The following is a 144,179-nucleotide window of genomic DNA, read 5'->3' as shown; positions in this document are numbered from 1 at the left end:
CACCGCGATCGTGTTTGATCTCGGTGTGCAAGGGCTTATCGTGTCGGGGGCGGTCCGTGACCGCCCCTGACACATTGTGCCGGGTGTCGGCTGTGATCATCAGCTGACAATTTTCTCCTTTTTTTTTTCTCATTAATGTACACTCTGCACCTCATCTTGACTAAAAAAAAAAAAAAAAAAAAAAAAAAAAAAGTAGAAATTTTTGCAAATTTATTAAAAAAGAAAAACTGAAATATCACATGGTCATACGTATTCAGACCCTTTGCTCAGTATTGAGTAGAAGCACCCTTTTGAGTTAGTACAGCCATGAGTCTTCTTGGGAATGATGCCACAAGTTTTTCACATCTGGATTTGGGGATCCTCTGCCATTCTTCCTTGCAGATCCTCTCCAGTTCCGTCAGGTTGACTGGTGAATGTTGGTGGACAGCCATTTTCAGGTCTCTCCAGAGATGCTCAATTGGGTTTAGTTCAGGGCTCTGGCTGGGCCAGTCAAGAATGGTCACAGAGTTGTTCTGAAGTTACTCCTTTGTTAGTTAAAGGGGTCTGAATATTTTCCGTACCCACTGTACTCCAGATGAGGTCTGACCATGGAGGAGTAGAGAGGGATAATTACTTCATGTGATCCAGATTCAATGCTTCTCTTAATACGTCTTAGAACTGTGTATGCCTTTATTGCTGCCCGCATCTCACTGTGGACTCATGTGCAGTTTGATCTATTAGTATATCCAAGTATTTTTCACACGTGCTGTTGCTTAGTTTTATTCCTTCCATTCTGTAGATGTCATTTTCTTTTTCCTTGCACAGATGTAGAAATTTGCATTTCTCCCTGTTAGGGGACGCAGGATGCATGCAGCGTCATGCGCCCGTAGGCGGAGCTACTGACAGAGGCACTGCAGGGGGCGGGGCTTAGCGGCGGCCGTGCGCAGGCCGCCGCTGCGGCCTTAAACGCAAATGTGAAACTAGCCTTAGTCGCTACCCATTGTTCAAGTTTATCTAGTCTAGCTCCTTCTGAATCCTTTGTCTTCTCTAGTGTTAGCTATCCCTCCTAGCTTTACATCATCTGCAAATTTGGTTAGTTTACCTTCTGTTCCCTTATGTCACGACTGAGCTGTCGGGTGACTCGGGACCAGGGGCTCCTTCCCTGTCCCTAATACTAGGGGACGACCTATTCCCTGGGATGACGTTGACTCCACCCGCGTTATCTCCTGAATCCGCCCTCTGTCTGTTCCCTTCCCCCACCCAGGGAAGAGAAAAGCTGCCGTGCACTGCAGTACACCAAGCTGACGAACAAGGCAACATGAGCAAGGGGTAACTGTTATATATGAGTGAATATTTGTATGCCTGTATTTTCAGAGGAATTCACTGGGGAGTGGAGGATGGGGAAAAAAAACAAAAATAAGAGGAGGGAAGGGAATTATCACACTTACAAACCATTCAATAGTCTCTGATAACTTCTCCAAACTCTTCTCATAATAAGCATCAAAACATCTCTCCTCCAAGCCATACATGCTGATATTATTAGTCACCAAGTGGCAGGATTGCTTTTTAATTACTGAGAGATTTTAACACTTTACAGGGCTTTTTGCACCTCTTTCCTGCATGTGTTCAATACTTTTTCCCTTGTGTCATTTCTCATTATAACACATAATTTATGGACATCAATTGTTTAATTTCTTTATGTAGTATAAAAAGGTGTGGGGTGCACCAAACAATCAATGGGTTCTATATATGAGGGTGCAAAAGCATTGCATGGAGAGAACCATGAAATGTAAGAAAAAAGACCAAGCAAAGAATGGCCTGCACACCAATTAAATCTGATAACACATAATAACCGTAGACATGGAGCAGGGGTGTGAGGAGCAACCCCACGCGTATCGCTTGCAAGCGATACGCGTGGGGTTGCTCCTCACACCCCTGCTCCATGTCTTCAGCCCTGTGTTAGCTTTATTTTGGATGCCCATGGGCATTATTCCCTTGGCTATCCACAGACTTCATGGGTGCCTGGCCATCCACAAGCACATCATCTGGCAATATTGAGCTGGCTTTCAGGGTTTTTGCTCATTAGGTGGTTCAGTGAGTATGTAGCTACAACTTCTCTTACATTTTAACAGCCTTATTTGTTTGCAGGCTCCTGAATTGTGGTCCTGGAAAGTTTGTACATTGGGCTGGTTTATAGGAATCAATTTGGAGACTACATACGTCTCAGAAAAAACTCTGCACACATGGTGTATTGTGATGGCTTTTCATTGTCTGTACTCTTAATGATACAAAAAGGGCTCTATACCTATTATGGCTGTATGTGATTATTATATGCAGGGGTGTTACATGGACTTCCTTTGTCCTTTTTAATTGTTTTTAACACGTGTGTTGTGTTTTCCAATAAAGCATTTTTCTACGGTTATTATGTGTTATCAGATTTAATTGGTGTGCAGGCCATTCTTTGCTTGGTCTTTTTTTCTCTTACATTTCTTGTTTAATTTCTTTGTCTGTGTCGATCTGATGGATTGTTACCATCATCTGGTGAGAATTTCATGTCAATAGCACCTTTAGAAATAGATTTACATAGAAAATTGGTGACCTGTTAAAATACTTCTCACCCGCTGTGTGTTTCGTATGTTTCTCACAGAAAATTATTGCAATTACAAGTTTATTTCCCTTGTGTGTATTGGAACATAAAAAACACAGACCAAAAAAGGCAAATTGGACATAATTTCACACAAAATTATAAGAGATGACCTGCAAATATATATTGTAAATAATAATTTAATAACTGACAGCCAGCATGGATTCATGAAGAATAAGTTGTGTCTAACTAACATGAGGAGGAAAGTGCAAATCTGGATATTGGTAATGCAGCTGATGTGCTTTATCTTGGCTTTACAAATGCATTTGATCCTGTACCATATAAGAGCGTTATAATGAAGCTCCATAAGCAGGGACTATGGGAAACTATAAGCAGATAGGTAAGGAATTGGGTAAATGACAAGAAACAAAGTTGTCATAAATGTTTTGCTTATTTCTATGGCCAGTGTGAGCATGCCTTTACATCATGCATGTTTTCAAGTCATACTCCGGCTCAGTTTTCTGTTTTTTTCTTTAGCATTTTTGTATTCAGTACAAATAGGGTGTGGCCCCCTTTTCACTGAGCTGGGTGGGCAGTTCATATATAGTCCCTCCAAAGCTGGGTGTCCGGGTGGGACCTGGTGACTCTCTGCCACTGTTCACACTAGGTGGGTTTTGACATTGGAGAGTGTAGTTGCTGTCCCAATTGGGTATACCTTGTCGTGGTGGGACAGCTTTATGCTTTTTTTTTTAGACAAAAAAACCCAGTGTTTAATAAGTACCCTATGTTGATTGTTTAATGCACTTGCTTTATTTTCATTAGGGTATATGCACACATTGTCTTTTTTTGGTTTTAGATGAGGTTTAATGTAGAGTAATGCACCTGGGACAAAGTAATCCTATTGCTGCATATACATTAAATGGGAGTATACAAAGTACTACAGAACAGGGGAAGGACTTGGGTATTATGGATACAAGTAAGCTGAGCAGCAGCACTCAATGTCAGCTAGCAGCCACAAAAGCAAGTAAGATTTTAGGATGTATAAAAAGAGAGACAAAATCCCGCGATCCCAATGTATTGTTACCCCTTTATAAATCACTGGTGAGGTCACAGCTAGAGTATGTGATTCCAGCAGCTAAATAGGAAAGGGTTCTTTACAGTTAGAGCAGACAGACTGTGTAATGCTGACCATTACTAAATGGCTGACACTATAACAGCGATTATACAAGGGCCGGATGATTTCCTTGATATACATAAGGCTAGTTTCACATTTGCATTTGGAGGCACAGCAGACGCTCGTCGTGAAGCTCCGCCCCCTGCCACACCTTCTCCGGTCAGCTCCACCTATGGGCGCATGACGCTGCATGCATACCCTATCTTTAGCATTGGGTACGCAGGCTGGGCGCAGGTAAGCGTTTGCCGCCACATGCGTCGTTTTGACGGTGCGGCGACCGCACCAAAATGCAACACGTTATAAAGAACTTAAAATGGCCATTTGTTGAATTTGCAGCCTTAAAAGGTCACATTTACCGAAATTAAAAGCTTTTTCAATCAAAATTATCTTAACAGGCCGAGTTACATGTAACATGTCACTGCCATAATTCTTGCATCCATTGATCTTTTGGAAAGTTTCTGCTTTAATTTCCTTGCAGGATGTCAGAAGATAATCTCTCAGAGCTGTTGCTTTATGTGAACGGCTTCCCACCCTCATAGCCTGGCTGTGTGCCCACGTACCTTTTTAAGCGTTTCCGCGGCGTTTTTAAATGCGGGATTCTGCCGCGGAAACGCTTAAAAAAAGCGTTCCATGCATTTTTAATAGAAAACGTACATGTTGTGCCAATGGTGCGTTTTTTACTGCTGCGGAATCGCTTAGCGGTAAAAAACGCAGTATGTTCATTAATTTTGCGGAATCGCCCGCGATTCCGCATACCATCAATTATATGGGGGAAAACGCATGCAAAAACGCTTGACAAACGCTTGTAAAAACCGCATGCGTTTTCCTGGGAGCAGGGTGTGCGATTCTGCTCAGGTTTATTCTGCATGAGAAACGCTACGTGGGCACATAGCCTTAGAGTATCCTCCCTCAAAGGATCTAAGTTCACAATAAAATACAGTGAAACCCACGCAGCTTTTTTTTTTTTTTAATTATTTATTTACAGCACAGGTGGCTGATGAATACTCTCATCAGCTGCTCCTGCTCTCACTGTCATTAGCGGCAGCAGTCATCAGCTGATGGGAGCAGTAGTCCCATCAGCTGACACCAGTGACCAGAGGTAAACTTTATACCTCCTATCACAGCTGCTGACTCACGCTGTTTTTTTGACAGCGTGGGAACTGCAGCTGTCTGACCGGTGGTGATGATTTTACTGCTGATCAGAAGTGGTGTTTGCCGCGCTCTCATGCACAAGACAGCATGGCAAATACGGGCTATTTGGGCCCCCCATTCAAGTGAATGGTGTTCGGGTCCTGGTACTGTTTTGGTACCCGAACTTTTAGTAACTGTCTGGCTGAACCCAAACATCTAGGTCTCCGCCAATCTCTACCTGCAACCTGTCTCAAGTCACCGCAAGCGTGACAAAGTTCTCACGCTCACAGTGCAGTCAGGAACATTATAGGAGTTCACCGCAACACACTGAGTAGCAGACACTGCTGTGTCTCTCTGCTGGATGACAGGCTGCATGCAACCATGCAGCGTGTCATCTAGATGCAGCTGCAGCAGAGTGTGAGGTTACATCCTGCTGTCCTTGACTTTTCTGCAGCAATAAATGATAACTTCTTCTTGTCAGCGTTTTTTCACCATCCATTCAAGTCAACAGGTGAAAAACGCTGAAAAAATGCAGAAAGATGTAACATGCTTTATGTCCCAAAAAAACATGCAAAGCACAAAATACTGATAACAAAAACAAACAATATGTGTGCATAAGATTTCTGAAATCTCATAGGCTTTGCTGGTAATATAAAAAGCAGCTGAAAATTAGCATAAAAACACCCATGTGAACATAGCCTAAAAGGTTCTTGATAGGGTTGAGGTCAGGGGAGGGTGGTGGCATCATCATGAGTTTCTCTCCATTTATGCCCATAGCAGCCAATGACTCTTTGCAGCATAAGATGGAGCACTGTCAGCATGATGACGATTTTGCTACGGATGGTTTCACATCACTGATCTGTTAGCAGCAGGCATCAAACACAGCTCAGCCTAGATGTCAGCTCTACCATGCTCCATTGGACTGGTGATTTCTGCTGGAAAACAGCTAACTGATCAATGATGTAAAAACATGCATCCGCACATGATAAAGATGGCAAAAGATAAAACTGGTCAGGCAGGAAAATGGGCAGGGCCACTAAGTGCACAGAATGATAAAATGCATTGTAACTGTAGAGTACACTGTGTGAGTGCTAGAGGCAAAGCAGAACTGTGCTGGAAACCAGCTGAGAAAGACTGCTCTGCGCACAACATGCCAGGAGGGTGTACACAGGACAGATCTACTGGCATTTGGAGGCTAAATAAAGCCTGGATCAAAAGCTAATTGCACTCTACAGCAATCCCAGACTGCCTGCTTAGACAACCACTAGGAAAGAACTTATAGGCACTGGGCATGATTGCACAACACAGCTATTCTGCAGCAGTGGCATGCAATCCAGACAATATGCTGTTTATGCATAAACTAATGGGGAACAGGAAAACAGCAATACAAAGTTTCTAGATTTAAAAAACACTGTGCAGATATAAACATCTACAGAAATGGGAACAGTCGGACCTCTGCCGCTAACCCAATGGGATAACAAAGCGTTATCATGGAGGATGAGAAGGAAACCAGCGGTGAAGTGACGCTACCTGATCGTGCCAAGTTCAGGAGAATGAATGATGAATTGTCACTGGTTGGCAGGTCCTGCAGCAGTGACGACGGCGTGGAGGGAGACAGCAGGGCAGCTTCGCTCTTATGACCTCTGGAATCTATGCTGGGATTGAGCTGAAGGCTGTCCAGCAATTCTGTGTCAGGAGCCTTAGGTGACACCCGATCCTCCGAGGAAGCATCTGATAAAAATACCATGTTCATCAGCAGCACATTGAGTACTATACACCCACACATTCAACCTAATGAAGGCTAGACACCCGAACGATCATAAGAACCGTTACGATGTGCAGCTCCATCTCGCATGGTTTGTCACACTACTGATTCTATGCTGTAATAGTATTCACACAGTGGACTGTTACCTGGTAGTAGTAGAGCCTCACATTCTGTGGGCTCTGGCAGGAGGGAGAGACATGTTAAGTCCTTTGCTTCATCCCCTACTAGTCCATCTCCAAGCGGTATAGAAGCATTCTGGACAAATTCCACGAGGAACTAAAAAAAAGAGACAGGCAAGAGAATGACAGCATGGAGCATAGTGAAGCAAAATGACCGCAGCTCCGTTGCGCACAGTGCCCCATACTGGAGCAGAATGACCGCAGCCCCATACAGCACAGCCCCCCATACTGTGGGTGAAAGACCGCAGCCCCATACAGCACAGCCCCCCATACTGTGGGTGAAAGACCGCAGCCCCATACAGCACAGCCCCCCATACTGTGGGTGAAAGACCGCAGCCCCATACAGCACAGCGCCCCACACTGCAGCCCCATACAGCACAGCATCCCATGCTGAAGAAAAATTACTGCAGCCCTGTACAGCACAGTATCCCAAACTGCAGCAGAATGAACACAGAACAGCGCCCCATGCTGGAGCAGAATGACTGCAGCCCCATATACCACAGCGCCCCATGCTGGAGCAGAATGACTGCAGCCCCATATACCACAGCGCCCCATGCTGGAGCAGAATGACTGCAGCCCCATATACCACAGCGCCCCATGCTGGAGCAGAATGACTGCAGCCCCATATACCACAGCGCCCCATGCTGGAGCAGAATGACTGCAGCCCCATATACCACAGCGCCCCATGCTGGAGCAGAATGACTGCAGCCCCATATACCACAGCGCCCCATGCTGGAGCAGAATGACTGCAGCCCCATATACCACAGCGCCCCATGCTGGAGCAGAATGACTGCAGCCCCATATACCACAGCGCCCCATGCTGGAGCAGAATGACTGCAGCCCCATATACCACAGCGCCCCATGCTGGAGCAGAATGACTGCAGCCCCATATACCACAGCGCCCCATGCTGGAGCAGAATGACTGCAGCCCCATATACCACAGCGCCCCATGCTGGAGCAGAATGACTGCAGCCCCATATACCACAGCGCCCCATGCTGGAGCAGAATGACTGCAGCCCCATATACCACAGCGCCCCATGCTGGAGCAGAATGACTGCAGCCCCATATACCACAGCGCCCCATGCTGGAGCAGAATGACTGCAGCCCCATATACCACAGCGCCCCATGCTGGAGCAGAATGACTGCAGCCCCATATACCACAGCGCCCCATGCTGGAGCAGAATGACTGCAGCCCCATATACCACAGCGCCCCATGCTGGAGCAGAATGACTGCAGCCCCATATACCACAGCGCCCCATGCTGGAGCAGAATGACTGCAGCCCCATATACCACAGCGCCCCATGCTGGAGCAGAATGACTGCAGCCCCATATACCACAGCGCCCCATGCTGGAGCAGAATGACTGCAGCCCCATATATCACAGCGCCCTATGCTGGAGCAGAATGACTGCAGCCCCATATATCACAGCACCCTATGCTGGAGCAGAATGACTGCAGCCCCATATATCACAGCGCCCCATGCTGGAGCAGAATGACTGCAGCCCCATATATCACAGCACCCTATGGTGGAGCAGAATGACTGCAGCCCCATATATCACAGCACCCTATGGTGGAGCAGAATGATTGCAGCCCCATATATCACAGCACCCTATGGTGGAGCAGAATGACTGCAGCCCCATATATCACAGCACCCTATGGTGGAGCAGAATGATTGCAGCCCCATATATCACAGCACCCTATGGTGGAGCAGAGATACTCACCTCTGGTTTACACTGCAGGTCATCAGATAACATTGGGATCTTTTCAAAAATTCATGAGGTCAGAGACAACTGAAAACCAGTTCAGCAACATGTATGTAGGGCCTTGGCGAGTCCAGATCATCCGCAGAAGCGACACCTCCCTATAAGGCCAGAATAGGAGGTTATGGTCCATTCAGTACACACAACTATGGGCAACTCCACCTGACCCAATCGCCTAGGAGACCCTCCAGCTCATCATGTGCAACACTGACCCCTGGGGAAAGAGCAGCTCACCTGGAGGCCCCGGGGGGGGGTGTACAGGAGCTCCTCACCTGGGGGCCCCAGGGGGTGTACAGGAGCTCCTCACCTGGGGGCCCCAGGGGGTGTACAGGAGCTCCTCACCTGGGGGCCCCAGGGGGTGTACAGGAGCTCCTCACCTGGGGGCCCCAGGGGGTGTACAGGAGCTCCTCACCTGGGGGCCCCAGGGGGTGTACAGGAGCTCCTCACCTGGGGGCCCCAGGGGGTGTACAGGAGCTCCTCACCTGGGGGCCCCGGCGGGTGTACAGCAGCTCCTCACCTGGGGGCCCCGGCGGGTGTACAGGAGCTCCTCACCTGGGGGCCCCGGCGGGTGTACAGGCGCTCCTCACCTGGGGGCCCCGGCGGGTGTACAGGCGCTCCTCACCTGGGGGCCCCGGCGGGTGTACAGGCGCTCCTCACCTGGGGGCCCCGGCGGGTGTACAGGCGCTCCTCACCTGGGGGCCCCGGCGGGTGTACAGGCGCTCCTCACCTGGGGGCCCCGGCGGGTGTACAGGCGCTCCTCACCTGGGGGCCCCGGCGGGTGTACAGGCGCTCCTCACCTGGGGGCCCCGGCGGGTGTACAGGCGCTCCTCACCTGGGGGCCCCGGCGGGTGTACAGGCGCTCCTCACCTGGGGGCCCCGGCGGGTGTACAGGCGCTCCTCACCTGGGGGCCCCGGCGGGTGTACAGGCGCTCCTCACCTGGGGGCCCCGGCGGGTGTACAGGCGCTCCTCACCTGGGGGCCCCGGCGGGTGTACAGGCGCTCCTCACCTGGGGGCACCGGCGGGTGTACAGGCGCTCCTCACCTGGGGGCACCGGCGGGTGTACAGGAGCTCCTCACCTGGGGGCCCCGGCGGGTGTACAGGAGCTCCTCACCTGGGGGCCCCGGCGGGTGTACAGGAGCTCCTCACCTGGGGGCACCGGCGGGTGTACAGGAGCTCCTCACCTGGGGGCACCGGCGGGTGTACAGGAGCTCCTCACCTGGGGGCACCGGCGGGTGTACAGGAGCTCCTCACCTGGGGGCACCGGCGGGTGTACAGGAGCTCCTCACCTGGGGGCACCGGCGGGTGTACAGGAGCTCCTCACCTGGGGGCACCGGCGGGTGTACAGGAGCTCCTCACCTGGGGGCACCGGCGGGTGTACAGGAGCTCCTCACCTGGGGGCACCGGCGGGTGTACAGGAGCTCCTCACCTGGGGGCACCGGCGGGTGTACAGGCGCTCCTCACCTGGGGGCCCCGGCGGGTGTACAGGAGCTCCTCACCTGGGGGCACCGGCGGGTGTACAGGCGCTCCTCACCTGGGGGCCCCGGCGGGTGTACAGGCGCTCCTCACCTGGGGGCCCCGGCGGGTGTACAGGAGCTCCTCACCTGGGGGCCCCGGCGGGTGTACAGGAGCTCCTCACCTGGGGGCCCCGGCGGGTGTACAGGAGCTCCTCACCTGGGGGCCCCGGCGGGTGTACAGGAGCTCCTCACCTGGGGGCCCCGGCGGGTGTACAGGAGCTCCTCACCTGGGGGCCCCGGCGGGTGTACAGGAGCTCCTCACCTGGGGGCACCGGCGGGTGTACAGGCGCTCCTCACCTGGGGGCCCCGGCGGGTGTACAGGAGCTCCTCACCTGGGGGCCCCGGCGGGTGTACAGGAGCTCCTCACCTGGGGGCCCCGGCGGGTGTACAGGAGCTCCTCACCTGGGGGCCCCGGCGGGTGTACAGGAGCTCCTCACCTGGGGGCCCCGGCGGGTGTACAGGAGCTCCTCACCTGGGGGCCCCGGCGGGTGTACAGGAGCTCCTCACCTGGGGGCCCCGGCGGGTGTACAGGAGCTCCTCACCTGGGGGCACCGGCGGGTGTACAGGAGCTCCTCACCTGGGGACCCCCGCGGGTGTACAGGAGCTCCTCACCTGGGGGCCCCGGCGGGTGTACAGGAGCTCCTCACCTGGGGGAATATGAGAACAGACACTTCGGCACTCACGTTACAACAAGGAAAACCATGTATGTAATAAAACGAGGAGCAGATCCAGAAGCCGGAAGTACGTGTGCTGTGTACGGAAGCCGGGCGGCGGGGCCTCTCCTGGTCCTGACAGCAGCCCATACATTACACGCCCACAAGATGGACGGAAATGACGTCGTGCCGGGCAGGAGCCCGTGCTATCTGCAGAGCGGTGTTGTAGGACACGATGAGGTTGTTTCCTCACCTCCTGGTGTCACATGGCAGAGTGGCCCGTCGGATGGGTTTGGGGCCACGCTCCAGGCTGGATATGCTGCGGAATCTCCTGACGGCTCTGGTCAGACATGAGCGCATAGAAACCACGTGGGCCCGGGCAGACGAGCTGCGGTTCTATGCAAACAAGGTGAGGAGCGCCGTCACCATAGTAACCTTACAGAGACAGCTTGTTTGTATTATGCACCATAACCTCAGGCAGAGGTGTATCTAGGCTTTCTGGCACCCGGGGCAAGAATTCGGTTCGGCGCCCCCCCCCTGCCCAAGTACATATGCGACTTGCACACTTAGCCATGTACCTGCGAGCTGCTCCTCCTAATGCTCTCAATGTTCAGTAAAAACTGAGAGAAGCAGGAAGAGAAGCTCGTTGTCACATGACCAAGTATGAAAATCGCATATGAGTGAAGTGTCCATGTGATGACACTGGAACCTGCAGAGCTGAATCCTGACACTGCAGCTTCTGAATTCTCACAACGAATGCACTGCACACTTTTAGGATTCTCCCTTGCCGATATACAGTCATGTCAGCACAAGTATGTGGTTTATATACTTCTGGCCACATTCCGACTAGACGTGCCCGGCCTCGCTCTGTTCATTTTCATTGAGTGAGGCCACACATGTCTAGTCAGCATGTGACCGCATGTATGTAAATTACCGGCACGAGAGAATCCTAACAGCGTTCAGTGAGCACTGTGAGAATTCCGAAGTCTGCAGTCACATAGAATGTCTGCAGTCTGATCACCGACCTGGACAACCCCTGTAATGTTCCTAATATAAGTAAAAACATGAGAATTAGTCAGTGTCACAAATAATATTTACATCCAGGTACCTTATAGATGACGTCGTCTCTGCAGTCGGTCTCCTTTTCTTCTTCTTGTCCAGACCCCATGATGAGTTTTCTCATCCACATCTCGTCTCTGTAGACTTCCATCTTCTCCGGTCTTCTGCAGCAAATCTCCACACGATCCCCTTAAAGATAGAAGTGTCATTATAATGCTCCTGAATAAAAAAATACCTGCAATATACTGTGGCCTCACACTATTCCCCTCCCTCCTCATACTGTCTCCTCTAACATCCCTCCTGTTCACCATACTGTCTCCTCATATATTTACCCCCTCACTGTCTATACTGTCTGCTCACACATATCCCCGACTCCCCATACTGTGTCCACATACATCCCATCACCCTCACTCCCCATACTGTGTCCACTTACATTAACCCGTTCGCTCCCCATACTGTCTGCACCCATCATACTGTGTCAGCACCAATCCCCCATACTGTTTCCTCATACATACTCTTCATTTTGTGTCCTCAAATCTCCCCACACATTAAATCCCCCCCATCCCCACTCCAAATCCCCCCACACATTAACCCATTCCCCACTCATTAACCCGCATCACCACTCCAAATCCCCCCACACATTAAATCCCCCCCATCCCCACTCCAAATCCCCCCACACATTAACCCCCATCCCCACTCATTAACCCCCACACACATTAACCCCCATCCCCACTCATTGATGCCCCCACACAATAACCCCCATCCATTAACCCCCCACACATTAACCCTTATTCCCACTCATTAACGCCCCCACACATTAACCCCCCCCCACACATTAACCCCCATCCCCACTCATTAACCCCCCACACATTAACCCTTATTCCCACTCATTAACGCCCCCACACATTAACACCCATCCCCTCTACAAATCCCCCCCATCTCCGGTGGTTCTTCAGCTCCACAGTGGAGCACACTTACCACCAGGATTCTCTCTGGGCGCCGGGGAGTGACGTCAGCAGCGTGATCACATGACCTGATCACTCTGCTGACGTCGCTCTGACCCGGCGGTCAGAGCTGTACTGGCGTCTGTATAGACGCCAGTACAATTGCTGCCTGGGATTCGGCGCGGCGTCCTTCTCTGCGTCGGCTGTCAGCTTGACAGCCGACACAGAGAACCGCCGACTCTCAGGCCGGGGGGGCGGCAGAACGCAGCCGCCGGGGGAGAGACATTGCCGACCGCTGCATTAGGCGGCCGGGCGGCCCGACTGCCCCGGCTGCCCCCCCTGGATACGCCACTGACCTCAGGAGAAGGACAGACGCTACACTGACCTCTGCTCCTTCCCATAACACACCACTGGCTGCGGGACACACTATTATCCAACCACCCTTACCAAACATGACTTTCCTGGGCTAAAAGCTCTTCACATTTAAAGGGCATTTAGGCTGTGTGCACACGTTGCGGATTCTGCTGCGTTTCCGCAGCGGTTTTGCCCCTGCGGAAACGCAGCAGTTCTGCTGACATGGTACAGTACCCTATGGGGTTTCAAAAACGCTGTGCTCACGGTGCGGTTTTTTCCGCGGTTTACAAACCGCTGCATGTCAATTGTTTGTGCGGTTTCACACCTTTAACATAGTAGAGGTGTGAAACCGCAGGTCACTTTACCTGTGGTTTTACCTGCGTGGAAAAACCTGCAGCGGAATCCGCAACGTGTGCACATAGCCTTAGGAACCTGCGCTAATTATAAACAGCCTCAGGTTGATGGGAGGAGATCAATAAAGAAATTGTAATTTGCATATTTACAGCCTCATTCCGAATAGACGTGCGCGGCCTCGCTCAGTACCAGTGAAGTGAGCGAGCAGGTCTAGTTAGCAGGTGACCACATGTATACAAATCCGCTCAGGCGGGAGCCAGATCTCCCCACCCCGATCCGCACGGGCGGGGAGCCAGATCTCCCCACCACCTGTACAGCTGCGATTCCCTGGAAATTGATGTTCTTCTGTCCTGGGGGTGGACTTAATTCTTTGCTCCCTGTCCAGTTTTTGGCTGGTAGTCCCCGTGTGTTATTTGGGGACATTTTCTAGCGGTACTGACAGGACACAAGTGTGGCAGGTAGTGCGGAGTGGATGATGTATTGTGTTTTTCCAGAACTACAATTTACCTTGACTTGCTCTAATACAGGGGTACAATTCTTGGCTACCTTGGCGTCTAACCCCTTTCTGATATCAGACGTAATGATCCGTCCATGTGCTCTGGGCCTATTTGAGCATGGACGGCATAATACATCGTCGCGATCGCCTGCACACTCTGATCCTGACAGCTGATACCCGGCACAAGGTGCCAGGAGCGGTCACAGTGCACTGCACTCCCGACACTTTAACCCCCAAAATGCTGCTATGGAACACAAGTGAAGCATTCTGGAAGCCTGGAGAGGGCTAACAACCCCTCTGCCTTTGGATCAGAGACCCCACGGCGTGACGCTGGGGTCCTGGGTTCAAATCCCACCAAGGACAACATCTGCAAGGAATTTGTATGTTCTCCCTGTGTTTGTGTGGGTTTCCTCCAGGTTCTCCGGTTTCCTCCCACACGCCAAAGACATACTGACAGGGAATGTAGATTGTGAGCCCCAAAGGGGACAGTGCCGATAATGTCTGTAAAGCGCTGTGGAATTAATGGTGCTATATAAATTAGTAAAGTAAATAAATACCATAAAAAAGGCAAAAGCTTTATCATTATACCACCAAACAAAAAGTGGAATAACACGCGATCAAAAAGAATGATATAAATAAACATGGTACCGCTGAAAACATCATGTTGTCCCGCAAAAAACAAGCCGCCATTCAGCTCCATCATCGGAAAAATAAAATAAATGTGTAGCTCTCAGAATAAAGTGGTGTAAAAATAATTTTTTTCTATAAAATAGTTTTTATTGTATTAAAGCACCAAAACACAAAAAAAGATATAAATGAGGAATTGCTGTAGTCGTACTGACCTGAAGAATAAAGCGGTCTTACCAATTTTACCACATGCGGAATGGTATAAACCCCCCCTCCCCCCACAAAAAAAAAAAGAAATTGCTGATTTTTGTTCATTCTGCCGCCCAAAAAACGGAATAAAAAGCGATCAAAAAAGTCATGTGCCCGAAAATGGTAAAAATAAAAACGTCAACTCGTCCTGCAAAAAACAAGACCTCACGTGACTCTGTGGGCCAAAATATGGAAAAATTATAGCTCTCAAAATATGGTGATACAAAAACTATTTTCTCCTCCTTGGGGGACACAGGACCATGGGTGTTATGCTGCTGCTACTAGGAGGCTTACACTAAGGGTAGTTTCACACTAGCGTTTATTCAACACAGCGCACGGCGCCGCCTACTATCGCACATGGACGCTCGCGATCTGCGCACCCTATCTTTAGCATAGGGTGCGCAGATCGTGCGCTAGTAGGATTTTGGCGTGCGCTGCGCACTTTTGAAGGTGCGCCCGTGCGCGCCGAACGCAGCATGTTGCATTACGGCGCACCTTCAAAAGTGCGCAGCGCACGCCAAAATCCTACTAGCGCACGATCTGCGCACCCTATGCTAAAGATAGGGTGCGCAGATCGCAAGCGTCCATGTGCGATAGTAGGCGGCGATGACCGGATGGGGCGGGCAGGGAGACGGTAGGGGGCGGGGCTTAGCGGCACCATGCGCTGCATCGAATAAACTCTAGTGTGAAACTAGCCTAAGAAAAACACAAAAAAGAATAGCTCATCCCCTGCACTATACACCTCACACACTGGCTCCAGCTGAAACCAATTCTTGCTTAGTGTCTGTAGGAGGCACATGGGTCTGGTCTTCAGACCACAATTTTTTATTTTACTTTTTATTCTAAGGGCCCCGTCACACATAGCGACTCACCAGCGATCCCGACAACGATGTGAACTTGTCAGGATCGCTGGTGAGCTGCCAAACAGGCAGCTTCACCAGCGATCAGGACAGCGACACGCGGGTAACAAGCGACGCACGTCGCTTAGTTACCCGATGTGTACCTTTGTTACCAGCTCCCTGCACCAGCGCGCTGGTAACTAAGGTACACAACGGGTTTCTAAGTGCCGCGCGGCGCTTAGAAACCCGTTGTTTACCTTGGTTACCAGCTCGCTGATCGCTGGTCTCCCGCATGCCACACGCAGCGATGCGTGCTGGCCAGCGGGAGACCAACGATCAAAAAAATGTCCTGGCCAATCCAGGACGATCAGCGATACCTGGCAGGGGGGCCGGTCGCTGGTAAGTGTCACACACAGTGATCTCGCTGGTGAGATCGCTGTTGCGTCACAAAACTTGTGACTCTGCAGCGATCTTGCGAGATTGCTATGTGTGACTGGGGCTTTACTCGTTTTTCATGGATTACAAGGGGCGACGGATCCCTTCAGAGTTCTGATCTCCCCAAACCAACGACAGGTGGTAACGGGGAGCGTTGCCTCCACGTACACCCTCTGCATCCAGGCTCATACCGCCCTTTTTTCCCTGCGTCGGACCAACAGCCTGACCCATCCTCGGGCAGTTAGTCCTTTTTATGCCCCCTCCTCATCGCCCCTGATGAACAGCGTCGATGGCAGGAAGACGGATGGTTCTTCTCCCCTCCCCTGACCTTGGTATGGGTTGACGGAAGGCTAGGACATAGTTCGCCAGCTCAGATAGCGACCAGACAAACGCTTTGGAAGTCAGGAGCCTATAGAGGTGAGAGACCCTTTTCTCCGCATTGCGGAAGAAATGGGAAGAATCCCCTCCAGTTGATCCTCCTGCCTCCTGCTTGGCCTCGAAGACCCTTCGGTCCTTACAAGAGGGTTCCTCATTAAAACCCCATGGACTGGCAGATAGAGCACTTGACTCGTTTGGTTCTTCAAGGATTCGGGCTCGGCACTCTCCCCCTCTTTTGCCACGGTGTGGGTATCTAAATCTATGGTCTCTTGAGCTGATACCCTGAGGAGAACCATACAGGACAGTGACCTTCCTCTGGAAGCAGCAGAACTAGCCAATCAGTTCTCCTCCGCCAGAGAATATTTGTTGTACGCGTTCCTACACTCGGCTCTGTGCTGCGCTTACAGCCGCAACTAACATCCACATCCGACGGACACTGTGACTCAGGATGGCGAGCGGACTCTGCGTCTAAAAAGTCTTTCACGTCTCTGCCCTACCTGAGATGGCGTTTATTCGGTGAGAAGCCACATCAGCTTATCTGTCACAGGAGAAAAAAGTACATTCCCTCCCCAGCAAAGGACTAGGGGTCCTTGTCGTCAACAACAGGCACATTTTCCGGTCCTTTCGTAGGCGGACGTCTGCTCTTATGTTGTCATATCTAGCTCTACATCCTGCACAATGAATGGGTCATTCACCTGGTGTCTTCCGGATACAATACAGAGCTTCCTCCCGGCCTTCAGCATGGCTCCTCCCTTATCGTCCCCCCCGAGCCATCGCTTTGTTACGCCAAGACGGGGTCATCAATCTGGTCCCAGAAAGCGAGAAGTGTCTAGGGGGTCTACTTGAACGTATTTGTGCCGAAGACAAACGGCACGGTATGGCTCATCCTGGACCTGAAGTTACTCACCAAGCTCGTCGAGATCCTTCAGGATAGAGTCCCTCAGCTCTGTTATCACTTCAGTGTAGAAGGGGAGTCCCTAGCATCGACATACGGGATGCTTACCTTCATATTCTGCTTTTTCCGACTCGCCAAAGTTCCTTCACTCCGCTATCTGAGAAGAACATTTCCAGTTTGCAGCTTTGCCCTTCGGCCTCGTCACCATTCCCAGGGCGTTCACAAGGGTCATGGAGGTTGTCATGTCCGTCCTGCACTCTCGGGGCGTGGTCATTATGCCATACCAAGACGACCTCCTGATCAAGGGGCCGTCTTTCCCAGCCTGTGCACAGGCGTCCGTATCTCTTTGGACACATTTTTTCACCTTGGCTGGCTGATAAACTTAAACAAATATTCCCCGATCCCAGCTCAGCAGATATCCCTTTTAGGAATGACCCTGCACTCCTCCCGAGGGTTGGTATTTTCTCCCTCGAGACACTGTCATTGCCCTTCATCAGGGCGCTTTGGCACTTTATCGCCCATTTCCCCACTATTGGCCTGGGACAGGAATCCATTCTCTCTCGACCGTCTATGCCGCTTGCCTCTACGGGTCAAGTGGGCATTCAGATGGTGGACGTTAGGGTCTTCCCTCACCCAGGGAAATTATTTTCCCCCAGGGCAATAGCTGGTGGTCTCTATCGATGCCAGTCTTCTGGGCTGGAGTGTGGTATGTCATCATCACACGGCCTAGAGTCGCTGGCCATTTCGGGAGTTGCCTCTTTCGTTCAACGTCTTGGTGATCTGGGCGATTCGGTTGTCCCTGTGGTGGTTCCCTCACCTCTTAGCGGTTCGTCCCATCCGAAAACAGTCGGACAACGTCACGGCTGTGGCGTATATCAATCATCAAAGGGGGCATCGGCAGCGGGGCGGCAGTGCGTGAGGTGAAACACATTCTACGCTGGCCTGAGATGTCACACTCAGTCATCTCAGCGGTTCACATCCCTGGCGTGGAAAACTGGGCAGCAGACTTCCTCAGCCACCAGGGTCTTGCCTCGGGAGAGTGGTCACTTCATCCGGAGGTATTCCAACAGATTTGTCATCGCGGGGTGACTCCAGATATGGAAGGGATTCCGGTAATCTTTATCTCTCCGGAATGGTGTCGCCGTGTGTGGTACACGGAATTGGTTCAGCTCATTGTCATCGTTCACTGGCAGTTACTCTATCAACCAGATTTGCTCTCCCAGGGCCCAATTTGCTGTCAGAACCCAAGGGCTCTGTGCTTATTTACTAGCCGTTGATTCCTGGGTCCTAACCCAAGTTGGATTCTCCCGAGAAGCGGTTTTACTTGATGATTCGCACTCGGAAACCTGCATCGGGGCGCCTTTATCACCATACCTGAAAACCGTTTTTCGCATGGTGCAAGAATCGCCGTCGTTCTCCTCTTGCCTTCTCAGTTCCAACCATCCTACAGTTCCTTCACACTGGGCTGGTCTCAGGCCTAGACCTTAGTTATCTCAAAGGACAGATCTCTGCATTATCAGTTTTATTTCAGCACCGGATTGCTTCTAAGCTGCTGGTGAAGACTTCCATTCAGTGGGTCTCCCACGTGGTGCCCCCTCCAGAGGGCCGTTGGACGGCTGGGGTCCTAACTTTGTCCTGGGCATTCCGCTCCGTTTGAGTCACTGCAGACGTTCGTTCCTCTGACTTTCCTTTCCCAGACGGTCGCCTTCCTGGTTGCGGTAACTATCGGAGTTAGCCGCACTTTCCTGTCAAGCTTTTTTTTTCCCTTTTTTTTCACCAGAATCATGTGGATGGGCTCACATTATCTGGCCAAATTTTGTGCGAAGCGTCTCGTGTTATTTTCCTAAATTTATAAAGCCATTTTGCTGTTCACGTATTTCACATTGAAATGCTTTAACATGATTGAGTGCAACCATTTTCCTATTTTGATGTTAGTTGATTTTGGTATGCACATGTTCAGACTAGTTCTTGGTGTTTCAGTCAGTTTTCTTGTTACTTATATGCTAGGCTTTCTGACGGAGGTCTCCGCCCTTCACCATGTGGTGATTTTAATTACATCTAGTCACATTTAGGTCCGACCGACCCATATATGTAGGCTTTGCTGAGAGAGGTGTCCACATTCAGCCATGCATGCAGATATTAGCCTTAGGTAAGTGTTCACACTGGACAAGGAGGTCAGGGACTCATCCGATTCATGAGATTACCTTGACGATGGTGGATGGGCTCACATTATTTGGCCAAATTTTGCGTGAAGCGTCTTATTTTCCTAAATTTCTAAAGCCATTTTGCTGTTCACTTTTCATGTATTTCACATTGACATGCTTTAAAGGGAATCTGTCACCCCATTTTAGCCCTATCAGCTGCCGACACCGCCATTAGTGGCTTATCTACAGCATTTTGTAATGCTGTAGATAAGCCCTTGATGTAACCTGAAAGATAAGAAAAACCAGTTAGATTATACTCACCCGGGGATCCGGTCCAGTCCAATGGGTGTCACGGTCCGGGTCCGGCGCCTCCCATATTCATACAATGCCGTCGTCCTTCTGCCGCTGCGCCAGCGCAGGCGTACTTTATCTGCCCTGTTGAGGGCAGAGTAAAGTACTGCAGTGCGCAGGCGTGGGACCTCTCTGACCTTTCCCAGCGCCTGCGCATTGCAGTACTTTACTCTGCCCTCAACAGGGCAGATAAAGTACCCCTGCGCAGGAGCCACGGCAGAAGTAAGAAGGAGGACGGCATCGTATGAAGATGGGAGGCACCGGACCGCGACACCCACCGCACCCACGCCCGCCCCCTGGTGAGTATAATCTAACTTGGTTTTCTTATCTTTCAGGTTACATCGGGGGGGGGGGGGGGGACTTAACTACAGCATTACAGAATAGTGTAAATAAGCCCCTGATAGCGGTGCCGGCAGCTGATAGGGGTAAAAATAGGTGACAGATTCCCTTTAACATGATTGAGTGCAACAATTTTCCTATTTTGATATGTTACATTTTTTTTTGGTATGCACGTGTTTAGACTAGTTCTTGGTGTTTCAGTCAGTTTTCGTGTTATTTTTTTTTTTGCAATAAAAAGCGTATTTTAGTGTGTGACAGCAGCCGAACGTTAAAACCCACTGTAAGGCCTCTTTCACACGTCCTGATATTTCAGGTACCTGACATGTCATTGTCCGTGTGTGTGTAATACTTGCGGCACATGTGTGGCATCCGTGTAACTCCACGCATCATTCTCTCCTGCTCTGCCGGCGATCGGCGTGAGCAGGGAACATTGATGAGTTACATTTAAGTGATAAGAGACAGCAGGCGGTGTCTGATGGGACTATTACTCCCATTAGCTTACCCTTGCTGCCGCTAATAACAGTGACAGCAGGACCAGCTGATGGGAGTATTCATCAGCCGCCTGCTCTATAAATGGAAAAAAAAGGCATGGGCTCCCTGTATTTTCTATAACCAACCATTCAAAACTTGCAGCTGGGGGGCTGCAACCCTCAGCTGTCAGCTTCAGCAAGGTTGGTTATCAAGAATAGAGGGATCCCCATGCTGTTTTTTTAATTATTTAAGTAAATAATATTAAAAAAAACTGCTTGGGGTCTCCCCCCCATTTTTGACCACCAGTCTTGCTAAAGCTCAGACCTGGGGCCTGGTATTTTCAAGCTGGTAAGGGGCCATTGATATAGACCCCCCCCAACCTAAAAATAGCAGCCCGCAGCTGCCCACAAAAGGCATATCTATTAGTTTTGCCAATTCTAGCGCTCTGCCTGGCTCTTCTCATTTGCCCTGTAGCGGTGGCAAGTGGGGTTCATATTTGTGGGGTTGATGTCACCTTTGTATTGTCAGGGGACCTCAATCCCACGGATTAGCAATGGAGAACAGGCCCGGATTGGTAATATGCCCAACCGGGCATTTTCCCGCTGGGCCGCTGTCATGTGGGCCGCGGGCGGCAGTGCCCGCTCATCTGGCCGCTTAACAGCTGATGAGGCCACTGGCGTTGCTGTTGTTCCTGCCGCCGGCCCTCTGCACGGCGGTTATAGTTTCCAACCCTCCCGGGATTTTTCTATCCCGCACTGCAGGGAGATAATCCGCCACGCACCCCATCCTCGCCCTAGCATGAGCCCCCCCCGCAGCCACTCACAGCGTCGCTTGCCTGCTCTCTTCTCTGTACACAGGGCCTGTGATGAGGTCACAGGAGGGGAGGAGTCAATGGTCACATGATCGGCAGGCTTTGTCCAGACGCTGATCATGTGACCCCTGACTCCGCCCCTCCTGTGACCTCATCACAGGTCCTGTGTGCACAGCCCTGTCTCTTGGTGTCTGCAGGACTCTGCTGTGCTGGTTGTCATGGTGCCGGATGAGGGAAGTATGTGTGGGGTCAGGAGGGGTTTACAGGGTAGATGTAGCAGAGTTGTGTGTGTTTGAGGTGTACGGAGTGGAGCCGCGCGCGTACGAGGTGTACGGAGCGGAGCCGCGCGCGTATGAAGCATATAAAGCGGGCTTTTCCCACAGACACAGGATTACACGGCGGAGCCCCGAGGAGCATTTTAAAACTCACACATGACGTTCCACCGGAAGTGATGTGCTGGAAGCTGACCGGAAATGAGATAATTTCATGAGGAGATTGTGACGGAACTAGGAATGCTTCAGATCCATCACCATGTCCTCCTCCGACAGCACAGACAGCAGGATCGCCTTGGAATCGGGGATGCCGGCCATGTGAGCGGATCATGATATGTCCTGCATCGGGAGGCTCAGGTGGGCACTACAATGGGAGCCGGGCTGCTATAGTATCTTTATAGAATCTTTCTTTATTTCTTTCTCTCTTTTTCTTTTTCTCTCTGTTCTTTCTTTCTCATTCTCTGTTCTGTCTTTCCCTCATTTTCTTTCTCTCTCTCTCTCTGTTCTTTCTTTCCCCTCTTTCTTTCTTTTTCTTTCCTCTCTTTCTTTCATTCTGTTCTTTCTTTCTTTTCTTTACTTCTTTCTTTCTCTCTGTTCTTTCTTTTGTCTCTCTCTGTTCTTTCTTTCTTTCCCCTCTTTCTTTCTCTGTGTTCTTTCTCTTTTTCTCTCTCTCTCTCTCTCTCTCTCTCTCTCTCTCTCTCTCTCTCTCTCTGTTTTCTTTTTTCTCGCTCTCTCTGTTTTCTCTCTTCCTTAGTGCCAGTTAGTGTGATCAGCAGTGCTAAATGGTGCGATTGGGCGTGGACATGGGTGTGACTAGTTGCGAAATGGATGTGGCTGGGGCGTAGCCTAAAATTTGCAGCGGCCCGCACAGTCTTTCTCCCTCTTTCCCTTCTTCAAAAGTTGGGAGGTATGATAGGGGCGGCTATGACCAGGGGGTCTGGTTGCCCAGTGGATAGCAGCTCTGCCAGGAATTCTGTCACCGTGCATACAAAAGGGGACAGAGCTTTTGGGAGGAGTACTGTACCTAAAAGCAATAAATAGGACTGAGCTGGAATACTGGGCACAGCTCTGACTACATGTTATATAGTCGTGTTAATCTCCTCTCACTTCTTGTAACCTACAAGTGTACAAAGATATTATATAGTCACCATGTGACTAGTGGCCCTGTGTAACTTCAAATGCCAGGGCTGAATTTTAGTCCCAATCCGGCCCTGATGGAGAAGCGTCTATAAGACACCTATTCATTACTAATCCTATAGTTAAATGGTAAATAAAGACACAGCCATAATAAAATCTTTTTTTCTCTTCTCCACGACAGCACCCACTGAGAGAGGGGATCCGCCCCTAGGAACAGGAAACCTACAGAGAGATAAAAGGGGCGGTCCCCCTCGCTCCCTCAGTTGGTTTCCTGTTCCTAAGGGAAACTGTAGAGAGAAAGAAGCTGGCAAGAGGATACCTGGCCTGGTTGCCGCCTGTGCAGCGTCCATGAGAGCGGCAGGAGCCCCAGAACTGGAAGCAGCGTCGGGGGAGATCTGATATTCAACTACCCCCTCAGCTCGTAATGCTGCGTGAGGCCAGGTAACGGCTGTGGGCGGCCTGGCTTACGTACGGTGCATGGGGCAGCAGAGAAGCCGGCACCTATGTAAGACTCCCCTTAGGGGATGCAGCATTACAAGCCAGGTTCCGAGCCTGGCTCACGTGAGAGCGTGGCACAGCGTCGGGGCTGCTGCTATGATGACCCCCAGACTGCGAGGCCAGGACGGAGGAAGCCGCCGAGCTCGCAATGACGTGGTAAGGTGCTGAATGAGGGATCCCATACCTGACTCCCTGTGGTGGTCAGCGGAATGGTCCGACAGCGCAAACCAGGAGAGGCCGCCCTGGCTCGTATAAAAAGCACAGCACGGCGCAGAAGGTCAGCAGCCAGGGGCCTGGCATAGTGGACCTGAGTCCCAGAGGGACGGTGAGAGACGCGGCATATCGGCTCCCCCCTTGGCTGATAACGACTGCGTGAGGCAAGGGTCCGGGTATGGCCGTCCTCGCTCACGTACGCAGCACGGTACGGTTGGAGTGGAGTTGACGTGCGCTTGCGCAAATTGCTGCAGATGAAGGCCTCGTATGGCGATGCAAGGTACACCCACATGAAGAGGTGGAGGTGCTACCGCACAGCAGCAGAAAGAGTGGACGCTCTAGACAGTGGTTCCACGGATAAAAGTGGTAGATGGGAAAGCGAACCACGTCTCAGGCTGAGCCTCCACAACCGGTACCATGTTTTAATCAGGGAGACACCGGACTGCTCTCCTTAGGTGGCGGCTGCTGAGCAGATGGAGGCTGGGCAAATACCGGAGTGGGAGACCAGCTGAAAATCCCTGGTCTGGTTGATGTGTGAGGGAAAAAAAAAAAAGAGATGCACCGGCCGAAGGTCTAGGCTCACCCTGCTCCCTGGAGGTGAAGCTCAGTATAGCTGGACCCTCAGCTTGCAACTGGTGGCTACAGCATCCGGAAGGGGTCAGTGAAGCAGCGTGCAGGAGTTCACTCACTCTCCCTCCTGCTCTCCGAAGGTCGGCAGCCATTCTAGGCTGAATGTGACTGCTCTCGTCAGGTGGCAGCAGCTAAGTAGCTTGAGGCCAGTCAAGTACCAGAATGGAATACCAGCCGGAGATCCCTGGTAAGCAGCAGCACGCTGGTAGTAGTCCTCGGTGCACACGCGCAATTTCATGTGCTAAGGTATGCTTTTACAAAGATGTGCAGCTAGGCCTTGGGCTTCTAGGCCTTGGTAAGGCCATACGTTCAGGCTACATCTTTTGATTTGACTTCAGTTAATTGCATGTTTTGTATGCACAGAGCCTTATGGGGGGCTTCAGAATGACTCTGTGAAGCATATGTTTCAATTTTATGGTTCAGTAAACAGGTGTTTACCTTTCCTTGCAACTTAACTACTCCACCCATAAAGGACATAGGGGGTAAATCCAACACATTGTTTCCATGAAGATTGCCAGCTTCGGCTCGTTAATTGGCTCCTTCGGGTGAGGTCACTCTGACAATTGAGATGTACCATTCAGAGTGGAGGCAGGCCCTCCGATGTTAGTCACGACGGTCATCAGGAAGATAAGGGAAGAAGGAGCGCGAGTCATCTTAATAGCCCGGTTTGGCCCAAGAGGCCGTGTGTTGTGAACTCATTTTCTGGTCTACCAGTTGTGAGTTCTCCTTCTGGGCTCCCTCTGGTGGTAACAGTAGGTAGTGAGGTTGATTTAATCAGAGATCTGCCACCTGATGATGAGGATAATGATTGGATCTCTGGAATCTCAGACTGGATTTAAGACAGCCGACGTCCTATTCTGGTGCTGGTGTGATTCCTTCTGGCTTTTCAGGTCTTGGTTTTCAGCTCTGTTCCAGTCATCTCAAGTGTTTCTGCTAATGTTCACACTTGATTTTGTTGGTCTACTCAGTTTTTTGTGTGGTCAGCCAGCCCTGGCTGGGGCTGTGCTGAATTTCCACTCTTATTTATCTGTATTTGCCAATTTGCTTTTTGTCCCTTATTAGATTGGCCTCATTTTCGCTCTGTCTCAGAATATTTCAGAGTGCTGATATAGTGGGAGAAGTCTAGTGACTTCAGGGTTAATTTTGTTAGAAGTGTTGGACATTATTTTTGTAGGGTTTTTTGGGCAGATTGCAGACAGTGTCTTTCCTGTCCTCTCTAGTTAGTTTGGGCCCCATCGTTTGCTCAGCCTATTTTCCTGCCTGTGTTTGTGTTTTCATCTTGTTTCACCGTCAATACATGTGTGGGGGGCTGTCTATTCCTTTGGGGTCTGCTCTGGGGCAATTAGTTTTCCCCTTTTCTTGCTTTAGGCTTATTTAGTCCTCCGGCTGTGACGAGGCGTCTAGATTCATCGTAGGAACGCTCCACGGCTGCTGCTAGTTGTGTGGTTAGGATCAGGGATCTGCAATCTGCATAGTTACCAACCTCTCTGGTTTTCTGTAACTTAGTTTTAGTTTTCCTCCTCGGTGACCCATTCATAACAGCCGTGGGTTTCATGGCTGAGAGCTATGTCAATTTCCGATCCATGGATTCTCCCTCTGGATCGGGACCTACTCTCGCAAGGACCCTGTTACCACCCTCAGGTCAAAGGTCTACGCCTCACGGCAGGGAATTTGAGAGGCAGTTACTGAAGCTAAGGGGATTCTCAGAACTTAATTGGTACTCTCTTGCATAGTAGGAAAGAAGCCACAACCAAAATCTACACCAGGGTGGGTGAAAAATTTTAACTTTCCATTCAGCAGGCCTTTCCAGTGAGGGACCTATCCCTGCTATCTTAGAGTTCCTGCAGAAAGGGCGTGAGTTAGGGCTTGCAGTTAACACTCTAAAAGTCCAAGTTTCGGCTCTGGGGGCTTTTTATAATTATGATGTTGCGGGCAACAAATGGGTGGCTCGATTTATTTCTGCTTGCAAGCGAGCAAACCCGTTCCATATTCCTCAAGTACCGCCTTGGGACCTTAGCTTAGTCCTAGATGCTTTTACACAGGCCCCATTCGAGCCCATACACTCGGCCTCAATAAGATGTTTTTCATTAAAAGCCGCCTTATTGGTACCTTTAGTATCAGCAAGGAGAATGCGTGATCTCCAGGCCCTGTCAGTAGATCCCCCTTCCTGGCAATACTTCAGGACAGAATAGTGTCAAAGACGGACCCGTCCTAGGCTGCTATTACCATAGATCCCAAGAAATCTACCTTCCTTCTTTTTATGATAGTCTGACAACACCAGCGGAAAAAAGGTATCATTGCCTAGATGTAAAGGGAGCCGTCTTAGTCTATATAGATAGGACTAAGCCCTGGAGGCAGAGCAGGGCTCTTTTTGTCTCTTTCCAGGGTAACAAGAAGGGGTCTAGAGTCACGAGAAGCACGCTGTCTCGATGGATCAGAGAGGCGATTACATTGGCATATTTGGCAAAGGAGAAAACCCACCGCAGGGCGTGAGGGCATATTCCGCACGAGCCGTATCTTCCTCCTGGCCTGAATGCAGATGTCCAGATTGAATTAATATGTAAGACCGCAACCTGGTCTTCGCCTTCTACCTTTTATAGTCACTACAGAGTAGATTTATCCTCCTCGGCTGATTTAGTCCTTGGTAGATCAGTCCTTAACACGGTGGTCCCTCCCAGGTGATTGTCTCTGGAAATCTCTCAGTGGGTGCTGTCGTGGCGAAGAGAAAAAAACGGATTACTTACCGGTAATACTCTTTTATAGAGCCACGACAGTACCCACTCACTTCCCTTAATATATTTACACGTGGTTCACTCTGGTGGATGAAGGATAAAATGGTATATAGATACGTGACGCGTTATATAGCAAAAGACATACTGTAAATATATACTGTATGTACTTTAAATTACCTAGGGAACAAATTAACTAAAGCTTGTGTGGCGGTTCCTATCCTCTGTAATCCAACTGAGGGAGCGAGGGGGACCTCCCCTTTTATCTCTCTGTAGGTTTCCTGTTCCTAGGGGCAGATCCCCTCTCTCAGTGGGTGCTGTCGTGGCTCTATAAAAGAGTATTACCGGTAAGTAATCCGGTTTATTAGAAATAAAACAAAACACACTTTTCCATTTTTATTTACCGTAACTTCTTAGTGACAGAGCCAATTTGGTACTTAATGACCAATTGTTACAATTCTGACTATTGTCACTTTGAGGTTATAGCTCTGGAACGCTTCAACGTATTCCACTGATTCTGAGATTATTTTTTGTGACATATTGTACTTCATGTTAGTGGTAAAATTTCTTTGATATAACTTGCGTCTAATTTATAAAAAAAACATACATTTAGCAAAAAGTTTGAAAACTTGGCAATTTTCAAATTTTTAATTTTTGTACCCTTAAATCAGTGAATCTTATCGCACAAAATAGTTAATAAATAACATTTCCCTCATGTCTACTTTACATCAGCACAATTTTGGAAACATAATTTTTTTTTTGTTAGGATGTTATAAGGGTTAAAGTTTAAAGGCGATTTTTCATTTTCCCAATAAAATTTGCAAAACCATTTATTTTAGGGACCACCTTACATTTGAAGTGAGTTTGGGGGGTCAATATAACAGAAAATAACCAAAAGTGACACCATTCTAAAAACTGCACCCCTCAAGGTGTGCAAAACCACATTCATGAAGTTTATTAACCCTTCAGGTGCCTTACGAGAACTAAAGCAATGTGGAAGGAAATAATGAACATTTTACTTTTTTCGCAAAAAATTTTCTTTGGATCCAATTTTTTTATTTTCATAAGGGTATCAGGAGAAAATGGACCACAAAACTTGTGCAATTTCTCCTGACTACGCCAATACCCCGTATGTGGGGGACAGCCACTGTTTGGGAGCATGGCAGGGCTCAGAAGGGAGAGAGCACCATTTGATTTTTTGAGCGCAAAATTGGCTGGAATCAATGGTGGCGCCATGTTGCGTTTGGAGACCCCTTGATGTACCTAAACAATGAAACCCCCCAATTCTAACCCCAACACACCCCTAATCCCAACCCTAACCGTTATCCCAATCATAAGCATAACCCTAGCCCCAACCCAAATTCTGGAAAAATGGAAATACTTTTTTTTATTTACCTAAGGGGGTGATATAGGGGGGTTTGATTTACTTTTTTTATTTTGATTACTGTGATAGGGTCTAGCACAGTGATGAAAATTAACCAATCATAAAAATTTCCTTCAGTTGCTTGGTGCCGGCCGGCAGATCTCGGCAGGCGCACTGCACATGCGCCCGCCATTTTCTCCCAGAAGAAGACGCCGGCGGCCTGGGGGACTTCACGTGCAGGGACACCGGGGGGGATCAAGGGACCCTATTTCCGGGGTTGGTAAAAAAACAACCCGAATAATGTTCTGTGGGGTCACAGGTGCCCTGGTAGCCGAGACCCCAGAGAAATTCCGACTCTGGGGGGCACTATACCCTTATTCCTCAGCGCCGTGAAAAAGCGGCGCTGTAGCATAAGTACTGCCGCTGTTAACCTTCGTCTGGCTGAGTAGGTACAATTGTACCTATTCCGTTTTAAAATTGCAATAACTTTTTTTCGAAAAGCCGCTGAAATTTCGTGACATCTCTGCAGTTTTGGTCCAGAATATATTGACGAAATTTCAATAAAATATCTCCACCCCCTTCCGAGATAAGGGGTCGAGATATTTTTGCATCCATAACAAGCTGCATAGGTACAAATGTACCCTCATATATTTTGAATGAAGATAATGCAAGGAAAAAATAATATTTTTTTAATGATAATGCTATTTTATTATAAACAAGTAAAAAAACTGTTCATTTACATTATAAAAGAAAATGTAAGAAACTTTTTTTGATTTTCTTCGCAAGTAATGCATGTTGTCTTTGCTACCGAGTGTTCACCGCAAATGGGTTTCACACAAACCACACAAGACTAGACTTTCTAGTCTTACGTTGTTTTCGCCTCAGGTCTCAGCAGACATAGCAACTACCAACAACAGGGGAGGGTCCACGACTACCATGAGGTATTTAAGGGCCAGCTGCTGCTTGCGATGCTACCAGAATGCATCGTCCAAGCACCATTTCTACTGCACCTCGAAGAAAATGGTTTCTCATCATCATTCGGTTTGTACTACGATCTTCAATTGCAGGCATACACAGCTGATTTGCGAGATCTTTCAGGAACTTTCTTCGTTGATCCTTAGTCCTGAAGCTTGGATTGTGTTCTCTGTAGATGATGTAGGATGCAAACCCAGTGACGTCAATCATATTGTAGAAAAATGCCAGAGGCCAACGTAATAATGTTCGTCGTTTCACAGTGTACTCTCCCAACATTTTATCCATAACATCAACTCCGCCTTTTGTTTTGTTGTAGTATTTTATTATCTCTGGCTTGGCTGCTAGTGTCTCTTCAACTTCTCCCGTCATTTGCATAGATGATAGAAGCACGACTGATTTGTTCTTCTTTGGTACATATGAACAGACTGTTGCATCATGATTGTAGGCAAAATTTGTCGAGTTTACAGGCCTTTCTTTGGCAGGCTGCATGTTGCTAGGTAGGAACCTTTTGTTTTTTCTCACTGTACCAACTAGTGTCATGTTCCAGGAGTTCAATACCTTAGCTAGTTCCATGGTTGTAAAGAAGTTATCGGTGGTGACATTTCTTCCAGAGCCTTTATACGAGCTCACTAGGTCCAATACTGTTCGTTCACCAATATTTACTTGTTGAGGACCATCAGTTGGTTTCCCAGTGTAGAGCTGACCTTGTAATGGGTAGGCGTTTGACGAGTCACAAGCCCAGAAAATCTTTATGCCATATTTAGCTGGTTTTGAAGGTATATACTGGGTAAATTTAGTATGGCCTCTAAATGGAAATAATTGCTTGTCGACGGTGATACAATTATATGGCTTGTAGGCTCTCTTCAGATTTCTGTTCAGCATTGTCCAGATGTCCCGTATTGGTGCAGCTTTATCTGTTTGCACACGTTCTGCACGTGTATTTTCGTTGTCAAATCTGATAAATCTGAGTATCATCTTGAAGCGGTCCAGATTCTCTTTGTTGTCTCTGTGCACACCAGCAGCAATCAGTATGCCCAAAAATGCATGGAGTTCAGTTTCAGTAAATTGCTTGAATGTTTTTTGTGGTGGCCGTTAAGAATCAGGAAAACGTTCTACCAGTTCATTGTTGTAAGCATCACAAACTCTCTTGGCCTTTCGATTCGTTTCTCGTAATATGATGTCACACATCTCGGGAGTCATGATTGACTTGAATATCTCTTTTGCTGTATATAGGTTGCTGATTGCTGCAGGTCCACCTCTTTGTCGTAGGACATTACGAGATTTTGTTTGTGCATTTGGCAATGGATCACTACACCATTGAGTTTTATCCTTAGCAGTCCAAATGTCGCCTGCACTTTGAGGCACAGACTCATCCTCAACACTTTCGTCTGAGTCGTATTCTTTTTCCTGCTCTATGACCATTTCTTGTTCAATGTCTGAATCTTCTTCAGTAACATCCACTTGTGGTACATAGTTTTCATCATCAGATGCAACATATGGTTCTTCCTCATGCTCAGAATCAGATTCTTCTAGCATTCGCATTATTTCGTCAGACGTAAATCTGTAAATATGAAAAAATGAAAAATAATTTTCCGAAATACTACACAATACTACATTATTGGCTTTTCACAAAATGAAAACACGTTTTCTTGGATTATGGCGGAAACTCCAGCATCACTATCACTCATGATGACTTGGTAGATGAATTTTGGCTTCGTAATTTAGTTCAGTAACACGTGGCAAGTAGAATGAAACTCGATTCTAAAGTTCAGATAAAAAAGTAAATTATTTCTAGTGATAATTATTTATAAATGTCATTTATATATTATGTAAACCGTATACGGTTTCAGAATTTTCATTCCATCTTCGACTGTTTTTTCGACCAATAGGAAAATTGTAACAGCCACCATCTTTATTTTGTGCTGAATATAAGTAAAACAATATGTAGATACTAATTATCCATTTTTCGTATAAAAATCATACCTATAGTGATAAGTTTCATACAAAATATATGTAAGCCAAGTCCAGGCTCAAAGACAATTTCTGACTGTTCTGTCCCCACATAAGGCGAATGAAGGTATAACTGTCTGTTAGATGCTATGAGACTTTCCTACCTTCGTATCCAAGAAATTGAAGACTTCACAAGCCTAGAAATGTGTGTGCTCACAGCAATGAGATGAACAGCAAAATGGCTACTGAGAGGAGGGAGGCAGGAAGAGAAGTAGAAGCCACTCCCAGTTTGAATCAACTTAATTGACAGCAACATAAGTGAGCAGTAACAACACTGGCCAATAGATATCAGCATAACATTTGTAGCTGAATGAACTTTAGTTTCTGAAACCAAGTGTATATGAAGGTACCATTGTACCTCTGCAGCCTGTTAACGTTGTAAAATTATGCAGCCTGACGAAGGTTAAAAGGCGTATCGGGCGGTTGTTAAGGGGTAGGGGTTAAAAATAAGTTATACTCGCCTAACGCTTAATTCCACTGAATCCTGTATAAAAACAAAAATAAACAACAATATCCCTCACCTCTCCGTCGTTCTGTCCTATGCCGTTATCCATGTCTGGGGGATAAATAGTTTTCAATTTGGATGGTGCCAAGATGTGACCGTCCAGGCTGAGAACCACTGGAAGAATGAGCTGCTGCGAGCGCAGGATCAGTGACTAGCGGTGACGTCATCGTTGTTACCTCCGGTCACTGAGGCTGCATTCCCAACCGGGCTGGACTAATTGTGGAAGAAAGGAGGGCACCATGACACATACAGCTGTGGCAAAAATTAAGAGACCACTTTCAAATGTTCAGTTTGTCAGATTTTTCTCTTCATAAGTATATTTTTGAGTAAAATGTAAATTGTTCTTTTAGTCTATAAACTTTTGACATGTCTCTGAATTTCCAAGAAATAAATTTTGTATTTTTTTCTGACAAAGAAAAATGGTCAAAATTTAAAAAAAAAAAATAAAAAGTGCTTTCAGACCTCAAATAATGCAAAGAAAACAAGTTCCTAATCATTTAGAAACAACAATACTAATGTTTTAACTCAGGAAGAGTTCAGAAATCAATATTTTGTGGAATAAGTTTGATTTTTAATCACAGCTTTCCTGCTTGCCACCAGTCTTTCACACTGCTTCTGGCTCAAAAATTTAGGCAGTTCTTTGTTTGATGGCTTGTAACTATCCATCATCCTCTTGATTACATTCCAGAGGTTTATAATGGGGTTCAGGTCTGGAAAATGGGCTCTCCATGACAGGGATTTGATGTGGTGGTCTCTTAATTTTTTCTAGAGCTGTATTATGAGTGGGGTCAACCTACAGCATGTCATAAAAGACCAACAAGAAATTGTCCAAAAGCAAGAAAACATGCATAAAGGCAGGGACCACCATAAAAAATCACATTTTTATTAGTGTATGCAAAAAACAGAATAAAACCATTTAAAAACATGAAGGACACTGATACAGGTGATTCATAGCCATTGAGGGCATGGGCCCAAAACAACCATCTGACACATATAAATAATATTGCCAAATGCACAAGATTAATAATAGTGTCACTAGTTCAAAGAACAAATTTAGAAACTATAATATTTGGTACCCAATACAAGAGTATCTGCTAATTAGTTAGAAATAGCATAGCTAAAATACTGCTCAACATAAAGGTCTCTGAATAACTACAGAGATGTAATACATAAAAAACAAATCTGAACTGAGAAAAGTAAGTTAATGTGTATGCACAATGTAAGTGCATATTAACACATGACCATTAACCAGAGAAAACAAAAAGCAAAAAACACAAATATCCTGAACTAAAAGTAAAAAATATACCGCAAATAATGCATAAAGGTAATAATAATAATAATAAGGGTATTTAGTAAACATAATTTTGATCAAAATAATGTACAAGCCATCCCGCCACGCCACGGCAACCCCTGTGGGACAGTCCCCACTCCAGTACCCAAAACCTCCTCACCCGCCAAGTGGCGTGAATGTGAATAAGGGTCGAGCGGCTGAACTGCTTGTAACAGCTTAGGCCAGACTGGATGGCTTTCCCAGCTCAAAAAGAGGGCGGTCACACCCATATATGCACTGAATGCACAATGAAATGAATAAAAAACAAATCTGAACTGAGAAAAGTAAGTTAATGTGTATGCACAATGTAAGTGCATATTAACACATGACCATTAACCAGAGAAAACAAAAAGCAAAAAACACAAATATCCTGAACTAAAAGTAAAAAATATACCGCAAATAATGCATAAAGGTAATAATAATAATAAGGGTATTTAGTAAACATAATTTTGATCAAAATAATGTACAAGCCATCCCGCCACGCCACGGCAACCCCTGTGGGACAGTCCCCACTCCAGTACCCAAAACCTCCTCACCCGCCAAGTGGCGTGAATGTGAAAAACAGAATAAAACCATTTAAAAACATGAAGGACACTGATACAGGTGATTCATACCCATTGAGGGCATGGGCCCAAAACAACCATCTGACACACATAAATAATATTGCCAAATGCACAAGATTAATAATAGTGTCACTAGTTCAAAGAACAAATTTAGAAACTATAATATTTGGTACCCAATACAGAGTATCTGCTACTTAGTTAGAAATAGCATAGCTAAAATACTGCTCAACATAAAGGTCTCTGAATAACTACAGAGATGTAATACAGCAGCTAAAGTGCTTTTCAGTGTGACTAAACCGAAAGGGGCCAAGTCTCAGGGTCTCTTACCCTTGACCCTGTGGCTGTGGTATCTCAGGAAAAAGTCCAAGGTATATGCAGTGAGGCAGTGACTCCTCTTACAGCTAGGGGGGTGCTGTATGTGCTCCTTTTGGAGGCGTAACTATGATGGTGAGACAGTGACCGGCATTGTAAATGGCTGGTGTAACAACCCTGCTGGCATCACTGCATGGCCTCCCATCCCCCGCACACCAACTTACTTTCTGCTTCAAGCCATGCTGTGAATTCTGTCTGTTGCCAGCTCTGTGCCTCTGCTCTCCATGTTTCCAGACTTTGTGTATAGGGGGGCGGCGCCTGAACTCTCTGGTTCTTATGCCGTCAGGGTGCACCTGTGTAATATGTCCCTTACCAATCACCTGGAGCCCTTGACTATTTAGTTTCGCCACTCCCACTGAAACATGGCCTGTGCAATGTCTATACTCAGTGTCTTGCAGCTGAGGAAGCCAGGCCCTGTTCTGTGTATCTCCTTCTCTGTAGGAATACTCTTTGTCTCGCTTTGTACCTTGTCCGCCTGCCAGGAGGCAGAATATCCTGGCCCTTGAGTCTTGTTCCCATTACCTTGTCTGTACTCTGTCCGCCTGCCAGGAGGCAGAATATCCTTGTCCTTGTGTCTTTGTCCCTGAGTCTCTGTCTAAACTCAGTTAGCTCCTTGCTGCTGAGCTAGCCAGGCCCTGTCCTATGTCTTGCCTTCTCTGAAGGCTCTTACTGCGTATTCTTGTGTCTTGGTACCTTGCCTAGCATTTCTCTGTCCGCCTGCCAGGAGGCAGAATATCCTGGCCCTTGAGTCTTGTTCCCAGTGCCTTGTCTGTTCTCTGCCCGCCTGCCAGGAGGCAGAATATCCTGGTCCTTGTGTCTTTCTCCCTGTGTCTCTGTCTGAACTCAGTCTTACCTCTGTCTGTCAGTCTCCTTGTTTGTGGTTCCTTCTCTGCCGTGTCTTTCCTTGTGTCCTCCCTGTCTGCGCATCTGCACCCTCGCAGCTTTATCTGTGCATCTGCACCCTCGCAGCTTTATCTGTGCATCTGCACCCTCGCAGCTTTATCTGTGCATCTGCACCCTCGCAGCTTTATCTGTGCATCTGCACCCTCGCAGCTTTATCTGTGCATCTGCACCCTCGCAGCTTTATCTGTGCATCTGCACCCTCGCAGCTTTATCTGTGCATCTGCACCCTCGCAGCTTTATCCAAATCCTGTTCCATCATACACCACTCCCTCCTGCCTAAACCTGCTGCGTGAACAGGTCCCTACCGGCCCCTTCTCATACCACGCCAATCTGTCCTGTGTCTCCAAGCCGTGCCCGCCTGTCCTGTATCTCCAAGCCGTGCCCGCCTGTCCTGTGTCTCCAAGCCGTGTCCGCCTGTCCTGTGTCTCCAAGCCGGTGTCTCCAAGCCGTGCCGGCTTGCCCTGTGTCTCAGCCTGCTTGTCACTCGCACCTGTCCAGGTGTCCTGTTCCCGAGTGGGATCAGCAGCCACAGCCAGACACCACCCTGGAGTGGCACCTGGCAGCTACCTGCCGCACAAGCCTGACCTCACCATCAGAGGCTCCAGTGAAGACCAAGGTAGCTGCCGTAGTTACGCCCCTTCCAGGGTAGTCTGGTTTGTGGCACAGTGGGGCCACAACCCCCCGGCTCGCGCCATTCAGCCAAGGCGCGAGCGTGACAGCTGGTATGTGTCGCAGAGGAGGTCCTCTGCGCTGTAAGCCAGTAATGTTGCTCTGGGACTTGTAGTTCCACAAGTGTTTAGTTTATAAGGGGGGTTTACAGGGTTAGTTGGAGAGCTGCGCAGGACTGGCTAACCACACATACACTGCCCACCTGTGGGGGGTGGTTACAGCTACATAATTGACTGAGCTCTGGTCACATGGTCAGTGTGTAAGGTCCTGGATGGCCTGTGTGTTGGAAGGTCCTGGGAGTAGGATTGGATTCCTGAAAACCACATGGTGAGGCCATGGACCTGGAGACCTGTGTGTTGCAAGGTCCTAGGTGTGGACGGACTTCCTGAAGAGCACATGGAATGACCGTGTATGTGCAGAGTCTGTGATGGCACGGAGTTGGGGAAGCTACTGTCCTTCTGAGGGTCTGGACTGTCGGGAGTGCCCTGGTCACAAGGACGGTGATCCCAGTAAGGCAGCTTCCCCAGGAAAGAGGACTGATTGGACTCAGCGTGTGGAGCAGGAGCTCCAAGAAGGTAACTCCAGAAAGGGGGTTATGATAACGGCAGAGAAGTATCTGCCATTGGAACAGACTGTTGGTGTTTATTATGTTCCTTTGATATATGTAATGAACTGTTCGGCGTGCGGTCACCCACGGTAACTGGACGAAGTGCGAAGACCGGCGTGTTTAGTGACTGCGAGTTAAAGTCATATACTATAAAGTGCTATGGGCTATGTGTAGATCTGTGATGTGTAACATGGCCTACGGTGCGGTTTATGATGTCTGAATAAACCAAATAGACTGTTTTGTGAGAAAAACGAGCCTGTATGCCTTCATAACCATAGCCAAGCTAGTGTCCCCCAACACACGCAGTAGGCGCTGTCTTACAATGCTCATAGAACAGGACTGAGTATTCAGATTGTAATAGTGCAGAGATGGGATCAGGCTCCTATCATCCCGACGCGTATCGTCACTCAGGTGACTTCATCCAGGGCAGAAGGTGCGGTTATCTTGTGTAAGGGTACCTATATACACTAAAAATATCAGTCATTAAATTATAACATCTGAAAATATCAGTGACCGGCGGTGATGTAATCGAGGTTACCTCCGGTCACTGAGGCTGCGTTCCCAGCCAGGCTGAGCTATCGTGACCTCAGTGAGATCCCCAGTAGCGGGGACAAGTGGGTCACAAGAGGCAGGAGCAGACAGCTGACGCTAACACCTGTGCCCGCTATTAAATAGAGAGAATATTCTCTGCTCTCTATGCCCATACTCCTTCCCACCTCTCAGCGCTGGCTTCAGTGCATAGGTGGGGAGCAGTGAATATGCATTCTCTAATAGTGGGCACAGGTGTTAACCACAGCCGCCGGCTCCTGCCTCCTGTGACCCACTCGTCTGGTGCCCCTCTCATCTACAGCAGGTACATCTGGGCTTCAAAATTTTTCCTCCAAAATTTTGTAGCAAAAAAGTGCATCTTGTAGTCCAAAAAATATGGTATTTTACCCATTAGCCATTAAAAGGCCTCATAACTGAAAGATTGTTTTGTTTCTCCTACTGAGATCAATCAATCTTTAAAGTGTACGGAAAGTGTTAGGGCTCATTCAGATATCCTTGGACTCAAGTCGTATTTCGGACTGAACTACAAAAACTGGCCACAGGTCTCCCGACCTGAGCGTGACAGCCTTATAGAAATATATGATTGAAAATGATTTTTGACCTGAAAGTTCAAGTTTTTCGGGACTTGTTGGCTACAGGTCCTGATATACAGTTAGTTGTAAATGAGATTTCTTTTTCTACTCAGTAGTCGTTATGTTGTTAAATCCTTTGTTACTGGATTGTTCTAAATTTCTTAAAAAAAACGAGATTAAACATAGAAACATATGACGCTACTATTTGTGCTCACATTGATTGGCATGGGCTTCCAACAGCCCTTTCTTAAAAAGCCTTATCTTCCTGAAGATCTTGTCTTTTGAGTGGCATTTTACAACAGCACCATTGTGTTACACTGCCCTGGTCAGTGATTGATACTGTCCCGCTTTTTGTTTTCAGATTATCGATTATGGGAAATGTGGAGATAAGGATGAGAACGCTATGAAAATGGCAGACTTTTGGCTAACAGTAAGTGATTCTGTACTCCTTGCAGAAGGTAAAATGGGATCATCATAAAGTGATAATGTTTGGCCCCCACACGGCAGCTCTGGGGACACGTAATTGTGTCTGCAGCTTAAAGCACCACTACAGTGTTTTTGTTTGTTTTTTTTTCATTTCAGCATTGGAGTGTTGTTGTTAATGTATGTTTCCTGCCCCTAGTAGTTTACTTACTGGTCCCTGTGCCACCCGGACCCCGCAACGCCATCTTGTGACTGAAACTTCTGACTCACTGTAAGTCTTAGATAGCGATCACAAGTTCTCAGTGTAAGTCTATGAGAGATTTCTTCTTTCTAAACTTACATTGATTCGTGACTTTTGGATCACCAAGTACTGGAGCAATCCGGCAGGTCGTATCTAGCAGAAAACTGACTGGAACGGCGCTGGGAACAGATGAAGATGGTGGCTGGGTATAATGGAATAATACTATGGGCAGGACACTTGCATTAGTGACTCCACTTCATAGTAACATAGTTATTAAGGTTGAAGGAAGACTTTAAGTCCATCTAGTTCAACCCATATCCTATCCTAACTTGCCCTAACATGTTGATCCAGAGGAAGGCAAAAAAAAACCATGTGGTAAACAGTAAGCTTCACATTGGGGAAAAAAATTCCTTCCCAACTCCACATACGGCAATCAGACTAGCTCCCTGGATCAACACAATATCAAGGAAACTAGTGTAGAAACCCTGTAATATTATACTTTTCAAGAAAGGCATCCATTCCCTTCTTAACATAGTAACATAGTTATTAAGGTTGAAGGGAGACTTTAAGTCCATCTAGTTCAACCCATATCCTATCCTAACTTGCCCTAACATGTTGATCCAGAGGAAGGCAAAAAAAAACCCATGTGGCAACAGTAAGCTTCACATTGGGGGAAAAAAAAAATTCCTTCCCGACTCCACATACGGCAATCAGACTAGCTCCCTGGATCAACGCAATATTAAGGAGACTAGTGTATATACCCTGTAATATTATACTTTTCAAGAAAGGCATCCAGTCCCTTCTTAAATTTTAGTAGTGAATCACTCATTACAACATCATATGGCAGAGAGTTCCATAGTCTCACTGCTCTTACAGTAAAGAATCCGCGTCTGTGAGTATGCTTAAACCTTCTTTCCTCCAGACGTAGAGGATGCCCCCTTGTCCCCGTCACAGGTCTAAGAGTAAAAAGATCATTAGAAAGGTCTTTGTATTGTCCCCACATATATTTATACATTGTAATAAGATCACCCCTAAGCCTTCGATTCTCCAAACTAAATAACCCCAAGTGTAATAACCTGTCTTGGTATTGCAGACCCCCTAGTTCCCTAATAACCTTGGTCGCTCTTCTCTGCACCCGCTCCAGTTCAGCTATGTCTTTCTTATACACCGGAGACCAGAACTGTACACAGTATTCTAAGTGTGGTCGCACTAGTGACTTATATAGAGGTAAAATTATGTTCTCCTCATGAGCATCTATGCCTCTTTTAATGCATCCCATTATTTTATTTGCCTTTGCAGCAGCTGCTTGACTCTGGCCACTAAATGTGAGTTTGTCGTCCACCCATACACCCAGGTCTTTTTTTAGTAACAGTTTTGCCCATTGTTTTAGAATTAAGCACATAATTATACATCTTGTTTGTTCTACCCAAGTGCATGGACCTTACATTTATCCCCATTAAAGCTCATTTTCCATTTATCAGCCCAAGCTTCTAGTTTACATAAATCCTCCTGTAATATAAAATTGTCCTCCTCTGTATTGATTACCCTGCAGAGTTTAGTGTCATCTGCAATTATTGATATTCTACTCTCTATGCCCCCTACAAGGTCATTAATAAATATGTTAAAAAGTGGGCCCAATACCAACCCCTTTGGTACCCCACTTCTCACCGTGACCCAGTCCGAGTGTGCTCCATTAATAACCACCCTTTGTTTCCTATCTCTGAGCCAGCTCTTAACCCACTTACACATATTTTCCCCTATCCCCATTTTTTTCATTTTATGTATCAACCTTTTGTGTGGCACCGTATCAAAAGCTTTTGAAAAGTCCATGTACACCACGTCCACTGCATTCCCTTGGTCCAGTCCGGAACCTACCTCTTCATAAAATCTTATCAGATTAGTCTGACAGGAACGGTCCCTCGTAAACCCATGTTGATATTGGGTCATGAGGTTATTCTTCTTCAGATACTCCAGTATAGTATCTCTTAGAAAACCCTCCAGGATTTTACCCACAGTAGAGGTTAAGCTCACTGGTCTATAATTTCCAAGTTCAGTTTTTGTCCCCTTTTTGAATATTGGCACCACATTTGCTATACGCCAGTCCTGTGGTACAGACCCTGTTATTATGGAATCTTTAAAGATTAAAAATAATGGTCTATCTATGACTGTACTTAATTCCTGCAGTACTCGGGGGTGTATCCCATCCGGGCCCCGGGATTTGTCAATTTTAGTGATTTGTAGACGCCACCGTACTTCCTGCTGGGTTAAGCAGGTGACATTTAATGGAGAATTTTTATCCCTGATCATGTTATCCGTCATGGGATTTTCTTGAGTAAATACTGTTGAAACAAAGTCATTTAGCATATTGGCTTTTTCCTCATCCTCATCAGCCATTTCGCCCAGACTAGTTTTAAGGGGGCCAACACTATCATTTTTTAGTTTCTTACTATTTATGTAGTTAAAGAATATTTTGGGATTATTTTTGCTTTCTCTGGCAATGAGTCTCTCTGTCTCAATCTTTGCTGTCTTGATTTGCTTTTTACAGAATTTATTTAATCTTCTGTATTTATTTAATGCCTCATCACTACCTACTTGCTTTAATTCTCTAAATGCTTTATTTTTGTCCCTTATTGCGCCCCTTACAGCTCTATTTAGCCATAGTGGTTTCCTCCTATTTCTCGCATGTTTATTCCCATACGGTATATATTGTGCACAGGTCCTATTTAGGATGCTAATAAACGTCTCCCATTTTCTTTGTGTATTTTTATGTCTCAGGATATCGTCCCAGTTAATTGCACCAAGATCATCTCTCATCCGTGGGAAATTTGCTTTCCTGAGGTTTAGTGTTCTTGTAACCAGTCTACTACACATCTTAGTAAAGGATACATGAAAACTTATTATTTAGTGATCACTATTACCCAAGTGACCCCCAACCCTTACATTTGATATGCTGTCTGGCCTGTTGGTTAACATTAGGTCTAGCAGTGCCCCCCCTCTTGTTGGGTCCTGAACCAGTTTTGAAAGGTAATTGTCTCTCATAGTTGTCAGAAACCCATGACCTTTGCTGGAACTGCAGGTTTCGGTTCCCCAATGTATTTCAGGGTAGTTGAAGTCCCCCATAATAATGACTTCTCCTTGCGTCGCAGCTTCATCTCTTTGCTGTATGAGGATAATCTCTGTTGCTTCCATTATTTTTGGAGACTTATAACAAGCCCCTATCAGTAATTTATTATTTTTTCCCCCCTCCCCTTATCTCTACCCACAGGGACTCTACATTTTCATTAAATTCATATATATTATCACGCAGGATGGGTTTTAAGGATGATTTTACATATAAACACATGCCTACCCCTCGCTTATTTGTTCGGTCATTTCTGAACAGACTATAGCCCTGTAAATTAACAGCCCAATCATGTCTCTCGTCCAGCCATGTCTCAGATGTCCTCACTATGTCATAATTATGTTCCAACAAAATTCTAATTCCTTCATTTTGTTGGCGAGGCTTCTGGCATTAGTATACATGCACTTTATGTATCTCTCTGTACCTCTGTTCTTTCTTAAATTAGTAACTGTTCTAACCCCACCCCCCATGCCACCCCCACCCCCAATTTCATTATTTGTGCCCATGTCTCTATCTGCATCGTCTACCCCTCCTATAAAAGGAATACCATCCCCCCCAGTTCCTAGGTTAAACACTCCTCCAACCTTCTAGCCATTTTCTCACCCAGCACAGCTGCACCCTCCCCATTGAGGTGCAGCCCGTCCCTAGCGTAGAGCCTGTAGCCAACTGAGAAGTCGGCCCAGTTCTCCAGGAACCCAAACCCCTCCTTCCTATGCCAATTTCTGAGCCACTTATTAACCTCCCTAATCTTCAGTAGTAAAAAAAAATGGAAGGGTGAATAAAATGCATTTTTCGAGGACGTCCCTCCTGACAGCACACCAGGAGGTGGCCCTTCTTATCATCTATAGGAGCAGTAACACATGAGGGTTAAATAACACCTCCCATCAGTGTTTTTCCTGTACCTATGGAGGACAGTTGCATGAGAGGTACTGTGTATTGTACTTGCGAAGATCTTACCCCTTTCTAGACTGAATCGGGAGGATCATAGAATCCTAGAATGTTAGCGTTGGAAGGAAGCTCCAGGGTCATCGTGTCCAACGCCATGTTCAATGCAGGATTCACTAAACCATCGCAGACAGATGTCTGTCCAGCCTCTGTTTGAAAACTTCCAACTTCCATTGAAGGAGTACTCACCACCTCTCATGGCAGCCTGTTCCACCCATTCGTCACTTTCACTGCCAAAAAGTTTTTTCTAATATCTAATCTCTATCTTCTCCCATTCAGTTTCATTCCATTGCTTCTCGTGTTTTCATGTGCAAATGAGAATAAGGATGATCCCTCTACACTGTGACAGCCCTTCAGATATTTGTAGACGGCTATCAAGTCTCTTCTTAGCCTTCTTTTTTGCAAGCTAAATATTCCTAGATCCTTTAACTGTTCCTCGTAGGACATACTTTGCAGTCGGTTCACTGATAGCTCTTCTCTGAATTTTCTCCAGTTTTTCAATGTGTATTTTAAAATGTGGAGCCCAGAACTGGACACAGTATTCCAGATGATGCCTGACCAGGGAGGAGTAGAGGGGGATAATTACTTCACTTGATCTAGACTCTATGCTTCTCTTAATACATTCTAGAACTGTGTTTGCCTTTTTTGCTGCTGCATCACACCGTTGACTCATGTGCAGTCTTTGATCTATTAGTATACCCAGGTCTTTTATCCACGTGCTGTTGTTTAGTTCTAGTCCTCCCTTTCTGTAGCAGTAATTTTCATTTTTCTTGCGTAGATATAGAATCTTGCATTTCTCCTTGTTAAACACCATTCTATTAGTCGCTGCTGGAGATGGGCGAACCCGAACAGTAAAGTTCGGCATCCATCCTAAATGCCTACTGTTTGGGCACGGACTTCTCCAGGAAGTCCGTGTTACCTTACTGTCGGGGTTCAATGCCCCAGAACACTGGGGTGTTTGTCGCGCTGTCATTACACCAAAATTGTGTTAGCCCCAAATTTTACATTTTCATACTGGGAAATGGGTAGAAATGACACCAAAATTTGTCCCACAGTTTCTGCTGAATGTTGAGACTCTGGAGGGACAGAGCACTATTTGCCTCCTGAAGCACAGATTTTCCTAGAATAGTTTGCGATCTCCATGTACAGAGACCTTAAGTGCTAGAAAAGCAGAATCCCCCCTCAAGTGACCCCATTTTGGAAATTATACCCCTTTGGGAATTTATCTACCGGTTGTGACAGGGTCACTGGCCAGTGTACGAGGGGAGGTATGTGTCAATGGTATGAAACCAGGATATTTTTCCTCTAGCGCACTTCATAGACTCGGCGGGAGAGTGCTCACCATATCTCTTCATGCAGCCGACTTGGGTAGGTATACTAGCAGGACCTGCGGTGATGTCACAATCATGTGATCATCAAATGTTTCTGGTTAAATACCTGGACATGAGAGACAGTGGGTGTGGTGTCTTGAGAGCAGAAGTACGCCTACGTAGCTCCAAGGAGGAGCGGAAGACATTGCCTGGTGCTGGCAGGTCGAGACCTGCAGAGGAAAGGACTCTGTTACCCTTTATTTGTTTTGGTGGTTTTTTTTTTTTCCCTTAAGCCAGAAAGGCTGTGTTTTTTTTGTTTTTTTTTGTGAACCCTGCCTTGGTGTATGATGACTCCAATAAGCCAGCAGGTGTTTCTCCACCAAAATGTTCCGTGTATACCTGAAGAAGCAGCTAAGCGTGTCAACACCTCCCAAGGTGTAGTCATGATTTTGACTGCATGGGTGTTTTCCAGAAACAAGGAGCAGTGGATGTTGAGTGAAAATTGCAAAATGCCATTGTAGTGCCCAGTACTTTGAAGTGACCTGTATGTTATGCCCAGCTCATGCTTCTGGAAACACACACCCGTAAATTAGGCTGGCACTCAGAAATGCCAAACGCGGGCGCTATATGTAGTTTAGACACACGGGCTCAGAAGGGAGGGTGGCATTTGGATTTGGGAATTTGCTGAATTTCTTTTGAGGATCGAGGAGCCATTTTGCTTTTCCAGAACCTTTGTGCTACCAGGAACTGGAAACCCCCCTATATTTCCATTAACAGATGACAGACCTGAGTGGGGCTTGCTTTTTTTGTGGATTGATTTGAAGCTTTTATTGAGAACATTTTACATCACGTTTGGGATCACATTTATCCTGCGCTCTGCCCTGAGCCCTTACTTTGGGGTTTCCATCTAAATCTCCTAATTTAGATGAAACATCCGAGGGATTCACTCACTATAATGAGGCAGCAGAGTTACTGTGGACTCCGTCTGGCCTCTGTTCAGAGGTCTCCTTTTCATAAGTGCACAAATCTGTGGTCGTCCGCACTTTTATGCTCGCCTAAAAAGACGGACTCCGCCGGGTCACAGGTCAAATTGCGTCCACAGTGCCTCCATCTATCTCATTATAAGGAATCTTTTGCCAGAGGTTACGACTGAATTTCACTTATTTCAGAGATTTACACGGAAGCCCCGGTGTAAACGCTCAGTGCAAAGCGCAGTATAAACGTACGCCGAGCCGCACTGTGATCTTTGGGAGACAGAATGGAAAAATCAACAGCAGGTGACGAATTGGTTTAATATTATTTGTTTTGTTTTTTTCCAACATGTTTTATTGATTTAAAGAGCATTACAATAAAAGATAATCATACAAGTCTTGAAGTAACAAGCTATTTGACAGGTGTAAAACTCTCACAATATTGGTTTAAAGAGCATTACTAAAAAGTCCTACAGGTTTGAAGGACTCAAGCTTATTTGATGCTTATTTGACAGGCATAATACTCATAAATGTTCCCCACCTCCATTAACCCTCCCATCCCCCCCAACATATAAACCCCTTAAACTACTCTGTATTTGATTAACGATCAGCAAGCTCAAGGAATAGGATTATGTCCCGCTAATTTTCTGAAGAAGATAACACTGGGTGTTTTCAAAATGTGTCCTTAGTTTGTCCCTGGTGTCTTGAGACAGTGATGGGATAAACAATGACCATGTACTTAAAAACTTCCTAGTCAATTTCTCTTTATTTGTCAGGGTGTCTAACCAGTCCATTCGAAAAATATACATTATTTTAGAGTATATGAGAGATTTGGATGGTGGCAAAGGATTTAGCCAGTGCTGCAAAATACTTTTCCTGGTAGCTGATGCCCATATAATCAACATGGCCTTAAGATGATTTGGGAATTTGGGTTGAGAGCTGTCTAAAATATTAAATATTGCCCATTGCAGCGTCAAAAGAAATAATATCCCACCAAGATTCTGCAGTTTGGAGTGGATAGACTGCCATAGTTTTTGCACTTTGGGACATCCCCACATGTGATGAAATATGTCCCGTGTTTCCTGTCCCGCATTTGGAGCATGTGAATGTGCCCACTGGAGACATCCGATGTGTGGACATTAATGTGTGGAGTAATATAAGCTCTATGAAGGAGTAATAAAGACATGTCTACATAACTGCTGGAGGGGATCACCTTCCGTTGCATCAGAGTGGCATCTAAGATTTCCCCGACTGTAATGTTCTGTATTTCATTAACCCATCGTGCTGGGCCTGTTTTTTTTGCCCTCCCATGACCATTGCTTATGCAACAATGTGTAGATGCTGCTTGTCGAGGCTATCTTCAACCTGGCGGTCCTAAGGAAGCCATCCAAAACGTTCCTCCCTCTTTCGCCACCCATAGTTGCTATACTTTCAATAATTTTATTTTTTACACAGTTCCTCGTGCGTGATTACATGACTTTATTCTCGGGGTAGGTGCGATTATAGCGATACCATATTTATATCGGGTTCTTATGTTTTGACTGCCGTCACACAGTAAAACAGCACTTCAGGATTTGTTTTTTGGGTTATTTTTTAATTTTTTTTTGCCATTCTGCATGTGGTAAAATTGCTAAGACAGCTTTATTCTTCGGGTCAGTATGATTTCAGTGATACCCCATTTATATTGTTCGTTTTGTTTTGTTTTTTTTAGGTTTTGGCGCTTTTACACAAAAACTATTTTATAGAAAAAAATATTTTTTTAAATCTGCATTATCAGTGCAATTTTTACGTATTCTTCTGTATTGGGATATTTGTAATCCATTTAGAATAGTGATTACTTATGAATTCTGAGTAACTCTTCACATCAACACTTTTGAAGAAGGTTGAAGTCAAGATTGCATCATTTTCTCTCCCCTTTGGAGATTTTTAAATCAAAAAATTTAGTGGTTGAGGGGGAGAAATTTTGGAAAACCTTTAGGGTATGTGCACACTTTGCGGTTTCTGCTGCGTTTCCGCAGCGTTTTTGGCTCTGCAGAAACGCAGCAGATTCTGCTGCGTTGTACAGTGCCTTTATTTCCTATGGAAATAAAAAAAAAGCTGTGCACATGCTGCGTTTTTTTCCGTGCGGTTTTGCTGCGGTTTTCAAAACGCAGCATGTCAATTGTTTGGTGCAGAAACGCTGCAGTTTTACACCTCATCCATTATGAGGTGTAAAACTGTAGGGCAAAACCGCAGGTCTTTGTCCAGCGGATTTACCTGCGGTTTTCTTTACAAAATCCGCAGAGACAAAAAACTATGTGTGCACATACCCTAAAGCCCCAAGAGTTACTATTGAGTCATTGGACAAAGGACTCTGCCTTTTCACGAGTTCCTGCCCATATAATGAACAGGTCATCGATGAACCTCTTGTAATTAGCAGGGCCATAAAAAAAGTTCACTGGATGCGAAGCCCCTCAACAGCTGATAGGATTGAATCTCTGACATGGAGTGATCCTGCACTAGTTAATGTCGATCGGCCCCAATCCTCAACTCGTGTGTGATGTTAGAGTTTAGGGCCGTGACATCCTTCAAAACACCTTAGGAATGGAGAGGGGTGCCACATACTCCTTGGAGAACAATGCACCTCACTCCAAACTGGTTTACTTCATATTATTTTTCATTATTTATTTTACTTTTTATTTTTTTGTGTTCAAAGGCGTAATCTCATGTTTTAACAATCACTTTGAAGGAAATTCAAATCCATTTTCATGATTGGCACCTGAATGTCTTAACACCTGATTTGTCAGCAGACACCCATAAGGATGTATATAATGGCCTGGGTTCATTGTATATGGTACAGTCATGGCCAAAAGTTTTGAGAATGACACAAATATTAATTTTTACAAAGTCTACTGCTTCATTTTTTCTAACGGCAATTTGCATATACTCCAGAATGTTATAAAGAGTGATCAGCTTAACAGCAATTACTTGCAAAGTCAACATTTGCCTAGAAAATGAACTTTATCCCCCAAAACACATTTCAACATCATTGCAGCCCTGCCTTAAAAGGACCAGCTAACATCGTTTCAGTGATTGCTCCATTAACACAGGTGTGTGTGTTGAGGAGGACAGGGCTGGAGATCAATCTGTCATGATTAAGTAAGAATGACACCACTGGACACTTTAAAAGAAGGCTGGTGCTTGGCATCATTGTTTCTCTTCTGTTAACCATGGTTATCTCTAAAGAAACACGTGCAGTCATCATTGCACTGCACAAAAATGGCCTAACAGGGAAGAGTATCGCAGCTAGAAAGATTGCACCTCAGTCAACAATCTATCGCATCATCAAGAACTTCAAGGAGAGAGGTTCCCTTGTTGCCAAAAAGGCTCCAGGGCGCCCAAGAAAGACCAGCAAGCGCCAGGACCGTCTCTTAAGTGTTTCAGCTGCGGGATCGGGCTACCAGCAGTGCAGAGCTTGCTCAGGAATGGCAGCAGGCAGGTGTGAGTGCATCTGCATGCACTGTGAGGCGGAGACTCTTGGAGCAAGGCCTGGTCTCAAGGAGGGCAGCAAAGAAGCCACTTCTCTCCAGGAAAAACATCATGGATAGACTGATATTCTGCAAGAGGTACAGGGAGTGGACTGCTGAGGACTGGGGTAAAGTCATTTTCTCTGATGAATCCCCTTTTCGATTGTTTGGGACATCTGGAAAACGGCTTATTCGGAGAAGACCAGGTGAGCGCTACCACCAGTCTTGTCTCATGCCAACTGTCAAGTATCCTGAAACCATTCATGTGTGGGGTTGCTTCTCAGCAAAGGGAATGGGCTCTCTCTGTCTTGCCTAAAAACACAGCCATGAATAAAGAATGGTACCAGAATGTCCTCCAAGAGCAACTTCTCCCAACCGTCCAAGAGCAGTTTGGCGATCAACAATGCCTTTTTCAACATGATGGAGCACCTTGCCATAAAGCAAAGGTGATAACTAAATGGCTCAGGGAACAAAACATAGAGATTTTGGGACCGTGGCCTGGAAACTCCCCAGATCTTAATCCCATTGAGAACTTGTGGTCAATCATCAAGAGACGGGTGGACAAACAAAAACCTTCAAATTCAGACAAAATAAAAGCATTGATTTTGCAAGAATGGACTGCTATCAGTCAGGATTTGATCCAGAAGTTGATTGAGAGCATGCCAGGGAGAATTGCTGAGGTCCTGAAGAAGAAGGGTCAACACTGCAAATATTGACTTGCTGCATTAACTCATTCTAACTGTCAATATAACCTTTTGCTACTCATAATATGATTGCAATTATATTTCTGTATGTGATAAAAACATCTGACAAACACACATAAAAACCAGAGGCCAGCAGATCATGTGAAAATATAATATTTGTGTCATTTTCAAAACTTTTGGCCATGACTGTATATTTAAATTTTGCTTGATGAAGGAGCACGTACTGCTCCGAAACGCGTAGCAATCAATTTTAAATATATTTTCAAATACTCAAGTTTTCTTTCTTGATTGGACACTGGAGGACTATTGGCAGTGCTTCATGTATCACCTGAATATATCCTTTCCTTTACAATTTCGACCTCATTGAGATCCTTCAAGTTGACCAGCAGCTAACAGAGCCCCCATCCAGCTTAAATCAATGTTGTGCCTCAGCTGCACATCCACCATTTTTGAGCACCTCTCTTACCTCACATTAGCTCTCCTACCCTGTTGATCTGCACAAGTTGCGCTTTTCTCTCCTTTTTCTTGACTACCGTATATTTATGGGAAATATGTTCGTCCCTTTGCCGCGATGCAGAAAATATAAATCATTCACTCACATCACTGTAAGGCCGACCGAACACATCCAACTTAATATCGGACAGATGTATGATGCTATCCATGCCATGTTTCATCTCTATAGAAAGGTATAATCATGATGGGAAACATGACAAAGATATCTCCTGCCTGGGACCTCCAGGGGCGAAGATATTCTGAAAGTTGTGGATCTCATAATCTTCTAAATGATTCTGTATATCCAACAACAAGCCCCCATATGACCTCACCAAGGGGAGGTTGTGGGTGTAACCTTGACCTACTAAAAAGCAGAGTTTTGAGTTTTTGTATTTTGTCAGTCCTGGAAGGTACAGCTTGCTGTAGTTTTGTCTGTTTTCCTAAGGAGTAAATCCTCTGTTAAACTCTGAGCTTATTTCTGTGACACATGTTTAGTAATTTTCATTTGTTATCCCTTTTATTTCATGTGATTAAACTGTACTGTTCCCATTTTGTATCCTCTTTATAAATTTTTTATAAACACTGCCTACCTTTCCAGATTACATATCTAAAATGTAATAGCTCCTTTCTTCTTGCTCTGTAAACCATATTCTACCTGTAACTAATGTCCAATCAACATGTATAAATGATTGGTGGAGGCAGCTAGTAGTTCCTTTTGCTATGTGGAATTGGCAGTGATAGTATCGGGGTGTGTGTATATAGGGTCAGTGTGTGTGTGTGTGTATGTATGTATGGATTTGAAAGTCCGTGTTGCCCAGTGACAGGCCCAAAACATCACTGCTCTAGAGGAGATCTGCATGGAGGAATTAGACCAACATGCCACCAACAGTGTGTGGCAACCTTGTGAAGACTTACAGAAAACGTTTGACCTCTGTAATTGCCAACAAAGGATATGTAACAAAATATTGAGATGAACTTTTGTTAATGACCAAATACTTATTTTCCACCATAATTTGCTAAATAAATCTTGCCAAATCGGACAAGGTGATTTTCTGTATTTGTTTTCTCATTTTGTAGTAGAAAAAGACAGCAGGATGGCACTCACCGTTCTCTTGAAATGATTCACTTTATTTCATATTAATAAAGCATAGGCAATGGCATGGGAGAAATGCAAAAAGACGGACGACAGCCGTTTCCCATGACCTGTTGAAGTGCATTGTGCACGAAACGGCTGTCGTCCGTCTTTTTGCATTTCTCCCGTGCCATTGCCTATGCTTTATTAATATGAAATAAAGTGAATCATTTCAAGAGAACGGTGAGTGCCATCCTGCTGTCTTTTTCAACTATGATATTTCATGTTTTTTCTTCACATGGATAGAGCACCCGTTCAGCAAGGGTTACAGGTGTCACACTGATAGCGGTTATAAGTGACTTTGCGGGTATTTCTTTCTCAGGGACAGTGTCGGATGTTTCTTTTTTCTTTGACTGACTATTGTTTCTCATTTTTACTCTCATAGTTGTGGTCTACCTATGATGTCAATTACAGGCCTCTCACATCTTTTTAAGTGGGAGAACTTGCACAATTGGTGGCTGACTAAATACTTTTTTTTCCCCACTGTGTGTATGAGTGTATGAGATATATTGAAAAAACAGCACATAATAGAAAAAAGATTCATGTGCAGGCCATCCAGGTACATACCAAACCTCCAAATAGTCCATCAAAAAAGAAAGCAGCAAACCATAGTACCATATTTTCCGGCGTATAAGACGACTTTTTAACCCCTGAAAATCTTCTTAAAAGTCAGAGGTCGTCTTATACGCCGAGTGCATATTGTGGGGGGGTGGTCCCGATGAAGAAGGGAGGGTTTAAGTGGTGTTATCATCCCCCCTTTACCTCACTGGTGGCAGCGGTGCGGTGGCTTCTCCTTCAGCAGTGTTGCGGCTCTGTGCTGGGGGTCGACTCAGCTCCTCTTTGTCCAGCGTGGGGGCGCTGTGCTGGTGGGCGGCTGCGATGGCTCTCTGTCCAGCGTTGGGGCTCCTCTGGCATTTCCCCAAAGCCCGGAGGCCCAGGCAGCTCCATTGCTGTGATGCGGTGGCCTCCGGGAAAATGGCCGCCGGAGTCCACGCATGCTCAGATTCAGATCTCGTCCCGAGATCTCGGGAGACAAGATCTGAATCAGCATGCACGGGCTCCGGCGGCCATTTTCTTGGAGGCCACCGCATCGCAGCAATGGAGCTGCCTGGGCCTCCGGGCATGCCGGAGGAGCCCCGATGCTGCCCAAAGAGCCGCCGCAGCCACCCCCCAGCACAGCGCCCTCACGCTGGACAAAGAGGAGCGCTGCCGACCCCCAGCACAGAGCTGCCACACTGCAGATGGAGGAGCCGCCGATCCCCAGCACAGAGACCCGCAGATAGCACCGCTGCCACCAATAAGGTAAAAGGGGGATGATAACTCCACTTACACCCTCCCTTCGTCATTGGGACCACTCCCCCGCCATATGCAGATTGCTCCACATACGGCATGTAAGATAACACACTGCATATAAGAAGACCCCCCGACTTCTAAGAAGATTTCCTATTTTAACTGTAAATATTTTTTTATTTTCCATGCTTTGGAATCTGAGGTGAATATAGCATAGGCTCAGTGTAAGTTCCCGAATGATGTCCTCCTTGACAAACTAGTGGCAGCGGTGAGATCTGCATGACTTCCCCTGCTGTTATCTCTGACAGAAAGGTTAGGTGATTATTACATGTTGATAACTATTGCTTTTGTGCTCTAATTTTGCAGGAGAAGGATCTTGTTCACAAGCTTTTTAAGACACTGGTTCCTCGATTTAATCCCCATGATGGCAGCTACACACGTATGTATAGGATACCAAACCGAGAGAATCTGGACCGCGCTAAGATGGCCGTGATAGAGTACAAGGGAAATCCACTGCCACCACTGCCAATACAAAGGAGAGACCATGAGAAGACGCTTCTGAACCAGCTCTTGTTGGGTTATCGACTTGACAATCCCTTGCCAAACTGAGTCCTCAAATTATGGCCTTGAGATTAGGAGATCACATTCACATAGTGTTAGAATCAGTAAACCTGTGCTTACAAGTTGTATGTAGATGGTTTTTTCGTCCATAATTGAATATCTCGCTCAATAAAGAAAAACAAATTCGTATGTGTGGGTTTCTGTCTTGGGTAATAATTCCTTTGTCCTGAGTTAACCCTTTTAAATTCCACCATCTGTCACTGACATTTGCCCTGCACGATCCCGCCCAGATGTCCATTCCTGTCACCAAGACAGAAAATTGGCGTGCACTCGGTCAGTGTATCAAGGTGCTGGTACAACAGGGTTTAAACCCCACCATCAATATAAAGTAAATTCCCGTCACGCTCTAATCCAAAAGATGCAGGCTATTCTATTATTTCACAGCAGACATGCAAATGACGTCAGTGGTGCTGGGAGGTATGCGACATAGAATTTAGTGAATAGCCACCAGGAGAGACATAACATAAGTGCCAAAAGTTATAGATAAAATGTGCATTATGAGTCATGAGGTTCCAAGGAGTGCACTATAGTAATAAGGCAGACGGGGTGAATAGTCAGGTCATAAGTGTTTTTTCCAGGACGTCCCTCCTGACAGCACCATCAGGAGGTTGTCCTTATCCTTGATAGGGACAGGAACACACAAGAGGTTAAAAGGCACCTCCCTCCACCACCCTTTCAGTGTTTTTCCTGTCCCTATCAGGAACGGATGCAGAAGAGGATTACCTTAAAACTTCCAGGGAGCAGGAGCTCCAGTGGCCGGACGCAGGAGGGTCTGGTTGGGATCCTCGTCATCTCTCCCCTTCTGCCGGAGGTCTGGAGGCCAACACCTCGCCAACAAGGGGTCCCTCAGCCTGGTTCACAGCGATGGACCCTGGAATGAGCCGCTTCCCCTCCAGAAGGGCTCTCGGCTCGCGCGGCGCATCCTGGTGTGTGTTTTTCAATACACACAAGTTACTACCGGTTTCAAGAGGGGATGCACGGCCAGCATGCGTTTCACCATGGAACGCACTTCTGTCTATTTGAAAAAATGGGCGCCGAATCTTGATTTAAGGGGAAACCGCCTTTTTCTACGATTCAGATGGAAGACAGGTGAGGCAACACTATTTAATGTATAGCAGGAGGGGGGAAGCTGATGCTCCAGTTCAGCAGGTCAGCCAGCTATGGAAGGTCAATCCACTAACCGGTCTGACGCCCCTACCCCAGTGAGTTTTTCTGGGAGTTTTTGTTCCTCACACTGTCACGCTGTTATATGGTCACACCGTTTAGATGGGAGTTTAATTGATGGTGTATTCCTTTGTTCCATTATAGGACAAGGAAACCTCTAGAAGGACCATGGCTCCATCTGCACCTAGAAAGGGGAAGAAATGTGCCATGTGTAACAACTAAGCTGCCAGACGCCTATGGGAAACCATTATGCCCAGAGTGCATCGCCAAAGTGGTCAAAGATGAACACTCCTCATTTATGACTGACATAAGAACCATAATAAGGGAAGAGGTTCAGAGCACCGTAGCAGAGTTAGTTACCCCACATCCCTCCAGAGTGGGCGCTAGACCAAAGAGACCATGATGGGAGATAGAGTCCAGCTCTGAAGGAGAGGAGGTTTCAGATGACACTAACCCAGAGCAGGAGGAAAGCGAGGGAGTTGTGTCAGTCTTCCCGGAGGAAAAGAAAAAATATCTTTTCTCTTGGGAGGATACGGACGGTCTATTGTCCGTCGTCAGAAATACCATGGGAGTGGGGGATACCTGTCAACCCCCTTCCTCAGTGCAGGACGAAATGTTTGGGTTAAGACGTCGTATAAATAAAGTATTCCCCGTCAATAACCACATTAAGGCCATGATTTTAGAGGAGTGGGAAGATGTGGAGAAAAACCTTACTATCCCAAGAAGTTTTAGATCATGTCTCCCATTTGAAAGTGAGGACCTAAAATATGGGAAGAAACCCCGAAAGTAGATGTCCCAATAGTGAGGGTAGCGGAGAGAACGGCTATTCCTTTTGAGGACTCTTCGTGCCTAAAAGATCCTATGGATAGGAAGGCAGAGGGTCTTCTAAAAATATCTTTGGAGTCCTCTGCTGCTATAATTAAAGCAAATATAGCTTCAACCTCAGTGGCTAAGTCCATGAATATATGGTTGGAGGAGTTGGAAGCCCATTTAAGGAATAAGACCTCTAGAGAAGAGATCTGGAATCTGTGCCGTTGCTCAAAATGGCGACAGCCTTTATGGCGGATGCCTCTGTGGGATCCAGGAGCAGTGGTTCCTGTACCGGAAGCAGAGAGGGGTCTCGGCTACTATTCGGGCCTTTTCTCAATAAAAAAAACCAGGGGGAGATTATCGCACGATAATAAATCTAAAATCTCTAAACAAGTGGGTTGCATACAAAAGATTCAAAATGTGAGTCTACAATCCCACTTATCAAACAGAATATGGTAATGTGCACGCTAGACTTAAAAGAGGCGTATTACCACGTGTCGATCCATTCCCACAGCCAGCGACATCTGAAATTTGTGGTAATGGAAGGGAAGGAAGCTTGACATTACCAGTTCAGATGCCTCCCCTTTGGTCTTTCCTCTGCACCACACATTTTTTCCAAACTCATGGCAGAAGTAGTGGCCTTTCTCAGTGAACAGGGAATAGTTATTGTCCAGTATCTGGACGATTTCTTTTTGATGACAAAGTCCTCCCAGCAACTGAAAGCCAATTTAACATCGATCATCTTATTATTAAACAACCTAGGCTGGATAATAACTTGGGAAAAGTCGGACCTAGTGCCAGGGAAACAAAAGGTCTTCCTAGGAATTCTGGACTCCGAGAGGCAGATGTCCTTCCTTCTGAGAAAAAAGCAAAATGAACTTAGAGACAAAGTCTTAACCTTCAAAAGAAAATATCAGGTGTCCATCAGAGAGGCTATGAGAATACTGGGACCGATGACCGCTTCTATTCCAGGACTCCGGTGGTGTCATTTCCACTCAAGGCCATAACTACAGCTAGACGGATTGGGGAAATACACGCATTCTTCATTAAAAGCCCATACCTAAAAATTCTAGATGACTGCATTTTTCTTAAATTAGACCCTGCTTTTCTACCAAAGGTATTGACCCCTTTTCACATGAGTCAAGAAGTAGTCTTGCCTTCCTTTTGTCAAAATTATAAAAGTGATTTGGAATGGTCCTTTCACTCCCTAGACGTCAAAAGGATAGTCCTCCGGTACTTGGAGGCCACAAAGGGTTGGCGGGTAGATTCCAATCTGTTTGTGCAATTTTGGGGGAAGAATAAGGGAAAAAAGGTGTCAAAAACAACATTGGCACTTTGGGTCAGATCAGTAATCAACCTGACCTACGCATCTGAAGGCAAGTCTCCCCCAGTCAATGTTAGAGCCCACTCCACAAGAGCGATAGCCACATCTTGGGCAGAGCAAGCAGGGGCTTCGGTAGGCCAAATCTGCAGGGCCGCAATCTGGACAAATATGAGTACCTTTTGCAGACACTATAAACTGGACGTGTTAGCAGCTCAAAAGTTGGCCTTCGGGAGGAAGATCCTCCAGGCAGTAGTCCCACCCTAATTGTATCCTCTGGCATTCTCCTGATGGTGCTGTCATGAGGGATGTCCTGGAAAGTAGGCATTAGACCTACCGGTAGTAGGTTTTCCAGGAGTCCATCATGACAACACCAACTACATTCCTTCCCTTAAAAATACCTGTCTGATATGTGACGGTAACATGTAGAAGGAATGTGAAATAAGAGTTGCATCCATCCTGGTGTGGTACTTGGAAAAATCACTGAGCGGGTGCTGGAGGTAGGGGCCTTTTAACCTTTTGTGTGTTCCTGTCCCTATCAAGAATAAGAAGGACAACCTCCTGATGGTGCTGTCATGATGGACTCCTGGAAAGTCTATTACCGGTAGGTCTAATGCCTACTTTTTTTTACCTTTCGGTAGAGGAAGAACAAGGCACTTGTGTACCTATGTCAGTGGCATCTGCTGGCAGGGGAAGTGCTGTGTGTTGGGGTTTTGTAGCCAGCGGCAGACAACGGACCGGAAGTGCGTCATTGGAGTTTCACACACCCCACCCTGGAAGACGTGTTATACGGGAGATGACATGGCAATGCAAGGAATGCTGCAGATGCTCATCTCTGTGGACAAGGACTCTGGGGAAGCCTGCACATATGTAGTGGCATAATGGTGCTATAGCTGTGTGATCGATGGGGCATGTTGGAGGAAGTCATTGTGACATGGAGGGGAGGAGCAGTACTAGGCGGAAAATGCGAAGGAGTGGATGAGGAGAAAGCAGTAAATGCCATAAGGGAAGTAAATGAAAAGGATAAGGTGATTTGGAATAAAAAGGGATGGGGGAGGCTGCGAGAAAAGAAATAAAGCAGGAGCATTATCTGAGGCATGGACTAATGGTCTGGGCAGACCAGGAGCACTTGCCCCTATGGGCCATGGGAAGATAAGGGTCCTGCATGGCCAGAAAGGCATGACTTGTCATTGTGTCTGTGAAGGTAAATAGAAATTGTTAGCAAGTCAATTTCCTTGCTCAACCCCCTGGAGACAGGGTCTAGATCGTATGGATCCAAAGGGCTTCCATTTCAGTAATATATGGATATGGTTGCCCCCCACGTTAAAGCCTAGATACCTACTTGAGCACCTGAAAAACACACTTGTGATACTGTGGGTCTGTCATTAGAAGAATGGTGTGGTAATAGTAACCATGTTTTACCACTAAGGATTTTGAATTTGTAGCTGGCAATGTGATCCTTTAAAATGTTGATTGGTTTAACCGACATACGGGAGGCCGCAAGGGCATTGTATCACATGCACAACAAAATTGGAGTCACAATTGAAATATGGAGTATGACTTTCCTATCCTGGGATGTGTCACTTCGTTCGATTTGATGTTTTGAGGAGGCCGATAAGGGAATGTGCCGCATTTGTGGTTGCTGAGGAAGCATTGTGTGGGTAGTTTGTGTGCTTCCTATGTTCGCTCTAAACAGTTGATTCCAACGGTATGTGTACACGATCAGTAAACACTGCAGGTTGGACGCTGCGTACTTGTGCAATGTCCAGATGGTACAGCATAGTGGATGAGATTTCAAGAAATCCCATGCATACTATGTGTCCAGAGACGCCTGTGGCTCACCCGCAGAGACAGACATGCGGCGCGTCTTTCCAGACCGTAGCATGTCAATTTCTCGTGCGGAGACACGAGTCTCATCAAGAGAAATTTCACCCATACAATGTATTGGACACAGTGAATCCTTATGGTTCAGTAAAAACATGCAGATTCACTTACGTTCAATAGACGGCAGTGCTTTGAACGTAGTGAACATGCACTTTGACCTCCATGGATAAGTTTAAAAAAGCCAGGTTGTGACCCTTTGGTCAACTGGCCTGGTACCTCAATGGAGTGTCATCTTCCTAAGCTTGTTGTTTCCTCATCTCTGTGTGCGTGCCACAGGTGGGTTAGTCGGCCCTGGAAGCTCTGAAGTCACATCTGCTCTTATCCCAGCAAGTCAGTGGAAGTGTGAGACTCTGTAGTGTTCACAATCTTTGATATTCTGGGACTGTTCTACGTGTTGTCTACATGTCGCTCTGGGGATTTCTCGTTCTCCCTGCTGAGCCTCCTCGGAAGACGACTGTTGAGGGGGAAGGTGGCAGTCGGGTGAGGACACTACCCACGGCAAGAACCTTCACACACTCTCACACACACACACACACACACACACACACATATGTAGGGGCAGAATGGAAAACGTGAAGCTCGACGGTTGGAAGGAAGAGCTGTGGTGTGGGGCTTATGCAAATTATAGAAAAAAAGGCTATGTAGAAGAATGGTGCACACCCAAACATGAAGGGCAATAAAAAACAAATGGCTTTGTTAACCCCTTAACGACCGCCGATACGCATTAAACTGGCGGTCGTTAAGGGTATTTATTTTCTTATTGCAGTTTTAAAACTGAGATGGGGGAATAAGGGAATAGCGCCACCAAGCAGCGGCGATTTCTGCGGTTGTCAGCTGCACATGACAGCTGACACCCTGCAGTATCAGGCCCGGATGGTTTTGCAAACAATCGGGGCTGATTAACCTCTGAAATACCACGGGCCAATGTGACAGCGGTATTTAAGTATTTGCAAGAGGGTCACAAGACCCCCCTAGTAACAATCGAGGGTCCCAATGAGAATCGAGGGTCCCAATGGTAACCATGGTACACTGAGATCATGTGATGACACCAGGGTATGGTGGCCTGTGTGTGATCCAGCAATAAGCTGAGTCGAACAGGCACAGTACACACTGACAGTCTCAAACACCGCTGTACTTTAGTACAGCAGTGTATGGGACAAGTGATCAAAATAAAAATTATACATCTCCAAAAGTGGGACTAAAGAAAAAAGGGAAAACAAGGAAAAAAAAAAAAAAAGTCCACACAAATCACTAAAATCCATTTCGCCACTCAAAACAAAAAACGTACACAATAATTGGTTTTGCTGAGTCTGGAATGACCCGCTCTATAAAACTGGCACGTTAGTTATTCCGTTTGGCAAACATCTTAAAAAAATAATAAAACATGCCAAAAATGGCACTTTTTTATCATAGTGAATAAAAAGCAATAAAAAAGTCATATGTAGAAAAAAAAATGGTATAAATGAAAACTCCAAACTGTCCTGCAAAAAAAGAAGCCCTAATATGGCTCATTCAGCAAAAAAAAAAGTTATAACTTTCAGAATATGACGATGCAAAAACAAATTCATTTTTGTAAATATTTTTAGTGTGCAAAAACAAAGCATAAAAAAAAATTATAAATCTGGTATCTCTGTAATCTTATGCCTAAACCACAGTAAGAGGCCACATGCTTGGCATTACTGTAAAGGAGAGAAGGCACTCAATTTATGGGTGTGTATCGTCAGAAGCCCAAGCTGGGCACAATGTATTGGGGCAATCTACATTGTATGGAGACACAATGTATGGGCACTAGACTGGCAGATATGCAAGTCTCCAGAGAAAAAGCCTGGCATGAATGATACAAAACATTCACTGCAACCGTAGATGAATTGAGAGGCTCAGTTTCTACAGTGGGGTCTCTTTGGGATTTTTCTACTTCTCTGGCACCTTAGGGGCTCCGCAAATTTCGCCCATAAAATCCAAATAGCGCTGCTTTCTTCTTAGCCATGACATGTGGCCTAACAGTACTTTCTGACCACATATAGGGCAGTAACGCATTCTGTGTTGATAAGGATTAATCTGCCATTTTAAGGGTTGGGTTTTTGTGGACAACCCATAGAGCAGGTGGGGGGTTGTCCACATTATCTCACCCTCAGGGTGTGGTCTGGTGTTTAAATAGTCGGCCTCCAGAAGCATTTTGTCATGATCCAGGACGGGGTTTCGCTTTGGCCCGTCCTGATCAGACTGGGGGTTAATTGTTCCGCCTCTCTCTGGCAGAGGGCGGCTATTTAATGCTCACTGGACCTAGGTCTGGTGTCAGTTATACTCCTGCCCACGGCTGAGATAGTTGACCTTGTGCGTATGTGTGCCTTGTGCCTGATATCTTGCTTGCTTGTTTGGTTTTGATCCGGTTCTGTCCCTGTTACGAGTTCTGCCTGTCCCTCTTGTACTGCGCTACCTCTCGTGTATGACTCTCTGCTTGTGACACGACTTCTCTCTGCTCTTCCCCTTGGTACCACGTCACCCTCTTGTGTATGACCTTTGGCTTTGTCTGACCACCCGTCTGTTTGCCCCTCCTGTGCCTCTTTTGCCTGTACTGTGTTACCTCCGTTTTGCCTGACTCTGAGTTGTTGTATGGTGTCCTGTCATCTCTGAAAGCAGGACGCTAAGCCCCTCCCCCTTGCAGTCACATGACCATAGGTCCTGTGCCAGCTTGCTAACTTCAGTGTCCTCAGGTCCTGTGCATCTTTACTTTCTGGCGCTGACAGGATCCTGACACCGATAATTTGAAGCACGCATTGTCACCTCTGCTGCCCTGCTCCACAGGTATCTTTTAGCACTGTTTCTGTACTCAGGACTTGCGCACTGGCTCAGTGAGCGAGAGTAGTGCTGACCTATACCATTTTTTTTCTCTGCTCCCTTTCTCCTGTGTGTTGTGATGGATCCTATGCACGCTCTTTCTGAGCAGGTAAAGCAGCTGACTCGTGTTCTCCAAAAAATATGACATAGTTGTCATGGGAGATTTCAACTATCCAGACATTTGTTGGGAATCTTTCTCAGGCAAAACTAACAGGTCAAGGAAATTCTTATCCTCTCTTGCTGACAACTTTATCTTCCAAAAGGTAGGGGAGAAAACAAGGAACTGCTACCTTGGATCTAATCCTTATAAACAGGGAGGAAATGGTTGAGGAGGTAAAAGTGGCTGGGACCCTAGGAGGTAGCGACCATGCTATTTTAGAATTTTGGATAACTAGAGGCGGAAGACCTGTGAAGACTCAGACGTCAAGGTTAGATTTCAGAAAGGCAGATTTTAAGGGATTCAGAAAGAGAATTGGAGGGATCCAATGGCTGGATATCCTTAAAGACAAAAATGTCCAGGAAGGATGGGAAATCTTGAAAAATGAAATTCTCAAAGCACAGTTGTTAACAATTCCGAAAAGCGGGAAGAATAGGAAGCATTTAAGGATACCAGGATGGATGAACACAGAAGTTAAGCACATGCTAAAAAGGAAGAAAAAAATGTTTATAAAATGGATAGAGGGAGGCATATCTAAAGAAGAATATAATGCTGTCTGCAGAACCTGCAGGGCACAAATCAGATTAGCTAAAGCTGAAAATGAACTGAGGCTTGCAAGAGATGTCAAAAGCAATAATAAAGGATTTTGGGGATATGTCAAAAGTAAAAGAAAAGTCAAAGATGCTATAGTATTTTTACAGGATGAAAATTATGAAATGGTAAGACAGGATGTTGAGAAGGCTGAACTTTTAAATTCCTATTTTGCATCTGTTTTCTCTCAGAAAGGAAATGCAACATCAACTGTTATTCACTGTCCTATTAAGGGAATAGAAGAATCCAGGATATCTATAAACAGAAAGATAGTGAGGAAACACTTAGCTAACCTAAATGAATTCAAGTCTCCAGGTCCAGATGAATTACACCCCAGAGTACTGAAGGAGATAGCAGAAGAAATTTTTGAACCCCTCTCCATAATCTTTGAAAATTCTTGGAGAACAGGAGAAGTGCCAGAAGACTGGAGAAGAGCAAATGTTGTTCCTATCTTCAAAAAGGGGAAGAAGGTGGACCCAGGCAACTATAGGCCGGTGAGTCTGACTTCTATACCAGGAAAGATCTTTGAACAAATTATTAAACAACATGTATGTCAGTACCTGGATAAGAATGAAGTGATTAAACAGAGTCAGCATGGGTTTGTAACTAATAAGTCATGTCAGACTAACAACTTAATTTCCTTCTATGACGGAATCACTGATTGGGTGGATCAAGGAAATGCTGTAGATATAGTATATCTTGACTTCAGCAAAGCATTTGACAAAGTATCTCATACAATCCTTATTAAAAAAATGACTAAGTATGGAATGGACAAGGCAACTGTTAGGTGGATTCATAACTGGCTTAGTGATCGGACCCAAAGAGTGGTTGTAAATGGCTGCACATCCAGTTGGAAGAATGTCTCAAGTGGGGTACCACAGGGCTCTGTCCTGGGCCCTGTATTGTTCAACATCTTTATCAACGATTTAGATGAAGGAACTGAGTGTGCTGATCTCCACAGCTGCAGAAACTATATGCCATGTGCTGTTTTTTTTTCTCCTGTTTTGCCTGGAGGACTCACTTCACGTTGGTTTATGCCACGTCTAATAAAGCAGTGGAAAATTGAAAGAGACACTGTACCTGTGTCTCACTCAGCTGCAATGAGCCAGGAAGCAAAGTCAGACAGCATGGAGGACCTGATTAAGCACCTTATGAAAGCACAGCAGCAGCAACAGTTGTCACATCAGGAGACACGCTTCTTATGTAACAGGTCCAGCAGCAGCTCCAACAACAGCGGCAGCATCAACAAGACCTACTCAGGCAACAGCAGCAGATTGAGTTACTTGTAGAGGCAGTTCATGAGAGGGCTGGCAGCCCTTCCCTCAAGTCCAGGTGACGACATATACATCAGGAAGGCAGTAAGATGACTCCGGTGGATGATGTGGAAGCATTTTTGACTGTTTTTGGGCGGATAGCCGAGTGGCAGAAACTACAGCCATACCAGTGGATGCAGGTGCTGGCCACCTATCAAACTAGCAGGCCTTACAAGATGCCCCGGAATATGCCAAGCTAAAAACTGAGATACTCGCATGCTCAGGGGTGACTTTGTCTGCCCGAGCTCAAAGGGTCCACTACTGGACATATTACTGTGATAAACCCCCTTGCTGCAAAATGTTTGATTTGCTACATTTGGTGCAGAAGTGGTTGTAGCAGGAGTTCTCCACCCCAGCCCAGATGATAGAGAGGGTCGTAATGGACAGATTTATCCACTCCCTTCCCAGGCCTGTGCATACCTGGGTTGTTCAGGAGGATCACCGAAATGTGGATGACCTGGTTGGCCTAATAGAAAGGTACTGGATGGTCGACAGTTCCCCAAGGAAGCCAGGTGGTGTTACATCCCTATACTGGGGTACCCAGAGGAAGTCCTAATTCCAAAAGAGGAGTAAAAGAGCCACCACTGGCAGGAGTCCGAGGTCCCAAGGGTTTGCTGAGGGGTTGCCAAAGCCTGCTGGTAAAGACTTGCTCTTTTAGAGATGTCCTGGTCATCTAGCCACCCTGTGTCCTATGCCCTTTGAACAGATGGATTGCAGCATGGGGAAGCGCTGTTCGAACTATGCCTACCTGTTATGAACTGACCTGGGTTGGAGTAGTGGTATTGCAACCACTAGGGGCAGTACCGTCAGAGTAGTCAGGAAGTGCAAATAAGTTGGTACACAGGAGCAACAATGTAGTTTTAAGGAGCAGAACTCATTGTAGTCAGGGATAGCCAAGAAATCTGTACATCAGAGCATCAATGTAGTTTGAAGGAGTAGCACGTAGCATAGTCAGGGTAGCCAGGGGTCGGTACATGAAGCAACAGTACAATCTTGAGGATAAGCAGCAGGTGAAAGGAATCTTGGCTAGAGGCTGGTAGCTCAATAACCTCGCAAGGAAGGGAGTGCAATGCTAGGCTTAAATAGCGTTTCAGTCAGGGTGGAGCCAATCAGGAACAAAACAGGGACAAGTATTGGGGTTGGCACGGAATTGTCCAGCGAGCTTAATGGCTCAGAGGGAAGAGCTGCTGTCTGGTGCACAAAAAGTGCTGGGTTCAAGCCCTGACAGTACTCCCCTCCTTCCAGGATGGCCTCTGGACATCTCAGGTGCTGACTTCTCTGGATGTCTCTGATAAAAAGCTCTTGTAAGCCTGGGTGCATGGACGTTGCCTTCCGGCTCCCATATACAACCCCTGGCAAAAATTATGTAATCACCGGCCATGGAGGATGTTCATTCAGTTGTTTAATTTTGTAGAAAAAAAGCAGATCACAGACGTGTCACAAAGCTAAAGTCATTTCAAATTCCAACTTTCTGGCTTTAAGAAACAGTAAAAGAAATCAAGAACAAAAAATGTGGTAGTCAGTAAAGGTTACTTTTTTAAACCAAGCATAGGGGAAAAATTATGAAGTCACTCAATTCTGAGGGAAAAAATTATGGAATCATGAAAAACAAACAAAAAAACACTCCAACACATCACTAGTATTTTGTTGCACCACCTCTGGCTTTTATACCAGCTTGCAGTCTCTGAGGCATGGACTTAATGAGTGTCAAACAGTACTCTTCATCAATCTGGCTCCAACTTTCTCTGATTGCTGTTGCCAGATCAGCTTTACAGGTTGGAGCCTTGTCATGGACCATTTTCTTCAGCTTCCACCAAAGATTTTCAATTGGATTGAGATCTGGACTATTTGCAGGCCATGACATTGACATTTTGTCTTTATTCAAGGAATGTTTTCAGTTTTTGCTCTATGGCAGGATGCATTATCATCTTGAAAAATTATTTCATCATCCCCAAACATCCTTTCAATTGATGAGATAAGAAAACTGTTCAAAATATCAACATAAACTTGTGCATTTATTGAAGATGTAATGACAGCCATCTCCCCAGTGCCTTTACCTGACATGCAGCCCCATATCATCAATGACTGTGGAAATTTGCATGTTCTCTTCAGGCAGTCATCTTTATAAATCTCATTGGAACGGCACCAAACAAAAGTTCCAGCATCATCACCTTGCCCAATGCAGATTTGCGATTCATCACTGAATATGACTTTCATCCAGTCATCCACAGTCCACGATTGCTTTTCCTTAGCCCATTGTAACCTTGTTTTTTTTTTTGTTTAGGTGTTAATGATGGCTTTCATTTAGCTTTTCTGTAAGTATATCCCATTTCATTTAGGTGGTTTCTTACAGTTCGGTCACAGACGTTGACTCCAGTTTCCTCCCATTCTTTCCTCGTTTGTTTTGTTGTGCATTTCCTGTTTTGGAGACATATTGCTTTTAACAACGTTCCCATGCTGTTTGTATTTTGTCCAGATTTTAGACACAGCTGACTGTGAACAACCAACATCTTTTTTCAACATTGCTTGATGATTTACCCTCTTTTAAGAGTTTGATAATCCTCTCCTTTGTTTCAATTGACATCTCTCGTGTTGGAGCCATGATTCATGTCAGTCCACTTGGTGCAACAGCTCTCCAGGGTGTGATCACTCCTTTTTAGATGCAGACTAACGAGCAGATCTAATTTGATGCAGGTGTTAGTTTTGGGAATGAAAATTTACAGGGTGATTCCATAATTTTTTTCCCACAGAATTGAGTGACTCCATAATTTTTCCCCTATGCTTGGTACTACCCCATTTTTTGTTCTTGATTTTTTTAGTGTTTCTTAAAGCCAGAAAGTTGTCATTTGAAATGACTTTGGTTTTGTGCCATGTCTGTGATCTGCTTTTTTTTCTACTAAATTGAACAACTGAATGAACATCCTCCAAGGCCGGTGATTACATAATTTGTGCCAGGGGTTGTACTATCCTCTTGTCCGTAACCCCTCCATTGCACCAAATATTGTAGTCTTCCTCTAAATATTCTAGAGTCCAGAATTTTATCCACAATGTACTCTTCTTCACCATGGACTTTTTCTGGTGGAGGAGGTGGTGGAGTCCTACCTAGAAATGGGTTCTCACTGAATGGTTTGAACAAGGATACATGAAACACCGTGTGGATTTTAAGTTTGTTAGGAAGTTTTAAGCTGAATGCAACTGGGTTAATTTGTGTAGAAATTTGAAAAAGGTCCTATGAATTTTTTTACCCAGTTTAGAAGACGGTACATTAGTTTTCAGATTTTTTTGTAGAAAGCCAAACCTTGTCACCGACCTGAAGGATAGGAGGGGGTTTGCTATATTTATCTGCTGTTTCTTTGTAATCTTCGGCTTTTTATAACGTCTCTGTTCTTTTTGAGCTTTCTGCAATTCTGTAAGTCTGTTTGTAGCAGCAGGAACCAAAGTATTAAATAGAAGATTAGAAATAAATATTTTGTAGCAAGGCATAGTTAGCAAAAAATGGACTTTGCGATGTAGAACTGTTGGTAAACAGTCCACTCAGTTATCCTGTAGGTAAGACATAAAACTGCAGGTATTGTTTGACGGTTTGGTTAGTTCTTTCAGTCTGGCCATTGGATTGTGAGTGGAAGGCAGTAGACAAATTGACAGTAACTACTAAAGTTGTACAGAAGCTTTTCCAAAATCTTGATGTAAACTGAACACTTCTATCAGAAATGACATTGTCAGGAATTCCATGCAGCCTAAATATCCATTTGATCACTAATTCTACAGTTTGTTCATCAGTGGAAATCCCTTTAGTTGAAATAAATTGGGTCGTCTTTGTGAGCCGATCCACCATAACAAAGAAGCGTCATATTTTTAAATGAAGGTACTCCACTGTAAAATCTATTGAGATTGATCCCCAAGGCCTGTATGGAACTGGAACAGGTTGAAGGAGTCCTAGAGGAGAAGATCATGGTGTCTTGTTCTGTGCACATATTGTCTCACATCCTTCCTACAATTAGGCCACCAAAAAGAACGAAGCAGTAGTTCTTGGCGTTTTCATGACTCCAGGGTGTCCTACAAGTTTAGAATCATGGGGTTAAAAACACATGTGACATGCACACATGAACAAGTCGGTAGGACACTGTTCATACCACCCACTGACTCAAACACAAACAGAGAGCACAGAATGACAATTGTGCAGAAATATCCTGCAGTAAAACATATACCAGTAGTCAGCAAGTGCTGATAAAAAGATAACAAATACAGGGTATTTAGTCGATACTTTTTTTGCAAAAGCTGCTCCACCGCGTCAAGGTAACCTGTTAGGAGCTCATTTTCTGCTCCACCAGTTGAGAGTTCCCCTTCCGTTCTCCCTCTGGTGGTGACGGGAGGTGGTGAGGTTGGTTTGAGTGGTAGTGATCTGCCACCTGGTGAGGAAGATAGTGATTGGATTTCTGGAGTATCAGACTGGATATGACAGCTGACGCCCTATCCTGTTGCTGGTGATTCAGTCTGTTTCTCAGGTCTAGGACTCAGCTCTGTTCCAGTCTTCTAAAGATAAGTTTGTTTTTTGCTAATGTTCACACTTGCTCTTGTTGGTCTTTTCTGTTTTTTGTGTGGTCAGCCAGCCCGGCTGGGCTGTGCTGAATTTCCACTCTTATTTGCCAAATTGCCGTTTTTTTGGTCCCTTTTAGATTGGCCTCTTTTTGCTCTGTCTCAGAATATTTCAGAGTGCTGATATAGTGGGAGAAGTCTAGTGACTTCAGGGTTAATTTTGCTATCAGATGTGTTGGACATTTTGTAGGGTTTTTGGCAGACTGCAGACAGTGTCTTTCCTTTCCTTTCTAGTTAGTCTGGCCCCATCGTTTGCTCAGCCTATTTTCCTGCCTTTGTGTTTTCATCTTTTTTCACCGTCAATACATGTGGGGGGCTGTCTCTCCTTTGGGGTCTGCTCTGGGGCAGTGAGTTTTCCCCTTTTCCTGCTTTAGGCTTATTTAGTTTCTCCGGTTGTGACGAGGCGTCTAGGACCACCGTAGGAACGCTCCATGACTGCTGCTAGTTGTGTGTTAGGATCAGGGGTCTGCAGTCTGCATAGTTACCAACCTCTTTGCTTTTCTGAGACTTAGCTAGTGTTGTTTTTTATTTTCCTCCTCGGCTACCCTTTCATAACAGTAACCCCTATTGAAGCAGTCCCTATCTAATGTATTTAAAACCTGAACATGTGAACAGTGTCTAAATGAACAGGATGAAGACAGGCGCTTCCTGGTATGGGCATGTGGTGTAAGCCAGCTCTTTATGTGCATGTCACACGAGAGGGGTGGGGTCTCTCAAATCATGCATAGACACGGAAAAAACTGGATTAAAAACACATGTGACATGCACACATATGAACAAGTCGGTAGGACACTGTTCATACCACCCACTGACTCAAACACAAACAGAGAGCACAGAATGACAGTTGTGCAGAAATATCCTGCAGTAAAACATATACAAGTAGTCAGCAAGTGCTGATAAAAAGATAACAAATAGAGGGTATTTAGTCGATACGTTTTTTTGCAAAAAAAAAAATGTATACCAAGCTGCTCCACCGCATCAAGGTAACCCCTATTGAAGCAGTCCCTATCTAATGTATTTAAAACCTGAACATGTGAACAGTGTCTAAATGAACAGGATGAAGACAGGTGCTTCCTGGTATGGGCACGTGGTGTAAGCCAGCTCTTTATGTGCATGTCACACAAGAGAGGGGTGGGGTCTCTCAAATCATGCATAGGCACGGAAACAACTGGATTAAAAACACATTGGAATGCACATGGATTAAGCTGCATTTTGTCTCCAACTCGCTGTGATAAATTGTCTCCCACCGCAGAGTCTCCGACAACAAACAGCAGTTCAGGATCCATCCTGTCTGGCCTATGCTATTACTGGTGGTTCAGTCCCTCGGTCCTTGTTCACATTTACGTCACTTGACAAGTGGAAAGGTTTTTAAATACAAGAGTTAGGACTGTCCCACAAGGGTTGCCTTGACGTAGCGGGATGGCTTACACATTCTTTTGATCAAAATTATGTTTACTAAATACCCTTATTGTTATTGCTACCTTCATGCAATTTTTGCAATTTATTTTATTTTTTACTTTATTTTAGGATATTTTTTTTTTTTTTGCCCCAGGATATTATAGCTGTAGCTTTGCCATCAATGAAAGGGACAGTAGAGATTGATGTCAAAGAGGTCAGTAAGTACGGTAAGTCTATTTCACACTGTTTTTCTGCTGCACTCGGCAAAACCTTTAAAACGTATCTAACCTGATATACTGTATTTGCATTTACATAGAATATATCGGTAAAAAAAGTATAATAATTATTCGTTTATGCACATATCTGCTTTCATCCGTTTTTTTCATAAAAAAATGGGATGAAAATCAGATCAATTATTTTTTAATAACCTAGTAGTATATGGAAGCCAGAAACAAATGTATTGTTATGTTTCCATCTACTTTTTTTTTTTTTTTTTTTGTTTCTTTAATTCATTTTTATTTCAGAAAGTCACATGAGCCCCTGAAACCCCTCCCATATTAAAAAAGACAAAAAAGGAAGCAATGAATATGTTTTACAACATAAACAGATACACTTGCTTTAAATGCAGTTTTACAAAAGATCATTTTTCTTTTTTTTGTTTATAGTATAAAAACATGTAAATATTAAAGATTGCAAAAACGTGGTATGAACCAGGTTTAGGGCCGATTTTGGGTATGGACACACGTTGCGTTTTGGTTTTCGGCACAGTCGTGTCACAAAACCGGAATGATTTTCCTAGTATCAGCAAAGTGAATGAGATCCCTGAAGTCTCATGGACATGCTGCTTATTTACTCCTTGCAGTAGATCTAAATCTGCAGCAATTCAATTCTTTATACGTTTTTGCTGCAGATTTCACCCATACTAACGAGTGGGGAAAAATCTGCCCCAAAAAAAAAGCGTGTGGATTTTCCGTAGCATTTTTTCTACCAAGAGAATCAGAATAATGTGTGCACAGAAATCTACGTGCCATCAATACCCAGCAGCTTATAAACTATCTACATTCGTCTTTAGTGATGATCTTCTCCCTTTCATGTTGAAATTCAGCATTTTCACACAGTAATAATATATTGCAGTGCCCTGGATGAAGCAGCATCGCCTACACCCAGAAAAACCCGATACAGATGACAACCCTGGTACATGCTGCAAACATTTTCTCCAGCATTCCTCAAGTTGTCCCAAGTGTCAGTGGAAAAATATTGCTTTCAGTAAATTTCATCCACTATAACTTATAACTCTGCTCTCCCATCTGATCAAACAGATCCTGATCAATCGAATCCTGCTTTGAGCAGGGGGTTGGACCAGATGGCCCAGGAGGTCCCTTCCAACTCTTATCATTCTATGATTCAAACAAGCCACTTCAGCAACCTCATTACATCACTTGCCAACAATCGAAAATGACTCTTCAAAACCTTCCACTCCCTCCTGAGCTCTAAAGTATGAGCCCAGGTAACAGTCAGAGCTGACAATCTGGCCACTTATTTCCTAGAAAAAACTGACCACATCTATGATGGACATTTTTGCACAATACCCTCAGAGCCTGGATCTCCTTCGCTCACACACCTCAAGCTCACTTTCCATCTTTGAGCAGAATAAGAAGTTACAGAATAATAAGTTACCAGGCTCCTTACTTCTTGCCATACTACTTGTACCAATCAATTACCCTATTCCCTTACATCTCCTTCAGCCCCTCTTCCCAAGTGTCTCTGCGCATCTAACTAAAATATTTATCCTCTCTCTTTCCTCCGGTATCTTTCCCTCTTCATTCGACAAGCGGTCATAATTAGAGTTAAGCGAATTTGTTCAGATTTGGTCGCCGAATCTGAATGTGCCATATTGGTTCCCTATTCGTGCCAAATGTATGTTTGATGATCGGTTCCGAACATATTCGATAATGTCTACTCCCATTGACTCTAATGACGTTCGGCTGTGTTCGACGAATATTGCAAAAACAATATTCGCTGCCGATCATATTCGGAACCGAATCCAAACAAATTCGCTCAACTCTAGTCATAACCACTCTACTAAAATAAACATCCTTTGACCAGAAATGTGCTGCTAACTACAGATCGGTTTCTAATCTTCCCTTCATCTCCAAACTCCTGGAACGCTTTGTCCACTCCCGTCTAATCCACTATCTCTCAGATCACTTTCTTCTTGACCCTCTACAATCCGGTTTCCACTCTTTACACTCTACTGAAACTGCCCTCACTAAAGTCTATAATGATCTACTAACAGCTATATCTAATGGTCACTACTCCTTGCTGATTCTCCTGGATCTCTCTGCAGCATTCAACATTGGATAACCAGCTCCTCCCCACAATGCTCCGCTCCATCGGCCTTAAGGACACTGTTCTCTCCTGGTTCTCCTCCTACCGCTCTGGCCACTCCTTCACTGTTTCTTTTGCTGGCTCTTCGTCCTCTTACTGTTAAGCCCCCGTTACACACTGCGATATCGCTAGCAATATCGCTGTAAAGTCACCGATTTTGTGACGTTGCAGCGATATTACTAGCGATATCGCTGCATGTGATACCTCCGACCGGCTCCTCCACTGGTTATCACTGATCGCGCGAGAAGCTCCTGGATCATTCCTCGTCGGTCACTTCCTGCGGCGCTTCCTGCTGTGACAAGGAGCGGCACGTGGACGCGGGCGGGAGGACGCAGGATCGCCACGTCTGACAGGTAAGTAGCGACCCCTGACCCCAGCGTTGTCGCTAGTGAGATCTGCCTGTGTGGCAGCTCACTAGTGACCACCTAGCGATGCACCAGCGATCCTGACCGCGTCATATCGCTGGTCGGGATTGCTGGTGAGTCGCTAGGTGTAACGGTACCCTTAGGGTTCCTCAGGGTTCAGTCCAAGGCCCCCTCACCATCTCTCTATACACTGCCCCTACTGGACAATCAGCAGATTTGGTTTCGAGCATCATCTCTATGCAGATGTCAACCAACTGTACACCTCTTATTCAACTGACATCATCCCCACCTCAATACAAAATTCCCGGGGTTATCTGTCCGCTGTCTCTAACATCATGTCTTCCCTCAACCTGTATCTCTCAAAAACTGAACTTCTCATGGTTCCTCCCTCTACTAACCTACCTATGCCCAACATTGTAATTACCTTGGATAGTTCAGCACTAACTCACCTGCAGCACGCCCACTGTCTTGAGGTCAGATTTGACATAGACCTTTCCTTTATTCCCTATATCCGATCACTTACTTGCCCGGGTTACCTAAAACATCTTCAAAATCCAATCTTTTCTCACCTTTGAAACTGCAAAACTTCTTACTGTCGCTCTTATTCATTCTCGTCTGGACTACTGCAACTCTCTATTAATCGGTCACCTTCTTACTATACTCTCTCCTCTCCAATCCATCTTGAATGTGATGGCCAGGGTTGGATTTCTGTCCAGCCACTGCACCGATGCTTCTACTCTGTGCCAGTCATTACACTGGTTGTCCTTCTACTACAGAATACAATGCAGTCTTCTCTCACTACAATTCTCTCCACAATTTTTCACCACCCTACATCTCCTCCCTTATCTCCATCTATTGCCTTACCTGTGCCCTCTGATCTGCAGCTGACCTAAGACTAACATCCTCCTTAATCCGAACCTCCATCTCCAAGGCTTCTCTCATGCTGAGCCAGTTTTCTGGAATGCACTACCCCAGACAATCTGATTAATAACTAGCCCTTACATTATTAAGCATGCTCTGAAAACACTTCTCTTTGGACAGTCCTGTCACCTTACTTCATTAGTCTAGCTCTCCCATTCTCTCTTTCTAAATTTTCCTCAGAATCTGCTCCCTCCTATTCATCTGTCTCCACATCATCCATGCACCCAATAACACACAACCTGGCTGGTGACTGCGTCGTGCAGCCTTATAGCGAAACCCCAATCTCTATATATAAATCTGAATGTGTGTGTGTGTGTGTATCACCAGCCAATCACGAAGCATCTTTCATTTCACCAGAGCTGTTCAAAAGAAGCTGAGCTATGATTGGTTGCAAGGAAAAATGCTGCTCATTGCAACCAATCACTAAGCATCTCTCATTTCACCAGAGCTGGTTAAAAGAAGCAGAGCTGAGATTCGTTGCTATGAGCAAGTTTTCCCACTTGACAACACCTCAGCAGACACTGACATGGTGGGAGAAATCTAGCATCCCTGGGAACATAAGCTCCAGCCATTGTCTGCCCCCCAGAAAGCAGCAGAGAGCAAGACAGAAATGAATCCCCCCTCCCGTACCTATATCCCCATCACACATCCTCCATCCCATAGGCACATCTTCCCTCTTAAAGGGATCATTGGTATGGAAGTCAGGGCAAATCCATCCAGCGCTTTGGTTTTGACCCCAGGCCTCTCTTAAAGGGATCCCCGGTATGGAAGTCAGGGCAATTGCCTTCAAATGCTCTGGTACTGACCCCAGGCTCTCTTAAAGGGATCTCCGGTATGGAAGTTGGGGTAAATCCCTCAGCACTCTGATTCTCACCCCAGGCTTCTATTAAAGGGATCATTGGTATGGAAGTCAGGGAAAATCCACTCTGCGCTCTGGTTCTGACACCAGGCTTCTCTTAAAGTGATCCCCGGTATGGAAGTTAGGACCGTTCCACTCAGCGCTCTGGTTCTGACCCCAGGCTGATGGGATGATGTGGGATATTAGGGGTAATAGTCTGGTGGCTCTGACGGGATGATGTGGGATATTAGGGGCAGTAGCCCAGTGCCTCTGGCTGACGGGGCGATGTGGGATATTAGGGGTAGTAGTCTGGTGGCTCTGACGGGATGATGTGGGATATTAGGGGTAGTAGTCCGGCGGCTGTGATGGGATGATGTGGGATAGTAGGGGTAGTAGTCCGGCGGCTGTGACGGGATGATGTGGGATAGTAGGGGTAGTAGCCCAGTGGCTCTGGCTGACGGGGCGATGTGGGATATTAGGGGTAGTAGTCTGGTGGCTCTGACGGGATGATGTGGGATATTACGGGTAGAAGTCCGGTGGCTCTGGCTGACGGGGCGATGTGGGATATTAGGGGTAGTAGTCCGGCGGCTGTGCCTGCATGATGTGGGATATTATTGGTAGTTGTCTGGTGGCTATGGCTGATGAGATGATGTGGGATATTAGGGGTAGTAGTCCAGTTGCTTTGACGAGATGATGTGGGATATTAGGGGTAGTAGTCCGGTGGCTCTGGCTGACGGGGCGATGTGGGATATTAGGGGTAGTAGTCCGGCGGCTGTGACTGCATGATGTGGGATATTATTGGTAGCTGTCTGGTGGCTATGGCTGACTAGATGATGTGGGATATTAGGGGTAGTAGTCCAGTTGCTTTGACGAGATGATGTGGGATATTATAGTGAATGTGGCTATGCGGAATGGGCGGGGCTCCACACTCAGCTTTATATGTATAGCTATAATCATTATAATTTATTATAACTAACCTTAGTTAGTTACTATGCCCGGGCAACGCTGGGTTCTTCAGCTAATTCATTATAATGATGGCGGACCGTACAATATAAGCGCTGTTTACCTTTTGCGTCCCCCCTATTTCCTTATAGTGTGTAAGCTTGTGAGCTGGACCCTCACTCCTCCTGTAACTGGTCAACTATGTGTTACTTTGTGATGACTTTACAATTGAGCAGGGACAGATAATAAAGTGCTGTGGCTGACCCAAACCCCTATCAGTCCAGGAACGGTTTCCCTAACCATACATAAGCAGGGCAGATGCTATAAGCAGAAGTGATTACCTGTGGACCGATATGTGCTCCTGGCGTCCCCTCACCCCGACGCACGTTTAGCCGCCAGTTTTTTCCAGGGGCGTTAGGGTCAGCTAAATATTGTCTATACGGTCATCTCTTGTCTTACCACGTTCAGGAGTATGGGATCTTGATTTTTATTTTCATTTCCTCTTGTGCTCTATCACTCTGGCAGTTGCATTTATGCTATTGCCCCTGTAGTGTCACCCTCCATTTCTAGTGAGGGGCCAACTTGCTAGCAGTTCTAATTGTACCTATGTATATTGACTCCACCATAGTTGCGTACCTGTTATAGGTTATCCCTGAATTTTTACCTATCCGTTCTCTTACGTTATCATGTTTTTTTGTTTTTTTTTGAAAGTTGCAGAATAGATTTTAGGTTTTAATTTAAATCAAACATTTGTAAAACTATTGGAAGTTTTGCGATCTGGTTGCACCGATCCACAGTGGCCGCTGGAGGCGCTGTGGTGCAGCCGACGTCGTGGCTGGGAGTTCCCTGGGCGGTGTCGGGGAGCTCGCTCGCAGGTGACGTGTCCGCGGCTGCAGGGCGGGCGGCTCACTGCTTGGGTGAACGAGGAAGTGAGAGCCCGTGAGCGCGTGTGATTCCAGGGCTCACCGCCTGACTGACACCTGCTGCTGCACTGACTCCCGCCGTCCTCTGCGCAGTCCCCGCCGTGAGGAGGAGAAGCCCCGGACATGTTCAGCTGGCTGGGGAAGGAGAGCGGCTCCGGCCGCTCCAATCAGGATGTCCTGCAGACGGTTACCGGCGGCCTGCAGTCCCTGTACAGCGGGAAGCTGCTGCCGCTGGAGGAGCATTACCGGTTCCATGAATTCCACTCTCCGGCCCTGGAGGAGGCGGACTTCAAGAACCTGCCCATGGTCCTGCTGGTGGGGCAGTACAGCACTGGGAAGACCACCTTCATCAGGTAGGACTGATGCCACACGTCCACCAGCTAGGAGGGACGCCTGTGTTATGGTGACTAGAGATGGGTGCACCCCTGGATGTTCGGGTCCAACGGGTTCGCCTCAACAGTTACAAAAAGTTCGGGTACCAGAACAGTACCGACCGGACCTCATTCACTTGAATGGGGGGCCTGAACATCCAGTGACAGCGCTGCAGACATGGCTTCTGATTACCAGTGAAATCATCCCCTCCGGTCAGAGAGCCGCGGTTCTCACGCCGTGAAGACAATGGGAGCGCTCATCTGTGATCAGAGGTATAAAGCTTACCTCTGGTGTCAGCTGATGGGGCTACTGCTCCCATAATCCAACACCTGCTGCTGCTAATAACAGTGAGAGCGCTGTAAATAATAAAAAAAAAAATGGCGTGGGGTCCTGTGTATTTTTGTTAACCAGCCAGGCAAAAGTCACAGCTGGGGGCTGCAACCCTCAGCTGTCAGCTTCAGCAAGGCTGGTTATCAAGGATAGAGGGATAACCACTCTGGGTTTTTTAATTATTTAAATAAATTATTTAAAAAAAAAAAAGGCATGGGGGACCCTGATTTTTGACAACCAGCCTTGCTGAAACAGACAGCTGGGGGCTGGAATTCTCAGACTGGTAAGGGGCCATGGATATTGACTCCCCCAGCCTAAAAGTAGCAGTCCGCAGGTGCCCAGAAAAGGCAGTTCTGGCACTTTACCCGGCTCTTCCCACTTGTCCTGTAGTGGTGGCAAGTGGGGTTCATATTTGTGGGGTTGACGTCACCTTTGTATTATCCGGTGACATCAAGACACCTATCCATTACTAATCCTACAGTTACATGGTAAATAAAGACAGAGCCAGAATAAAGTCCTTTATTAGGCTGGTTTCACATTTGCGTTTTTTAGCGCTGGAAAAAAACGCACACCTGCGCATGCGTTTTTTCCCCTATATTTAACATGGGTGCGCATACCTGCGCGCTGGTAAGCGCATGTATGCGATTTTCATGCGCTGCGTTTTTTTGGGGTGTGCGTTGGGATTTTCCAGACGCAGCATGTTGCATTTTTTGGCCCTGCAAAAAAGCGCATGCGCACATATGCGCACGTTTTGCGCTAAAAATGGCCATTATAGCCTATGGATGCGCATATGTGCCCACTGGCATGCTCATGTATGCGTTTTTTTGCATATGCGTTTTTTTTTTTAAACCATGGAATTTAGGGGTTTGGGTTAGAGTTAGGGTTAGTTAAGGGGGTTTAGGGTTAGGGTTATGGTCAGGGTCAGGGTTAGGGTTGGGGTTTGGGTCAGGGTTAGGGTTAAGTATGGTTTTGTTAAGGATTAGGGTCATGGTTAGGGTCAGGATTAGGGTTAAGTATGGTTTTGTTAAGGGTTAGGGTCAGGGTTAGGGTCAGGGTTAGGGTCAGGATTAGGGTTAAGTATGGTTTTGTTAAGGATTAGGGTCATGGTTAGGGTCAGGATTAGGGTTAAGTATGGTTTTGTTAAGGGTTAGGGTCAGGGTTAGGGTCAGGGTTAGGGTCAGGATTAGGGTTAAGTATGGTTTTGTTAAGGATTAGGGTCAGGGTTAGGGTCAGGATTAGGGTTAGTATGGTTTTGTTAAGGGTTAGGGTTAGGGTCAGGGTTAGGGTCAGGATTAGGGTTAAGTATGGTTTGGTTAAGGGTTAGGGTCAGGGTTAGGGTTAGGGTCAGGGTTAGGGTTAAGTATGGTTTTGTTAAGGGTTAGGGTCAGGGTTAGGGTCAGGATTAGGGTTAAGTATGGTTTTGTTAAGGATTAGGGTCATGGTTAGGGTCAGGATTAGGGTTAAGTATGGTTTTGTTAAGGGTTAGGGTTAGGGTCAGGGTTAGGGTTAGGGTCAGGGTTAGGGTCAGGATTAGGGTTAAGTATGGTTTTGTTAAGGATTAGGGTCAGGGTTAGGGTCAGGATTAGGGTTAGTATGGTTTTGTTAAGGGTTAGGGTCAGGGTTAGGGTCAGGGTTAGGGTCAGGATTAGGGTTAAGTATGGTTTGGTTAAGGGTTAGGGTCAGGGTTAGGGTTAGGGTCAGGGTTAGGGTTAAGTATGGTTTTGTTAAGGGTTAGGGTCAGGGTTAGGGTTAGTTAGGGTTTAGGGTTTGGGTTAGGGTTAAGTATGATTTGGTTAAGGGTTAGGGTCAGGGTTAGGGTCAGGGTTAGGGTTAGTAAAGTCATGGTTTGGGTAGTGTGAGGGGCCACCTAAAAATGTTGGAAAAAAACGCAAACGCGCTAAAAACGCATACAAACGCATAAAAACGCTGCGTTTTTTTCATGCATGCTCATAAAAATGCTTGAAAAAAACGCAGCAGTTGTATGCTTATGTATGCGTTTTTTCAATGCGTTTTTTTGCGGGAAAAACGCGCTGCAAAAAAAAGCAAGTGTGAAACTAGCCTTAGAAATAAAACAAAACACAGTTTTACTTTTTTATTTAAAAATAACAAACCGTTATACTCACCAAATGCCTATTCCACCGAAGCCCTTGTTCTCCTGTAATAAACCAAAAATCATTAAACGGCAATAATCCCTCACCTCTCCATCGTTCTGTCTCATGCTGTAATCCATGACTGGGGGATAATAGATGCGACTGTCCAGGCTGAGAACCACTGTTGACTAAGCTGCTGAGTTCCCTGCCGTGCTGAACTGCCATGACCTCGGTAAGATCCTCGCCAGCACTGTGAGGAAAAACTCTCACTGTGCTAGCAGTGATCTCTCCGAGGTAATGGCAGTTCAGCCCGGCAGGGAAAGCAGCATCAGTGACCGGAGATAAACTCGATGACGTTACCACTGGTCACTGAGGCTTGCCTCGCAGCAGCGCATTCACCAGTGGCTCTCAGCCTGGATGGTCGCGTGTTGACACCGTCCAGTTTGAAAACTGTTTTGCCCCCAGACATGGATTACGGCATGGGACAGAACGATGGAGAGGTGAGGAATATATATTTTTTTTTTTATACAGGAGAACAAGGGGTTCGGTGAGTATAACTGTGTTTGTTATTTTTAAATAAAACAAAACACACTTTTTTTTATTTGTAATAAAAGACTTTATTCTGGCTGTGTGTTTATTTACCATGTAACTATAGGATTGGTAATAGATAGGTGTCGGTATCTCCATTACTAAGCCGTGCGTGATGTCACCTTTGTATTGTCAGGTGACATCATCCCCACAAATATTAACCCACTTGCCAGGGCTAGTGGGAAGAGCCAGATCTATTGTTCTGTATAATTGAATTCAACTGTACTGCAGTATATAGCTAAAATAACGGTCTTCTAGGAGGCCCAGCCTATAGTCATGTAAGGGGGTCATTGGGCACCCAGAAGGTAGCGACCCCAGGACTATGCTCTGTGAAAGCCACTGTCAGATTGCCAGCAGCATTTCATGGGCTCACAGCTTTGGTCTGGTCTGGCTTTTACAGATGCCAACTGCTTAATACAGCCGTTATCTTTGAGGTATAATGTGGGCTCAGCTCCTGACTCCTGCTTCATAGTCCCGCACCTGAAATGCAACTTGCATGTACCGTGGTTGTCAGGAAGGGGTTAACCAGTTAAAGGCTTAAATGGGGGTATTTATATAGGTAATACCATAGAAGGTCACAAGGACTAGGCAGGACTGGTTTGTCTACTTTACTATGAGAGATAAGGGACTTATTGTCCCTTGTGATTAGGATAGAAGAAGCACAAGGAGAAAAGAAATAAATGGGGAAAAAAAGAGAACCCAGACTATGTATTAAACCTTAGATTCCTCAAAGTTATCCCCATCTTCCTCTGGTTATATTGTTACACCCCCCCCCAGTCCTCTGTTAGGTCTCACTCATGAGATGTGCTATCAGTGGGGGTCTCTGGGTTACAATATATCAAGTCCTGATCTACATGATTTTTTTTAAAATTTTCAACCTGTCGTTTTTTTCGTAATTTGTTCGTTTACTGATAATGTATTTTCCACCAGTCGATGAAATGGCTGCCATTAAATCATTGTAATGAGGTGGAAAAAATAGTCCAGATTTTGCCGTTTTTTTTTTTTTAAACATTTTCCTCCAAGTACTTAAACCGGTATTGTCCTTCCTTAGTTTTATTAATCCAAGGTTTCCCTATCCTTTGATCCTAACTCTATGCTGATGACTATGCCTGTACTCTGGGCACTATTATTAGCCATGTCCTTCAAGCCAGGTAATTTTGAGTTTTGTATACGGTAATTATTTTCTGCTTCTGAATTTCCATGTTCCTCCAAACAGGAATAAACATTGCTGGTGTGTGAGAGAATTCAGGGCTTGTTTAGATAAATAGAATTAGTATTTATCTAGCTGCGGAAGAAGAGCTAGTCGGAGTTCAGGCTCAGGACATGTTAGCCCTGAGGAGTCTAAACTTTTTGGAGGAAGGGGAACTGCAAATATAAGCAGTTTTCAGACTGTGCCCTCCTTATCGCTTTGATGGTCAAAGGTTACGATTATGTGACTCAGTGTAGATCTTTTGTTTCTTTCCTTATTGGCATTTGTCTTATTTGTCTGTCTGTGGGTGGATATCATTAGGACCACCATCACTACTCTTTCAATTCTCGTCCAATTTTGCAGAACTGCAAATGTCTAAACAAAATTGAGAGAGGGGAATGAATTTGTCTTCCTAGGCCCTCAAGTCTTCTAAATGCTAAGAACTGCCATTAGTTGTCCTGTTTGAAAACCATAAAAAGCAAAACATGAGACAAAACTGCTAAAGATTGAAAATTTGGTAAAAATTAACTTCTTAATTCTTCTCACATGGACGATGCATAGGGAAAGAATTTTAAGATTTTTGGATTTTAAGATGGGGTGTCCAAGAAAATAAGACTTTGTTCAAACTTACACAGTGCTCTCCTCCGCTTACTACATGGGGGTTTCCGTTGTGATCCCCAATAAGCAGTATTCCGAGGGGAACTCCAATGGAGCCATTCACTCACTGACCTCCCTATCTGGCCTCCGTCCTGGCAGTACTTGTGTGTTTTTGATTTTTCTTCAGAAAAGCACCAAAAAAATTGGGCTTTGTCGGGAATCTTTTGGAATACTGTTTGTCCATAGATTTTGACAGTAACCTCTAGTTCTTGGGGGGAGAGCACTCTAGAAGTGTGAACCTACCCTAAAAAAAAAATCCATATTAAGCTGCATTTTCATATAGTGTAAAAAATGGCAACAAGTTTGAATTACATTTTAGATCTGCTTCCCTTTTCCAGTACGCTGCAAATCTGGAATAAATTTTGCATGTGTAAGGGCCCTCCTAGCCCATTGTATATCTGCCAAACCATCGTTCATCTGACAGCTATCTCTCTTGACTCTCCCCGACTTTCCCCACAAACTGAAAAGCTTTGCTTTGCCTAGCGTTCCTTTATCTGTGACAGAGCCACTGCCAGACTCTTCTGGCGCTGACTTTAATCCTGGGAGAACAAAACTATCAGTGGCTGAAAATCTAACAAGATGAATTCTTCTCTCTCCCACATCATCTGTCTGGGTGAGTCTTGGGAGACCTTCACACACACATTAGACTGTCATCCAATCCCTTTGGTGCGTTGGGCTGACTCGATGTGTATGGGGGACTTTGCAGACAGAGTGCACAATGGCCCCGATTCACCAGCATATGGGGAAGTTATCTTAGAAAAATTGTAGCATTTTTGCACGACTCGGTGTTGCACAAAAATGTTACGACTTTTGGCGTTCTTCGTTTCTCCCAGCTCCGGCAAAAAGGACAAGAGTGACATTGCACAGCTCATCTAATTCCGGATCAGCTGTGGCTTTTATTACTCAAAAAATCTTACTCCGAAGACTGGAGAAAGATTTCTGGCGTGGCGCACGGAGCCACACACCATGTCAAATGCTTCTGACTCCTACATGCCTCTTCATCATGACTTAGAAGGAAATTTCCGGTCTTGATGAATCAGGCCCATGCTTATTCTTCCTTATATGTTAACCTCAATTGGGAGGATTGTGGCATTTAAAGCAATTTTTGTATACACTAGAAAAAACAAAAGGTTTCCCTGCTACTTTGTAACCTGCTATTTGAGCCTTCTCCTTCCCTCCCTGACCCCTGTATGATACTATGTATCAGTAGTTCTGTTATCAGAGCACTTGAATTGTTATCATTGACTAATAATAGTTTATTGTTCTCTCCTTGTTTACCAGATACCTGCTAGAACAAGATTTTCCAGGAATGCGAATAGGACCAGAGCCCACCACAGACTCATTCATTGCTGTAATGCATGGTGAGAAAGAAGGGAGTATTCCCGGAAATGCATTGGTTGTTGACCCTAAAAAGCCATTCCGAAAATTGAACAGCTTTGGAAATGCCTTCTTGAACAGGTACAGTCTACAAACAAAACAGCCTAATGTTAACAAAATCGAATTAAAAAATCCACATAACCTAAAATGTACAGGTTTGAGACTGCGGTGATGTCGGCGCAGGACATGCCCGCTTCTGAAAGCTTTGCATTGCCAACTGTGAATTCTGCAGTGAAAAATCACAGCAAAAATTGGTGCATCGCAGATCTAACATCCGCATCTCCAGATTCTCCCCAGACTTTGTGCAATCCCATCAGTGCTTGTGGTACTGGAATGTGTAGAGCATTTTCTGATAGACAATCTGCCGCATATTCGACCCATCTGAATATACCCTTAAAGGTACTGTCACACTTAGCGATATCGCTAGCAATATCGCTATAACTTGTGACGTTATAGTGATATTGCTAGCGATATCGCTATGTCTGATACTTACCTACGACCCGCTCCCCCGCTGGTTATCGCTGATCGCGCGAGAACGTCCTGGACCATTTCTTGTTGTCAGCTTCCTGTGGCGCCGACAAGCGTGGAGCCGGGCAGGAGGACGTCAGGATCGCCTAGTGTGACAGGTAAGTAGCGACCCCCGACCCCTTCGATGTCGGTGGTGAGATCTGCCTGTGTGGCAGCTCACTAGCGACCACTTATCGATGCACCAGCAATCCTCACCGCGTCATATCGCTGGTCAGGATCGCTGGTGCATCGCTAAGTGTGACAGTACTTTAACCCTTTCACGCCGCAGCCCGTTTTCGTTCTGTGCAATTACACAACTGTTTTTAGGATTTTTTTTTTTTTTTTTTTTTTAACCATGTTCACCAAATGCTAAAACTGCGTCGTTTTCCGAGACCTGTAGCGTTTCTATTTTTTGTGATCTGGGGCCGGGTGAAGGCTTATTTTTTTGTGTCCAGAGTAACCTTTTTTTATTGATACCATTTTTGTGGAGACCAAAAAAAACCTAATTCTGGCGTTTTGATATTTTTTTTTTTTTTTCGCTACGCTGTTTACCGATCGGATTAATTATCTTTTTTATTTTTAGTTTGATCGGGCGATGCTTAACGCGGCAATACCAAATGTGTATTTTTTTTTTTTTCTTAATTTATTTTGAATGGGGTGTATAGGGGTGATTTGAACTTTTATATTTTTTTAATATTTTTAAATCTTTTTTTTTTTTTTTAAACCTCTTGCATGCTTCAATAGTCTCCATGAGAGACTAGAAGCTGCAGTTGTCTGACACACAGTCGATGATCAGGTCGCCTGTGTGTAGCAGAAATGCTCACTTGCTATGAGCGCCGACCATGGGATGGGGCTCATAGCAATCTGGCAATGACAACCACAGGGGTCTCCTGCAGTCTCCGGGTTGTCATTCCAACCCACCAGAGACCCGTGGTCATGTGACATGGGTGGGATTAGTGACTCGTTTCTGGCACGATCACATTAAATGCTGCTGTCAAGAGACTGAAAGTGGCATTTAGCGGGTGGATCGTGATTCCACCCGTGGCTGTTAGGGTCACATGTCAGCTGTTCAAAACAGCTGACATGTGCCAGGAAAGATGTGCGCTCACAGCCGAAGCCCACATCAAAGGGACACACACACAACGTGTGCCGTACGTGTACGGTGCATGGCATGAAGGGGCTAAAGGGGGTTTTCTGAAATCGGTTAAAAAAAAACCATTGGGCAATAAACACGTCCATATCCTTTTATTCCTTTTTTAATAAAGTTTTTACTGAGATCTGCATCTCCATCGTGTCTACCATTTGCATGCACGTCTCACTTAAAATCAATACAGGTGCTAAAGGTGTGAACGCTTTTGAAATTGACCTGTGGTGCCATTGTGAAGTCCTCATTATGTCTCTTGCAGTAAATTCATTTTTTATTTGCACATTTTTGACTTGATTGAGATGTGGAAAATCTGCAGATAAAAACTGCACATGCGTTAATATTGCGTGTCTGCAGCGGAATCACAGTAATAATGAATGTAATCCGTAAATGCTTTATCAGCTCTAAGCGAAAGGAAGTTTCCAAAACAAAGCAGTTTTCTTTAAAACTTGACATGCCAAAAAGAAGCAGCAGTGGGGGAAAAAACGCGATATATACACACTTAAAAAATTGCACTAAACGCGATGAAAAAATAGCTAATCGGTGCAGAAAATCTGCAACTTCAAACACTCAGATCTACCAGCAATAAGCAAAAAGAATGTAAATGCAAAATGTTTGTGTAAAATGTACGTAAATATGATTAGGTGAATCTTATGTGTTTCGTCATAGACCGTTGGGGGGGGGGGGGGGGGGAGTGACATTTATCAAATCACATGAGCATGGCAAGAATGTACTGTAGATCTGCTGATGCATCAGTGTAATGAGTGGAAGTTCCTTTTCATTCAGTGGAGTATATGGTGTGCAGTCGCCCACAGATTAAACTATCAAAAAGGACTTGTTTGTCAGCAGGTTTTCTCCATAGAAAAGGTTGAATATCGCTTTACTGTCTATTTACCGCATTTACACATTCCGTATTTGGTCAGTATTTTACATCAGTATTTGTAAGCCTAAGGGGGCCCCGTTACATTTAGCGATGCATCAGCGATCCCGACCACGATACGACCCGGTCAGGATCGCTGGTGCATTGCTAAATGGTCGCTAGTGAGCTGCCAAACTGGCAGATCTCACTAGCTACGCAGCAGCGGTCGTTACTTACCTGTCAGATGCGGCGATTATGTCTTCCGCATGCGTCGCTCGTCGGCGCCAGCAGGAAGCTGCTGACGAGAAACGACCCAGGACGTTCTCGCGTGATCAGCGATAACCAGTGGGGGAGCCGGTCGGAGGTAATTATCACACATAGTGATATCGCTAGCAATATCGCTGCTGCGTCACAAAATCGGTGACGCTTTAGCGATATTGCTAGCGATATCGCTGTGTGTGAAGCCCCCTTAAATCAGGAGTGGAACAATCAGAGGAAAAGTATAATAGTGACACGTCGCCACTTCTGGATTTATCACCCACTCCTGGTTACAAATACTGATGTAAAATCCTGACCTTGTGAACGCAACAGTAACATGCCCCCCACAGTGAATGGCTCACCACGGGGAATGCCACTCCTGGGAACCCTGTGTTTCTGTTATCACAGAGTTTTACAGAAGATAATATTCCATTTAGGGTGCTTTCATATTGCATTTAGGTACACGCTCAGTGGCCCCATTGTGGGAATCAGACCCATGCTCCAAAGGGGCCACAGACTGTAATCTAGTAGACTGTGTCTGATTGTCGGCCTCCAGTAGGCGTACACTCCCGAGAACGCAACGTGAAAGCACCCTCGGTCTCCGCCAAGAAGGTCACTAGATTCAAGTGTGCCGAAAGGATTTGATGTTTCAGCCCTAGAATGGCGCTGTGTTTTGCCAATTAATAATAACTTTTAAAACTTGAAGTTGTCTCAAGTTTGTAGATGATTAAATATAAAACATTAAAAAAAAAAAAAAAAAGCACGGTGCGAAACGCATCAGGTACAGGGGAGACAGCACGCCACTGTGGCGTTCATGCTTTCAGTAGCCTGGACTAAGGTAATATGTACATGGTTAATATGACATTCTAAAATTGCTTTGTTAGTAATGTCTATCTCTACTATGCTTGCCGTATGCTGGTCAGGACTGACTGACACTCTCTGACCTCTCTGAAAGAAGTATTATTATTATATAGCAAATTGACGTATCTCTACAGAAGAAAACTGTTCCTTGGTTGGGAATTTAATGTACTTGTGTTGATACTTTTTACTGTTTATGACTTTGGATATGCAAACTTGCGTTCCCATCTATTTTATTAAGATGTTTACAGACATAGGGGGCGTGGCTTCGGTGCCTATGTAGTAGGACACTGTAAGAGGGAGCTCCTGGAAAAGACCTCTCAACGCGGCTAATAACGCAACTTTATGAGGATATCCTGCCTCAAAGGGGCTACGTACCTACTCTCCTCGCCCCAAGGACCTTTTGGACTGAAAATTCTGCTCAAAAAGCTTCTCCTAGGCCGGGGATCCATCTGGGCCTGTGAAGCCTCAGGTTGGTGAAGCCTGCGTCCCCTGCATAGGGGCCTAAGCTGTGCCCACACAGATCCCTTTATGTACAGGGATCTTAATAAAAAAAAAAAAAAAAAAATCCCCTTTGAGACCACCAATTGCTCTACAGCAGTATAATCTACCCTTTTCGGAGCCCCAAGACTGTTTGACTGACATTTGGGCTGATAACAACGAGCGGTGGCAATAGCGCTGCTGCACCCCATCTGATAATCAAAGGGTGCCTTTTGTCATATACCAAGGTCCCCCCAAGGACCCAGGAGCAATCCTGAGACATTGGTGGCCCTGCTTTGTGACCCCAGCTTCAGGGACCCCCAGCTACCAGCGCTGCTGCAGCGCCGCTGGAAACCAGAAATAAAGTCCTACAAACACCCTGGACCAAGTCTGCACACACTGCTGGGGCCATTACACAGCAAACCGCCAGGTTAGTTAGCCTCTTCAGGCTTTAAATAGTGCTAAAATCGGCGCTTTTTGCTGCGATATCCCTCCGCCACTAAAATTGAGGTCCCAGCCTTAAGCCAGCACTCCCTGGAGGCCTCAAAAAATAGTCCCGACTATTATTACTATAAACGCCCCCAGAGCAGCGGTAACCAGCCTATAATTTCCCTGGAGTCCTTCCCTCATCCCCCATAGCAGCAAGAGTGCCAGAACTTTAATAAAAACAGACTTTTATCATCTTTTGGTGAGCCCAATACAAGGCTATGGGAAGTAGATCCGGCTGATCTTTCTAATGCTCCTAAGTGGCTGACAACACCGAGGAATATAGTAAAATAGTTTTTTCACAGAACTGCTCTTCTTTTTCACCCAATTTTGCCAACATAATAAATACCTTCTCTACTTGATAAGTTTTCATCTTCACAGCTATTTCATTTTGGTAAAAGACGATCTTAATTATTCATTTGCCTATCATCTTCCCGACCACTTTGACAGTGATTGCAACGTCACTCAGCGGGCTTGGCGGCATTACATCCGCAGCATCTACTCCACCGCAGCCATGAGTAACTCTAAAACTGTGGGAAAGACCAACTCTAATTCACCACTGAGAACCCAAACTGGCCCAAAACATGGTGGTTCTCAAAGCTTCAGGAGCCAAGGGAGGGACAGGGCCAACTTCATCACTCCTCCCAGACGCAGATCAAGATCCCCCCAGAGGGACGCGCTTGGCCCATCAGGATATAAACCCAATGTTAAGTCTACAGGTACCGAAGCCTCTCCCGTTAAAATGGATTCTTCGGCCAGTATGAAAAGGCTGGCTCCTGGTAGCCTAAGTGAGAGATATTCCTTCTCTGAGAGAAAATCTGATGACGATGAGGACAGTAAATCTACGGACACATCTCCTAACAGTTCACCACTAAAGAGCAAGATAAAATATGATTATCCAGAGACCCAAAAGGGTGCGGGCACTACTAAATCCCATACTCCCCCCAAACCCCCCCCCCCCCCCCATTCAGCTACTGCAGGCCCGTCTGACGATGACTCCATGGCTGAAAGGATGATACGGGTAATGGACCAAAAATTCGAAGCCATGTCCAGAAAGTTTACAGCTGACTTAGACGCGAACTTTCAAAAATATTGCGAGAAGGTGGACAAAATTGAAAAACAACTTTCAAAGCATGAGGACAGATTGAGTAAACTGGAAAACAGATCTAACATCAGTTTCAGTGAGCTCGACCGCCTCACCTTGGAAATGAAGGATCTCCGTTTTAAATTGGCGGATCTCGAGGACCGGAGTCGCCGGAATAATCTAAAGTTGAGGGGCATTCCGGAAACGGTAGCTCAAGAGAAATTGTCAAGTCACATCAAAGCCATTTTTAAGCAAGCTCTGCCTGATCTGTCGGATTTGGACCTAACTATTGATAGAGCACATCGACTGCCCAGACCTCCAAGGATCTCCCCGGGCTTGCCAAGAGATACCATCATAAAAGTACATTTCTTTAGGACAAAAGAAATGATCCTCAACTACCTAAAGAACCAAAAATCTTTCCCCACACCAAATGAAGAAGTAAAGGCCTTCCCTGATTTCTCAAAAGCAACCTTAGACGGCCGAAGAGAATTTAGAACTGTCACGAACGTTCTCCGGGACAAAGGGATAGCCTACAAATGGGGCTTCCCACTAAAGTTACTGATCACTCATCGAGGGAAGACTTTTCCAGTCTTATCGGTTGAAGAAGGGATGAGCTTCATCAGGTCATTGGACTGCAACTAGTCGGAATGTGGCTGAAAGGAACTTATCTCATATTGTTCCCCTGGATATAAGGCAGCCTCTGCTTTAACCGTTTCAGGAGGTCCTATCCTTTTTTCCCATCCACTTTTATTAACCTCCTTTGTCTTTCAGGTAGTTCTTTAAGACCTGCCTGCGTTGGACTTGTTTGCAATTGTTTAACATTTCATTAAGTTTCTTTTCAGTATCATATCTGTGTTTCCTAGTTTAGTTTACTGCTGAAGACGCGGATCTCAAGAAGGTTGGTTTCAGTGCAATTTCCTTTTCAGGTTTGTCTCAACTAAGGCCTATTTGCCTGTTTCTGCTTTGTCAGAGCGATTAATATGAGTCTTAAAATTTGCTCCTATAATATCAGAGGGCTTAATAGCCCTCAAAAGAGACACACTCTATGGAGAGAGTTATTAAAATCAAAGGTAGACATTGCTTGCATCCAAGAAACTAAATTTTTGGCAGGCAACCACCCCTACTTCAAACACCGTAGCTTTCCTCATATTTTTGAGGCCTGCAATTCTAGTAAGAGAGCGGGGGTGGTTACCTTGATCAAAAAGAGTATACCCTTTGAGGCTATTGAGGAATATGGTGATGACAAGGGAAGGTTTCACATCTTAATCTGCACAATCAATGGTCAAACATGTACACTAGTGAACCTGTACGCACCAAATAAGGGTCAAACTAGATTCTTAACTAAGTTGATGAAAAAGGTCACCGAGGTGCAGAGAGGGACTCTTATACTGCTGGGCGACTTTAATGTCACTCCGAATAATGTGTTGGACTCTTCCTCTGTCTCCAGACCGTCCTCGGACAACCTAAATTGGTGGCTGGATAGAAGTGAACTGTACGATACTTTCAGATGCCTGAATTCTAGTTCAAGGGAATTCACTCACTTCTCTGCAGTTCACCAATCAGCATCGAGGATAGACCTGATTGTGGCAGATATTTTCTCTATTGAGAAATTCAAAAAAGTATACATAGGAGACAGAACGATATCGGATCACTCACCAGTGTACGGTGAGATCTTCATTGGGCCTGCACTTAAAAACGTAAAAATGTGGAAATGTAACTCCACCATCACGCACGATCCCTTACACAAGGTCACAATTCAAAAAGCAATAGATGATTACTTCACAGAAAATACACCAGACTTCACCAACCCATCTACTAACTGGTGTGCCCATAAGGCAGTTATCAGGGGTATCTTAATAAGTATTTCCTCTAGAATCAAGAAAGAGAACAGGGATAAAATTAATAAATTACAGAAATCGATTCGTAATCTGGAACAATCCCTTCTAGTCTGTCCCAGTCCATCTACCGAGAACCAAAATAAATTAGCCAAATTAAGACAGGAGTAGAGGAACCTGCTCTATGCACCCTATGAAGCGGCACTTAACTCCTCCAAATTTAAATTTTACTCCTCCATAAATAAACCCACAAGATACATGGCCAATAGAATCAAAAGACTAAGAACCCAAAATACCATTAACAGAATTTCCTCCATCACAGGTAATAATGTCCTATCTCATCCCCAAGACATTGTGAATGAATTTTCTAAATATTACACTAAACTTTACAATCTAAACTCGGACCCCTCATCTCTCCCTCCAAATGAAGCCGACATTAAATCATACCTTGCTAATATTGATCTGCCATCTTTGTCAGTTGATGACTTGAACTCCTTATCTGCACCGTTCAATACCATGGAAGTAGAAGGCGTTATTAATCAGCTCGATCTCCATAAATCTCCAGGGCCAGACGGCTATAATAATGCTTACAATAAGGCCTTCTGCACCAGTTTGTCTCCACATCTGGTGAAAATGTTCAATTACGCTTCAGTAATAGGCTCCTTCCCCCCAGAGATGCTAGAAGCTTCAATAACAATAATTCCTAAACAATCAGGCGATCCAAAATTGGTTGGCAGCTATAGGCCGATTTCCCTTATAAACACCGATATAAAAATCTTCTCTAAAGTACTAGCAAATAGACTGAGCCTCATTTTACCTAAACTAGTGGCAAATGATCAGATGGGATTCATTAAAGGTAGACAACCGGCGGACGCCACGAGGAGGGCATTGGATTCCATTAAACTTATTAATTCTACTAAGACCCCAACCGTTCTCATTTCGCTCGACGCCGAGAAGGCATTCGATCGTATCGATTGGTACTTTCTCAGGCAGGCCCTAATTAAATTTGGATTTGACAAACACTTAATCACCACCTTCATGTCACTTTACAAAGGTCCAACGGCAAAAATTGTTAGCAATAACCATGTCTCAGACATTTTTGCTATAAACAATGGCACGAGACAGGGCTGTCCCCTTTCACCACTGCTATTTAATCTTGCATTAGAACCCCTAGTAGAATACATTAGAACAAATCCCAAAATTACGGGTCTTAGTACGATTAACCGCCAACACAAGATTAGCCTCTTCGCGGATGATATTATCCTGACTCTTACTAACCCCGTTACATCCACTACAGAAGCCCTAAAGGAATTGGAAATATTTTCTTCCCTTTCAAATTTCAAAATAAATGACCCCAAATCCAATATCCTACCTATCCACGTCAACTCTGAAGATACTAACCTGTTAAAAGCAACAACATCACTTAACTGGTGTTATGACGAGTTTCTTTACCTCGGAGTCATTATCAATAAAAATTTGGCTAAGACAGTTAAATCTAACATGAAGACTATAACTGATTCAATTATTAGGGATAGTGCCGTCTTCAAAGACAGAGGCTTGACTTGGTGGGGAAGAACTTTGGCAGTCAAACTGTTTACCCTGCCAAAAATTTTATACATTTTGAGATGTATTCCACTACCTATCTCTACGCCATGTTTGACAAATATTCAGTCCCAGGTGAATAATATAGTTTGGAACAATAAGAAATCCCGAACCGACACTAGAACTCTGTTTAAGAGTAAACCACATGGTGGTCTAAGCCTTCCTAACATCATTGCCCAGTACCATACACTTTTATTAAAGCAAAGTGCTCCGTGGCTTTCAGATCTTCCTGCTCCCGCATGGCTGGATCTTGAAATTGAAATCAATAAAGGTAAACACCCTAAACTCCTGATCAATAAAGCCATTTCCAGTCTCCCGACCTGCGAACAGTCACATCCGTTATTCCAAGCAATTACTTCGGCTTGGTACAAAATAGCTAGAATTGACAGTCGTAGCCAGAAACGGTCTACGTTACATAAAGTACCTATAGCCTTTATTTACTCTTTCCTGGGTCTTACCGCACGCTATCAATGGACCGATTTTAACATCCGAACATTGGGAGATATCTCGGAGGGTCCTAACCTTTTAAGTTTCAGCTCTATTAAAACTGTATTCAAAGTACCATCCTCCGCCTTCCACGAATACATGTTATTAAAAGAATACGCAAAGACGTTTCTTGACAAGAAACCGAGATTTTCAGAGGCGTCCTTAAAGATTATGACCAACCCAATGCACCGGATCTTTTGGGGACATAAGTTTATTTATAATTGCTTTAATAAAGATTCATCTGTAACTAAGAGTTCTTATATGAACGCTTGGGAGAAATTCCTCAGCCTTTCTGTCTCCTCAGAGGAGTGGGAAGATGCTTTTACGTTTTCCAACAATGCCACAATTTCTATGCCCCTTCTGGAGTCGCACTTCAAAGTGTGCTCCAGATGGTACTACACACCATCTAGATTGGCTCATATGAACTCTTCAAATTCTCCACTTTGCTGGAGAACATGCGGTTTCAGGGGGGACCTGTTACATGTTTTCTGGAGCTGTCCTACAGTGATGGCTTTCTGGTCTGAGATTTCCTCTACCATTATTTCTAAACTCACAGGTTTTACATTTACTCTATCACCTCAATTGGCCTTACTTTCTCTGGATACCAAATGCTAAGGCTGGTTTCACATTAGCGCTTTTTAAGCGCACGCACGGCCGGGGGTAGCTCCGCCCCCGAGCCGGCTCTCTGCCCGGCGTGCCCGCCCTTTGCTTGTAGCGCCGCCTCCTAGCGGACAGCGGCGCCTGCGATCGGCACACCCTATCTTTAGCATAGGGTGCGCAGATCGTGCGCAGGCCGTGCGCTAGTTGCGCTTTGACCTGCGCTGCGCACTTTTGACGGTGCGCCGTGCGCGCCAAAATCCAACTTTTCGGATTTTGGCGCGCACGGCGCACCGTCAAAAGTGCGCAGCGCAGGTCAAAGCGCAACTAGCGCACGGCCTGCGCACGATCTGCGCACCCTATGCTAAAGATAGGGTGCGCCGATCGCAGGCGCCGCTGTCCGCTAGGAGGCGGCGCTACAAGCAAGGGGCGGGCACGCCGGGCAGAGAGCCGGCTCGGGGGCGGAGCTACCCCCGGCCGTGCGTGCGCTTAAAAAGCGCTAATGTGAAACCAGCCTTAGATAGAACTCTGCAATCTATTGTCCTACACATTTGTATGGTGGCTAAGAACTGTATTGACTTTCATTGGAAAAACCCCACCATACCCAATTCTAGTTTCATAATCAAATTACTCTCTCAACACAGAGCACTGGAACTTAAATTTGCTTTATCTAATAATAGTTTCGGTAAGTTTTACCAGAAATGGTCTAGGTGGGACCAGGCCTTTCCACCCTCACTAGTCTAAATAGATCTAATAACCAGATTTTAGGCCTATGATATGTTATGTCGTTGCACTGTCTCTTCTGATCCGTGTATCTTTATGACTTTATGATACTGCTATTTGTCAAGGGATGATTCCCTTGTTTTTCAGGCTAAAATGTTGCTAGCCTTTAACTATATGTTTTGTTATGTATGTTCTGTTTTGAGTTCTCCTTCCCCTTTCCTTCCCTCTTTCCTCGTTCTTTCCCCCCCTCCCTGCCCTTCCTTCTCCGTCCCTCCCTACACTTTAAATTTAAAAACCCAATAAACTGTTGGAAAAGAAGATGTTTACAGACATAGGAATTCACTCTTTAATACTACTTTTTAGAGGATATGGTGACTTACTCTTTAACATTTAGAGAGTATATTGTTTAGATGTCTAAAGATATGAGTGATTATCCCTAAAATGCTTTTTTTGCTGCCAAGTGAAAAGAAACCCTGAAAAAAACAAAACGCCTGGTGTGAACTTACCCTGAGACTTTCACACTACATCTTAGTGTATTTTGCACTCGCCAGGATGCAGAGTGGATTCTGTCTAAAGCACAGATGCATGGGATTAATGCAGAGCCATTGAGTCTAACATGCAGATTCCAAGATCTGACATTTTTGGATAAGTGGATTTTCATTTTTGAGTAATTGTCTCAGTGTTATATGTGGAGGAGGTAGTTGCAAAGTTCTTAAAAATTTGATGGTACCGTAGCAAAAATCACTTGTGTTAAATGCCCCCTTCTCGGGTCGCTGGTGGCTCTGCAGGAGCGTGGTGGGGTATGGGTTTCAGAATGCAGATGGTGATAGTGTAAAGAATGTAGCACCTTGCAGACGTCTGTCAGATGGGAAGCAAGTATTTGCACATTCTTTAGCCCTCGCCTGTAAATGGGTTGACTTTCTGCTGACCTTAATAAGGAGCAGTCTTTAGTGACTCTTGTCCTTGATTTTTGTGCAGTCTAGGAAATATTAAAAAAAAAAAAAAAATATATATATTCTGCTGGGGTGAATTCTTTGCCTGGTCTGTCATTTGTTAGGTGTAACTTCCTTGTATTCAGGGAAAAACATTTCTTAAATGAGGTTTTGCCAGGAAACCATGGATGTGGTCAACGAAGTATTGTGCTTTTAGAAAAGTTATGAAAAACTACTTGTATCGGTTTATGGAAGGGCAACCATCTACTACTGTACCAGCAAATGCAGCTCGCTGGTAAAACAAGCACCAAAACCTCCCTAATTCTATGCTCACTTACTGATTTTTTTTTTTATGTAAATTAAAAGCGATCAGATTTTAGAAATATCTTGCACACGCTTATTTTAACTTTTTTTTTATGCATTTTTTTTCTCCTTCACCTCATTGGGGGACACAGGTACTGTGGGTGTATGCTACTGCCGCCTGGAGGCTGACACTAAGTGAAAAAAAGAGGTTAGCTCCTCCTCCGCCGTATACACCCTCGCCCCGATTGCGGGCGGAAACCAGTTCATGCTTAGTGTCTGTTGGAGGCACACGTCGTTTTGGTTTTTTTTTTTCCCCTTTTTTCTATGAAGATGAGACGGGGCGACGGATCCTATTGAAAAGGTCCGATCTCCCCAAACCAACAACGGGCGAGCACGTGCGAGTGTCACCTCCATGTATCCTCTCCCGCACCGTGGGACATGATGCCGGACTTAGCACTGACTACCCTAAGGTATTGAAACCCTAGGCTGTATAGAGGCACAAGTATAGACCGTGCGGCCCCCACTGCTCCACCAATGCTAGACTGCGGTGCTGCAAGGCGGCGGATGGTCCCTCTCCTCACCCTTAGGTTAGTGGAGCTAGGGTGCCAACACCGTCCTATATGTGGCCCCCACTCCCTCCCCTCTACCTGAGCTGGAAGCTGAAGCATCGTCACGGAGGGGGATGGCCTGGGAGGGTTCCTGCAGCAGCGTCCACATGGCTGGAGCCTCAGCCTTTTCCTGGGGGCCAGAGCGGCAGCATCTGAAGGTAGTACCACGGCGGCGTGTCCTGGCGTCCGGCCACAGGTCCTCAACCCCCCCGTCGCAGGCAGACTCTAGAAATCCAGCCCGCGGCTTCGGTCGGCGCTAGGCCACGGGCGGAAGTTCCGCCCTCCTACGCGCCACTTCCGGCGGCCCGTCCCCGTGGCCTGGGCGGGCGCCGAAGAAATTGAGCCCCCAGCTTCGGACCAGCGCTAGGCCTCAATTTGAAAGTACCGCCCCCAGGACTCCTCTTCCGGCGGCCCGCCCGCAGCTGAGGCGCGCGTTTTTTGAGCTGGAGCAACACCCTGCTCTTTCAGGACGCGCGGGGGCACAGGACTAGGGTAAGTGCTGCCCCCCAACCCGAGAGGCCACGCTACGTGAAAACGAGGAGTGCTCCTCCCCCCTCCCCCCAGCCGTCTGTAGTGCTGATGCCTGGCAGATACAGCATGTCTGGAAAAGCTAAGACGCACACTTTTCTTTACGCTGCATGCATCTCTTGTCGAGCTGCTTTTCCGCAAGCGATTATGCAAAGCCTGCAATTCTGAACGTGCCCAGGAGCCCTCCCCTGCAACTGAGCCCAGTGTACCAAGTCCCCCGGGAATGGGCCCTATCACTGTCGCAGTCTATGGCGTCACTTACGCGAGCAATCGAGTCCCTTCGTGCCCCAGATGGGGGAAGGGATAGTGGCTTGCCTGTCTTGGAGGGGTCCTCCACCTCACAGGAGCCTCCGGCCTGCAGGGGCCGGTCTCTCGCTAGGCAGACGCGGGGGAAACGAACACACACAGCGTCTCCCGGTCCATCCAATGCTTCGGCATCCGTGAGTTCTGCTTCTTGCTCTCCTTCACCAGTAGTTGATAAGCGAGCAAAGCTCAGATTACGAGTCGGACGAACCCATTGACATAGATACTCTGGGGTGTTGGGAAACAGTGGACAGCCTCATCGACGCTGTCAACCAGACTCTGGGGATTGAGGATGATTCCACCTTGGCTGCAGGCCATAAGGTGTCATTTAAGTGAGTTAAGCAGCCGCATAGAGTATTTTGCACTCACCCAGAGTTCGAGGACATAGTGCAACAACACAGGGAACGGCCGGACAGATGTTTCTCGGTCCAGAAGGCGCTCAAAGCGAGGTATCCGTTTGCCCCGGATCTCTGTAAAAAATGGACGGAATTGCCAACGGTTGATCCACCCGTGTCACGCTTGGCCTCTAAAACCCTGTTATCCGTACCTAGTGGTTCTTCTATTAAGGATCCCACTGATCATCTCATGGAGAGTTTGGCTCACTCAGTTTTTGAAGCATCAGGATCAGCACACTCTCCCTTGTTCGCGACAACGTAGGTAGCCAAGGCCATGATTTCTTGGTCAGAATCATTGAGCAGAGCCTTGCAGGATAGGGACCTACCTGCAGAAGTGTCGGATCGCTATGGCTGGGGACTACTTAATGCATCTTTGGATGCGGCCAATTGCGCGGCACTTGCTGCCGCAAACGCAATTTCCATTAGGAGAGCGCTATGGTTAAGGACATGGCGGGCCGATTCAACCTCCAAGAAGTCCTTGGCTTCTCTACCTTATCAGGGCAGCTGCCTATTCAGAGAGACGTGAGACCAGCTCATCTCTGACTCCACAGGAGGGAAGAGCGTTTTTCTCCCTCAATAAAAGGTCAAACCGCCGTTTCGTCACCAGTTTCAGGTACATTTTCGGGTCTTTCGCAACCCCGGGTGGACTGCAGCAGCCAATTCCGCCGCTTCAGGTCGCCCTAACCAGGATAGGGATCGACAGGTCTCATATAGAGCCAACCCGTTGGGGAGAATGGGTACTCACCAGCCCAGGTCGAGGGGAACCAGGTCCCAAAGATCCTCAGCCAAATGACTCAAGGCATTTTTCAGGCGACATCAGCAAAGTAGGCGGCCGCCTACTCTGGTTTCGCCACGTCTGGCTCACCGTCGCACACGACACATGGGTGAGAGAGCTGGTGTCCTCAGGGTACAAGATAGAATTTGTCAGGTACCCCCCAAGATGGTTTTTTCATTCCCGTCTTCCCAAGGGGGATACCCGGGCAAGGGCTTTACTAGGCGCCATCGATTCACTCCAGCACAACTGAGTCATTATTCCCGTGCCAGAACACGAGAAGGCTCAGGGCTTCTATTCCAACCTATTCGCGGTCCCCAAAAAGGACGAGACTGTCAGGCCTATTTTGGACCTGAAGCTCCTGAACAAATTTATCAGGATCAAACATTTCCGGATGGAGTCTCTCCGTTCAGTTATATCGGCCATGGGACAGGGAGAATACTTGGCCTCTATCGACATCCAGGACGCCTACCTACACATCAAAGATTTCTACGCATCGCCATCAACTGTCTACATTTCCAGTTCGCAGTGCTGCCCTTCGGGCTAGCCACTGCCCCCAGAGTGTTCACAAAGGTCATGACAGTCGTCATGGCCATCCTGCACTCCCGAGGCATAGTCGTCTTGCCTTACTTAAACGACCTCTTGGTCAAGGGCCCTTCGATTCGGGCATGCGAGGAAAATGTTATCACCCTCTTTCCCGCTTAGGGTGGTTGGTCAATGTGAAGAAATCATCCCTTGTTCCAGCTCAGAGGATTTCCTTTTTAGGGATGATCTTCGACACCTTCCGAGGGTTGGTAATTCTCCCTCGAGACAAGGCTCTAGCTCTCCGGCAGGGAGTCCGGACACTTCACCAACCAGTCCATCACACCATCCGTTTTGGGATGAGGATTCTAGGGAAAATGGTGGCAGCAATGGAAGCAATCCCATTTGCCCAGTTCCATCTTCGCCCCCTGCAGCACGCCCTCTTGTCATCCTAGGGCAAGAACCCATTCACGCTTGACCACTGGTGCCGGTTGTCCTCTCAGGTCAGACAGTCACTCGAGTGGTGGACAGTCAGTTCCCCCAGACCATTGGTTGTGGCCATAACCGACGCCAGCCTCGGCTGGGGAGCGGATTTTCGCCATCACACGACCCAGAGACGGGGGTCGCCACAGGAGGCACGCCTCCCGATTAACTTGTTGGGAATACGAGCGATCTGGCTGGCTCTGCAACATTTTCATGACCTTCTAGCAGGCCGCCCCATCCGGATTCAATCGGACAACGCCACGGCGGTGGCTTACATAAATCATCAAGAGGGCACCTGCAGCAGAGCAACCATGCATGAGGTAGGGCACGTTCTTCACTGGGCCGAGAGGAACCACTCGGTGATATCGGCGGTCCACATCCCGGGAGTGGAGAACTGGGCGGCAGGCTTCCTCAGCCGGCAGGGTCTTGCGTCCGGGGAATGGTCACTACATCCCGAGGTCTTCCATCAGATTTGCCAACGGTGGGGAACACCGGATGTGGACCTGATGGCCTCCAGGGTAAACGCCAAGGTGCCCACGATTGTCACTCGGTCCCGGGACCCGCAGGCGATCGCCGTGGATGCGTTGGTTCTGCCATGGAACCAGTTTTGCCTCCCATATTTATTCCCCCCCACTGCCACTACTTCCGAGGGTCATCAAGAAAATCAAAACAGAAGGGGTTCCAGCGATTCTACTGGCCCTGTCGAGCATGGTACGCAGATCTAGTACAGCTGCTCGCCGACGTTCCTTGGCGACTGCCAGAGCTCCCAGATCAACTGTCCTAGGGCCCTATCTTCCACCCGAGCTCAGGGGCCCTGTGTTTGACGGCATGGCCGTTGAATCTTGTATTCTGACCCAGGCGGGGTTTGGGCGCGAGGTTTTGATGCGTTTTTTTCCGCAGCGGTTTCAAACCGCATGGAAGAAGCCAAAACCGCGGAAAAATCCGCAAAATTAATGAGCATGCTGCGTTTTTTACCGCAATGCGTTTTTTTCACGGTAAAAAACATCAATGGGCACAAAAAGTGCAAAATGCATAGAAATGACTGGGAAGCTTATTTTTAGCAGTTTTATAGTGAAAACCGTGGTAAAAACCGCTAAAAAAACGCTGTGTGTGAACACAGCCTTAGCGCCCGGAAGCCTACCTCTGCGCGAATTTACCACCTGGAAGGTTTTCTTTTCTTGGTGTCGATGCCGCGGTTATTCTCCACTGAGATTCTCTATTCCCAACATCTTGGCCTTTCTCCAGTCTGGCCCCAAGCTCTTTCAGGAGACAGATATCGGTTTTATCCATCCTTTTCCAGCACAGAATTGCTGCCAATTTGCAGGTAAAGACTTTCATCCAGGGAGTCTCCCACTTGGTACCTCCCTATAGGGCGCTCCTGGACGCCTGGGACCTTAACCTGGTCCTAAGTGTTCTGCAGGAAGCTCCATTTGAACCGCTACAGGATGTTTCTTTGTCGGACCTTTCCTGGAAGGTGGTATTCCTTGTAGCCATAACTTCTATCAGACGGGTCTCGGAGCTGGCGGCCCTCTCCTGCCGAGCTCAGTTTCTCACTTTCCACAGGGATAAGGTGGTTCTCAGACCAGCACCCCCCTTTCTGCCAAAGGTAGTTTCCTCGTTTCACATTAATGAGGATATTGTCTTGCCTTCATTTTGTCCAGCACCTGTACACCGCATGGAAAAGGCTCTTCACACGTTGGACCGGGTAAGAGCCCTCAGGAGGTACATGTCACGGACAGCACCCTTTCGGCAGAAAGACACGTTCGTGCTCCCCGAGGGGCGCAGGAAGGGACTCGCTGCCTCAAAAATTGACCATAGCCAGATGGATTCGTTTGACTATTCAGGAGTCCTACCGCATCAGAGGCGCGCCGGTTCCAGCAGGGATCAGAGCACACTCTACTCGGGCAGTGGGCGCCTCTTGGGTGCTTCGGCACCAGGCTCCAACGGAACAGGTTTGCAAGGCAGCAACCTGGTCCAGCCTGCACACGTTTATAAATAAATAAATAATCTTTATTTTTATATAGCGCTAACATATTCCGCAGCGCTTTACAGTTTGCACATATTTTCATCACTGTCCCCGATGGGGCTCACAATCTAAATTCCCTATCAGTATGTCTTTGGAGTGTGGGAGGAAACCGGAGTGCCCGGAGGAAACCCACGCAAACACGGGGAGAACATACAAACTCCTTGCAGATGTTGTCCTTGGTGGGATTCGAACCCAGGACTCCAGCGCTGCAAGGCTGCAGCGCTAACCACTGAGCCACCGTGCTGCCCTAATGTTTGGCACGTTTGCCAAACATTACAATATCCATACTCAAACTTCAGCGGATGTGAGCCTAGGTAGGATTCTCCAAGCAGCGGTGGCACACCTTTAGACAGGAAGTGCATGTAGCTTGGATTGGTGAGTCAACTTCCCACCCAGGGACTACTTTAGGATGTCCCACAGTACCTGTGTCCCCCAGTGAGGCGAAGGAGAAACATGGATTTTTGTGATAAACTGACCGTAAATCCTTTTCTCCGAGACGCTCATTGGGGGACACAGCACCCACCCTGATAGCCAGTTGGCTCTTGTTTGTTTAATTAATGTGCTTTTCTGTTGATGTTAGGGTGGTTTTTTCTACACATGTTTTTTACCTGCATTAAGGCTGATTTTGTTGTCCTCCTACTGCTTTTGCACTAAACTTGTTTCAGCCCGCAATCGGGGCGAGGGTGTATACGTCGGAGGAGGAGCTAACCTATTTTTTTTTCACTTAGTGTCAGCCTCCAGGCGGCAGTAGCATACACCCACAGTACCTGTGTCACCCAATGAGCATCTCGGAGAAAAGGATTTTATGGTGAGTTTATCACAAAAATCCATGTTTCTTGACCAAATTTGAGAACTGCAGTGGTTTTGTAATCTGCCTAGTGTCAGTTCTTTCAGTGTTTTCGCAGCATTTTTTTCACCCTTAGAAAGTAATAAGAAAGTGGGGAAAAAAGGAAAACTCTGCACAATAAGCCACAAAAGTTTTAATGGCTTTTTTTTTGGTGAACTAACCTTTTAAACATGTAGACAAAGCGCACTAGCAATCCGCACCCAAAAAAAATGATACAGTAAAATCTGCCACAGAATGGGCGATTTCAGCATTGCGTTTTCAATGAGAGCAGGTTTGGCTGTAGAACAAAAAAAAAGCAGTGAAAAACACTGTGTATGTGCAGACTTTGATTTTTTTCCTTTCAAATCCTGTATCATGTCATACTTCATTATTTTTTTTTGTCTTTTCAGTATCTCACAAAACCTCTTAAAAAAAAAAAAATAAAAAAATAAAAAAAATTTGTTGCATTGTTTAAAAAAAAACGATGAAAGGCATGGAATCTTAGGAGGTGCACCTACGCGTTTCGGGTTCTCAGGTTCTCAGCAGGGCTGTGGAGTCGGAGTTGGAGCCCATTTTGGTGGAGTCGGAGTCAGTGTCAAGGAAGTTTGGCTTACCAACTCCACAGCCCTGGTTCTCAGGTTCTTTGGTGTAGTAATTTCTCAAAATGGGAAATTCCATTTTATAGGCTTGAAAGGAAGTGATGTAAATTAGATCAATATGTAAACAACACCTGACCATTCCCTAGGATACAATAAATGAGCGCCAAAAAAATCCAAGTCATGGAATGAAAGGACATTACGTTAAAACACAATGCACTTGTATCACGATTTATATATCAAAATAGCCATAATTAATTGTGGTGACACTAACACATTAAATTTTGATTTTTTGCAATTTCTATTCTTTGCTATTAAACTTTACAGATCAAAAGGAAAGTCTTCTTGTATTCTTTGCTTTTTTTATCATGTGTTTTTTTTGTTTTTTTTTTGTCCGTGCGCCGTTTGCACAGTGAAGTTTACTGCTACTAATTAAGGTGGGTGAACCTAAATTTTCTGGTCTTGGTTATACTCTGCATCCTTGTCGGGGAAGAATAAATCTACCATATATTGCACAATGATACCGTTACAAGATATGGTCATTAGGGTCTGAAAATAGAAATGGTTCAAGAGTCCATGACGCAACTGTTCGCCAAAAGATCGCTCAAGCCTCATTTCAGAATAACGATCCTTTATGAGAAAATGCCATAATTAATGCTGAATTAGTGACCAGTCATCAAAATATACAGAATCCAGACCTGTAAAACTGGCTTCTTAATATCTTAACAAGCTTCCTGTGCTCCTGTTATTACAATGACCAGATTCTGCATTGCTCATGATGATTATACAGACCATGTGCTGTAAATCATACCCTGCTAGGAGTTAATTCAATAATAAGGGCATGTTCACATGGCGGCGCATTTTTTTTTTTTTTTTCCCTTAAACTGAGACATGTCTATTCGTTCAATGTTTTTGTTGGAGGGGAAAAAATTCTATAAAAAATGCACAGAACCTTTTTCATGCATTATAAAAACATTCCCTAATCTTGTTTGTTCTTGCTCATCTAAATACGCCTTATAAATCGTAAAGTTTGTAAAAGTTTCCGGAGACACGCGATAAATGGTAATTCCGGGACAGACTCTATATTTAGACCGATTTTTAGATTGCTGCTTTCATTTTCTAAATTGCCTCTGAAAAAGGATCTGGGAACCTGTTAGGCTAGCTTCACACTTGCGTTAGGAGGCGCAGCGCACGACCGCCGTGCAGCTCCGCCTCATGCCGCGCCCCCTCCGGTCAGCTCCTCCTATGGGCGAATGACGCTGCATGTGACCTGCGGACCCTATCGTTAGCATTGGGTACGCAGGCCATGCGCTGGTATGATTTTGGTGGCGCATGCGCCCTTTTGACGGTGCGCCGAGCGCACCAAAATGCAACACGGTGCGTTTGGCGCACTGTCAAAATCATACCAGCGCATGGCCTGCGTACCCAATGCTAGCGATAGGGTGTGCAGGTCGCATGCAGCATCACGCGCCCATAGGAGCTGACCGGAGGGGGCGCAGAAGGGGGCGGAGCTGCACGGCCGCCGTGCGCTGCGCCTCCTAATGCAAGTGTGAAACTAGCCTTACCAGGATATGTGAACCTTGGGATTTCTTTCTTTACGGCATTGTCTGATCTCTGGAGAGACCTAAAAATAGCCGTCCACCATCCAATCATTGTCCTTTCCACTGCCACCATTGTTGCTTTCTCCCCCATCATTGCCCATTCCACCACCTCCATCATTTCCTCCTTTCCACCACCCCCATTATTGCCCTTTCGACCACCAACATCATTGTCTTTTCCACCACCACTATCATTGCCCATTCTACCACCTCCATCATTTCCTCCTCCCCCACCACCCCCATCATTGTCCTTTCCACCACCCCATGATTGCTTTCTCCCCTACCACCCCTATCATGGCCCTCTCCGTCACCCCATCATTGCCCTCTCCTCCACCCCCACACACAAACACACACACAGCACCATTTACCTCTCTGCATGTTCCCCCACAGCGCTATGCGCGCACACACACACACACCACCACTCATCTCTACATACGTACACACACACAGCACCTCTAACCTCTCCACACGCTCTCCCACAGCATCACCGCCGCCGGTAGCTTCCTCTCTCTGGCACAGCCGCAGCGCTGAATGATGTCATCCAGCCACGCTGCTGACTGCTGTGTGAAACAGGAAGCGCGGCAGGAAGCAGGATGGATCACTGCAGCTCCACTGCCATTTAGTATTGCAGGCAGCGGAGCTGCGGGTATCTCTCCCTGCCCACCGTACATGAGGGTAATCTGGCCAGGAGCCCCCTGAAGCCTCAGGACCGGATAAACAAGCCAGATTACCCTCATTATTAGCCGCCCTTCAGGGGCCCTCCTCCAGGCCCCGGCGCAGCTGCACGTGCGGTATGTCCGCCCATGCGACAACAGTCCAAAGTGTTATTCTGTATACACAGTGGACTACTTTTGTGAAATAAATGTTCTTAATTCTTGCATCTATCTTGGAGTGCCAAGTTCTTCATCTAAACTTTGCATTAAACTAGCGTCATTTCATCTAGGTACGCTGCACACACTTTTTGAAGGAACTCGACAAGGTGTTTGTTCTTTAAGTCTTAAGATTGATTTTATTTAGATTTCTCTTTTGTTTGTTCTTAGTTTATTTGTATCAATTAACACAAACCAAACTTTATTTTTGAAAACATTCCTACTTTACAGATTTCTTTTCTACTTTTGTACTTTTTGTGTGTTTGTGTAGATCTTTATGAAATCTCTATGGCTGACCATAAAACTATATATATATTTTTGGCTATATTTCAGGTTTATGTGCTCGCAACTGCCCAATCAAGTCCTCAAGAGCATCAGTATCATAGACTCCCCCGGTATCCTGTCTGGAGAGAAGCAGCGTATCAGTAGAGGTTGGTTACATTCATGTACTGTATGTGGTGAACGTTACATCTGTGCAAAGTCGCTGTCATGAATGAATGAACCCATTGATATTTGCATTTAACTCTTTTCAGTAACTTCATTTGACAACCAACCCTACTGTCTGGTAGTGTTGTGTAATTTTATTATTAACCTAGTTTTGCCATGAGAAGCTGGGAAAACTTATTGACATGAGTATAAGCCTGGTATGCATTGTCCCATCATCCCGCACACTCTGTCTGCAATAAACTGTCGTTTATCCATGACCTCTTTATCACCAACAAACTCTCCTTCCTTGGCACCACTGAAACCTGGCTCACCCCCTCTGACTCAAGGCTTCTCCAGCTGCACTTTCTTATGGCGGATTCCATCTCTCTCGCACCCCTAACCCCAGAAACAAACGTGGTGGAGGAGTTGGCTTGCTCCTGTCCGATACCTGGTCTTTTACCCCAATTCCACCGTCCGCTACTCATCCCTCATTTGAGGTGCACTCCATCTGCATCTACTCCCCCTCCAATCTCCAGCTGGCTGTCAACTAGCGCCCCCCAGAACTAGCCATCTCCACCTTTTTTGACCACTTCACCACCTGGCTACTTCATTTCCTCTCTGCTGATATCCCCACTATCATCATGGGTGACTTCAACATCCACATTGACGCTTCAACCCCAGCTGCCTCTAAACTTTTATCTCTCACTGCCTCCTTCGGCCTCACTCAATGATCCTCCGCGGCCACTCACAAAGATGGTCTCACGCTGGACCTTATCTTCACCCGCCTCTGTTCCCTTACTAATCTCACTAACTCACCCCTCCCCTTGTCTGACCACAACCTACTGACATTCTCTTCTCTCTCCTAGTGAGCAACCCCCTCTCCACAAACTCGCTCACCATCGCAGAAATCTCAAACACCTCAATTTACAATCACTCTGAGTCCCTTCTCTCTCTTCACAACACAGATACTGCTGCCACCTTTTATAACACCACAATAACAGCAACACTTGATTTGGCCGCCCCCCTCACGCATAGCAAAACTCGTACAATCAACAGGCAGCCCTGGCTGACCAGCCTGACCAAAGAACTGAGAACGGGCTTCCACGGTCGCTGAGTGGAGATGGAAGTGGTCCCACTCTGCCGAGCACTTCATCGCATACAAGCAGTCCCTCACCAGCTTCAAGTCCACGCTCACTGCCGCAAAACAAACTTCTCATCTCTCATATCCTCCCTGTCTCACAACCCTAAACAGATTTTCAACACTTTCAATTCTCTACTGCGTCCCCCAGCACTTCCTCCCTCTACTCTCATTACTGCTGAAGACTTTGCCTCTTTCTTTAAGCAGAAGATCAATACGATCAGTAAAAGATATGGCCCGCAGCCCCCAATGCCCCTCTTAGCTGCTCAGCCCTGTTGCTCCAAAACCAACTTTTCCACCATGACAGAAGATCAGCTCTCCACCCTCCTGTCAAGATCAAACCTCACCACTTGCACACTTGCCCCGCTCCCATCTCACCTCATCCCTAACCTCGCCACAGTCGTCATGCCAACTCTAACACACCTCTTGAACCTCTCACAAATGGTGTCTTCCCCTCATCCTTCAAATATGCCTCGATCACACCCATCCTCAAAAAGCCTTCCCTCGACCCATCTTCTGTGTCTAGCTATCGCCCGATATCTCTTCTCCCTTATGCCTCAAAACTACTGGAACAGCATGTCCATCTTGAACTGTCCTCCCACCTCTCCTCCTGCTCCCTCTTTGACGTGTTACAATCTGGCTTCCGACTGTCACCAACGATCTACTAACCGCCAAGAGCAAGCGACACTACTTTTGTCCTCCTTCTCCTGGACCTGTCTTCTGCCTTCGACACTGTGGACCATTCCCTTCTGCTACAGATTTTCCCATCTCTTGGCATCACAGACTTGGCCCTATTCTGGATCTCGTCATATCTAACAGACCGAACATTATGTCTGCCTCTCCCACACACCTCCTCACCTCGCCCCCTGTCTGTCGGTGTTCCTCAAGCCTCAGTTCTAGTACCCTTACTCTTCTCCATCTACACCTTCGGCCTGGGACAGCTCATAGAATCCCACAGTTTGCAGTATCATCTCTATGCCGATGACACGCAGATCTGCCTATCTGGAGCTGACCTCACCTCCTTGCTGACTAAAATCCCACAATGTCTCTGCTATTTCAGCTTTCTTCTCTGCTCACTTTCTAAAACTGAACATGGACAAAACAGAATTCATAATTTTCCCCCATCTCACTCTACCCCTCCACCAGATCTATCCATCAATGTCAATGGCTGCTCACTTTCCCCAGTCCCGCGTGCTCAGTGCGGTGATCCTCGACTCTGCCCTGTCTTTCAAGCCACATATCCAAGACCTTGCCTCCTCCTTCCATCTCAAACTCAAAAATATTTCATAGTGCACGTCCTTATCTCCCGCCTCGACTACTGCCACCTCCTACTCTCTGGTCTCTCTTCTAGCACTCTGGCACCACTCCAATCCATCCTACACTCTGCTTCCCCACTAATCCATTATTCCCCAGCCTCTCCCCTATGTCAAGCCCTTCACTGGCTTCCTATCGTCCAGAGGCTCCAGTTCAAAACCCTAACTATGACATATAAAGCCATCCACAGCCTGTCTCCTTCATACATCTGTGACATGGTCTCACGGTACTTACATACACGCAACCTTCGATCCTCTCAAGATCTCCTTCTCTACTGGAACTCTCTACCTCAACACATCAGACTCTCGCCTACCACAGAAACCTTCAAAAAGAACCTGAAGACACACCTCTTCCGACAAGCCTACAACCTGCAGTGATCCTCAGTCTAGTGAACCACCGAACAACCAGCTTTACCCTCTCCTAGTGTATCCTCACCCATCCCCTGTAGACTGTGATCCCTTGCGGGCAGGGTCCTCTCTCCTTCTGTACTTGTGTGCCTTGTTTTGCTCATATTTATTGTACTTGTCTATATTTGCCCCTTTTCACATGTAAATTGCCATGGAATAAATGGCCTATAAAAATGTATAATAACAATAATAATCCCTATCCTGGTTTTCATGGCTCCTTATTCCCACTCTTGTCTGCATCCTCCTTATTCCCATCATTGTATGCATGGCCCCCATGAGAAAAGCGTTAAAAAGGCAAAACATCCTTACCTTCCCTGCGTGCCCTTGCAGCAACTTGTTCTGGTGTCAGCAGCTCCTGCAGCCGGGCGATCACGTTTCCTCGCTCATTAAAGGGAATCTGTCACCCCTTTTTTGAGGTGTCATATAATGATATCATTCAATTGTGTGTCACATAAGGATTCTCTTAGTACTTTTGCTTCTCCCTGACCCCGCACCTTTCATGCATAAATACCTTTTTTATATCGGTTCATATGTATGTAAACTGCCATTGTCCCGCCGCTGGGCGGGGCTTATTCATATGCTGGTCCTGGACCCGTAGAAGCGAGTAATCGCGAAACGGCCGTTGTCCGGCACCTCCCTCCCCTAGCATTCCTCCATGTTCTGCATGTCCACACATTTGATGGAAATTATGTGAAATAAAGACTCTCAGTTTTTCAGCTACATTGGTGAGTGCTGCATATTTCTTCTTTTTTGCTTCACATTGATATATTCATGTTTTTTCATGCAAGCGCCTCCATTTTTTGTCTGAATCATATGCCGCAATACTTCAGATAAATAGCTCCGTCTGTTAATGTGGTGATTTGTGTGCCCTATTATGCCGTTCATCTGTTTGCTCTTTGCTGGGATCATTATACACGAGTATATATGGTATATCTTTTTTTTTTATTACGTACTTTTTTTATAGACCTTTATTGTATATACTTTTTTTTATTATGTATACTTTTTATTATATACCTTATTTATTACATCCTCTTTTTATAATATTTTTTTTATTATATATGGTACTTTTTTATCTTTTTTTTTTTAATGAAATCTTTGTTCATATGTGTCTCGGTTTATATTTATAATGTAAGCTTTGCACCTTTAATTAACGTCACCAAGCTAACACCCGGTAGGACCCAACAGGGTAGTTTTGTGGTGTCCAGCATTTTGACGGCAGGAATTGTACACCATGTAGTGCTAAACATAGACTAAATGTTCTTCCAAATCAGCACGTACCCCTACACAGAAGTTAGGGTGTGGGAGTTTTAATCCTTGCATTTATCTTGTGCATGAATTTTTTTTTTTTAAGGTATGATCATTACTGCAGATTGATGTGGGGAATGATATGTCATGACGACTCTTCTCCACATCTTTGGGGTTGGGTCCACCTTAAAGCCAAACGCTGTAGTTTCTGTACTTGAATTTCTCTAGCTGGTTAGAGGAATTTTCCAGGCTTGTAAGAATCTTCTGTATGTGTCTTTAAAATGGTACATTCACCTTTTTTTATATACCTTGCTAGTGTTGAGTAATGTGATTCTCACCTGACATGTCGTCACTGAAGCAGGAAAGACCAAGACATTATAATTAGTAGAGGGCGATCTACATGTACATATGTGAATTTTTCAGAGCAGTTGGTCCCAACCCAAAAATATGCACAAATCACCAGCGCTCAGGTAAAAACATGGGGTTTACATTTACCGTGGGCTCACAATATAATGTAATGATTGTTATTGTGATGCATCAATTCTCTTTTAGAGGAAGTAAGATATTACATTACATACTTCCTATTCTGGTTACTCTCAGTACAATGTATTTATATGAATTCACTGGAAACCCCCTGAATAAGGCAAAAGTGTATGGAAATGTATGGGGATTTTACTGAGAAGGGGGGGGGGACCGATTAGATTCGAGCAAAAAGTCAGAGAAATCTGGTCCAGGGCCACAGCTTTGTGAGCCTCCTCACATCTGCGGCACCCACTCCATAGCTGCTAATGGAGGGACATGACTAGTCCTACTAGTGGCCTCTATTGATAACTGTACAAGGCAAGGGAAACTAGTGCTTGCGCAATGTTATTCAATGGAGACCAGTGATGGACATGTTTGGTCTAAGGGCCCCGTCACACATAGCGATCTCGCTAGCGAGATCGCTGCTGAGTCACAAGTTTTGTGACACAACAGCGATCTCATCAGCGAGATCGCTGTGTGTGACAGCAATCGGCAACCGGCCCCCCTGCCAGTATCACTGATCGCTGTAGGAAACCGCTGGACATTTCTTTTGTCGCTGGTCTCCCGCTGGTCAGCACGCATCGCTGCGTGTGACAGGCGGGAGACCAGCGATCTGCTGGTAACTAACGTACACATCGGGTATCCAAGGGACGTGCGTCACTTAGATACCTGATATGTACGTTCGTTACACGTGCGTCCCCGATGTGTACGTTAGTTACACGTGTGTCCCTTAGATACCCGATGTGTACCTTAGTTACCAGCACGCTGATGCAGGGAGCTGGTAACTAATGTACACATCGGGTATCTAAGTGACGCACGTCCCTTGGATACCCGATGTGTACGTTAGTTACCAGCTCCCTGCATCAGCGCGCTGGTAACTAACGAACACAGCGATGCCGCACGCTCGGCATTGCTGTGCTGATCGCTGGTGAAGCTGTCTGTGTGACAGCTCACCAGCGATCACATAGCGACTCACCAGCGATCCTGAAACGTTGATATCGTTGTCTGGATCACTGGTGAGTCGCTATGTTTGACTCCAGCTTAAGACCTACATGGCAGAATAATTTTTCTTAAGGTGATGTTCCTGCTGCAAATTTATTTTTTTTTGCTATGCATGACTTTTAAGAATTTTTTTATGTTTTGCCAGAATTTTATGGGCCCGATTCATGAAACTTTTTTTCTGGCATAAAACACCGTAATTTGTTGGAAGTTGTGTAAAAATGTTGAGACATTTGGTATTTTCACCCTAGTCTCAACCAGTTCAGCAAAAATGGTCTGAGTATCTTAAAAATTGGCGCATTGCACTCCAGCGAGCCTGTTGTTTGAGACCGGCATGTGCAACACTTGTCTTAATGAATCAGGCCCATAGTGTTTTCTCTGTTGGATTCTGCATAGCTCCGTATCACCGACTTATTTTCTTCTGATAGTTTAGGTGCAATGTTCCTCAGGAATATGCCAGGGGGGCTGAAAAAAGGTCGTCGCTGACTGTAAATGGCCAGCGAGCCTCAGTATTTCCATCCCTGGATTAGATGCAGTGGCCCCCAGGAATATTCCCGAGGAAAGGTCATCGTGGGCTGTAAATGATTGTGGAGCCTCAGGTTCCCCACTCCTGGATTAGGAGCAGTGCCCCCAGGAATACGCCCGGGAGCCTGAGAAAAAGGTCATTGTGGGCTGTAAATGTCTGTGGGGCCTCAGGTTCCCCACTCCTGGATTAGGAGCAGTGCCTCCAGGAATATGCCCGGGAACCTGATTAAAGGTCATCCTGGGCTGTAAATGTCCATGGAGCCTCAGGTTCCCCACTCCTGAATTAGGAGCAGTGCCCCCAGAAATACTCCCGGGACCCTGAGAAAAGGTCATCGTAGGCTGTAAATGGCCAGCGAGCCTCAGATTCCCCACCCCAGGTTTAGTTGCAGTGGTCTCACTGCCTTTTGATTCCAGTCTCTAGGGACCGGTGTTCTTCACTATTAAGCATTTCCCTATTTAGTGTTTGATTTCCTGTTTATGAATTAGGTTGGTGGAAAATAATTTTGAGACTTTGTTTTCAGGAAATAGTTTAATGCAGCTGCGCTTTAATTTTATTTTCAAGTTACTGACTCAAAAGTTTGTTGGCCCGGTGCGAAGTCTGGGTTTTTTCTTTTACAAGAGCTATGGATAATCGTCTTTATAATCTTTAGCAGCAGGAGAAAAACTAAAATTTTAGTGTTTTGTTTTTTTCACCCTCTTTTTTTTCTATATATAACTTTAGGGTTTTCTACTTTTGTTGTCATTCACATTCATGGCTATTATTTTGTTGCCTTTTATTAGGCCTTTAGTGGGTGCAATATTATGGCTCCATACAATAGTAGGCACACAGAGGGTGTGTGCTTTTTTTTTTTTATTTGTTTGGTTTTTTTTTTTGTCTTAATTCCTGACAAATACAACAGAGAAAAATGTGCCTTGCTCCATCAGTTGCGTTTTGTGTCTAGGTATTCTCCCCATAAAAGATGGGGTAGAGTAACTGTATTTGCACCACCCTGTAATATATGGCTGCAGGACTTGGAAGCTACGTGTGCAGAAGTACAAGGACTGCCATCGGCTTGAGGCTATCACACATCTTTAATAGCTAGTACGACTGTCAGCTCTTCTTCCAGATCCATCCATACACAGCCGTGTACCTAATCCTATCATGTGTGTTAGTGACTGCTCAGCCGTGTATGTAATCCTATCCTTTGTGATACTGACTGCAGAGCCGTGTATCTAATCCTATTCTGTGTGATACTGACTGCTGAGCCGTGTATCTAATCCTATCCTTTGTGATACTGTCTGCTGAGCCGTGTATAATACTATTCTGTGTGATACTGTGAGCTGTGTATCTAATCCTGTCCTGTGTGATACTGTCTGCTGAGCCGTGTATCTATTCCAATCCTGTGTGATACTGACTGCTGAGCTGTGTATCTAACCTTATCCTGTGTGATACTGACTGCTGAGCTGTGTATCTAATCCTATCCTGTGTGATACTGGGCTCCCCCTGTAGTCTGTGTCAGAGGGTGGTCTGTGTTGGCATGGTAATAAATTGTGTTATTTCCAGCTTTACAGAAGGACGATAACACCATAGAAATAAGAATAATAGGCCAAATTGTTTGGTGAATTGGAACGCGCGGGGTTAAAAATTTGCCTCACAACATAGCCTATGACGCTCTCGGGGTCCAGACGTGTGACTATGCAAAATTTTGTGGCTGTAGCTGCGACGGACGGTGCAGATGCCAATATCGCACATACACACATACTTTTTCCACATTATGTACCTAGGGGCAAAATTGTGTGGTGAATTGGAACGCGCGGGGTTAAAATTTCACCTCACATAGCCTGTGACGCTCTCGGGGTCCAGACGCGTGACTGTGCAAAATTTTGTGGCTGTAGCTGCGACTGTGCAGATGCCAGTCCCGGACATACAAACATACATACACACACACATATTGAGCTTTATATATTGGAGATATATATATATATATATATATATATATATATATATATATATATATATATATATATATATATATATAGACAATTTTTTGCCAGAGCTGCAAATAATAAAATAGACCACGTCTGATTTTTCTCTTCATAGGTATATTTTTGAGTGAAATGTAAATTGCTCTTTTATTCCATAAACTACTGATATGTCTTCGAATTTCCAAGCACTAAATTTTGTATTTATTTTCAGAAAATGAGGAATGGTTAAAATAACAAAAAAAATGCAGTGCTTGCAGACCTCAACTAATGCTACAAACAAGTTCATAATAATTTAGAAACAACAATACTAATGTTTTAACTCAGGAAGAGTTCAGAAATCAATATTTTGTGGAATAACCATGATTTTTAATGACCGCTTTCATGCACTTTTGCATGCTTTCCACCAGTTTTTCACACTGCTTTTGGGTGACATTATGCTACTCTTGGTTCAAAAATTAAGCAGTTCTTCTTTGTTTGATGACTTGTGACTATCCATCTTCCTCTTGATTACATTCCAGAGGTTTTCAATGGGGTTCAGGTCTGGAGATTGGGCTGGCCATGACAGGGATTTGATGTGGCGGTCCTTCAGCCACACATTGACCTAGCTGTGTGGCATGGCACATTGTCCTGCTGGAAAAAACAGTCCTCAGAGTTGGGGAACATTGCCTCAGCAGAAGGAATCAACTGTATTTCCAGGATAACCTTGTATGCGACTTGATTCATATGTCCTTCGCAAAGATTAACCTGCCCAATTTCAATTCATCACCGATCTTCCACCAAATTTCACAGTGGGTGCAAGACACTGTGGCTTGTACTCCTCTCCAGGTCTTCGTCTAACCATTAGACCAGGTGTTGGGCAGAGCTGAAAATTAGACTCATCAGAGAAGATTACCTTACTCCAGTCTTCTATGGTCCAATCCATATGGTCTTTGGCAAACTTCAGCCTGGCTCTCCTTTGCTTCTCATTGATGAAAGGCTTTTTTCTACCTTTACATGACTTGAGCCATGCCTCTAGGAGCCTGTTTCGAACTGTTCTTGCTGTGCACTTCACCCCAGCTGCCATTTGCCATTCCTTTTGTAGGTCACTTGATGTCATCCTGCGGTTGCCGAGTGACATTCGAATAAGATGACGGTCATCCCAGTCAGTGGAGAGTCGTTTTTGCCCTCTGCCAGTCTGTAGCTTTCTTGTCCCCAATGTCTGCTGCTTGACCTTGTTATAATGGACTGCCGTCTTAGAAATGTTAAGGCTGGAGGCAGCATGACGCTCACTGTATCCCTCTGCTAGTAAAGCCAGAATTGAGCGCTTCTTTTCCTCACTAAAGACTTTTCAACTCCTTTGGCATGGTTAAAAGTTATTTTTTTATTCCTATTACTTTTGGGATATTACTAGCACTTGTTTTGCCATCCAACTTGTCCTATTGCAAGCAGGGCTGTGGAGTCAGAGTCGGAGCTCATTTTGGTGGAGTCGGTATAAAATGGACCGACTCCTAAAATATATAATAAATTGGGTACAGTGATTCAATGCAGAATGTGCTGAATATTTTTTCACAGGAATTTGGGAAAGTTATGAAATGTCCTATAAATGACTGTTCTATTCCTGATCCAAGGCTACATTCACACACAGCGTTTTTCCTGCATTTTTTGAGGATACGTTTTTCATCTGCAAAAGCAGATCAGTTTTTTAAAAAACCGCATCACCTGAAAGGTTTTTGAGCTTATAGATAATGTTTTCAGTAGCAAAAGCAGATTAGAAATCTGCTCTATCTATCCATTTATCCATATCTGTCTATCCATATCTTATCTGTACCAAAAAGAATGAAAGCCAGGTAGCACACAGACTAACACTCCATTTATTTTATTTTTTAGCACCAGTCAGGTACACCTCATAGCTGCCCAAAAGGACGCCCAGGGCAGGCATTGCTCGTCCTTAGTAACACATCAACATCAATTGATAGTTGGAATAAATAGACTGCATTCACCACATCTTCTTATGTGCAGGCTTTATTTTCAAGTGTAGGGGTGTGCAGTATGAGGTTCTGCAGCAGCTGAGGTGTGCAGTATGAGGTTCTGCCGCCCCCCCCCTAGGTTTGATCTAGGCCACGCCCATGGTGTGAATGTAGCCTGAGGATCTAGGGTTTGGATTAGCTGAGATAAGTCATAGTATGTATGTGTATATGTATGTATATTATTTATTTTTTTTTAATATATGTGTGTATATATATATATATATATATATATATATATTACACACACATACAGTACGGACCAAAAGTTTGGAAACACCTCATTTAAAGAGGTTTCTTTATTTTCATGACTATGAATATTGTAGATTCACTCTGAAGGCATCAAAACTATGAATTAACACGTGGAATTATATAATTAACAAAAAAGTGTGAAACAGAAAATGTCTTATATTCTAGGTTTTTCAAAGTAGCCACTTTTTGCTTTGATTACTGCTTTGTACACTCTTGGCATTCTCTTGATGAGCTTCAAGAGGCAGTCACCGGAAATGTTTTTCACTTCACAGGTATGCCCTGTCAGGTTTAATAAGTGGGATTTCGTGCCTTATAAATGGGGTTGGGACCATCCGTTGTGTTGTGCAGAAGTCTGGTGGATACATAGCTGATAGTCCTACTGAATAGACTGTTAGAATTTGTATTATGGCAAGGAAAAAGCAGCTAAGTAAAGAAAAACGAGTGGCCATCATTACTTTAAGAAATGAAGGTCAGTCAGTCTGAAAAATTGGGAAAACTTTGAAAGTGTCCCCAAGTGCAGTGGCAAAAACCATCAAGCGCTACAAAGAAGCTGGCTCACATGAGGACCGCCCCAGGAAAGGAAGACCAAGAGTCACCTCTGCTGCGGAGGATAAGTTCATCCGAGTCACCAGCCTCAGAAATCGCAGGTTAACAGCAGCTCAGATAGAGACCAGGTCAATGCCACACAGAGTTCTAGCAGCAGACACATCTCTACAACAACTGTTAAGAGGAGACTTTGTGCAGCAGGCCTTCATGGTAAAATAGCTGCTAGGAAACCACTGCTAAGGACAGGCCACAAGCAGAAGAGACTTGTTTGGGCTAAAGAATACAAGGAATGGACAGTAGACCAGTGGAAATCTGTGCTTTGGTCTGATGAGTCCAAATTTGAGATCTTTGGTTCCAACCACCGTGTCTTTGTGCGATGCAGAAAAGGTGAACGGATGGACTCTACATGCCTGGTTCCCACCGTGAAGCATGGAGGAGGAGGTGTGATGGTGTGGGGTGCTTTGCTGGTGACACTGTTGGGGATTTATTCAAAATTGAAGGCATACTGAACCAGCATGGCTAACACAGCATCTTGCAGCGGCATGCTATTCCATCCGGTTTGCGTTTAGTTGGACCATCATTTATTTTACAACAGGGCAATGACCCCAACCACACCTCCAGGCTGTGTAAGGGCTATTTGACCAAGAAGGAGAGTGATGGGGTGCTACGCCAGATGACCTGGCCTCCACAGTCACCAGACCTGAACCCAATCGAGATAGTTTGGGGTGAGCTGGACCGCAGAGTGAAGGCAAAAGGGCCAACAAGTGCTAAGCATCTCTGGGAACTCCTTCAAGACTGTTGGAAAACCATTTCCGGTGACTACCTCTTGAAGCTCATCAAGAGAATGCCAAGAGTGTGCAAAGCAGTAATCAAAGCAAAAGGTGGCTACTTTGAAGAACCTAGAATATAAGACATATTTTCTGTTTCACACTTTTTTGCTAATTATATAATTCCACATGTGCCAATTCATAGTTTTGATGCCTTCAGAGTGAATCTACAATTTTCATAGCCATGAAAATAAAGAAAACTTTTTCACTTAAATGTAAGCAATATATGTCGGAGTCATGGAGTCGGAGTCGCAGGTTTGGCTTACCGACTCCACAGCCCTGATTGCAAGAGGATTATGAACCCCACAGCACAGTTTTTTTTTTTATACTTTGCTTCATTAAATAAGATTTGGTTCAGGTGATCACCTAATCAGAAGCACAATAAGTAGAATGAGGTGTACTCTGGTTGGAATTCAACTGACACTGGAATGGAATGGCTGGTTTTTTTTTTTTTTTTTTTTTTTTTATAAAACTGTGCAGTGGTCTCTTAATTTTTGCTATATATATATTTATTACACTACAGGTGTGCCCGATGCTATGTGTGTGTGAATAAGAGTATGTGTGTGTGTGTGAGTACAGGCGGTGGGGGGGTTCAGAGGCGGCAGGTCCAGCGGTTGGGGGGGGTCCTGGCAGCGTCCAGCCGGCAGGAAAGACCGCGGCTTGCGGCATGTGTGCACCGGTCGGCGAGGTGGATTGTGGGATTCGGGGACATCCAGACGGAAGTGGATGACGGACAATTTAAGGCAATTATGTGTGTATGTATGTATGTGTGTGTGTGTATATATATATATATATATATATATATATATATATATATATATATATATATATATATATATATATGTGTGTATATATGTGTGTGTATATATATATATGTGTGTGTATATATGTGTGTGTATATATATATATATATATATATATATATATATATGTGTGTGTGTATATATATATATATATATATATATATGTATGTGTGTGTATATATATATATATATATATATATATATATATGTGTGTGTGTGTATTTTATCCATAAGGAAAGAAAGTGAAGCACTTTAGCATATTTTAAGCGCTTTTTCAGGTGGGTTCCTGAGCAGACCCGTCTAAAAAAAGCCATCGTGTGCACATACCCTGATCGGTGACATTGGCTCTGCACAACATTATGTGGTTTCCAATGTGGATACCTATTTCTCTTTCTAGAAAAAACAGAGCACAATAGGGTGACCGTGGTTTGTCCAGATGGAGAAGTTGAAAACTTTGAAACACTTTGATTAATGAACCGCATACTTTTCGATACTTGCCTTCTCATCATTGTCGGACAGCAGCGGCAGGTTTAACCCATTTGTTTCCAGGCTATCCTCTTAAGCTGTCTAATAGACAGTGATTGGAATTGGTGTCTAACGCCTCCCGACCACCTCCCTTCACTCCTCCCTTGGTATCTTTAAGACACACAGTTAGATTCGAGGGACTGTCCTGAGGCCTTAACTTTTAGAAACCACTCCATACACCAACAAGTGCCTTTTTTTAATTATGTGGATAGAGGGGGTGATATTAAGGCGTACTACTATGTAGTAATGTGTTTACCCTGACAAGCATGTTCTGCCAAGATAAGGGAGTTTTTACTTTCTGCAAGGAAAAAGGAAGTTTATGCAAAGTACAGCGACATTTATTTAGAAAGAAACCTCCACTTCTTTTCTTTTTCTTATTTTAACCTCTCTTATAAAAAGCGCCCTGTAAATATTTTTTTTCCCCAAAGATTATCCTCTTATCAACAAATGTAAATGCTGTGTATAGTTTTTGTTATATAATGGCATTTCCACTCCTGAATAATACACAGTGGAGATGATTTACTAAGGAACAGACACCATAAATCTGGCACTCGTGTGGTGGGTTCACATATTATTTTTTGACGATGTGAGGTTGCTATTAAGGTAAAAAGAATCTGCAGGATTTCACCCGCCCAACACTTTTTAAATGCACATGTAGCTTGTTCAAAGACAAGTCCAGCAATACCTTTACATGGCTAGTCCGCTCCTCCATTACTGAGGAATCAATGTTTGAATTTATATGCAAATTAGACTGTAGATCTGAAGCCACCATCACTCCAGCTCTATTATCTGCCCATTTGCACCTTTTCCTGCTTGACTGGCAACCTCTGTGCTGTGTGATTTCAGGCAAAGGAGCTGTCAGTCAAACAGGAGGCGGCGGCGCTGGGTGGGGAATAGAGCTGGAGTGACATTGTCATCAGATCTACCATAGTCCTTGAGCCTTGTTTGCATATCAATTAAATGCTGATTTCTCAGCAATTTTGTTCTCCTCTTTGAAAGAGCTACATGTGCAGACACTGAGTTTGGAGAGTGAAATCCTGCAGCCAGATTCCTTTTAAGTAGCACCTATCACTTCCGCATCAGGACCGACATGGCATTTGTTACCTGCATGCCAGAAGTCAACAATTATTGTGCACACAACTTAGTAAAAATAAAGGCAACTTAGTTTCTTTTTTTTCGAGAAACTTCCATTCCCCTTTTTTTTTTTTTTTTTTCTGGCGTTTTGGGTAGGATTTTAGATTGGAATTTTTCCTAAATTGTGTCACTACGGTAAAGTCTAATTTTTATTGTATGTTGGTTGTTTAAATTTTACTTTGCTCCTTTTTTTACAGGCTATGATTTCTGCCAGGTGCTGCAGTGGTTTGCTGAACGTGTTGACCGGATAATTCTCCTTTTTGATGCTCACAAACTGGACATCTCCGATGAGTTCTCAGAAGCCATCAAAGCTTTTCGAGGTCAGGATGATAAAATCCGAGTGGTGCTTAATAAAGCAGATCAGGTGGATACCCAGCAGCTAATGAGAGTCTATGGCGCTCTCATGTGGTCCCTAGGAAAGGTCATTAACACCCCCGAGGTGGTACGAGTCTACATAGGCTCTTTTTGGGCCAAGCCTTTGCAAAATACTGAGAATCGTAAACTGTTTGAGATGGAAGCGCAAGATCTATTCCGAGACATTCAAAGCCTTCCAAGAAATGCTGCACTACGCAAACTGAATGATCTCATAAAAAGAGCTCGCCTGGCAAAGGTAAGCTGACCGTGTATATATATATATATATATTACACCTATATATCTCCAGCAGGACTGTCACAATTACTAGTGCGTAGTGATCAGTGAACGTGCTGGGATAAGGTGTTATCTAAGCACACTCAGATGCTAACCGAGTGTCTTCAGCGTGCTCGAAAAATATGTTTGAGTCCCTGCGGCTCCATGTCTCGCGGCTGTTTGACAAACGCCTGTTGATTAGACAAACCCTTCATGTGTTGCGCCTGTCAAACAGCCACGGGGACTCTAACATATTTTTGGAGCACGCTGAAGACACTCGGTTAGCACCCAAGCATGGTCAGATAACACCTTATCCGGGCACACTTGCTCATCACTACTAGTGAGTAAACATTCGTTGCTTTCCTAGATGGAGACGTTTTTTATGAATATTTAAAATTCCAGCAATACTGGAAAAACCACCTTCTGCAAAATGAAACTTTTTCCGTAACAGGTCACTGCTTTTATTGCACATTACTTTGTACAGAATTTTGGTGCAAGCTGTCCTTCTGAACTATTGTTTGTGCAGTACTTGGGTCATTATTCTGTATGTTTAGAATTTGTGCTTTAATGCGTTTCCGCCATGGCTAGTTTTAATTTTTTTTTTTTTCATCCCTTTTCTCAGAGCTATATATTTTTTTTAATATTAATTCACATAGTCATATTAGAGCTGGTGTTTATTTTTTTTCTGCAGGTCAAGTGGAGTTTTAAAGACCCCCCTTCCCCCCACTCCAAATTCATTTTTTTTCATAACATCTACTGGAAAATGTTTTGGGAAAATAAAAATCAAAGTGCACGGGACAGGCTTGGTTGTGATGGGAGCTGGTGATCATCACACAGCAAGCAACCCATTTGATTGCCGCTGTCTGAGATTGACTGTGGCATGTAAACGGATTAGCGGCAGTGATCAGACAGCAGGCAGCCTGCTCCCTACTTAGCGGTGGTGCGAGGTATTGCATCAGGCATCGTCCCATGAATCTTTTCTATGTGAAAAGCATGGTACAGGCACGTACGAGCGCAAGTCGGTGTACAAGCCGCGGACCCTTTAAAACGGTTGACTGGTGGCTACGGATCAGACCTCAATAGATGTAATCTACTTGTAGCTCCTGAATTCTAAAAGGCTGGATAAACCCTTTAATTGTATTTGTGTAGCAGTAATTACTCTCTCAGTAATTAATCGGGATGTATGATAAAGATCAGTTCCCGGGCCTGTAACGCTGGCTCGGGGCAATGGTGATATAGCCATGTCTTGCTATGCTATTATTAATCCTCTTGGCTGGTCACCGTGCGGTCACCGTTGTGTGCCTTGACTTTTCTAAGTAAGGAAGACAATCCTTTTCCTGTTGTAAAGCCTGTCCTGGCTGGTCTTGAAATCCTGGATAACCTGTCTGACTTGTGTACTTCATAAATCTTTCCAGAAGGAAAAAACTTAAAACGCCCTTTAACTTCCACAATCTCTAGAGCTAGAAATACCCCGGCATGTGATGGAGTTGCAATAAGGCACATGGGAAGTGCAAAGGTGTCTTTTCCGGGTATAATGTACAACAACACTGACAACAACACTGATACTTATTGTTACCTACTGACCTGAACAAAAAATACCAACCTCTCGGATGTTACAATCCAAAGTGTTGTGTTTGTAATTGCCAGAGATATAGATATATATATATATATATATATATATATATATATATATATATATATATATATATATATATAGTAAATCTGCAAAAGGGATTAAGTCCACAGTAACCATGTGATTATACTGCAGCGCAGGTGCCACGGCCGGCATCTGCCTGCAGAAGCGTTATTTTTTTTTTTTTCTTTTTTATTCAGTATGTGATGGTATTCATTATGCAAACTAGGGGATGGGTCACTGAGGGATCAGTGACCTGTCAGCAAGTCTGCATTGTGAATAGCTAATCGGAGCACCACATACCCCAACCCCGCCTTAGGGCGTGAGAATCTCATTAACATAAAACTGAAAATAAAGATTAAAAAACAGCCACGAGATGGATTTCATCAACCAAGGTATCATTGTATTCAGTATAACGGCGCTGACCTGACACTGTAGGTTACTATGCACAATCCTGCTGACAGGTTCCCTTTAAATTGGATCTTGTAATGAATGGGCAGCCAGTGCATTGACTTGCACAGAGCAGACATGTCAGAGTACCGATTATCCAGATAGATGACCCTGGCTGCTGCCTTAAGGATGGACTGGAGAGGGGAAAGTCGAGTGAGGGGCTGGCCAATTAAGAGAATTGCAGTAGTCCAGGCAGTAGTGGATCAGGGCAACAGTGAGTGTTTTTGCTGTTTCCATGGTGAGAAATCGACAGATTCTAGAGATGTTCTTTAGGTGTAAGCGGCAACAGAGATTGTATATGGGAGGTGAAGAAGAGATTGGTGTCAAACGTAACAGCTAGACATCGTGCCTGCTGCCGGGGTGTTGTTATGGTGCCCCTCACAGAGAGAAATGTCAGATTTAGGGAGGTTAGTAGACTGCAGGAGCAGAAGAAGTTCAATTTTGGAAAGGTTGAGTTTCAGATAGAGAGCGGACATGATGTTGGAGACTGCGGACAGACAGTCACTGGCTTTCTGTAGTACAGCGGGGGTAAGGTCAGGGGATGACGTATATAGTTGTGTCATCAGCATAAAGATGGTACTGAAAGCCAAATCTGCACATGGTCCGTCCAATTGGGGCCGTGTAGAGAGAGAAGAGAAGGGCCAAGCACTGAGTCCTGAAGGGACCCCAACAGTGTGAGGAAGAGGAGACGCAGTGAAGCCAGCTAACGATACACTGAAGGACCAGTCAGAAAGATAGGAAGAGAACTAGGAGAGAGCAGTGTCCTTTATGCCTATAGATTGGAGCAAAACGAGTAGGAGATGGTGGTCAACAGTGTCGAAAGCTGCAGAGGGGTCGAGAAGAATGAGCAGAGAGTGGTCACCATTACATTTTGCTATCAGAAGGACGTTGGTCACTTTGAGTGCAGTTTCTGTCGAACGTAAGGGGCGGAAGCTGGATTGTGTTTGATCTAGGAGAGAGTGAGTGTGAAAGAGATACTGTGGTCAGAGAATGGAAGAAGTTATCTAGGTAGGAGATTGAACAGAGCCGGACAAAGACCAGATCAAGGATGTTACCGGTATTGTGCGTTTCAGAGGTTGTAAGCTGTGAGATGCCGAGAGAAGTGGCTAGAGGTAGAAGCTGGGATGCAGATTGGTAGAGGGGTCTGTTTATTGGGGATGTTAGTCTCCCAGGATAAGGGTTTGTAATTTTGAGGGCATGAAGTGTGGCAGCCAAGCAGAAAAGTGGTCAAGGAAGTTGGTGGGTGAGCCTGGAGGACGGTAGTCTGTTTGCTGGTCTCTGGGAATGTGAGAAATAACAACACTGGAGACAGTGTCAGAATCCTGAATCCAGGTTTCAGTGAAGGCCAAAAGATTAAGAAGGTAGTTCAGAAAGTAGTTCTGCAAGTAAGGAAGCTTATTGCATGCAAATCGTGGATTCCAGAGTGCACAATTAAGAGGGAGATGGAGTATAGCTAATGTTAATAAGGTTAGCAGCTGCCTAGGTGCCCCCAGCTAGCGGCACCATGTGGTGCTGGGCTATATATACCATGTAGTGCTGGGCTATATATACCATGGGGGGCTGGGCTGTATATACCATGGGGGTTACATTTTACATTATATTCTATGGGGGAGGCTGTTATGAACTGGTCACCGAGGATGATGGCAGGAATAGGCTAGGCCACCAGGAAACCAGAAAGGTTGGTAACTTAGCTGATTGCAGACCCCTAATCCTAACAACACAGCTAGCAATAGCCGTGGGGCGTACCTACGATGCCCTAGACGCCTCGGCACAGCCGGAGAGCTAACTAAGCCTAAAGCAAGAAAGGTTAAATCTAAACTGCCCTGGACTAGAACCCCAAAGGAATAGATAGCCCCAAACATATATTGTCAGTGAGACAAGATGAGGCACAAACACAGGTAGAAAATAGACTGAGCAAATGATGGGGGCCAAATTGTCTAGACAGGATAGGACAGGAAAGACACTGTCTGCATTCACACAAAAACCCTAAAAAATCCAACACGACTGATGTACAAAAAACACTGAGGTCTCACGACATCTCCCCCACTATATCAGCATTCTGGTGTGAACTGGCAGCAAAGCAAAAGGGACTAATTATAACAGGGGACTGAACAAACTGACACAAGCTGTGACATATAGAGCGGAATCCAGCACTGTCCCAGCAGGGAGCACGCTGAACCCTCACAGCAAAGCAGAAAAAGGCAAAACCAGATCAGATACAAAGGATTAGCAAAAGAATCACTTAACTGAAAACTGCAGGATCAGGCAGGAGACAGCAGACCTCCAAATGCACAGGAAGAAACAAATCACCAGCAGCAACTGAGGGAAGCCTGCTCACTTAAATACTCCCAGTCAGTAACCCCAGATTTCCAATCATCGTCGTCAGGTGGCAGACTTCTGTCAATCCAGCCAGCTCCACTACCCACAGTAACCACCAGAGTGAGCCCCGACTCAAAAGTAAGAGAATTCACAACAGTACCCCCCCTTGAGGGGAGGGGTCACCAAACCCTCATCCACGCCACCAGACCGATCAGGATGGGCCTGGGGGAAAAGCACGAACCAATCTCTCGGCATGAATGTCAGAAGCAGAGACCCAAGATTAATCCTCCTGGCCATAACCTTTCCACTTAACCAAGTACTGGAGTCTCCGTCTAGCCAGACGAGAATCCAATATCTTCTCTACCTCATACTCCAAATTACCTTCAACCAACACAGGGTCAGGGGGCGCCGCCATGGGAACCACTGGCTCCACAAACCTTTTCAACAAAGATTTATGAAAAACGTTAAGTATCTTAAATGTAACTGGAAGAGCCAAACGGAAAGAAACGGGGTTAAGGATTTCCAAAATCTTATAAGGTCCAATGAACCTTGGCTTGAATTTTGGAGATGCAACCTTCATAGGAATATTTTTTGAGGACAACCAAACCATATCACCCACTTTAAACCGGGGACCAATGGTCCTATGCTGGTTGGAAAACCGTTGGGCCTTTTCCTGAGAGTGGGACAACTTATCCACTACTTGGTCCCAAATCTGCTGCATTCTCTCTACCACAGAATCCACACTTGGGCAGGCCGAAGCTTCCACCTGCCCTAAACTGGAGCAAGTTCAGAAAAGAGCAACCAGAATGGTGACCGGTCTGCAAACCCTGTCTTATGAGGAAAGGTTGCAGGATTTGGGATTGTTTAGTTTGCAAAAGAGAAGACTGAGAGGAGACTTAATAGCTGTCTACAAATATCTCAAGGGCTGTCACATTGTAGAAGGATCATCTTTATTCTCATTTGCACAAGGAAAGACTAGAAGCAATGGGATGAAACTGAATGGGAGGAGACACAGATTAGATATTAGAAAAAACTTTTTGACAGAGTGATCAATGAGTGGAACAAGCTGCCACGAGAAGTGGTGAGTTCTCCTTCAATGGATGTCTTCAAACAGAGGCTGGACAGACATCTGACTGGGATGATTTAGCGAATCCTGCTTTGAGCAGGGGGTTGGACCAGATGGCCCAGGTGGTCCCTTCCAACTCTACGATTCTATGATTAAAGAAAATCGGGGATGAAACTCAACGTTACAGAAAAAAAAAGACATCAAAGTGGCAGAACTAGCCCTATTGTTAAGCACGAGTTGGGTCAAGGTCAAAGATGAGACCCAGTCAACTTGATCAGCAGGTATGAAACATCTCAAATAGGATTCCAAAGTCTGGTTTGTTCTCTCAGTCTGCCCATTGGTCTGAGGATGAAGTGCAGAGGAGAAAGATAACTGAATTTCCAGTTTGGAACAAAAAGCTCTCCAAAATCTGGAAACAAACTGGACTCCTCTGTCCGACACAATGTTCTCAGGAATCCCGTGCAAACGAACCACCTGTTGTAAAAACAAGGGCACCAACTCAGAAGAAGATGGCAATTTTGGGAGTGGTACAAGATGGACCATTTTAGAAAACCTTTCACAGATCACCCAGATAAGTCATTCTCTGAGAGACAGGGAGATCAGCAATAAAATCCATTGAGATATGGGTCCATGGCCTCCTGGGCACCGGCAGGGGCATCAACAAACCACTAGAACGAGAACAGGGCTTGGACCGAGAACAAGTCCCACAGGACTGCACAAAATTCCTGACATCACGAGATAAGGCGGGCCACCATAAAGACCGATTCACCAAATCTTTGGTACTAAAAATATCTGGATGACCAGCTAACACGGAGCAATGAATTTCAGACATTACTCTTCTCCTCCACTGGTCAGGGACATATAATTTTCCCATAGGGCATCGTTCAGGTTTATCCTCCTGAAATTCCTCCAGGGCACATCTCAAATCGGGTGAGGTGGCGAAAAAAACTACACCCTCATTTAGAATGGTAGTAGGCTCGGTCACATCAAGAGAATCTGCAAAGAAACTCCTAGAAAGGGTGTCCGTCTTAACATTATTAGTGCCCGGAAGAAAGGAGACCACAAAATTAAAACGTGTGAAAAACAAGGCCCACCTACCCGGTCTAGGATTCAAGCGCTTGGCTAATTCAAGATAAATCAAATTCTTGTGGTCGATGAGGACCACAACTTGATGTCTAGCTCCCTCCAACCAATGTCTCCACTCTTCAAATGCCCACTTCATGGCCAATAATTCTCGATTCCCCACGTCATAGTTACGTTCAAATGGGGAAAATTTTCGAGAAAAGAAGGCACAGGAATTAATCTTAGAGGTCACCGGATCTTTTTGGGACAAAACTGCTCCTGCACCAATCTCAGAAGCATCTATCTCACCTGAAATGGGAGTGAAACATCAGGTTGCCGTAGAACCGGAGTAGAAGTGAATCTCCGCTTAAGCTCCTGAAATGCCGAGACTGCCTCTGGAGACCAATTCACCACATCAGCGCCCTTTTTGGTCAAATCCGTCAGTGGTTTAACAATACCAGAAAAATGACTTATAAATTTACGGTAGAAATTAGCAAAACCCAAAAACTTCTGGAGAGCCTTCAGAGAAGTGGGTTGAACCCAATCGTAAATGGCCTGAACCTTGGCCGGGTCCATTTCAATAGCAGACGGGGACAAAGTGAATCCCAAAAACGAAATCCTCTGTACACCAGAGTGACATTTCGATCCCTTAACTTGCAGAGTATTTTCCCTCAAAATCCGGAACACAGTCCGGACATGTTCCACATGAGAATCCCAATCACTGGAAAAAAATCAAAATATCGTTCATAAAAGATTGGAAGACGGAAGGGGCATTAGTGAGTCCAAAAGGCATCACCAGGTACTCAAAATGTCCCCCTGGAGTATTAAACGCCGTCTTCCATTCATCCCCGTGCTTGATGCGAATAAGATTATACGCCCCTGTGAGGTCACGTTTGGTAAACCAACAAGCACTTTTAACTCAAATAAAATAAATCAGAAATCAGGGGTAACGGGTACTGATATTTAACAGTGATTTTGTTAAGGGAACGATAGTCAATACAAGGCCTTAATGAGCCATCTTTCTTGGCCACAAAAAAAAACAACCCAGCACCTAAAGGTGAAGAGGATGGTCTGATGTGACCCTTCTCCAATGACTCCTTGATATAAGATCGCATAGCATCATGTTCAGGTACCGATAAGTTGAAAAGCCGACCCTTGGGAAATTTACAACTGGGCATTTACTCAGTTGCGCAGTCATAACTCCTATGAGGAGGCAAAGACGCGAACTTAGGCTGGTTTCACACTTGCGTTTTTTGCATGGTAATGCGCACGTCAGCGCAAAAAAAGCATGTGGTTTTTTTTTTTAAAAAAAACATGCGCAAAATCACAAAAAAACGCATACAAACGCATGATGCGTTTATGTGCGTTTGCACTGCGCACGCAGCGCAAAAAAGCAAGTGTGAAAGAAGCCTTACTCTCACTAAATACATCAGAAAAATCAGCCAAATAGTCAGGAACATCATGAGAGTGGGGAGAGGTGGCAAAAAACAGGAGTGTCACTAAGAACACATTGACAACCCAACTCACCACAGACCCAGATTTCCAATCCAAAACTGGATTATGGGTTTGCAACCAAGGAAAACCCAGAACAATAATAATATGTTAATTGTGCAACACCAAAAATTTACAATTCCATTGGTGGTCCGGGGCGACCCGCATTATCACCTGGGTCCAAAACTGGGGTTTAGTCTCCGCCAAAGGAGTAGCATCAATACCCCTCAAAGGAATAGGGGTCCTCAGGGGCACCATGGGAAAACCTCAACGTTTGGCAAAGTCAAAATCCATCAGAGCTGCTCCTGAATCAACAAAAGCCTTAGGCCTGTTTCACACTTCAGTTTTTCACAATCAGTTAAGATCTGCCGTTTTGTGAAAAAAACGGATCCGCCAATTTTCCTTGCGGATCCGTTTTTTTCCCCATAGACTTTCATTATTGGCGGATTTTGACTGATGACTGTCCGTTGAATCCGTATTTCTGCGGATCCGCCAAAATTTTGTCCGCAGAGATCACCGAACGGACCATCCAACTTTTTTTGCAGTCCGGATCCGCATTTTTGCCTTTTAACCCCGAAAAGTCTCGCTCCTGGTTGAAAATTCATCTCTCTCTCTCTGTCTCTCCTTACCTGCAACCTCCTTTCCTCTCACGCGATGGGATCTCCAACCCCCATCTCTGATCGCGCGAGGGCCGCGCGATCTCCAGCCCCGCCGCGCGATCTCCCGCCGCGCGCGAGGACCGCTATTAATTTTATTTTTTTCCTGCCGCGGTTCCTTTAAATTTTTACCATCGGCGGATCCGTACATCCGCCGATCCGCTGTCCCCCGTTTATGTCAGTCTGCCTGCGGATCCGTTTTCCGGATTTGGACTGACAGAAAAAACTGATGTGTGAAACAGGCCTTAGCGTAAAATGTGGACAAGGAGCAGATCAAGGTAACCGCCAAAAGGAACTTAGGCTGTACACTGCCCACCGCAAATGAGTGAGCAAAACGTTTTTCTCGTTTAGGGCAGACAAATAGTATGAGAGGCGTCCCCACAGAAGAAGCACAACTTAGTACGCCTTCTAAACTCTTGACGTTGCGCCCTAGACAAAACCCTATCACATTGCATGAGTTCAGAATTTTGTTCGAAAGGCAGCACAAACTCTCGCATAGTTTTACTTTCACGTAAACGTCGATCAATTTGAATGGCTAATGACATAGTCAAGACCAGAGGGGACAGGAAATCCCACCATAACAACTTTTACGGTTTCTGCCACACCTTTCGGAAAGAGCTGCAAGGGCATCATCATTCCATTTAGTAAGGACCACCCACTTTCGGAATTTTTGACAATATAACTCTGCAGCATCCTGACCCTGGTTCAATGCCAATAAGGTTTTCTCAGCTTGATCAATAGCATTAGGTTCATCATACAACAACCCCAGGGCTTGAAAAACGCATCCACATTAGCCAGAATAGGATCTCCAGGTGTCCGAGAAAAAGCCCAGTCCTGGGGATTGCCGCCCCGCCGGGAGAAGACAACCCACAGTAACCACCAGAGGGAGTAAGAGAATTCACACCAGGAGGCTGTTATATAATATGGGGGGCTACAGTATATTCTATGGGGGGCTATATTATATTTATTATTTTCTATGGGGGGTGATAGCATCATACTCTTGAGGGGGCTACAGTGTATTCTATGGGGGGGCTGCATTATATTCTGTGGGGGCTAGATTATATTGTATGGGGGCTTCATTATACTTTGAGGGGGCTACATTATATTCTATGGGGGCTGCATTATACTATATGAAGAGGGCTACATTGTATTCTATGGCGGGGCTACATTATACTATATAAGGGGCTGCATTATATTCTATGGGGGGCTGCAATGAGTGGGCTGCCATATATTCTGTGGAGGGGTTACATTATACTATATGAGGGGAGGCTGCATTATATTCTATGGGGGGGGTTACATTATATTCTGTGGAGTGGCTGCATTATACTCTGTGGGGTAGCTGCATTATGCTCTAAGGGGTGGCTGCATTATATCTCACTATATCTGAAACTGAACCTGTCAAAGACTGAACTTGTGTTTCCTCCCTCTACTAATGTACCTATACCCGACATTGCCATTTCTGTGTGTGGCTCCACTATTACTCCCCAGCAACATGCCCGATGTCTTGCGGTTGATTCCGAGCTTTCCTTTGCCCCCCACATTCGATCACTGGCTCGCTCTTGTCATCTGCACCTCAAAAACATTTCTAGAATTCGACCTTTTCTTACTTTTGAGTCTGCAAAAACTCTTACTGTTTCTCTTATTCATTCTCGTCTCGACTATTGTAACTCTCTTCTAATCGGTCTCCCTCTTACCAAACTCTCCCCTCTCCAATCTGTCTTGAATGCTGCAGCCAGGATAATATTCCTCACCAATCGTTACCCCGATGCCTCTACCTTGTGCCAGTCATAACATTGGCTACCCATCCACTCCAGAATTCAGTATAAACTTATTACCCTCACCGACAAAGCCCTCCATGGCCCAGCACCACCCTACATCTCCTCCCTTGTTTCAGTATACCACCCTACCCGCACCCTCTGTTCTGCTGATGACCTGAGGTTAGCATCCTCAATAATCAGAACCTCCCACTCCCGTCTCCAAGACTTTACACGTGCTGCGCCAATTCATTGGAATGCACTTCCCAGGTCAATACGGTTAGTCCCCAATCCCCACAATTTTAAGCGTGCCCTGAAAACGCATTTATTCAGACTGGCCTATCGCCTCAACATATTAACCTAATCTATCCCTGTGTGGCACAGCCAAAAGTTTTACCATAACCAGGTTCCCCGCATCATGTTCCCACATGCTATATGCATCCATTAGCCCTCTGTGTCTGTACTGATACACACTTAACATTATGGCTGGTCCACACAATCAGGGCAACTGTTACCACCCACCTTTCGTGTCTACCTCTTTCCTCATAGACTGTAAGCTTGCGAGCAGGGCCTTCATTCCTCTTGGTATTTGTTATAATCTATGTGATTATTGTTATGCTGTAATGTCTATTGTCTGTACAAATCCCCTCCGAAATGTAAAGTGCTGTGGAATATGTCGGCGCTATAGAAATAAAATTTATTATTATTACCTTCTTATCATTTTGGCATTTGTTTGACATGTTTACATCTGGATACCACTTTGAGAGTGCGGAGCCACCTTTGACAATGGAGTCCTATGTTTCTTTATTTTGCTGGCTTTCTTTACATTACAATGACGGTATAAAAGTGCACGTTCTACACATTTTTCATCTGACTGCATGGACGTTGTCCAATGCTTTTTGGGGCTGTTCCTCCAGGACACGATTCAAATTTAAAGGGACTCCTTTTCAGAAGTCATTCTGTGCACCCTTGCTGTGGCCAATCATTTCAGTTTACCCTCTCACCTGCTTATTTTCCTGTTATGTCTATGCTCCCCACTTTTCTTTCAGAGCTCTGGCTTCATCATGAAGGGTGCAGATAGATGGAAACCAAGCAGGTTAAATGTTTGGCCACACCATGGTGCATCGAGTGCATGTACTTGGTTTTAACGGTCATTCTGTTCAAACTAAACACTGGTGCACTGTGCACCCCTAGTGTGGCCAAACAGTTCAGTGCACTTTCACAACTACTTGTTTTTCCTCCATCTCTGCCCTCTTTTTGGCTTTACAAAGCCAGATATGTCAATCAAAAAGGGGGTTGGAAGAAGATCAATTAAAAGCAACAGTGAACTGTTTGGCCACACCAAGGGTGCACCAAACGCCTCTACTTGGTTTGAACATTCATTTTGTGCTGACACTCACTTTATATAATAACCTGACTTCTCCTAAAATTATTAGTGGCCCAATGGGATTCTCTGCCCAGCTATATAAAAATGATGACAGACTTCTCTGCGTTCAAACGCTCTTTCCTTTACCCACGCTAGCTCCTCACGGACTGATCGTTTCCCGAGTAGACTCAAATCGGATGTAATGACTCTTACAGGTCCTCATTTGGTATGACTGTCTTCCATTGCAGGGTTAGACCTCTTTTCAGTCATTTTCTGCATAAATGGAGAGGCACAATTTGCCTTTCACAGTGACTATGTTCTTGGTCTATCTTCTTACAGACAAACAATATACCGGTCTAGCATCTCGATTGATGGGTTCCCTCTAGGCTTCATACCATTTTGACAGCTCAGTGTTTTGGCTTTGTCAGTCTCCGGTCCCCTAGATGATGCCAGGTTCTTTCTGGGCTTAGTTTGGTAATGTATCTCTCTTCTGCGAGATCTTTACTAAGTGGTGGGTCCCATACATGAGATCTAGCTGCCTCTTTTCCCTTGGTCTTGTACCTTCTTGATCAATGCAATTTTGAAAGATGGTTTTGATATTTGCTTTTTCTTTCTGTAAGTACTAATTCCCCCATGATAGTCGTGTAGATGTGCCGAGTTACTTGCTCGTTGTTTGTTTATGCCTACGTAATTCATGGTTGGTTTTGACATTCACCTTCATGAGGACAACAGGTGCTGACGACATTCACCTTCATGAGGACAACAGGTGCTGATGAGATCTGAAAAGGGAAATATGTGATCTTCATTGTTCATGGTTGGAAGGAGATATAAGGAAGTACAAAGAACAATAGATGGCACAATGGGGTTTAATTTCATTTAGCTTGAGGTATTTGTCCATTGAGGCTTTCATAAAATGAGTTACTCATACTAGTTGGTAAAGTTTTCCACAGTTGCATAATTCCTTTTACATTTAAATTTAAACCACAACCAAGACGACCGGAGCAGAGCAAGAACGACAACCGCACATGTTACACCCATGTGTATATGTAGAATACATGGGTATTTAATGTTGGTGTTTTTTTTTTTTTGTTGTTTTTTTTTTTTTACAAGTTCCAAGAATTGAAATTTCGGTTTTTACTTCCATTACCATTGGGAGAGCCAGTATGTCACAAAAGCAGTCACAATATGGTAAATCTAACGTACAGCGCCATACATGAATTTTCACACAAAATACATATGTCATGGTAATTCTAATGCTCGGGTCCAATGACGCCCAGTAAGGGTATGTGCAAACCGTGAGTATTTGCAGCTGATTTTTCTGCAGAAAGAACCAGATTGTTGGCATGAAAAAAGCTGCCTTAAAATACGTGTGTTTTTAAGGCATTTTTACTTTCGTTTTTTTCCCATTTGGGTGAAAAAAATGCTGAAAAAATTGAAATGCTGCAGATTTAGGAAATCATATTTTGTTAGGCCTCATCTGCAAGGAAAAAAAAAATCAGTGTGTGCATGAGACGTCAGAAATCTCATTTGCTTTGCTGGTAATGTGAAATGCTTTGTTTTCTTTCTGAGGAAAATATGCAGCGTGTGAACAAGACTTTAAAGGGGTGTTCCCATCTATAAAATCCTATCTCAATATGTAGTAGCAGCAGCAGCCTCCAATTATAAATTTAGTACAATTCTTCAGATTTGCTATGTGCAGGCCATGCAGTAGCTTAAATATCCATGGTTACGACCACTAAGAGCTGTCTAACCAGCTGTTACTGAGTGGTCGTAGCCATGGATACGTAGGCTACTTCATCTCTGACCCCTAGGGGTGAAGCGACTGAGAATTTAATGATATTTACAGACCCGGTGTAGATCAGTCATTCTCAGCTGATTCTGGTCTTCCATCTCCCGTGTTCAGAGGACAGACAGACTGATTCCCGTCTGAAATGGAGATAACCCTCTAAATATTGGTAAGTGCGAACCGCATTATGACAGATGGATGTAATTGCATAGATCATTTTAGTCTAAGTTCACATGCCCAGTAATCATCAGTTAAAACTGATCCAGCAGCAATATGCTGGCAAAAACGCTGCGCAGACACAATTTTATAGTCCTTTTTTTTAAAAAAAAAAACAAAACTACCGTATCTCTTCTTGATTCGTCTTTTTTAACATTGAAATCTATCAAAAACGGATCTGTTAATTAGCCATCCGGTTTCTTCCATTTGTAACAGATGCTTTACAAATGAAAGAAAAACAGATGGATAATTAATGGATCCTTTTACATAGACTTAATGTTAAAAAAAGAAATAAAAAAAACAGATCCAGCAGAGACCTTTTTTTTTTTTTTTTTTTTACAGACTATAAGGTCGTTTCTACACAGCGTGTTTGCCAACAGATTGCTGTGTGATCCGTTTTAACTGGTGATTACTGGACGTGTGAACATGGCCTTCGTGTACACGTGACACAGCAACTTTTGCAGGCTTGTTTTTGTGAGACAGGCTGTCTAATACTCCTGCTATGTACTCCTGCTATTGTAAATGAAGACTTCCTGTACAGCCCTGTCATCATCCTCAGTCTGTTGCTTGTTACCAGAACAAACATTGACCTTGTTCAGGGTGCTCTCACATGCTGTTTTGAAGATACGGCTAATAAGTAGCCCCTTAAAGTGTCTTCTACTTTCTATCACCTTTAAGGCCCCTTTACATTTAGCGATGCACCAGCAATCCCGACAACGATACGACCCGGTCAGGATCGCTGGTGCATCGCTAAATGGTCGCTAGTGAGCTGCCAAACAGGCAGATCTCACAGCGATGCAGCAGCGATCTAGCGGACGATACTTACCTTTCAGACGTGGCGATCCTGTCGTCCTCCCGCACGCGTCGCTCGTCGGCGCCAGCAGGAAGCGCCCGACGAGAAATGGAGCTGCGCGATCAGCGATGGACAGCGGGGGAGCCGGTCGGAGGTATCACACATAGCGATATCGCTGCTGAGTCACCAAATTGGTGATGCTTTAGCGATATTGTCAGCGATATCGCTATGTGTAAAAACCCCTTTAGTCACTACCCCCCGTGCCCCTGCTTCCTTGCCTATCTCACTTAATAGAACAAATTTTTTTTTCAATATTTTTATTTTTTTATTTTTTTGTGGTTAGATGGATTGTGCAGGGCATGTTTAGGTGATCAAATTGTTATTGGCTGCATGGTCTTGCATGTAACTTTGTATCTGCAAAACTATCAATACTATCAATACTTTGAAAAATGGCACATATTTGCGGTAAAATTGCATGTCTTTTTTTCCCCTTATAACTGCTCTGCAGGTGATTGCCCTCAGGGCTGTGGAGTCGATAAGCCAAACCTGCGACGCCGACTCCTCAATTTCCCTTACACCGACTCCAACTCCGACTCCACGACTCAGACTCCCACATATAATGCTTATATTTAAGTGAAAAATTTATTTTAGTACAATGTGAGCATCAGACATTTGATCATTTTTATGATACGATAATCAAGATATTTAGAACATAATATATATTTATTGGAATACAACTTTAGAACACAAAAAACTGTAATAAATTGTAAATATGTAATACACTATGTAATATTGATTACATATGCTGTGTGTGTATGTGTGTGTGTGTATGTGTATATATATATATATATATATATATATATATCACTATGTAATCTACACTCACTGGCCACTTTATTAGGTACACCATGCTAGTAACGGGTTGGACCCCCTTTTGCCTTCAGAACTGCCTCAATTCTTCGTGGCAGAGATTCAACAAGGTGCTGGAAGCATTCCTCAGAGATTTTGGACCATATTGACATGATGGCATCACACAGTTGGCGCAGATTTGTCGGCTGCACATCCCTGATGCGAATCTCCCGTTCCACCACATCCCAAAGATGCTCTATTGGATTGAGATCTGGTGACTGAGGAGGCCATTTGAGTACAGTGAACTCATTGTCATGTTCAAGAAACCAATCTGAGATGATTCGAGCTTTATGACATGGCGCATTATCCTGCTGAAAGTAGCCATCAGATGTTGGGTACATTGTGGTCATAAAGGGATGGACATGGTCAGCAACAATACTCAGGTAGGCTGTGGCGTTGCAACGATGCTCAATTGGTACCAAGGGGCCCAAAGAGTGCCAAGAAAAAATTCCCCACACCATGACACCACCACCACCAGCCTGAACCATTGATACAAGGCTGGATGGATCCATGCTTTCATGTTGTTTACGCCAAATTCTGACCCTACCATCCGAATGTCGCAGCAGAAATCGAGACTCATCAGACCAGGCAAGGTTTTTCCAATCTTCTACTGTCCAATTTCGATGAGCTTGTGCAAATTGTAGCCTCAGTTTCCTGTTCTTAGCTGAGAGGAGTGGTACCCAGTGTGGTCTTCTGCTGCTGTAGCCCATCTGCCTCAAAGTTCGACGCACTGTGCGTTCAGAGATGCTCTTCTGCCTACCTTGGTTGTAACGGGTGGCAATTTGAGTCACTGTTGCCTTTCTATCAGCTCGAACCAGTATGCCCATTCTCCTCTGACCTCTGGCATCAACAAGGCATTTCCGGCCACAGAACTGCCGCTCACTGGATTTTTTTTCTTTTTCGGACCATTCTCTGTAAACCCTAGAGATGGTTGTGCGTGAAAATCCCAGTAGATCAGCAGTTTCTGAAATACTCAGACCAGCCCTTCTGGCACCAACAATCATGCCACATTCAAAGGCACTCAAATCACCTTTCTTCCCCATACTGATGCTTGGTTTGAACTGCAGGAGATTGTCTTGACCATGTCTACATGCCTAAATGCACTGAGTTGCCGCCATGTGATTGGCTGATTAGAAATTAAGTCTTAACACACAGTTGGACAGGTGTACCTAATAAAGTGGCCAGTGAGTGTATATAAGTGGCAACAAAAACAGTTTTCAACAAAAACCTACCAAATAACATTTGTGCAGTCTATGAATTTGTTCTAAGAAATAGAATTGCCTCCATCAGATCCTCCTTCATAGATGACCTCAAATCTGACCTAATAATTTTAAGGCCAGAGAACAACCTCTCTACACTAACTTGGGTTGGAGGCAAAGCCGTAACCACATGGGCAACATCTCTAACAATTTCCGGGTATAAAGGAATTGCCTCATGCACAGTCAGTTTTGATAAACGGTTGAATTTTTCTATTTCTTTGAGAGCAAGTGAAACATTTTGCTGAAATATGGTCAATCTGCTTGCTATAGGAGAGAGAGTGAAATCTTTTTCCTTGTGGAAACACTTTGCCTGCTCCATGTCATCCAAATACAGTGGGGAAAAAAAGTATTTAGTCAGTCAGCAATAGTGCAAGTTCCACCACTTAAAAAGATGAGAGGCGTCTGTAATTTACATCATAGGTAGACCTCAACTATGGGAGACAAACTGAGAAAAAAAAATCCAGAAAATCACATTGTCTGTTTTTTTTTTTCATTTTATTTGCATATTATGGTGGAAAATAAGTATTTGGTCAGAAACAAAATTTCATCTCAATACTTTGTGATATATCCTTTGTTGGCATCCTTTGTTGGCAATGACAGAGGTCAAACGTTTTCTGTAAGTCTTCACAAGGTTGCCACACACTGTTGTTGGTATGTTGGCCCATTCCTCCATGCAGATCTCCTCTAGAGCAGTGATGTTTTTGGCTTTTCGCTTGGCAACACGGACTTTCAACTCCCTCCAAAGGTTTTCTATAGGGTTGAGATCTGGAGACTGGCTAGGCCACTCCAGGACCTTGAAATGCTTCTTACGAAGCCACTCCTTCGTTGCCCTGGCGGTGTGCTTTGGATCATTGTCATGTTGAAAGACCCAGCCACGTTTCATATTCAATGCCCTTGCTGATGGAAGGAGGTTTTCACTCAAAATCTCACGAAACATGGCCCCATTCATTCTTTCATGTACCCGGATCAGTCGTCCTGTCCCCTTTGCAGAGAAACAGCCCCAAAGCATGATGTTTCCACCACCATGCTTTACAGTAGGGTATGGTGTTTGATGGATGCAACTCAGTATTCTTTTTCCTCCAAACACGACAAGTTGTGTTTCTACCAAACAGTTCCAGTTTGGTTTCATCAGACCATAGGACATTCTCCCAAAACTCCTCTGGATCATCCAAATGCTCTCTAGCAAACTTCAGACGGGCCCGGACATGTACAGGCTTAAGCAGTGGGACACGTCTGGCACTGCAGGATCTGAGTCCATGGTGGCGTAGTGTGTTACTTATGGTAGGCCTTGTTACATTGGTCCCAGCTCTCTGCAGTTCATTCACTAGGTCCCCCCGCGTGGTTCTGGGATTTTTGCTCACCGTTCTTGTGATCATTCTGACCCCACGGGGTGGGATTTTGCGTGGAGCACCAGATCGAGGGAGATTATCAATGGTCTTGTATGTCTTCCATTTTCTAATTATTGCTCCCACAGTTGATTTCTTCACTCCAAGCTGGTTGGCTATTGCAGATTCAGTCTTCCCAGCCTGGTGCAGGGCTACAATTTTGTTTCTGGTGTCCTTTGACAGCTCTTTGGTCTTCACCATAGTGGAGTTTGGAGTCAGTCTGTTTGAGGGTGTGCACAGGTGTCTTTTTATACTGATAACAAGTTTAAACAGGTGCCATTACTACAGGTAATGAGTGGAGGAAAGAGGAGACTCTTAAAGAAGAAGTTACAGGTCTGTGAGAGCCAGAAATCTTGATTGCTTGTTTCTGACCAAATACTTATTTTCCACCATAATATGCAAATAAAATGAAACAAAAACAGACAATGTGATTTTCTGGATTTTTTTTTTCTCAGTTTGTCTCCCATAGTTGAGGTCTACCTATGATGTAAATTACAGACGCCTCTCATCTTTTTAAGTGGTGGAACTTGCACTATTGCTGACTGACTAAATACTTTTTTTCCCCACTGTACTTGTCAAGGTCAAACTCCTCATCTGATGAGGATGAAGATATGGCAGCAGTAGTACTGTCAGGACCCAAGTCCTCTTGCGCTTGGCAGTCCTCCTGTAGGCCACTCATCCTAACTGCTACCTCAGTCAGAGCTTCTTTTCCTTTAGTAAGCTGTTGATCATCAAGCAGTATACGATGACTTGGGTCCACATAAACAGCTGCCAGAAAAAATGTTATTTTCCAATAGCTGTCTCTCTCTCCATTTCATTGAAGCAGAAATGCCATCTGCGATTAAACCTCTTTGGGACAGGCAAAATTGCAAGTTCTTCCACTCCCTTATGATAATGCCAGGAATTAAATCCTCAGCTTGTAATTTTTTAGTCACGGTAAATGGGTGATTAAGCAATTCCTTCAATTCAGCCACCTGTGTCCATTGACCTTCATTTAGGGTTACCTGAGGCTTCGCCATATCTATAAGAAACGGTTTTAGTTCAACCAATCGCTCAATCATCAAATAAGTGCTTCCCCACCGAGTGGCTTGATCGACAATTGCCCCTTTTCCATCACGTCTCTTCAAGATGGAATCAATTTTAAGGGTTCTGGCGGTAATAACCAATTTCCTCACTTTTCCAATCAGATTTCCAGCATGGCCCTCTTGCAGACTATCTCTTATTGCCAGCTGCAGCGTGTGCACAACTTTCTAACTTTCTCCAGCTCGGGGCCCAGGAATCAGATCCTGTGCAGGGCAGGCACTCCTCTCCCCCTCCTCTCTCTGGTGAAGACGGCAGAAGACAGGACAGAGGAGGGGAGAGAGCCCCCTGCAGTCTGGAGCCGGTGCAGGACGGGAGCACTGCAGCATACAAGTGAGTTTTGATAGGTGCGTGCCCCTGCTTCTAGGGGGGGCAACTGCCCCCCCCTGCCCCTCTCTGGCTACGGCCATGATTCACACACAGCGTTTTTGCGGATCCGTTTTTGCAGTAAAATGCAGTGACTCTGGGCACCCCAGCAAAGTCAATGGGTTTCAAGATATGACATTCAGACACATTGTTTTGTGAGGATCTGTTTTTGGGCTGAATGAGCATGTCAGTTTGTGTGGCGTTTTTCTAATCTGCTTTTGCTATTGAAAACATTATGAGCTCAAAAACCTTTCAGGTGATGCAGTTTTTTAAAAAGCTGATCTGCTTTTGCAGCTGAAAAACGTATCCCCAAAAAACGCAGCAAAAATGCTGTGTGTGAATGTAGCCTTAGATCAGGAATAGAACAGCCATTTATAGGACATTTCATAACTTTCCCAAATTCCTGTGAAAAAATATTCAGCACATTCTGCATTGAACTATTGTACCCAACGTATATATTTTAGGAGTCGGTCCTTTTTATACCGAGTCCGACTCCACCAAAATGAGCACCGACTCCACAGCCCTGATTGCCTTGATATGGAGACATTTACTCCGCAGGTGATCGCCCTGATGCAGAGACATTTGCTCCACAGGTGATTGCCCTGATATGGAGACATTTGCTCCGCGGGTGATTGCCCTGATATGGAGACATTTGCTTTGCTGGTGATTACCTTGATATGGAGACAATCCGCGGGTGATCGCCCTGATACGGAGACATTTGCTCCACGGGTGATCGCCCTGATATGGAGACATTTGCTTTGCGGGTGATCGCCCTGATATTGAGATATAACCACAAGTGTCTGTTTCTTGGTGACATTCTCCGATCTAGTGGCTGCAAGCAGAAAGCTGAAATGGTAACTTTCACACCAGGAATGCACAAGCTTTTCTGGTCTGGCAGCCACATTGTCAATCTGATGCAATCCCAAGGGTTGATAAAGGTATTACCATCTGGAAAAAGGAAGGAAGTCAGCTCACTTAATGCTGTTTTCATCCGGAGCACAGAACAGTGTTGCTGCCAATCGTGGAATTAGCAATACTAGGAAAATAGATCCCGCTTGACTTATCAAAACTTGTTGTAGTGTTAAAACATCATTACATCCATGTGTTATCCAACAGCAGAAACATGAATGCGTTTCGGTGCGCGTGCATGATGCAAAGAAACTCGTTTACTATACATCTATTCCAATCTGAGACGTTTATGGCATATGGAAAGCACGTACCCTAAACGTCTAAGGTGGTGATTCCAAAAACCTATTGCCAATGGTGGTCGTCTTCTCCTCTGTTCACACTGCATAAAGGTGAAGACAATGCACGATTCTCCCGTCAATTTAACTTAAATGATCTGCAAAAAGTCTGCCGCTCCCAATAAAACCAGGATTCTGGTAGCTGCACACATCCAAGGTTCCTTATTGGAAACAGGCTAGGAGACCACCATTCTGACACAAACAGGGTCCCTGTTCTTGCCACACAGGGCGCCATCGGTCCTTATCTGACCCTGCTTTCCTGCATCACTCCTTTTTTTTTTTTTTGAAATGGAGACTGTAAGCAGCCATCAGGCAGAGACAAGAACACATGTGACCCAATGGCTTGGAGGCCACACTGAACTGTATAGCGGACCACATGTGCCCCCAGGCTGTAGGTTGTGGATGCATGTTTAATAAAAGAATGTAATGGAACCATGCAAAACTCCTTTTTTATTCTTGATTTTGCAGGTACACGCCTACATCATAAGTCACCTGAAGAAAGAGATGCCTGCAATGTTTGGGAAAGATACCAAGAAGAAGGAGTTAATAAGCAAGTTGCCAGAAATCTTCTTGCAGATCCAGAGAGAACATCAAATTTCACCTGGGGACTTTCCTGAGGTCAAGAAAATGCAGGTACTGATTCCTTTAGAAGACTGGGGTGACTTTGGCCGCGACAAACCAAGATTAATTCAATGCCGCAGTACAAGCAAATTTCAAAAATAATCTGAGGAGGTTGGACTTTTTCCAACTGGTTTGTCGCAATTGCATTACCATCCAGGTTATAATGTTACCCCCATTGACTTGCAGTGTAGCAATGGCACTTAGTGAACTTTGGTCTCATCTCCAATTTCCTGGCCAAAATCGCTGTATGACCCTGGCCTTAAGGGTATGTGCATGTGACTTCTTATAAACACCTAGATGAAGAAGAAAGTATGCTTGAGGAAAGGACTCGTGGTCCACATTAGTTGAAGTGGGGGCATCAGCACCACAAAAGAAAATGAGACATTAGGTCTTGCTGCAGTGTTCGTTTATTTGGAAATATCTGCTAGCATTTTGCAGTGATATTTGATGTGTCTTAAAAGATTTTGCAACTTGGCTTGTATTGGGACCATTCAAGAATTAAAATAATTGCAATCCATATTTGCGCAGCTACATATAATTAATGAATTAAATATCCAGAAATATTCAATATGTCATTTTTATGTATTCTCAGCAACAACTGGAAATGTACGACTTCTCGAAATTCCACGCTCTGAAGCCTAAGCTAATTGAGGGTGTAGACAACATGCTGGCCAATAAAATTGCCCCTCTTATGAGTATGATTCGAGAGGAAGAGACCAGCATGCCACCCCAGATGGTCCACGGTGGAGCGTTCGAAGGCACCATGGAAGGCCCCTTTGGCCAAGGTTATGGAGAAGGAGCTGGTGAAGGCGTTGGTGAAGACGAGTGGGTGGTAGCGAAGGATAAACCGCTTTACGATGAGCTGTTTTATACATTGTCTCCAATCAATGGCAAGATTTCTGGAGTCAACGCTAAAAAAGAGATGGTGAACTCCAAGCTGCCAAATAGTGTTTTAGGGAAAATCTGGAAACTGGCAGATTACGATAAGGATGGGATGTTGGATGAGGAAGAATTTGCTTTGGCAAAGCATCTTATCAAGATTAAGCTTGAAGGCTATGAGTTGCCCAACGATCTACCTCCCCATCTTGTTCCACCTTCTCAGAGGAAGCCAATCCAGGACTCTGAGTGATTAGCTTCGCCCTATGGATAGGACGTCCACTGAGACGGTCAGAAGACCTGTGCATAGAAAGACTCAGGGGATTGAGGTTAACATACTATTAAAACCTAGTCTCAACATTTTTACAGATTGTGTATTTTTTTACTTTTAACTCTATGCCCAGAGAATTTAATATTCCATATGTATGCTGTATTAATACTTTCAGTTTACATGTTTGCTTTACAAGATCACGATTTGTGTTGTGAATCTTCCATGATTACCAAGTTTGTACAAGAATCTTCTTTGTCATAATTTGCGTCATCTTTGGCATTGCCTTGCAGTTTATATGTGACTTTAGTAAACTTAATGGTAAGTGTTCAGTAGCGCATTCCTTGTTAATACACTGGTCAGGCTTATTCTTTTCAGCCAATGATGCAACAATTTTCTTTTATGCTATTTTTTATTATATGCGTTTTAGAAGTGCTAACTTTTATCTATAATACGCTGCTCTTGTGGGCTGTATTCACACGATGCATTCCCAATGTGGGTTTTTTTTACAAGAATGTAGCAAGAAAAAGATCCTCTTTCAAGTGTATCTCGCACTTCAGAAAGCCATTTACAGGCAGGTCAATCTTATATAATTTATGTAACCCTTCATATCCTCTTTGTAACATTCTGGGTCCCTGGTTTCTTTGTGACCATTTTGAAAATCTTTAAAGTGTTAATACACTTTATTATGAATTTTGTTTTTCTATAATGGTTTCTGAAACACCCTGGAGATCTGTGGAGGTCCAGAATCTGAGACCACTCAACCCACTTGTCCGATGTGCGCTGGTCCTGCCTGAGCGTGCTCAGTGTGGGGCACTTTCCATTGAGCGTCTCTGTACGCACGCTCAGGCAGGAGCTTCACGTATCAGGTAAGTGTTCTGAGCGATCAGTGGGGATATCAGAACTCTGACCCCCATATCTAACTGCAATGCATTTTTTACACCCGGAAATAGTGTAAGCATGTTTTAAATCCTCATCTCTGTCAACAGTGATGAGTGCAGATGACTGTAGATCGTAACATGTAAAATTTGCCTTCGATAATCTTAATTCTTGTCAGTGGGTCCGTACAAAACACAGGACCACACTCTGAAGACACCTGAGTGCAGTGCTATTTTCACAGAGACTGGTCTGCAAACGGCAGCATGCTCAGAAAACCACATTGTGAGTTGTAGGTCCACATAGTATCACGGTTTGCAGACCACTGATGTCCATTTTAGTGCTGACCTCCTACATACAATGGAAATCTCCAGGTATACCCTGCTTGTCATTTACTTGGGGTATGTTACACTTTGCATTGAGTTCATTTTTTGCCGACTCTGTTCACCATTTGCCTTATATCCATATCTAGGAGCTGAAATACGAAAATTAATCACAACTGTGCTAAGCCCTTAAACCCCAGCTGTTCCCAATGTCTACATTTGGATCTGTCCGGTTTCTGTCACCTTGGTCGGTATTTTTGTGAATTTTTTTTTATTTTATTTATTTTATTTTTTTTTAAGACCGAGGCTTAAAACGGAGTCCCAAATGCAGGTGTGAACAGAACCTTAAATCTGATCTATTTGTGTAGGGTTTTCACCTCTTCTGTATAAATGATTGTAGATTTCTAGAAGGGCTTGTTGTTTTTTTGGTTTGTTTTATTCTTGCTGTCTTATACAGTAGAATGATTTCTCATAAAAGGAGATTATTGTATAAAACTGATTTTTAATTTTTGTTTTTTAATATTGAGACTAAATTTTAAGGGTAATGTTTTTTGCAGGGATGACGGCTGTTTCAGAAACTAGCGTTTAACTGGAATTTCCTGACTTGAACTGGAATTAGATTTGTGTATTTTACTTTAATAAATTTTGTGCACCCTCGCACAGTAGATCATAGCAAATGTGATATTTTACTTCTGATAAATCTTTGTAGATGTTTGTGTCATTTCCATACCTGAAATGCCTTACGTTTTTTTTTTTATATATACTTTGCATCACTGATTTACTGCGGCTGATCTGGAAATGCTGTTTTTCTACGGAAGAAACGCAACGCAACGTTCGCCTTTTACACTGTTCTCATAAAATGGCATTGTGGCCTTGCACTAGGCTAAATAAAGATGGAGGGATGAGAAGTTCGGCGGTCTTTTTTTTACAAAGATTTGCAGAATAATATCCTAGAACTCTAATCTATACTGTATGAAATAACATTTTATTTTTTTTAAGCAGAGTATATTTTGCACTTTGGAAATATTCCAATATTCCATGCACTTCCGGAAAACACTCCATAGATGCAACCGACCGGCTCGTGTATGTTACTTATCCTGGATCTAAAGTATATATGACTGGTGCTTCTTACATTCTGGACTTGGCATTCAGCTCGAATACTTCTCTGATGGGTTATAAATGTAGCTTGTTTTAGTATAAAGGAGATTAAATTACATATAATAAATGTTAGTAAAGTGTATGAAGCTGTAACTTTGTGTATGGCTAAAGTGACCATTGGTGAATAATAAATTCTAATATATTACTGCTTTTAGCATTCATAATGACAATATCAAGTCATTGGTTCCTATAATAAATCAGTGAAACTTGCACACTAGTATTTTTTTTTTATAATTAATAAATATATATAATATATAAAAAACACGTTTTCTTTTAAAAGGGGCTCTACAGTCACAGGTTAAAAAGTCATGACCTTAATGACCTGTGTATCCCTATTGGGGCTTGTGCTCAAGACTAATTTTCTTGGATGAGTGCTCACTAGTGATGACCGAATGTGCTGGGATAAGGTGTTATCTGAGCATGCTTGGGTGCTGAGCGAGTGTCTTCGGCGTGCTCGAATAATATGTCGAGTCCCCGCGGCTCCATGTCTGGGCTGTGCATGTGTATTTTTTTTTTTTTCTCGCTGGAAAACTGACACCTTTCCAAGTGGTCTGATTTCCGTGAGATGACAGAGTGGAGAAACTTTTTTTTTTTTTTTTTTCCCTCAACATCTCCATAAGAAAAACTGATGCAAGTAATCTGAGCGCTTTTCGCAGATGCGGAGGAAATGATCATGTCACCATACCCTTTCCCTTTGAACTGAGCTATAGTGTGCATGCTCCACAGCAGCCCCAATCTTTATGGGGGGGATCGGCAGGAAAGGGATGGAGCAGAGGTCAAGTATGCACTCTCGGCAGCCCCGTAAGATATGGATGGAGCAGAAGTGAAGCGTGCACTCATGGCAGCCCCGTAAGATATGGATGGAGCAAAGGTGAAGCGTGCACTCTTCGCCATTTTATCGGGGATAAATGTTTCCCCCATTTGGTGCAGGTCTCCCACCGATCACTACGTTATCACCCATGTTCTTTCCACTGGAGTGCCCTCTATAACTGGCATTCGTGCTTCATGGAAAGTAGCTTTTCTTAGTGCCTTTTTTTATGAATTGAGCGGTGTTCACTTTTTTTTTAATTTTTTTTAATGCTTTTTGACAGAAT

General features: G+C 45.1%; 3 protein-coding genes across 5 annotated transcripts in view; 2 read left to right on the top strand and 1 right to left on the bottom strand.

The window, feature by feature from the left end:
• ZNF410 (zinc finger protein 410) overlaps positions 1-10,904 on the bottom strand; it is a 42,135-nt gene extending 31,231 nt beyond the window's left edge. For 2 of the 3 annotated variants that reach the window (XM_073586657.1, XM_073586668.1), the window contains exons 1-4: positions 10,769-10,904; positions 8,532-8,671; positions 6,780-6,909; positions 6,399-6,599 (exon numbers count right to left, since the gene is read on the bottom strand). In XM_073586657.1, the coding sequence (XP_073442758.1) occupies positions 6,399-6,599; positions 6,780-6,909; positions 8,532-8,564 (364 nt within the window). In that variant the 5' untranslated portion in view covers positions 8,565-8,671; positions 10,769-10,904. Of the gene's footprint in view, positions 1-6,398; positions 6,600-6,779; positions 6,910-8,531; positions 8,672-10,732 lie in introns of all 3 variants that reach the window. The other variant, XM_073586663.1, reaches the window with a different exon arrangement.
• On the top strand, positions 10,889-52,266 carry MRPL17 (mitochondrial ribosomal protein L17). The gene is made up of 3 exons (XM_073586688.1): positions 10,889-11,147; positions 37,743-37,811; positions 51,883-52,266. The coding sequence occupies exons 1-3, from the start codon at positions 10,974-10,976 to the stop codon at positions 52,123-52,125; spliced, it is 486 nt and encodes a 161-aa protein (XP_073442789.1). The 5' UTR covers positions 10,889-10,973; the 3' UTR covers positions 52,126-52,266.
• A 22,223-nt stretch (positions 52,267-74,489) lies between these two features.
• EHD4 (EH domain containing 4) lies at positions 74,490-143,295 on the top strand. Its single transcript, XM_073586644.1, has 6 exons — positions 74,490-74,939; positions 81,094-81,270; positions 103,203-103,300; positions 117,698-118,110; positions 139,432-139,596; positions 140,177-143,295. The coding sequence occupies exons 1-6, from the start codon at positions 74,710-74,712 to the stop codon at positions 140,711-140,713; spliced, it is 1,620 nt and encodes a 539-aa protein (XP_073442745.1). The 5' UTR covers positions 74,490-74,709; the 3' UTR covers positions 140,714-143,295.
• The last annotated feature ends 884 nt before the right edge of the window (positions 143,296-144,179 follow it).

Source organism: Dendrobates tinctorius, unplaced genomic scaffold, assembly GCF_039654945.1.
Source record: "Dendrobates tinctorius isolate UK_male_01 unplaced genomic scaffold, ASM3965494v1 ptg000010l, whole genome shotgun sequence".
Taxonomy (NCBI): domain Eukaryota; kingdom Metazoa; phylum Chordata; class Amphibia; order Anura; family Dendrobatidae; genus Dendrobates; species Dendrobates tinctorius.
The sequence above is the reverse complement of the archived record's forward strand: the minus strand, read 5'-3'. Positions and strand labels throughout refer to the sequence as shown.

Coding starts and splice junctions, on each gene's coding strand:
- MRPL17 (XM_073586688.1), top strand. CDS start 10,974: ATGAGGTTGTTTCCTCACCTCCTGGTGTCACATGGCAGAGTGGCCCGT. Junction 11,148..37,742: donor TGCGGTTCTATGCAAACAAG/GTGAGGAGCGCC, acceptor TTTTGTTTTCAG/ATTATCGATTATGGGAAATG. Junction 37,812..51,882: donor TGGCAGACTTTTGGCTAACA/GTAAGTGATTCT, acceptor CTAATTTTGCAG/GAGAAGGATCTTGTTCACAA.
- EHD4 (XM_073586644.1), top strand. CDS start 74,710: ATGTTCAGCTGGCTGGGGAAGGAGAGCGGCTCCGGCCGCTCCAATCAG. Junction 81,271..103,202: donor GGAAATGCCTTCTTGAACAG/GTACAGTCTACA, acceptor GCTATATTTCAG/GTTTATGTGCTCGCAACTGC. Junction 118,111..139,431: donor AAAGAGCTCGCCTGGCAAAG/GTAAGCTGACCG, acceptor TTGATTTTGCAG/GTACACGCCTACATCATAAG.